The sequence below is a fragment of the Meleagris gallopavo genome, chromosome 10 (assembly GCF_905368555.1).
Source record: "Meleagris gallopavo chromosome 10, MGAL_WU_HG_1.1, whole genome shotgun sequence".
In the NCBI taxonomy this organism is placed as follows: domain Eukaryota; kingdom Metazoa; phylum Chordata; class Aves; order Galliformes; family Phasianidae; genus Meleagris; species Meleagris gallopavo.
This window is the reverse complement of record NC_139413.1, coordinates 5,357,807-5,499,403: the sequence shown is the minus strand read 5'-3', so window position 1 is coordinate 5,499,403 and position 141,597 is coordinate 5,357,807. Positions and strand designations below refer to the sequence as shown.

General features: G+C 41.5%; 6 protein-coding genes and 1 long non-coding RNA gene across 11 annotated transcripts in view; 3 read left to right on the top strand and 4 right to left on the bottom strand.

Annotated features, from left to right (window-relative positions):
* NTMT2 (N-terminal Xaa-Pro-Lys N-methyltransferase 2) overlaps positions 1-16,891 on the bottom strand; it is an 18,255-nt gene extending 1,364 nt beyond the window's left edge. Inside the window, exons 1-4 of the mRNA XM_085231757.1 lie at positions 16,633-16,891; positions 9,858-10,033; positions 3,774-4,023; positions 1-415 (exon numbers count right to left, since the gene is read on the bottom strand). The exon at positions 1-415 is cut by the window's left edge and continues 1,364 nt beyond it. Of these exons, the coding sequence (XP_085087883.1) occupies positions 141-415; positions 3,774-4,023; positions 9,858-10,033; positions 16,633-16,873 (942 nt within the window). The 5' untranslated portion in view covers positions 16,874-16,891 and the 3' untranslated portion in view covers positions 1-140. The remainder of the gene's footprint in view (positions 416-3,773; positions 4,024-9,857; positions 10,034-16,632) is intronic.
* Positions 16,892-30,931: 14,040 nt separating this feature from the next.
* On the top strand, positions 30,932-95,144 carry KIFAP3 (kinesin associated protein 3). 2 transcript variants are annotated; one of them, XM_085231953.1, is made up of 20 exons: positions 30,932-31,083; positions 34,812-34,943; positions 35,369-35,523; positions 36,141-36,196; positions 36,727-36,868; positions 38,369-38,468; positions 39,383-39,507; positions 39,906-40,004; positions 40,690-40,868; positions 43,019-43,181; positions 55,799-55,899; positions 60,273-60,381; positions 61,598-61,710; positions 62,537-62,702; positions 62,911-63,036; positions 63,422-63,520; positions 64,748-64,833; positions 73,607-73,796; positions 77,972-78,071; positions 94,710-95,144. In XM_085231953.1, exons 1-20 carry the CDS (start codon positions 31,052-31,054, stop codon positions 94,816-94,818), a joined length of 2,382 nt encoding a protein of 793 aa, XP_085088079.1. In that variant the 5' UTR covers positions 30,932-31,051; the 3' UTR covers positions 94,819-95,144. The 2 variants fall into 2 exon arrangements, with proteins under 2 accessions (XP_085088079.1, XP_085088080.1); XM_085231954.1 differs by lacking the exon at positions 30,932-31,083 and having other exon boundaries at positions 34,826-34,962.
* LOC116216976 (uncharacterized) lies at positions 62,537-98,727 on the bottom strand. 2 transcript variants are annotated; one of them, XR_004160768.2, is made up of 5 exons: positions 97,902-98,727; positions 97,232-97,379; positions 80,838-80,968; positions 79,028-79,086; positions 62,537-78,322 (listed from the first exon to the last, which is right to left on the bottom strand). It is a non-coding gene; the product is annotated as an uncharacterized LOC116216976 (long non-coding RNA). The 2 variants fall into 2 exon arrangements; XR_014885309.1 differs by lacking the exon at positions 80,838-80,968 and having other exon boundaries at positions 97,902-98,726.
* Positions 98,721-112,226, top strand: SCYL3 (SCY1 like pseudokinase 3). Of its 2 annotated transcripts, XM_085231955.1 has the most exons (14): positions 98,721-98,876; positions 99,807-100,097; positions 100,572-100,757; positions 101,714-101,827; positions 102,712-102,768; positions 103,190-103,292; positions 103,836-103,947; positions 104,197-104,274; positions 105,239-105,378; positions 106,031-106,218; positions 106,743-106,914; positions 108,641-108,784; positions 109,416-110,149; positions 111,520-112,226. In XM_085231955.1, exons 2-14 carry the CDS (start codon positions 99,933-99,935, stop codon positions 111,580-111,582), a joined length of 2,256 nt encoding a protein of 751 aa, XP_085088081.1. In that variant the 5' UTR covers positions 98,721-98,876; positions 99,807-99,932; the 3' UTR covers positions 111,583-112,226. The 2 variants fall into 2 exon arrangements, with proteins under 2 accessions (XP_085088081.1, XP_085088082.1); XM_085231956.1 differs by lacking the exon at positions 102,712-102,768.
* On the bottom strand, positions 105,236-129,037 carry FIRRM (FIGNL1 interacting regulator of recombination and mitosis). Its single transcript, XM_085231952.1, has 24 exons — positions 128,842-129,037; positions 128,352-128,392; positions 127,525-127,613; positions 126,495-126,599; positions 125,833-125,973; positions 124,753-124,915; positions 124,315-124,399; positions 123,686-123,824; positions 123,175-123,255; positions 122,484-122,548; positions 121,879-122,027; positions 120,905-121,013; positions 120,156-120,342; positions 119,401-119,483; positions 119,007-119,058; positions 118,579-118,668; positions 117,111-117,296; positions 116,329-116,451; positions 115,098-115,193; positions 114,744-114,857; positions 114,250-114,354; positions 113,834-113,914; positions 113,192-113,305; positions 105,236-112,893 (listed from the first exon to the last, which is right to left on the bottom strand). The coding sequence occupies exons 1-24, from the start codon at positions 129,027-129,029 to the stop codon at positions 112,708-112,710; spliced, it is 2,772 nt and encodes a 923-aa protein (XP_085088078.1). The 5' UTR covers positions 129,030-129,037; the 3' UTR covers positions 105,236-112,707.
* Positions 129,038-129,059: 22 nt separating this feature from the next.
* METTL18 (methyltransferase 18, RPL3 N3(tau)-histidine) lies at positions 129,060-130,685 on the top strand. Of its 2 annotated transcripts, none has more exons than XM_010715737.4 (2): positions 129,060-129,135; positions 129,508-130,685. In XM_010715737.4, the coding sequence occupies exons 1-2, from the start codon at positions 129,075-129,077 to the stop codon at positions 130,443-130,445; spliced, it is 999 nt and encodes a 332-aa protein (XP_010714039.2). In that variant the 5' UTR covers positions 129,060-129,074; the 3' UTR covers positions 130,446-130,685. The 2 variants fall into 2 exon arrangements, with proteins under 2 accessions (XP_010714039.2, XP_010714040.2); XM_010715738.4 differs by having other exon boundaries at positions 129,298-130,685.
* Positions 130,686-133,291: 2,606 nt separating this feature from the next.
* On the bottom strand, positions 133,292-136,746 carry LOC100548654 (14 kDa phosphohistidine phosphatase-like). The gene is made up of 3 exons (XM_003208573.4): positions 136,555-136,746; positions 136,188-136,312; positions 133,292-133,478 (listed from the first exon to the last, which is right to left on the bottom strand). Exons 1-3 carry the CDS (start codon positions 136,682-136,684, stop codon positions 133,386-133,388), a joined length of 348 nt encoding a protein of 115 aa, XP_003208621.1. The 5' UTR covers positions 136,685-136,746; the 3' UTR covers positions 133,292-133,385.
* Between the last annotated feature and the right edge of the window lie 4,851 nt (positions 136,747-141,597).

Sequence of the window (141,597 nt, the reverse complement as noted above, 5' to 3'; positions counted from 1 at the left end):
TCCTTCAGAAGTTGCTGCCTTAGAATTACAGTGGTAGCAGGACGTAGCCAGTAGTATTCTAGCAGGTGTTTTTCTTCCCCTTTGTCCTCCCCAGCCCTGTCATTCATCCGTAGTCCAGTCTTTGCTGCCACATTATGCAATCAGGAATGGGCAGAGCGTTTCTGCATGGCCAACATCCAGACAGGGACGCACTGCTCAGGGAATCCCTCCTGCCTCTCCTCTTGCAGGATGATGAGCCCACTCATTTCAATGAGGCTGCGGAGGATGTTCAGGTCTCGGATCACACTGCTGTCCAGACAATCCAGGATACAGCCCTCCCTGGCTACATTGTCCTTGAGAATGATAACACCATTATCCTTCAAGCCTTTCTGGCACCGGATGAGAAACTTCAGGAGATCTTTATCTGTCAGATATCCTACAGGTGAAAAGATGGAAAACAGACCACTATTAACCATTCATACAGCCTCCCTCTGAACATATCGTAACAGTGGCTTGATTTGATTCTCCATATCCCTTTTATTGCTGGAATAGTTCTAGATCTGCCAGATTTCAGAATGAAAACCTGGGCAAATCAATAAGACCATCAGTTACAAACTCAAATCGATATTTATGATCCATATTCACAGCAGCAACAGATGTGGACAGAAGTCAATGGGAATAGTGGAGAAAATAGTGGGTGCCGAAGGGTTCTTTAATCTGGTGGTCAAAGTCATGATAGGAATCACTGTCAGGAAGCTGGAACCAAACAAATTCAAACTGGAAATAAGAGACAAATATTTCAACAGTGCAAGTAACTACCAATTGGAAGCAACCAACAGAAGCGGTGGATTTACCACCTCTTCAAGTCCTCAAATCTAGTGCGACTGACTTTCTCAAGATAATGTTTTAAGTGAACACAAACCATTCAATACAAGAGTAAAACAATGGAATGTAACAGCAAGTGATACAGAATAGGTCAAATTAGATAATCTAACAGTCACTTCTGGCTTTTTATGCTACAAATTTCTATATGCATCCATCAAAGCAGCTGTAAATTACAACCAAATTACCAAATAAACTCTATATTACTCCATACTGTTCTGATTTCTGCATAGACCATATTAAAAGTTAGTGTATTTAAATACATATGTTCTTGAGATTGTGTTTTCTATTCTTCTTCTCAAAGATCAATAATTCTGTTAACATCAGGAGAGTGGAGCTCAGAGAAGAGCAAAATGAGAACCCACATATGAAACCTATTTAAAATGAATTAACAAGGGCAGGTGGTCAAGAACTGAATGAAAAACTCAAAAAAAAGTTGCTTTTAATTTTTAGTCAAAATATTTAGTTTTCTTCGTGGTAGATCTAAACTTTTATAAATGCGGGCTGTCATTTCAAAACCACATTTTGATATAGCTTGTCAGTTTGTTTTTTTTTTTTTAACTACTTCCCTCTCACTAAAAAAAAAAGACTCAGAACAAAAACTGAATACCTTCCAAACTGTAGGAAAATTGCAATTTCAGTTTGAAATTTAAACTTTCATTTTTATTTCTTCAAAAAGAAAGAACCTGAGCTGATTTAATTATGTATATGCAAGACAAATCAAGATTGCATGGGCTAGAGTCTTTGAATCATTTGGCTGCTCTTAACCTAGTTCTTAGCCCAATTTCCCCATCCAAAAATACACTATCTTCCTTGCATTGCTAACTGCCAGTTAGTCCTGCTCCATTCCATCCAGAAGCGTTGAGCTTGCTGGCATTTTTCATCCAAAGTCAAGGTAGTGGTAGAAGCTTCATCAGTACTTCAAGTCACTATTTAGGTCATAGCAATTGATGGCTGAAAGGTGGAAGGAGATTCAGCTCTGCTAGACAAAAGGCATATGCTGCTTTTGCCATTGATAACACAAAAGTAATAAGCACAGCTCCAGATAAATCTTCATTCATTCTGTCTCACGTTGCCATGGGTTTGTTCATGAGATAAGAGCAATGATTGACTACTCAAAAAGAACAAAAGTAGAAAGGAAAATGATACTCTTCTGAAGCAACTTGCTTATATAGCTATAAAGGAACAACCTATTCTAAGACCAATCTCATTACTTTTTAAGACTATGTATAAAGGACAAGTTGCTACTCTTAAGGTCTCCTATACGAATTTTTCTGCCTTTGCCCAAAAAAGGCACTTCCAGGGTTTTGACATGGAGTTATTCAGGCCTCCTCTTGTGCTTCAGAATAATGAGTCCTGCCCACTGAAACTGCACAAGGGACACTCTACAGCAGTAAAGATTTTAAACAGCATGGAAAATATCTACTACAAATGGTATTTCTGACTGATTGATTCAGGAGAATGAGAAGTTGACTTTTCAGGTCACCTTCAATTCACTTCTCCTGTAGCTGTATGAATATTCTGTTCTCTTACAGCCTTACAATACTTTTCATGCAAGGATCACTGCACACTTTACAAAAGTAATTAATTCTCATACTATTGCTTTAAGTAGGAGGGAAAAAAATTGGAACAAGGAACAGAGCCCACATTGTCTAATTGTCTGTCTGCTGCTCTTACTGCTGCAATGCATTCACTGAGTGACTGCAGGAAAGGACACATTTGTTATTTGGGGAGCAGTTGCCTTGGGACATAGCTAAGTGAACCTCTTTGATGAGCATTAGTGCATGCAACAGACAGTCATCTGCTGATAGGTTTTGGTGATTTCACCATGCTTTTTCACAGCTTATTTCCTGAAATATTCCCAGGTCTCAAACAATCCACAAGTTGTGAATCAGGGTTGGAAAGTGACTACTGGCAAAGAACCAAGGGAAACTATCCTTAAATGCAGAAACAGTTTATCTTGTAAGCAAAAAAAAAAAACAACAAAAAAACAAAAACCAAGAACCCTACCACTCGTTCTGCATCCAAATGCTGGGGCTGCCCTATCTGCAAGGGGCAAAGATGTCTCAAAATGGCTCTTCTTCCTTGTGAGACTGCTTGGCTGTCTGGAGTACCTGATGACTCATGAAAAATATGGGCAAAGGTGTGTCCAAAATTGGCTAATATTCAATAGGCCAAGAATGAGGGTCATACAATTCTCACACATTTTTTTCTGGTAGGCAAGCTTGATCCTCACATATCAGTACTGTCACAGTGTTACAGCCTTTCTCCCATCACATGCCAGATGCAGAGGTGTTGATAGACCATTGCACACAAATGAGGCCAACCTATCTGTCTGCAATATTGGTAGCTATGAGGGAGGGAGGATTCCTGCTCAGTATAGAAGGGGTGTGTGTGTGTGTGTGTGTGTGTGTGTGTGTGTGTGTGTGGTGTGTGTGATTATGACCTACTCCCCCATTGCACTATAGTATGCAAGCTGCTCCTGCTACATGTACCTTCCTCCAGCACATGGCCTGAAAAAAAAAAAAAGCATCTTGATCTGTATCCACTGTGCACATGGCTGGGGAGAACTCTCAGAAGTCCACTGCAAGATTATTTTTTTCCCTGGGCTGACAGGGAAACATGACAAGTTTAAGAAGATATGGACTGTGGGGACTGCCTGACTCCACAGAAAAGCTTTAGTACTGCAGGAGTTTCTTTTTTGTTTTCTACTTGCTTGTCCTGGCTGCTATGGGACCAGGCACTGGGAGTGAATGAAGGCAGCACCTTGTGCTTCCAGCACTTATCAGTTTTGGCCTGGCACCAAAGATTTGAGAATCTCTTTTTACAGCTGCACCATTCTTTTAACAGTAATTTCAGCACAGGCTGTGTAGTTGTGAGATGCTGGGCTGGACGAATCGTGCTGAACTAACCTGAAACCCACTGAATCCAGATGACATCATATCTTTGTGGGGCTGGAGTGAATTCCTGGAGACTTTTGCAATAATACATTTCTACTCTGTCCTCCTCGCCCTGCAGGTAGTTCGGGACCTCAGCCAGGAAATTTTCCATCATATCCACCAGTTCCACACTCTTGAAAATTGGTAACAGGACATGCTTGCTGATCCGACCTATCCCAGAGCCACAGTCCAGGGCGCGGTTGGTGCCAGCTTTCCCCACCCCCTGTGAAACACAAGAAAATCATTTGAAATCTGAAAAAAATACTACCTGAAAGATCACAGCAACTGTGTTACCAGCTATGGCCTTTTGTCCACCAAGCCTAGTATCTTGTCTCTGTACTTGTTCAGGGCAGTTGCAAGATTGGTGAGAACTCTGAACGCTATCAGTACACCTTAGGATAGCTATTAAGCTGCTAGGCTGCATTCCCAGATAATGTCTGGATGCATTTTTCCTCCATAATTACTTTCCACAGCTTGGAGCAGAACGCAGTGACCTGCAGAACCTCACACTGAGTGTCCAAGCCAGTAAGCAAGAGGAGTGAAGACAAACCTCCCCTTGTGCTCCAGCTGGCACACACTATTCCGCCCCTGAGCTGACATTGCACGAAGTTCTCCTCCTCAACAGCCAGCATCCCAGATCTCCAGCAGCCCCCACTCACTTGGAGCTGCAAAACAAAAGCTGCAGTTGAGATTTCTTCATTGTAGCCCTGCTACAATGCTGTTTTTGCTTGATACAAGAGAATATTTCACAAATTCTTAGCTCTCTCAGAAGAACCACTGGTCTTCGCAAAGTCCTTCCAGCTCCATCATGTATTTATATCTTACAGTCAACAGCATGACTAGGTCAGTCTTATTAAATTCTGAACACAGTAAAGACTCAACAAAAGAATAAGCATATACCAAACACTGCACACAAGAAATAGATATTCTGTGCTCCACAAGTTACAAGGTGTCCATGGACATCTCTGCAGAGACAGAGCATCCTTGTGATGAGCGCAACTTTCAAAACAAGCTGTGTTTGAACAAAGATCTTGGAGACTTAGCTAACTTACAACAACACAAAAGTTTGGACTGGAACATATTCAGAATTTCTTCTTTAAACATAGAGACAAGCAAGATGACTGAGTAGATCTTGCTTAAGTGCTATTTTTTTATTCCTAAATATCATCTCTGGATAGAGATCAGAGAAGAAAAAATTGTGGCACGAAGGATACATCTGTGAGAAAATAATGAGTTACTGTAAAAGGATCTTCATAATGAAAGCTGTATTTCACTCCTAAAGCTTCCATTCTAGCAATAAAAAGGCTCTTAAGAGCGTGCTGCTGTTGTGTAAAACAGAAATTTTAAGTCTGTACAGGCACTGGCCATGGAATTGGAGCTCCCCTGGCCAAAGTTATCTGTTAAACAAATATATTAAAAGCAAATGTAAACAGCTTTTCCCTGTCCCTGGAAGTGAGAGCTGAAGCAAAACCTATGGGCCAAAGTCCCTGCAACAACTTCACAGCTCTTAAGTGAAATAAGTCCTGGAAGAGTCTAGCTCTTTCTGCTTACTGGGAGACCCCCCTACCCCTCCCCCCCCCCCCCCACCATGTAATGACTAAGTATAAATCATGTAACTCACTGCTTTTTTGGCCTTGCTTCAGTGGGTAATTCAGTAGATTATTAAGGTCAAAGGACAGTACTGTCAGTGACACGACTATGAATAGCTCAGCTGAACATCTACAGTTACATGGAGTAACTGTAGAAAGAGCACAAGGACCTGAAAGGCTCTCACCAGCCTCTGGAGCTGCTGGTCCCAATTTGTATACCTAAGAAGATTAATCTCCTGATGTGTGCAAGAGTCCACAAGCCTTCAACCCTATTGGACTCTGGAGACGACCTGTTTGTAGTTAGCCAGAAAATGTGAGCTATTCTTCATTCACAGGCTGCACTTAGGAGCATGTGGCTTTTACTGAGGACCAGACTAAGCTGTAGCAGAAAGTTCACGAGAAGAGAAGGAACTGTGTCTTTACAAGGTGTGTTTCCATACTGTTTGATGGCAGATACATATAGACCTAATAAGTTGATGCAATTAAGTACAACGCTTCAAGAATGCTGGTGAGAAAGCAGGAATTGTTTACTAAAAAAGCTAGAAAAATTAGCCTAAAATTAGCCATACAACTTTGACTTTGATACCTGTGTTTCAGAGACCCTGTAATCACAGTACCTTACCAAAAATTGGGAATTCATCTCCTATGAGATGCGTCACAGCAAGGACCCGTGATGACACATCTCCATTTACCATCAAGAAGGAAAGGAAACAACCATGAGAGCTGAGGCTCAATCCCACACTTCACTGACAGGGAGCAAGAGTACCAGGCAGTCAGACGAGAAGCCCTGCAAAGCACCACAGCACTGTTTGCAATGAAAATGTTGACATAATTCCATGTTCAGCTAATATATTTTCAGTTTGGGAGTGCTCAGAGCTTTGACAGGGTATTAACATTTTCCTTGGAAGGCAATCATTTTCCCAAAAGCCTAATTGAGTTGAAAACTGGACTTCTTATTTAAAGAAATAGCATAAGTGAAAATTTTAAGCCAGGGCAGGCTTCAAAATTTAAGATTGACTGCTTCTCTGCTTACATGCTTCCTGTTACTCTGAATCACTGTCATTGAGGACATGTACACACCCAAACGTTCTGCTGTAGAACTGAATAGGGCACTCACAAAAGTTCATTAGGTATAAAAGATCTGTGGCATATGTTTTTGATGGTGCTACTGCAGGTCTTGGAAGGGCAGGAAGGCAGCATAGATATGAAAGGAAAATAAAGAAACCACAGTTCAATAAATAGTTAAAAAACAGTTTTCTTCCTCATTTATATAAATATCAGGCTTTGAACAAAATCTTTTCCATCTCCCTGATCAAACAGCAGTCACTTTCCAGAAGCTTTTCATTCAGCAGGTCCCCAATTAGACAGCTGAACCAAGGGCAAGACAGGGCAGAAAGGAAGACAGTTTTTTGGGGGGAGCTATAAGGACAATAAAATCCCCAGCTGTACTATTTCACACACCTGTAGATCATGAATGTTCCCGAATTAATGGTTCTTTGTTTGTTTGTTTTTTTAAAGATTATCTCTGGATTAGGCACTTGAAAACACGGAGTCTGTACGGACATCAAAGCTTGAATTGGCATGAATACATTGCCATAAATATACAATGGTATGGCTCTGCTGATAACCCTTCAGGTATGACGGCACCAAAGACAACCTATAGCTTGTCTATATAGCGCTGTTGGCTCCCGTTCTAACTCAAATGTTGCTCTTGGTTTGAGTTCTGCCCACACACACATAAAACCTCTTAACTTGAGCACAGTGGCACTTTTAACTCAGTTTGACTCGCCTGGGCAGGAGACAGGCTAAAATATAAGTGAAGTCCTTGGTTTTCTACTGCCTTTTTGTAATTCCTTCCATGCACCCAGGCAAGATAAATTCTACCATGGTAAGGAAATCTGTAGCTCAGTTTACAGTGGTGCTAAAAAACATGTAAAGAAATGCCATACACGAAGGTATGCAACATCAGTCATGGAAGGGAAATGTCACTGTGTGGCATTTCCACACCAGCCAAACTAACTGAAGGGTAATTTGAGTGGAACTGGGCAACTGTTTTTTAAGGAGCACTAGTTCTGCCAGAAAAAAAAGTTTTGGAAGAAAACTGTGATATCGATACCTCAAATCTAGAGAGCAGTTTTAGCCAAGAAACATGGGAAAGAATGTTGAAAATGTTAAGATATTTCTTTTTGACTGCATTCAAGGAAAAAAAAAAAAAACAACTGTCAGGTTTTCATTTTCTAAACAGCATTTTTCATTTTGGAATTGACATATCTTAAGAACAACAGGAAAAAAAAAATCAGAGGGCAAAACAATCAAAAACCTAACTTAAATATGTACAGTTGATCTGAGACTAATTTCCTTTTCTGATTTTGTTAAACTTTTTTTTAAGAAAGCATAGCTTATGTTTGGGTCAACAAATTGTTTTCTACTTTGATTGCCGTATTGGTAAAAAAATATTCAGAGACAAACTTGGGAAGACATGGCTCTGATGAGCTGTACAATAAAGTCACTACTACAGACAGCCTGTAAATATCTTTATCTGATCAGGTAGGATTCAAGTTGCAGTAGTAAGGAAGGAAAATAAATCTTAAGTAAAACAACTAATTGACTGTATCTTGAGAGAGGACAGGCTGTAATAAACTAAATCAATTAACAAAACATGCAGATTCCTTTCTCTTTTTTTTTTTTTTTCCTTGTTTGATCTTGGCCATTCAGAATATCCTTTCTATCCCTGGCTAATAATAGGAGTAGAAGCTCTGCTTTGGAGTATTTTGTATCTGTCATCACACCTGATGCATTGGGTATGATGTCTCTTTGGCACATGAAACTCTGCTACAGACTGTACTTCTTTCCTTTTCAGGTCTTGGAGATGAGAAAGCTTAACAGTGTGATATAAACTTGCTGTTCAGGAAACTGAATCTGTATGATGACTAGGAAGCATGAAATCTTTCCCTGAAGACAGGCTTGTCCGCCATGTGAATTCCAAATATCCTTAAAAAAAAAAAAGACACTTAAAATTTAAGGGATGTACCTGGAGCTGGCTCTACGTTTACAAGTTATGCTTCATTTTTACTGAAAGCACTACTTTACTATTGCTCATCTTCTGAACTTCCTTTGTTTTCTTATTTTGTAAGAAAATGAATACAGTGAGGCCTTGAGATGTTGTGAAGCTGCTTTACAAAAATCTTAGACACATCGAGGCCTTAAAATGCTGTGAAGTCATCAATACAAAAGACTGAATAGAAACAAAGCAGCTGTTCACTTAGGTAACTGTGTTTTGTTGGCATACTGTCCCAAGAGTCTATCATACACAGTGAACTTTGCCATCAGTTGCTCTTCACTGCTAGACAGGATTTCCATCTGTTGTTAAACCACACTTATTTTTCATCCAAATCCATTTTAACTGTGCCCTTTTTTTTTTATACACAAGATCCCATTCACTTATTGAGCTTTTTTCCACAATAGGTCATTAAGGCTAAAAAAAGTCATCTAGTTAAGCAAAATTTGTACATTTTGAGTAGAAAATGAAAGCTTTATGGTAGCATCATGTAGAACTTGTAATTTTGTGAGTAGGAAAATTTATGAAATTCAGTTCCCTGTAACTTTGTGGGTTCTTTAGCATCTAATATAGTTGTTGAGCTAATTCAGCAGGCTTCTTATCCCCAGGAAGGGAAAGAGGCAGTTGGAAAACCTTTGGGCCAAACTTAAAAAAAAAAAAAAAAAAAAAAGATCCCTAACAACACACTTAGGCATCAATGAGTTTTCCAGAAACCCAAATGCCAAAGAAAAACTGCTATTTTAATTGCTGCTAAAATCCCACTTTGCATCTCAAGTCAAAGCAAACCTTCAAAGATTCTTAAAGACCTTTAAAGATCTGCCTTCAAAAATCAACAATAATACTGCAGAAATCAGGAAATCATTTTTACTAACAGGTAGCTTATTCTACATACTGCTAACATAGAGGGGAAGGGGGACTGTATTTTCTTGCAGCATTCTCAGAAAAAAAAGATATCTATAAATAGGCAAAACAAAACCTTGGCATCTTGCCTCAGTCACTTTCCCAGATTGAATGCAGGAATTTGCACAGAAATATCTCCCATTGAAGCTAGCAAGGATTTTATAATGAAAAGTCTCAGCACTACACTGAGAATTAATCTCCCACCCAAGCAAAGTTTGTGCTATCCTTGCACAATCCTCTTTGCAGCTTCAGAGCGTAAGAAAAGGATGCAAAACAGGTAAACAACAACATACAGCCAAGCAAAATGTGAGTTCACGATGACGCATGACCTGGCAGAATGCATGTAAATAGTATGTTCCTGGGCCCCATCACAGTCAATTACAACATGAGCTTCATGCATATGAAATATGACATACGGTGCCATTTAAAATAAATGTGACTGGGCAGGCTGCATGTCATTTATGACACATCGCTACTGTCTCTTGCAGAAGATGGGATTAAATGACTCACCCCAACAAACTTCCTGAGAAACTCCCTGGAGGATTCAATGTCTATATTGGAGAGCTCAATGTAGTCTCCCATCATGCCCTCTTCTGTGGCTGGTACCTCCTGGTAGAAGTGTTTGGCCCTGGCGTAGAACTGCATCTCCCCATTGATAACTTGGCTTGTTAAAGCGTAAAGTTTCACTGCAAGCAGATAAATCATTATTTTATTGTTAATGACACATTTCTGGGTTAGTTAATTGTTCTGGAGGCATGGTGACGAAAATCTATGAATCTAAACTGAGCCTCCAAATGAACAAACCTCTGTTTCCAAAGCTGAGGTGGAAGGAAAGGTGTTGGATTTAATCCTGCAAGGCTCTGAAGGGACACAGCACCTCTCGAGTATATTCTGCGCCTGCCACACTCAGAACTCATTTGTCATTACGCAGTATGCCTTCACATCAGTGAAAAATCACTCCGGGTTTGAAGATGAACATTAATACCAAAGAGAGCAGTGGGATTAGTTTACCCCCAGAAAAGCTGTGGGCAGTGTTTATTGCTGTTTGCAGTCACCACTTCCGCTGTCACAAACCTAACAGCTCCTTACAGCCTGCAGATTGCCGTATATACTTTCTAGCCATCAACAGCTGCACAGAGAGCGCACCAAGAGGAGTCTGAATGAACGAGGCACTTGCTTTGGTTTATTTTTAGTGACACTGTAAAGTCTGGGGCACTGTAAGCCGAACCAAGGAGCAGATGGCAATCTCAGGCCTAAAAGAACATACAGCAGGGAGACCATTTAGAAACAGTCCTAAATTTTCTTCTGTCGCAGGTCAAGATAATCATTGGGTGTTTCATTGGAAAGCTCCTGTGTGCCAGGGGGTTGGGTCTTTCCTTTCATTGCTCTGCTATTTTGCTGGCAATACATAGCAATCGTAAGTCTGAGGCCATTCATTTCAAACAGAACCTGTTTTGCATCGTTTCAGATAATTTTTCCCCATTCTTAGAAGAACTGAGATCCGTGCTCTGCAGCTAAGTTTTTCCATACTTGAAACACGTTGGCATATCAAAAGTACTTATGTGTTATATCTCAAAAGTTCAAATAAGGGCAGACTAGAAACTGTTTGTTTGGAAACAAGCTATCCTGCTGTCACACGCACATACAAGCATACAAGGTGCATCCCCACATGTACAGTTATTCCCAGCCAGGCCTTCCAACAAAAACACAACTACAAGCCTGCGTGTGAAAGCTAAGCAGGAAGGAGGGATGGAGTCACACTGGGAATGAGTCTGCAAGCACCACTTTGCATTGTGAGACCATCTCTACTGCAGATGTGCAGCATGGCTCAAGGAACTGGAAATGAGCAAGCAGCAAATGGCTTTCTGGTGGTTAGAGGAAAGGGAGATGTTGTCCCTGCAGGCTGTGCAGACAGGCAGCAGCACCCAGTTGCTGTTCAGTATCTACCTTACGTGGGCTGCATCTTTCAGCTTCCAAACTTCCTCAGGAGCACTGCTGGCAAGGATCTAACAGTGCCATGCCTTGCTCACACTGCCTGCAGAAAAGGAATTATACCTCCATGCGCAGGATGAAAGTTAGGCCAGAGACCTGAACATAAGCCTGGAATGTATTTATGGAAGGCAAGCAAGCTCAGCAGGGAATGATAAGTGTATGCCTGCCCATCCCCAGCAGGAGAATGACATTTTGGCGGCAAATGAGGGGGGACAAAGGAAGTAGGATGGGGAATAATTACCACCAAGGACCACTCGGAACAGAATAGTGCTATTGGGTTACACATCAGCAGCATGCCCGGCATATCCTTCATCCAACAAAAGCAGCATTACCAGCCCCTCTTGTCATCACCTGCTTAAGTCAACTGCTGAACGGATACTATTAAAGCTTTAATCCATTACACATTTATGTTATGCCTGAGAAATTTATACCACAAGAAGCACTGAGCCCAGCAAGGGTCAAAACCTGGGAGTTTTACACACTCCACTGATTATATTCACATACTCAGAAGAAACCATTTAGTTGAAGAAATTAATACGAAGGAGGCAGCAGCCAATCCACTGTGCAACTTGGCCAGGGAGGCTTCCAGAGCCTGGGAAATAAAGACTCCATTAGCAGTGGAGATTCTTCCAGTAAATGATCTCCATCCTCCCCTGGAGTGGCACTAGCTTATTTTCTCCTGGTCTCTTTTCTCCATTTCAGATGCCAGTCTGGTGAACAGAACTGAACCTCTGGATGCTTGCTTTACAAGCTCGTCTTTATGAAAGCTCAGCAATCATTTCTAGGGTTTGTTTAATGGAACTACCAGGAGACAGAGATTTATCCCGTTCCACCAGATTGAAAAGAAAGGCACTTACAGGATGTCTACACACTAGGACAGGGTGTTGCAGGCAGCTGACAGCACAAACAACAAACATTCAGGGTCCATTACTCAGTGCATGAGCTGAACCCAAGGCAACACATGGAGACGATATGCTGCTGTTCAGGGTATCAGATCTGTGGCATGCGCTCTCAGATTTCTCATTCAGAACCTGGATCAGACTCACAGGATGCCTGCAGGGATTTGCATGCACACACCAGCTGACTTCAGCTCCTCCCTGGCCAGCTGGGGCCCCACAGCCCTGCCTAACATGCTGGCATTTGAAACCAGCTCTACTCTGAACACTTCAGCATTTTCTGTACCCCAAACCATGCAAAGATCTTTTTGTGCAAGTGCCTCACCTGAGGGCATGCAAGGACACAGGTCCTGTACCCAAAGCCCGTCAGTGACAGTCTCAGGCACACAGTACGTGATCTACAGATTTCCACCTCTTGCTTCCTCAAGTATTTCTCCTCCCTCTCCTGAATTTGCAACACTGCCAACTCTCCCAACCCACAACCCAATTTTCCAGACACAACCAATCAAGCTCACCTCTGATCTGCCTCGCAGCTGTGCCTGGCATGCAGGCTCCAGCAGCAGAACCAGAGGGAGCAGGAGGTTTGCCAGCTTGCAGGAATCTGCCACAAAAGAGAAGTGTGAGGAATCACATGTCCTTGGTGGCAGTTAGGGTTGCAGCTCTGCTCTAGTACGCCTGCCCCTCATCACAAGACCTGTCTAGCCAGAGGCATCTTCCCAGTCCACGATCCATGTGGGACTATCTCCTGCATCAGGAAATTAAATACTTGTGAGGTCTGTTACTGATACACAGCCTGATTTCAATGTACTTTGCAAAGTAGGGCACAGACAGGATAACAGAGCTGTAAGTCTCACAGAGACTGGGGGGCAGCTTTCACAGACAAGATTTTCAGTGTTAAATTAGGTGACCTTTAATATTTCAGGTTAGAAATGTGTTTCAAGCAAAGCAAGCAGAAGCCTTCTATCATGGTGAGCCTGCTGGCAAGACCCCCAAGTAGCAAAGGCTAAAGTGAGCCCACTGGCAAAGCAGGCTGAGCAGACACTGCCTCCCTAAAGGTCACCTCCAGTCAGGAGGTGTTAGCAATATTCAGTCACAGCAAACAGTCTGAATGCCAAAAAAGAGCTGAATGCCATCCCCTAAAGTAGACACAGCACATCCGCCTAGGCCCTTCTTCCCCCCCAGAGTCCAAGTTTTTTTTTTTTATTAAACGATCAGCTCAAAATTTTGTTTTGCTGCATCTGATCTAAATCTCTAGGGCAATGGGATCCCTTAATACATTGGATCAGTCACAGCCCCAACCTGCAGCAGACTATTTTACGGTTCTTGGTTGCACAGCTTGCTCAGCTAAATCTCCCTGGCAGAAATAAATGTTGCAAATAATTTTTTTTTGAAGTTTTTATTTGTGAACATTGTTTTGTGGCTCCAACTGCTTTCTGCGAGATATTGAACTAATTCCATTTTGGCTAAGCATCCCTTTTAAATGCAACATCTGCTTTGCGCATCAGTTGAAAAATGGTTATCTGGGTGCAGAGCAAGATTCACCTCTCTGCTGTAGTCTGAGAACTGCTTTATAGAGGCTGAACATTAGCACACCCCCAAAAGCAGGCTTCACTTACAGACATGTGCCTCACGCATTGAAATATCTGGCTCTTTGGACTAATGATCTGAGTCTTCCACTGCAGATCTCACCCTCCTGGCACCAAGTCCCTCAGCCCCTGGAACCACATGCATAATTTGCAGTATCTGAGTAGCTCTGTTAAAGTCCACTGGGCTTAGAGGCATTCATACACTGTTGAATCTGGGCCTAAATAAAATGCCTTTTATTTATAAATGTCAACCCAGCCTGTAAAAATTACATGATTCTCTTAGGCCATGATACCAAATATGCTCAGCTCATAGGTAAACTTGCCTAAGTGCTCCCACCGCTGAACCCAGGAAAGAGGGTGAGGGGATTGTGGAGTTAACATAGCTTGAAGAAAACTCTGTACTTTGCTGATCCTGGACTGCAGCAAGAGTTTCAATGTGAGGCCCAATTTCTGTGTTAATCACACTTAGGGTTAAGCATCCTGTAAAGTACCATGCTAGGTCACAGCCTTAGTGTTGTTTTAGTGGTTTAACACTTAATTCTGTGTAAGAGGTCTCTTGATCTCATCTTGAAATACAGTTAATTTCTGCTCCACTCTGAACTGAACTTGAAAATGCCATTCTGCAGATACATTTGGACTCGCTACATTTGCTCAGCTCCACATCACAGAGTGCAGGAATGCAGGGTAGTCCAGATTGGAAGGCACCTAAGGAGGTTGCTGGTTCAAACTGCTCACAGCAGGGACAGAAATGAGGTTCCTCTGGACTTTATTCACGTGAGTTCTGAAAGCCTGCAGCAATGCAGAACAGCCTCCCCGGGCAACTTTTTCCAATGCCCCGACAACCCACAAAGAAAGTTTCTCCTTACAGTCACTCTGAACATCTCCAGTTTGAATTTGTATCCACTGTCTCTTGTCATCTGACCATAGTGAAGAGCTTGGCTCTTCAGATCACCGATAAAGATGTTAAACGGGACAGCTGCCTGTGAACACCACTGATCAAGACCAAGTAGGACACATTAACCCTGACTTTTTAAGCCAAGTGACCCAACTGTTGTTATCCATCTGGTTGTCCACCCATCCACACCACGACATACACGCTGAGAGGATTCTCAGATGTGTCTCCACAGCACATTAGCTGCCTCTCAGTGCCCGTCCTTATGCACCCTTTTACTCCATGGCATAATGGATAAACTGCATGCTCACACGTAGGCCGGACTCACGGTACCATTTCCTTGGGGTCTAACTGATTTGGATACACTGGCAACAAAATGGAAAACTTAAGAGTTGTAATAATGACTCAGAGCATTAAAAATTTGGCAGAGGGACACTTCAGTCTGACAGGTAAACATTTTAGAGAGCTTGTTGGCTGAAAATGGAAATTCAAATAAAATTCAGACGAGAAATAAAATACGGTTTTAAGAGAGTGAAGCAATTAGACCTGGAAACAGCTTAATTACGTACTGATGAGTTCTCAGTCATTTGCAGCCTTTAAGCCAAGTTATTTTTGTCTTCATAAATATATACTGTGACTCAATCATAAATTACAGGCACGATCTAGAAACTTTTATGTGAAATTTTAAGCTAGATATTCATAACAGTACCTTCTAGCCACCAGTACTTACACTAACATTCACATTGTAGGAAATCCTGCTCAGTTTCTAATATGCTGTGTTTATTTTCAAAATAAATGAAAGAATAACATTGTCATCTACTTCTTGAGATTACATTGACCTATAATTAACTTCCCTTCCTTTCCATTTTTCCTTTCTTTCCACCATTCCTAGCTACCTACCACTAGGGACAGGAGTATTTACCTTGCATGTTTCATTTTAGATAGCTGCAGATATCACCGTATGTGAAAAGCCACATCAAAACACTAAGAAAACATGGAAATACTTTCTCTCCCTACAGACTCACGAATTCTAGCATCCTGAGCAGGGTACTCACTGGTGTCTGTACAATCTCATAGAATCAGGTAAGATAACCCACCTACCCATGTGGATTTTTCAGTCAGGAAGGAGCCCTCAAGAAGCACAGTTTAGCAGGTCAGACAGACACAGCCTTCTTAAATTCCTACAGTTCTAACACTGAGTAGAGGCTGAATACTTCTGCTTAAAAAGTAACAGAGATCCAAGTAAAATGTACTTTCCAGGTATCCTGTCCTGGGAAAAAAAACAACCTGGTTCTTAGGGTGAAATTCTCAAGAGAAAGTAACATTCCTTTTCTGCACATAATATAGTTTGGCATCCTGTATCTTTCACACATATTTGGCTATAGAGGAATATTTTGGAAGCACTTTCCTCCCAGATAACAAACACTGGTTTGGACAGCCTGCTGCACAGATCTGGATTACAGGGACTTTTGGAAAAAAATAAAAATTACTTTTCAAGCATTCGTCCACAGCAGTGCATAATACAAAGCTGAGGACGAGTATCAGACAAAGTAAGGCCTGACAGCTCTGCAACTTTTCAATTTGTCCTTCCAAGTTCTGAGTAGGTCAATTCATGTTTTATTTAAAGGTGAAAGTATCATCACCTCAAAATCAAACTTCTTTAAGCTCCTGAGGTCTTTCCCATGCTCTTCATTCCCCCACCAATCTATGGAGTATTTAGGTAGAAAAATAAAACAGGATACTGAATTAGAGGGAGCTGAGAGAGTAACGAATGGTTTAGCTAGACTGTAATCTCTCAAGCAGGGCTTCTCAAAGCCACTATTTATTGTCATCAGTGCTGCACCCAGCTATCTAACATAACATGCCCCTCCAGAGCATGGTAACGCACACTCAAACGCTCCTGCCCACCAGTTACTCACCCAGGGGAAGAGTTTCCAGCAGATAAAGGTAACACTGGAAGAAGTCATTCTGGATTGCCTTATGTAAGTCAAATGACATGCTGTGGCGACAGAGTTCTTCGTCTGTCTTGTGCCAGCGCGACTTAAAAGCCAGATGTGCAGCTTTATATGCCATGATGATGTTTTTTGCAAGGGTAGGCAGCTGTTGTGGCTGGTGCTCTCTGAAGGACCCGTCCTTCTGAAGAGGCAGAGGCAGTGTCATTTAAACTGTGGCAGTGTGCTGTCATTCTATATTGGGGTGTGTGTGTATGTGTGTGTATGTGCAGCAGTGCAGGGGGCGGAGGCAGGTGAGAGGGGAGTGAGAAATGCTGGCTCTTGGCACTTCCTCAGTGTAATCCCTGAAGTGTCGCCCTCTGAAGCAAGCAGGTGCTGGAAAGTGATAAAAACCTCAGCCAGGAAATTGCTTAGCCAGGGTTAAAGTATATCTACTTCAAAAAAAAAGAGTGCCTTTAGTTCAATTAGACTTTTCCTAATCTATGCAGCCTTCACTTCAAAGAAACTCAGATATTATCCAGGGTCTCCCATCTCTCTCTTTAATCTCACAAGAGAATTTTGTTTCTGTCTCTCTCTCAGTATTCTTTGATCTAGAGGAAACCAAGAGGAAGGCCAGAAGATCAGAATGGGGATATTTCTATTTGGCACCCTAATAAGCACCAATAACGGTTATATATACTAACCAAGAAAATAGTAGGCTTGTAACAATCAGATCAATGCAATGATCTGTTTATAGTGATAGGAATAGTGGTACAGGAGGTGTGATAACAAAGGCACTGGTGCAAATGGAAAGACATTTCAAAGGAAAAGTGCTCACCCATCTCTGAAGATCTACACTCACAGGGAAAACCCCACAACGGTTTGATGTTGAACAAAAGGTTCAATATCATACTTTGCCACTGTATACAGCAGGGCAAACCACTCTCTAGGACTACAGGCTGCTCAAGTTCATGTAATCTGATTAAATGGTACCAAGCATCTCATCCACAGAGGCTAGCTGCAAGAAACTGCTGTCTGGGAGCCAGCAGGTACAGCCAGGAAAGGGTAAGAGTTTTTTGTTTTAGCTATCAAAATACGCGGAAGAGCAAAAGGAGATCAACTGCCCATTAGTAAACTTAAACAAATGCATTAGCTGGAAAAGAGAAGGAAGTTGAGGCTTATACAACAGCAAAATTGTAAGAAGAAAGGGAGTAGGGTCAAGAGCTGAAATGCTGTTAGGACAGAGAACAGTACATTGCAGAAGGGAGCTGTGTGCATTACATCTCAGAGGAGGATCAGCCCCTCAGTAAGGACAGATGCACTGCTTCTACAGTTGTTTGCCACTCAGTAGTTCAGGCACTTGGTGTGGTGCAGCTTCAAGCATCCAGAGCTGCAAAGGTACCTGTCAAGGGGATGGGGATTTTGTGCTGATGGCACTGACCTCCATGCATTGTGCTTGAGAAGGTTTCCTCTTTCAAGCCTTTTCTTCCAGTTGCTTGCAGCATAAGCACACTACAGCACAGCAATGCATGGTGAGAAAGTTGGATGTTTTCAACACAAAAAGCTTCCTACTGTACCATCCTGAGCAGTACTGCAATTACCAACAAATGTCTGATCAAGCTTCTGAGCAAGGAGCTTCTGCCAAGAAAAATCTCTAGTATTTGGCTGCACCACTGTATTTTTTAAAGGGACACTTCCTTTATGAGATGATGCTAAACAGCATTTAGCAAAGCATCAATTACTCGCTGGGTATTACTGCCTGTTTTGTTTCTTCAGTGAACATCCCCTAATACCCATTCTCACCTAAATGCATTGGCACACTGCTCTGCCAGTTGATCCAGTCTAATTGATCATGAAAACACGTTAGTGAACAGATCAGTGAATAGATATAACGAAAACTAATTCAAAAAAATGTACTTTTCTTTGAAGTGGCATCAGTTTCTCATTCCAGTCTTCAACTGACACAAGGGAATTTGTCATATGCTACAACATGAAGCTGAAACAATTACCTGTGATGGCAGTGGCAAGAGTCACAATACATAGCATCCTTCACAATAATGCAGATCTCTCATCATATCTTATCAGATGAGTGCTGGATCTGGTTCTCTGAAAGCCAAATGTAATCAAAGTACTGGAAGATGCATTTCTATGGTCTGATTCCTCCCTGCTCTTGTATTCACAGAATGGCCCGGGTTGGAAGGGACTAAGGATCATGAATCTCCAACCCCCTGCCACATGCAGGGCCACCAACCTCCCCGTTTAATACCAGCCCAGGCTGCCCAGGGCCCCATCCAACCTGGCCTTGAACACCTCCAGGGATGGACGGGGCATCCACAGCCTCTCTGGGCAGCTGTTCCAGCACCTCACCACTCTCTCCGTAAAGAACTTCCCCCTGACATCCAACCTCAATCTTCCCTCCTTCAACTTAAAACCATTTTCCCTTGCCCTGCTGTTACCTACCATTTCAAAGAGTTGACTCCTCTCCTGTTTATAGGCTCCCTTTAGGTATTCCCTCTGTTGGGGTCTCTGCTGTGCCTTCCAGCTTACTACATAAGCTCACATTTTCTGTCTGGTCAGCACTGTGAACAAGCTCAGTGTAGAGCTTATAGTTGCCAGAAAAATGCAAAAAGAGACAAATGTGCAGCTGAGCACGGAGTAGGGAGAGTGGGATCATGGCAGAGATTAGATCCACTCTGGTGCCACTAGTGCACCAGAGCCCAGACCTCCCTTGAGCTATGTTCTATATCCATCCTTAGAAACTCTTTTTCCTTCCTGAACTCTATCAGTGAAGCATAAGGTCCTCTCCAACAAATTTTGAAATGTGGCTCCTGACAAAATCCTGGTGTATCTCTTGGTTCTCTCACAAATCTGGCCCTTTCTTCGAGCTTGTCTATTTTCAGCCACACTCAGTTAATGCACCAGTAATGGATGTGTCAAGACAACACGTGAACGCTTTGGAAAGAGCTCACACATTGTCACTGATGAAAGACAGCCCTATGAACTCCCAGCCCACCTGCTCCACATTTGACATCATGCTCCACATTTGGCATGGCTGTGATTTTGGCAATACCCATTGTGTAGCAAAGTGACCTCTCTGCTTAGTGACTGCAGAGACTCCAAGCGTGAAACCTAAGCCCTGGTGTGTCCTAAGGGAGCCAGGTGCTAGGACAGCACACTTGAGCACACTGAGATGGCAGGCTCAGGGCTCCCCATAGCTTTTACACTCACAAGGTCCACTTACATCTGCTAAGAGGAGGTGAGGTACAAAAGCAGAAAAGGGCTTTGCTTCTCCTGCCTTCTGTGCACAGATGGGGTTTAACACTCCCTTTGGGCCCACACATTTGAATTCCTCAGTGTCTCTAAAGCGAGCTCCAGCAACTGTTTCCACTGAAGATATCTGGATTTACACCCTCCAAGAACCTTGCCAATACACGGACAAGGGAAACTGGGCATATTTCAGGACAACTCCCTTTTTAACATAGTGCCACAGATCTTCTTGTAACATACCCTTAGTCTCATTTCCTTAGGAAAAAAAGATACATTCTCTTTGCTTATGTATATACCTTTGAGTTTCCCGTCACTCCACATCCAAACAACATTTAAACCAGCTCAACTATTTCAAATAAATTCCACAGATATTTCAAAGTTCACAACAAAACAGTAGGAGCAGTAGACAAAGGTTTCATTCAAAAATGTCACCCAGGGACAGCACAAAATTTGTAAGAGGGGAGGGCATGGGCACAACTGCACCTCTTTCCAAGGTAGCATTCTCAATCATCCAACACAAATCTGTCAGAAACAGTTTTTTTTAGACTGAATGTTGGTTATAACTGTATTTGTCCCACTCAAAAAGAGTGAATAACCATGGAAGGCTGTATAAAAACTCATTATATTCATTCTACTTGCATGTAAACAAGACTAAATTCCTGTTCTAAACAGCTCTGAAAATTAAGAGAGGCACACTGCGCCTTCAGTTACTGATGAAGGTGAGTCACAGCAGCATGAAACCTTTTAAATCATTTTCAAAGCATTTCCTTCTGCTGTCAAAGGTTAGACAGAAGCAGATTTATGTCCAGAAGTGCCTGAAGAAAGCCACATAAATTGCACCTTTTTTTTTTCCAGAAAGTGGATGCTATATTTTCTGTGTATTTGCAAACAGCAGCATTTCAGTATCACCTGCTAAGAACCACTCACAATTCTGATTGCTTTACACTGCCTCCTAACTCCTTGCTTTGAGAAGAAGCAATACTGATCTACCTAGGAGCTGCAAACATGTAATGCATTATTATATAGCCTACATCTCCACTAACAAGAAGAGTGGAGGTTTTAATATAGGCACAGTGGCACCCACACTGCTTCTAGTGTCACTGCAATATGAGACAGTCCTTTCCATTTTAGTTTCCTTTACTGGATAGCCATTTGACTCTTTCTGAAGTTTTCTGAGGCAGAAAGTCTACTTTCTCTTGGTAGCAGAGAAAACTAAGGGTCCAAAGCTTTGAGTAAACTGAAGCCCTACACTAAAATAACAGTAGAGACAGCCATAATGCACAACAGTCATTGTTTTGAACAGCTTCTGGTCTAAAATAAGAATGTGCTGGTATTTAAGTGAGTAAACAAATAGTTCTCCACCTGTCATCTTCCTCCTCCCTGTAGGATCAAGCAGTCCAAGGACATCAAGTTCTTCATAGATGAAAATGAAGAATCAGAGTTACAGTACCTGCAAATGGCCTCTGCCTGAGGTCAGTAGGTTTAAAGCAAATTATCAGATGCTTTATGATTCAAAGCAGATCTGTTTGGAGCATCAGGGAGAAGCTGGACTTCTATATTAGTAGGTCAGATCTGCAGATCTGAACTGTGCTTCTTCTGAAACACATCAGCTGCACAGAAGAACACGTGCACCAGCACTACATATCACACAGGTCACAAAGGGTCAGTTTGGCCTTTAAATTACCGTGTTCTGCTTAGAGAACACCTGGTATGCAATGTGATTTCCACACAGACCAGCCATCAGGATTGTTGTAGGATGTCTCTTTATCTTAAAAAAGCCTTTATATTAATTCTTCTCCCTCATGCTCACAGCTGGCATATGATGTCAGGAATAAATGTGGTTAAAGCAAGTAATTTTTGTTTTATCTCTGACAACAAGTTTTTAAAAGTTCCTGAAAAACCACAGGATCACATTGACAGAGGAGGCACAGGCAGAGAGCAGACATGCAGTTATGACAGCAGTGAAGAACAGCTGCAGGTTGGACTGCAGGTGGTAACCTTTACAAATGGCTTTGCTGCAGCCAGAAAAGCTGTTTAGACTGCAGCTCCAGTGGCTGATTCAGAGCAACACTGTATGTCAGCAGGGGGGTACAGAGCTGGGAAACAGTAATCCAACAAGGAATGAGCCAACTGCCTGACCCTGCTGAAGTCTGCAGTCACCTGTAGGCTGGTCAGTCTCAGAAAAATTACTCTATGGCGAAAGGATCCAAGGAAATGAAGAGCAAAACAGGTCCTTGGGCAAAGACACAGTTTCTAGGGTAGAACTTGTGATCACTCAAGAAAAATCCTCTCTTTGAATACATTTCCAAAGCAGAGTTCACTGACTGTAGGTCAGGGTGACTCATGCCCTTCAGGGCATATCCTGCACAATTCCTGTGCCCTTTCATGGGTACAGTGACAGCAGCAATCTGTTATCATTTATACAATTGGAATTTAGCAATCTGGACTTCCATCTAAAGCAACAAAACACAGCATGCGAGCCCTATGGGTAAATACATGTAAATAATATATGTATATAATACATGTAAATGAAATTGGCCAAGAGATTTATTCCTATGGAGGGAATACAGTTCTTTCCTTCAAATCCTTCTAGCTCTGGGGCCAACACTAAATTATGTTTTTAAAGGAGTGGGAGAAGTTGCTGTTAGGTGGTCATGAAGCCTGCCTCATCCTGTCTCAAGCATGAGAACAGCCACAGTGGGGCCCTGATCTGGAAATCCATAAACAGTATGCTAACGTAAATAGTAATATTTGGGGGGGGACTTCTGCATGCTTTGGTTGTGAGGATTTTATTTGGTTCTGATTAGGGACTCTCAGTAATGCTGGGGCTAGAGGGAGAGAAGGGGAGAGTTCCTGATGAAACTTCAGCAGGGGCTGCTCTGTTGTTCTGTTGTTCTTGATAAGCATGACAGCTGTGCCCACAACATCTGGTTTTCATTGAATCCTAGTGAGAGTCCCTTGCTGAGTCTCTTCCACCCCATATGTGGTGGTTTAATTGATGGAGCCTGAGAAGGTTTTAGGTCCAGCATGGAATGCTGCCTTTCACTGTGATATGTGATTCCAGATACAGTAAGGGCTGGGCTGCTTACAGTCATCTCATAAAAGCATTTCTTGATACTGTATTTTGTGTACATTGCCCTCTGTTGGCTCAAGTGCAAGATAAAGATCTTTCCCTAGGTAAAAGCTAACAAAAACCTCCTTCTGGCTGAGTGGCACAGCTTGTGGGTTTTGGAGAATGCAGGATCAAGATAGCTGCAGCCTTGCATGTGCATGCATAGCTCACTTCCCCCACAGGTCTGCCTTTAAGAATGCAGGCACAACTCTTTAAGCAGGGAGGAAGGAGGTCTGGAGACTGGCTGGCCCTGCCACTGTGGATTGCACATAAGGAGAGAGTTTTAAGGAGCAACCAGAGGGCATAGTGGTTTGGTGAGCTGGGATAAAGAGGATGTTGCACACTCAAGAAACAGTATGAAAAATAATACAGAAAACCTGTGGGAGAATCGGGAAAGTGGGAGATAAACTACACAGTCTTTTGCAGCTCTGGCATGTAACTGCCAGAAACACTTAGCTAAAAAGTCTCTCAAAGAGGCTTTATTTTAAGTTCCAAAGCAAAAGAGAGATAGTAAACCACACCAAAGCTCCTTCTGCACAGCGTTGCCAGAAAAAAAAAAAAGCCTCTCCCACTTCCTCTCAGTTGGATCCTTCCTACCTAAGGCATAAGACTGACCCATCTGCTCAGACCAAAAAGCATCCTGCCTGGTTATCTCATCTCTAACAACAAATGGCAGCAATGCCTAGCAAAAGCAGCCTAAACCCATTAGCTAAGAAATATGCTTTGTCCGACCCTTAGCATCTACATGCTGCTTCCTCACAGCCAGACCAAGCACCTCCCTGAACTCTTAAAAGCCCAGGCACAAAGGCTCCTATTCTGGGAATACCAGAGCACACAGCACATCACAGTGATGTGATGGGACAAAAAAGGTTGATGCCACAGGGAGACACAGCCCTTCTCTGCAGCATGAAAATATAGGAACTCCAATCTGAAGAAGTAAAGGGTACAATGGATGACAACAGACCTGCAAAAATAAGCGATATGGCCAGGCTGTGCTTCAGAGAGGTCATTTAATTTTCTGCTATTTGCTAGGGATGGACATGGCTTATTAAAAAGGCATAAAGATGCAGGCTTCCAGATCCGGAGCTTTGTGGATCCCACTCTGCTGTTGGCTAGGACTGTAAACATTAGATTGGCATTTCCCTAATCTGGTAGAGCAGCATGTTTCACTGCGGTGGTGGTGGTGAACATCATTTTTGTTAAAGCACTGGAAAATGCATTTTCCTGCAAGCTGTAGAGCCACGTGACATCTGTGTCATATTGCTTCTACTAGAAGTAACCCCTATACCTTCTCCCACTGGCCATCCACTGTGAAAGATACATCCTGGACATGAAACTGCCTGTGCTGCAGCCATCCTGGAGCTGCTCTGGGACAGCTTGGTCAGTCCATTCATTTGTGCTGTCTAGTTATTACGCAAAGAGTGACTGACCTCTTACTGCTGCCAAACAGCTGAACTCTGTTTCACTCTCCCTCAGTGAAGTCCCTATCAAGGGTCTCTCATCTACCTGGCAGCCAGACTGCACAAACCTCAAGAAACTCAATTAACCTTTAGCCTCTATACACATCTTTCAATGGTGACTGCACTTGGCCAGTACATCAAGAAGTTACTAGCAGGAGAAAGAAGAGACCTGATGAATGCAGGGATAGGAAAGACAGAATAAAATTCATTTCTTGAGAAAGCCAAAGGAAAACAAGCTGAAAGGGACAAGTTGACTGCAGGGAACAAATCTGACCATCTTTTACACCTTTAGGCCCTCAGGTATGTCTGGCCGAAGCCAGGGAGCACAGACCCAGAGAACTAGAGATTAGAGAACAGCAGCAGTTGTAAGCAGCATTTTTACTACATCAGCAGAAGTATCACGAATATACTAATCCCAGCATTTCAGTGTATCTGTGACACTGCTGGCTTGAATGGTCTTCATCTTTAAACTATCTCTGAGTTCAGTGTAATTTTACAATATCAGGAACTACACAGTTAAATCTTGTGCACACCTTGGAACGTTAAACTCACTTTCTGGATGACTAAGTGATACATATGGAGGGGTAAAAAAAACCTAGATTGAGCCCTACTCCTCAACAGTATAAATACAGACATGAGCTGCAGGGACTATAAACACACATCTTGTGAAACACAGCTTCTACACACAGTAGTGGCTCAAAAATTTGCAAATAACATCTTTGTTCAGCATTGAAAATAGAAACAAAAAAGATGAGGGCTTGAAATTCCCTCCTTTGCACAAATACTTTCTATCTGAGCTGGCAGACTAAGACTGTTAAAAAAAACAAATAAGTGCATGTTGCTCTTTGGAACTGAAAAACAATCACAACATGAAAAGCTTGAGATGGTTAATGTTTCCTCCAGAGGCTGGGGATTAGAAGTCTGGGCAAGTAGCAGAGGAGAAAAAACAAAAAGAGTAAAATAAAGAAGAAACTCTTAAGTGATCTGACAAGGGAAACTTAAATCTTATTTTTAAAGGGTTAGGTTGTACTAAAGCTTGAAAAATTAAATCCACAGCTGTCTCCAGAGTACTATATCTCACCAAGAAAGCTTCAAGTAAGTTTATCATGTATCCAACACCTAGACATTGGTCCTCAGGGACCACTAGGATAATATTTCCTCTGGATTAGCAAGAAGGCTAGCAAGTGACATCTGTACAAGACTAACTTTAAGTGTAAGGGGTTTTCTTATTATAAAATGATAAATGAAGAATGAGCTTACTGGGAAGGAAAGCTCTTACAGTTTGTAAATCTAACACATCCCTACTTTTGCTTTAAAAATTCACTGTTATCTCCTAAATTAGTTTTATTTTGTGACATCAGTAATGTGATGTTTAAGTCTATCCTCCTCTCGGTGAGGATCAACATGTTCTTTATGAGTAATATTTTTAATCCTGTAATCCCCTTTATGGGAATGCTTTTATTTAAGAGACTATGAGCACTGGCATAGAGACAATATTATATGTACGAAACAAATTCAAGAATGAAACTATAGGAAATGCAGGATGGATCTGGCAAAATTACAGTGCTTTCCTTCTTCTGGGATTCTTCAGTATTAGCCAATAAAGCCCAGGACATGTTGGAATGCTATTAATTAATTCAACTTGCAGTGCCTTGCCATGACAACTGATACACCCTTGGGTTCCAGGGAAGTCTTACAAACCATATGAGGTGGAATACCTAGCCTGAGCTAGGTGATCTAAGGACAACTTAATGCATTAACTTAAAAATCTGAAGAGCAACAGCAAACTGAGTTTGGTACGTAAAGCACAAAATGAAACCCCTGGCAGCTATACAAATACCAAAATTAGTATTTCATTGGACAAAGCTCTGTTTATTTATGCATTTTCACTTTGTGTTTGTCTAAAATCCTTTGCTGGAAAGAACAGACCACACGTCACTGAAGCAAAATGAGTGCACGCATAGGCTACAGTAACCTAGCATTATCCCTTCCTGCCCTCAAAGCACATTGGTGACAATTGTGTTTTCTATGCATTGGAAAAAATCTTCTTACACACCATGTACTACTCTTTGCACATGTAGGAGGTGTAATAAAGAAAAGGCACATACAGCAAAAATCAATGGTGAAAGCTAAACAAGCAAATTGCCTGAACAGCTCACAGATGGTAAGTAAATTACTTGAAAGCTAAAGGATTGTTTTTTCAACACACAGCTCAACAGCACTGTAAAACTCCCATTATTATAACCCAGAAGCTCAAGAGAAATAGTCATTACCAGAGCTTAACTCCTTGGCTCTTGTATTTTCTTAACCATGGCTGTCTGGACCAGGACCTGATCCTCTCTTCCTCTAGTGCTTTCAAGACTCCTGAAAACTACAGGTGTGATGATAAAGAAATATTCCCTCATGTTCCCTTCTTCCTCTCCTGCCTTTTGCTGCCCCCAGTACAACTTGTTTGAAACTTAATCACCCCCCTTCCCTGGTGCAAACTCTCTTACAGGCTCCCCATACACTCTCCCAGCCAGCAATCTCTTTACCTGCTTCTATACTGAACTGGCAAGGACAGCACCAGGACACACAACACTCCGTGGCTCAGGCTACCAGCAAGCCATGACTACTCTAGCCAGAGACACCCTGGGAAGTTCTTGGGAAAAAAACACCTTGAGTCACTGTCTGCTAACATCGCACCCAGAGCTGATTACTTCATCCCCATAAAAGCATGAAGTCATCCTCCTTACCCACCTAATACAGTAACACAATAGAAAGCACAGCAATAACAGCAGAACAGTAAAACCCAAGGCTGAAGCAAAAAAGAACAAGCCCCAGAACAGCAGCTACAGATGCAAAAACAAAAAAATCTACTTACCTTCAGAAAGCCCCAGACATACAGGAATCTCCAGCCAAAAGCTCCCAGCTCCACTGCCAACCCTTAAATGAGGAAGGGGTGGATCCTGGCTCCATCCCTTCTGGTCTCAGGTTTATTGCATACACCTGAGCTCCCCTGGGTTGGCCCTGCCTTCCCATCAGGTGTTCAATCACTACTTCAAGTTGTGTCTCAGCATTTCTGCTACACCTGTTATTACTTCTAGCTGAAACGTGGGAAAGGCTTCAGCTGAACTACTGTACCCAGGTTTGGATATGGCCAAATACGGTCCAAGTAGCTTTGATAAAAAGAAGAGGGAGAAAAAGGTTTTATTGCAATAATGGCAATTTAGCCATGTAACAGATTCCCCAGGAAGACTAAAATGTCCATTATGAAAGGTGATATTAATGATAAAAAAGAACATGGGTGCTACAGCAGAAATGCTAAGTGAAAGCCTGAAGCAGTGATTGAACACCTGGTGGGAAGGCAGGGCTGACCCAGGGGAGCTCAGGTGTGTGCAGTGAACCTGAGTAATGGAAGGGCTGGAGCCAGGATCCACCCCTCCCCAGACCTCATTTAAGGGTTGGCAGTGGTGGCAAGGGCCCCTCTTGCTGGGGCTCTCTACATATCTGAGGTTTTCTTTAGGTAAGCAGCTCTTTTATTTCTGTGTTTGTGGCTGCTGTATTTGAGCATGTTCTGATTTGATGTATCTAGAGAACTTTGCTACCTATTATAGCGTTTCAGATGGGAAGTACTTGGTCTGGGGAAGATTATAGACTGATTGAGGCTGCTTCAAGCACTACTTGCTATGAAGCTATGAATGACTTAGGCTGGAGCCTTGCTATCTTCTTCTGACATAAAGGTTGATGATAATGGGGAAGTTTCTGATTGTGAACCCTATGGAAGGTTATTCTATTGGTTAGGTGCTATCCTCTTAAAATTTTATACTTGCTTTTAGGTCTGAATTACACTGGTGTGTGTTTGTTGCTGCTGTTTCTCATGTGCTTTAGTTAAAATTAAGTGGAATTTAATAATGTGATTTTCCTTACCTGTGATAGGAGCAGACTTGCCTTGATTAAAAAGACTTTGCATATGAAACATTCTGTGAAGTCTTCACTTTATTTTAAAGACAAAAGTCACTGTCTGAAATTCATAGTAAATATTAGAAACTGAAATTGCCCTTTTGAAAGTATTAGAATGAGTAACTTGTTCGAAGTCAATTGACACCTGACAATATTTCTGCTAAGGTACCCATTCCTTACCCTTCCTTTGCCTTCTCCCATGTCTTTTTGACAAAACCTGAAAATGATGGCATTTTAGGGAGCAAAGAATTTGATGATCATACTTAAAATTCATTTCCTCGTGGAGGGGGGTGATGAGGAAGGGGGGCATTCCTGATTTATGTTCAAATGTAGGCTTGTTCAAGTGCAAAGGAGACTCCTTGCAAACACTTAAGCTGGCACTTAACTTTATTACTGTGGCGAAACTAAACATGTGCTTGAGTGGTTGCAGAGTCCAAACCATAAAATGCCATGGCCTTTATAGCCATGAGTCTGCTTTCTGCCTGCTGCATTTAATAAATATTGAGAGGTACAATTCTGTCCCATTTGGGGTCAATGATAAAATTCTCATTGGTGTTAAAGGAAGCAGATTTTAAGTAAGAAATCTGCAACACTGTCACAGTGGCCCATTGGACAATATAAAAAGAAAAACAATCTGTCCGCTATTGTATACTGTTGTATACTTAAGCTTTTTTCTTTAGTGCAATTAAAATGACAAAAAAAAAAAAGAAAGCACATAATTGGTTCTTGGGTCAAGATGACGTTTCAGGTTGTGCATCAGAAAATAAGCAGAAATCAACTATGCAAGTTCTAGTATACAATATAGAGAACATACTGACAACATACAATCTGTTGTTCAGCTGTGTGTGCCTCACAGCAAAATTCCCTCTTAAAGTGTTGACCTTTTAGGGGGAAAAAAGAAGGTAACTAGCACCACTGTGGTAAATCTTATAAATTCCAACACATTTTGATCAGCCTTGGGATATGAGTTAAGTGGTATGTTTTTAGAAGTAGCAACCTTAAGATCTCATATCAGGCAATGAGAGTCTGATTGCTTTCCACATCACCAACTCTGGCTGAACACGGGGACTGTATTCCTGCTTTGCAGGCTTGTGCAGGGGTGCAACCACATCTGCTGCTGAGGAGCACTGGGGCACAAGGTGGTAGAAGTCACTTTACCATCAACTCAATGCAATTACTCAGCCCAGTGAGCAAGAGTACAAGGCCATCAAATGAAGCTGCTTTCATGGGATTGAGCAATCTGAATAAGCCAAGAAAGAACTTTGCTCAGTAGTGCCTAATTACTGCTTCTTTTCATGTGTTTAAGCATTTCTTTAATGTCCCAAACCTAAAGCTAATTCTCCCCACTGATTTAAATGAGCTGCAAATTGATGCATCCACTGAAGTCAGCACTGATATTAGATAATGTAAAAAGTAATTCAAGCTCTCTGCAGAGACTCTTGTTTTCATTTCTGTCGAGTTTCTCTTTCAAGGATAGGAAGGGTACTCAGTATTTCACGTGTTTTATTGGCAATGTCCTTTGCTTGTGTAGACGGCCTTGTCATTGCTGACCACAGAGGCATTTTGGAATCATCTTGACCTGTGTCTCAAAATTCATTTCATTGAGAAGAGCTGCACCAGATATTCCCACTGCATTGCAGATTTTACTTTTCCTCATCCCACTTCCAGTGTAAACTTAGGGCCTGATGTTTATTACCTCCATGCCTCAACCACTTCCTATGGGGCAGCACATCAGACCAACATCATCTCTGTCCCCCCTGGGTGGCGCAGCATAATCGCCTAAAATATTTACTCTGAGATGCATCCTTTCAGATTTCTATAACTATTTCAGCTAATAAAGGACATCGTGGAGTTTTACACATAGTTCATTTTTAGGGGGTGTAAGATGTTTCCAAATTCACAATTTTTCCCTTGAAATCTACATGTTCTTCTATTTAAGAGGCAGATGCAATCGTTCAAGGAGAGACTACAAACTCTAATGGGTGGGTTTCTTAATTTCTGAAGGGAAAAACTAACCGCTTTCCTGTAGAAAGTTTATTAGAATCAATGTTGTTACTTTAGTTACTTTTTTCTTTTTTCATGATGATGCTGGGATTCAATGAAATTTTCAAGCAACCCCAAGGCATTTACATCTGTTATATACCAAAGGCCACACGGGGCTCATCACAGACCATGGAAACAGCTTCAGAATTAGGCTGAGTGTCAACCTGGATTACTATTGTGATCACTTGTCTTAAACTGAGAGAACGAAAAGGAAGAAATAAAGTTACTGTGGAACACGGTTGGTGTTGCTCCCGTGTGAAGAGTGGCTGGCACTGGTTAAAGGCACCTAGCCACGTTTTGAGGGGAAAAAACAATCTTTTTTTGCATAAAGGCGAGTGTTCTCAGCGACGCAAGGACGCATTCCTACTTTTAAAAAGCAAATAAGGTTGGAACACACGGCCTCACGCCTCGGGGGCTGCCCAGCCACACGCAGCCGGGCTACAGCACCGCGCATGCGTGCTCACCCGCCCTCCGCGGGCAGTGGCGGCGCCTGCGCACTGAGGGGCCGGGGGGCGGGGCTCGCGTTCACCCTGGTAACAGCACCGCTGCGGGGCCGCGCCCTGCCCGAGCCGTCCCCGCCGCCATGCAGGGCGAGGACGCCCGATACCTCAAGAGGTAAGCGGGAGAAGCGGCCGGAGCGCTCGGGGAGCGGGTGGGGGTGGCGATCTGCTGTGGGGGCGGCAGGCTGTGGTGGTGGGGGGGGAAGGGATGAGGCTGTGGTGGAAGTGGCGGTGCTGCTGAAGCACTGCGGGGTGCCGGGTTTTGCTGGGGAATGAATGAGGTGGGTGGCATGCTGGTGGTAATTGGTGGCAGGCAGGTTTTGGAGGGGTGCCCCGGTTTGGGGTGACCGGCGGCATTTGTGGGTGTCTGGGGTGCTGAGCTAGAGGCTGATGAGGGGTGAAGGGGAGCTGGGTGTGGATAGAATGGCTGAAAAAGGTAGCAGGTGGATAAGTGATCCTAAGGGATTAATGGCTCTTTTATCTCGTGTGGCAGTGAGGCCAGTCAGACTGCAACATAGGGTCTGGTTAGGGAACTATAGGATCTGTGCTCTCGTCGAGCAGAAGCACTGGCTGGCAATCCCACAGATGTCACAATTCCAAGGCCTCCTTTAGGCTTGGTTTGTGAACAGTGTTGCTTTCTCCCACTGTGTGAGTGATGTTACCCATCTCATCTTGAATTTGATGGAATTCCTTGTCCTTTTTTTCCTTTATTTTCTGTGGTGTTCAGCAGCATTTGCAGATCTTGCTGTTAGGCTGTCTGGGTTTTGCTTTTTTCCCTGATATGTCACATATTAAGACTCTTAATTGGAAATAGTGGGGAAAAAAACGTCCCAGTAATCTTTGATACTCATTAACGCTGTCATGTAAATGTGAAAACAGGTACAAATCAAAGGGCTGCCTGTAAGGAAACAGCTGTGATTTCATAGCAGTGCCCATTTCTAGCTTTGCATGCTCTGTTTCTGCCACCTTACTTGACCTTGCAGGAATCTTCTTTTGTAGTTATCACTGTAATAAGCATCGTTTTATTGTTTTAGGGAATACAAACCAAAAAAACAGCTGCTGTGCTGTTTACTGTGACAAGGCTTGTGTGCAAGTCCAGTGTTTCTCTGATCTCTGTTTCCCTTTGTCATCCTCCTTGTGTAGTCCCCCTCCCACTGAGTCAGACATGCAAGGATCTGTTACTGGATTTTCAGCTTTATCCACTTGTGTGTGGTTTGTGCCACTTTTAATTAGGATAGTTTGATTTTTGCTTTTTCCCCCTGAAGGAATCATTCCATAAAGGGCATTCACGCACCAGCTTTGGTTATGTGAGCTCAGCTGGCACTGCCTTTGTAGAAAAGGCCTTCCTCCTTGGAAAACTTGGATAGGGTAGGATTCTGGTTGAGAAAGCAGGCAATGAAGGGGAGGACAGACTGATGTGTGCAGACACTCCCCCGTGCATTGCTGCTTCTAGCAGAACATCTGTATGCTCGGTTGGTTTATGAAGTTATTAGGTGCTTGCAAAACTCAAGATGGATAGAAAAATCAATAAAGCAGATGTTTGTTCGTTAGGAGTGGAAGAGGGGGTCTTTAAATAAATATACTTTTTGTGGTGCTGGCATTCTGAATACAGTGGTCTCCCAACAGTATGCAGTTTTAGTGTCTGTGTGATGCATTTCAGTGTGGGTTTTTAAGCATTTCAGAGGAAGAGATTGAATGTGAATTGATTTGTGAATCATACAGCCAGGAAGTAGCTCACTGAGGGTGGTTATCAGGATGAGAGGACAAAATCTCTGCAGCTGTATGTTCTTTAGCTTACCCATCTGTCCCTGTTAAGGAAGGGGGAAAAAAAAACCAAAACAACAGGAAATGTTAAAGCTAAGCAGTCTTAGCCTGAGATTCTGCTGGTAACTAAGCTCATCAGTGGCTTACTGCTGCCAAAAGAAGATCTCCTGCCTTCATTTTTATCCCTGCTCGTAGCTAGAAATTGTTATTCGCTTTTCACATAGCACTTTAATCGAGTAACACGTGGAAAATCTCCTGCTGCCCAGAACATTACAAGTTCTCTGTTAACTTGCTGGAAGAGGCTGTGAAGGGGTTTGCTTGTGTTGCACTAAAGTGACTGCTGGGAGCAGGGAAACCATGGGAAGATCGAATTCTTTTTGCAGTGATAAGTTGCTAATTCAGATTAGTTCTTATATACACTGCTCCTTCAGGCCTGCTTGTTTACCATGCAGCCTTTTCTGTCTGTAAATGACCTAGCAATCACTTAATAGGGGTTTGTCTGTCAGGAGGAGCATTTGTGGTTAGGATCTTCTGGTATGTGTAAATATGGGGGAAATACATCTAGGAGTAAAAAGAGGGTGTTGATTTCTCTTGAAATAGATTCCCACAATCTTTTTGCTTCAGAAGACTGAACCTCATGAGACTTCCATATGAGAACAGCCTGACATGGAGCATCTGCTCCAAAATACCGTTAAATGAAAACACAAATCTCTTCCAAAGCGTTAAGTGATAAACGGAGTTTTTCTCCAATCTCCTCAAGGAGGCTGTTGTTTTTCAGCAGTGAGCTGTATTTGTTTGCCCTGCAGTTTTATGTCTTTGTAAAGCTTGTGGTTGAACTGTGCTTTCCTTCCCACAGCGTACTTTGCGGGGTTATTTGGGTGGCTGTGAATATCTCAAGAAGCAGGTGCTTTTTGCAGTTGCATCTCTGCAGAAGGAAAAGCAGACACCGTAACTGCTGAATGAAAGAAGGCATGCCTTCCAAACTTTTTCTGTTGAGTGGTTACACTGAAGGCTACATCCAGGTTTACTAACATTTTTAGCTCTCTGAGGCATAACAAATCTTCCTTGATCTAATTGACCCTGTGCCACCACTAGCTGCCACCTGACTTACAGTGCTTGTGAAGTCACCTGTAGATCTCATAAGGCAGAAGCTGTATTAAAAACATAACAGCAAAAACCAAAAACACCACAACCAATCAAAACCAAAAACCGACCCACATTACAAGTGTTTTTTTCACCTGCAGTGTTTTAGCAGCTTGGTTAATGACACTGCTGTACATGGTCTGTTGGCAGTACTAAGGAAGAAAAGATAAGTGTCAGCTTTACCACTAAAGACAGATGTGTAAATGTATTCTGTGGAAGTGGTTTTGTTGTCACTTAAGAGCATGGCCTTCATAGTTCAGTATGACTGTGGTGTTACTGGCATAATGAAGTAAGCAAGTCAGACACTTCTGTCAATGACAAACCCAAATGTCTTGGAGAATATTTTTCCCAAATACCTGTAGCTGTAATAAGGCAGATAGACATGCCTGACTTACACCTGTGGATGGCAGCTGTTGGTCTGGTATTCCCCTAGGCCTGGCAACAAACACCGTGAGGTGAGGAACAGTAGTAAATGGGTTTATGTTTCAGGAGAGAATAGTGAATTTGAGACTAAAAGTTTACCCAGAGTGAATTACAAATAATTTGAACTGTCAAGGTTTAGATAAGCCTACTAAGCTTGTAAGTGGCAGTACTTGTGCCACTAGATCAATTAGCAGAAGATTCTGCAGAACAGATTAAGGGATCTGGGAAATTCACCTTTATGAAATGCATCTTTGTTGTTGTTAATCTTTGTAAAGATTAATCCTCTTTCAACCAAGAATGGCCGATGACTTGGGTGTTTCTGTACATACTAAAGGCAGTACTTAAGAATAAGTGTTGGTACAGCTGTCTAAAAGGAAGAAATGTGGTGTGGAAAAGGAGGACAATGCTTGGGGTGAGGATATAGAACTGGAGACAGGTTGTTGGTTAATGATCTATGTTCTGGCGTGATTTTTGAGCCTTTCAATTAATCAGTAATTTGTTTTTTCTCTTCAGGAAGGTAAAAGGAGGCAACATAGATGTGCATCCATCAGAGAAAGCCCTCATTGTTCACTATGAAGTGGAAGCAACAATTCTGGGGGAGACAGGAGACCCTATGCTGGGGGAGCGTAAAGAGTGTCAGAAAATGTAAGGTCATAAGTTCTAGGTTTGTTTTATCTCTGTCACGAATTATTTTTGAAAATGTGAGCTGAAGTGACTGCCTGTGTGAGTGCGTGTAAGAAAAGTAATAGAGGAAAAGAATCCTGAAACTGTTTTTGAGGGTACCTGACATTTTCATCTGTTTCAGATGAATCAGCATAACTCACATTTGCAATATGCTGGAATTCATTTTTACTGCATTCTTTTGTTAATACCCACAGAGATTTCTTACTGATCGTTGCTTGTGGGAGTTCTACTGTAGGTCTGTCAGAACTGTGAGATACTCCTGACACTGCATTTGTAGGCGCTGTGAAAGTAACTTCCTTGTGTAGCTCTTAGATGTGTGTAAAGTCAAAGGATTCAAGATAGAAGGATCTAAAATATGAGAAGAGACCTTTCTAACTCTTTTGCAGCATTCGGCTAAAGAGTCTCAATGCGAATACAGACATCGCTTCCCTGGCTCGAAAGGTGGTTGAAGAATGCAAGCTCATTCATCCCTCCAAACTTGCAGAAGTAGAACAGCTGTTGTACTATCTACAGAATCGCAGAGATGCGTCAGCAGGAAAAGGTAAATAGTACAAGAACAAGGTAGCTTGAGGCTGAGGTCCTTCAGTGTTAGAAAAACTGCTGTGCAAGGTTTTATTTCGCTGAGGTCCTAACTTGCTTGGTGTACAAGCTCCCAAGTTGAAAATGGGGAAGATGTGTAGTTAAACCACACTTGGAGGAAGAAGGAAAAAAAAAAAAGAGGCAATCATGGAGTGATGTCTGGAGGGGGGTGGGGCAGATGGAAGCTAGAATTGTCATTTTAACTATCAAAATATGTGTCTTGGCCTGCCGCAGGGCAGCTTTGCTACTTTGTGCAAGCAGATTCAAAGCTATTAAGGAGGAAGTGAGTTTTTTTTTTTTTGCTTTAGACTTGCACTAAAGCTTATAAATTGTTTTCTTCCCCTGGGCTGTAACTAGTTATTTAGATTGAGGAGTCAGAGGCATCTGAGGGTTCTTTTTGCTGCCTCTGGTCTGGTTAGCTTCAGAAACGTGACACACAGTAGCTGTGTTAGTCTAACAGGTCAGCTGGACGCAAAAGGACTTTGAGTTTCATTGTACCAGAATGTATACTCTTGGAATAAGTGTGGTTTTGTCTATGAACATGTGTAAGTTAACTGCAATTATGTCTTTTCATTATAGAAAAGAAGGAGAAATCCAGTAAGCCAAAAGATCCGCCACCATTTGAAGGCATGGAGGTAAATATTGGTGTTAGATTAGCAAGGCAAAAAAAAAAAAAATTACTACTAAAAAGTGGTTATATAAATGGGGAGGGGAAGAGCTTAATTCTGTGTGGTGGTGAGTTGTTTTTTCCTTTTGTGTGTGTGTGTGTTTCTTTTTAAACAAAGAACTTGGTTTAGATATATTGCACAATGGGAAAAAAAAATCATCTCCATAAAGGGTAAAATATGTGACTTTCATACTTTCTCCTCATCCATAGCACACAGCAGGACAGCAAGAGAGGTCTGGAACATAGGACAGGATGCAGGGAGTCATGTCTGAGCATCCTTTTGTTTTTTGTAATTAAATCTTCTCAGATTCCCTGGTGATTGTTGGCTGTGATTCTGTGTTGATTTTTTTTAATTTTTTTTTTGAGTGTTTTATCCTTTCCAAATATCTTAACTCAAGGCTCTGCTTTCTTTCATCTTGTGATTAAGAAACATTGTGATCAGTCGTGTTAAACTAACATCTCTTTATCTGTAAAACTGTTGATTCTGACTGCTTTCAGATTGATGAAGTTGCCAATATCAATGACATGGATGAGTACATTGAATTACTGTATGAGGACATTCCTGACAAGGTGCGTGGCTCTGCCCTCATCTTGCAGCTGGCTCGGAATCCTGATAACCTGGAAGAACTGCTTATTAATGGTAACAAGGGTTTGAAACTTCTCTTAATGTTATGTTGCTTTTGTGGTGCATTCTTGGTGAAAAAGCAATTTGTCTTTGAGATTTTCTGTAGCATTATGCTATAGCTAAATGCTATGCTTGCTCTCAATAATATGCTAGGCTGTACTTCTCTGTTCATAATAAACTGGCTGTCAAACTCCAGTTAGATCTCACCACAAATGGACACAACTTAGGCTGTCTGTAGGTGGACCAGAAATCATCCAGGTTCAACTTCAGCTGTTTTTTTCTCATCTTATTAACTTGGCATTGGTACTGGAGACAAAAAAAAAAGAGTTGCATTCTGAAGATCAAGACCCTAGTTGGTTTGAAAACAGCATTTGCAGTCTCACATAATTATAGCTGTCAGGTTTCCAAGAGAATAAATTGACTGTGGATACGTCATCCAACTATTTCACTAGTGTAGCATGCTTCTTTTGTGTTAAAAAAATTTTTAAAACCAGAATTCTCTTGTGACATCCATATTGTTGTAATTGTCTGTGTATGTATGTGTGCTGCCCTGCATGATGTAAAGGTGAGTCTGACAAGCAGAAGATGCACTCAGTCCAAACCAGACTTTGAAACAAATGATAGGCTCATGTCTTGTTAATTTAGTTCTCTCCTTCCTTGTCTCCCATGTGTATTTTATTGTTTCTTCTTCCTCACATTCATTGAGTGATTGTAGTGGAAATGCTAAGTCATGGCTTGAAGCAGTGATTGAGCACCTGGTAGGAAGGCAGGGCCAACCCAGGGGAGCTCAGGTGCATACAGTGTACCTGAGTGATGGAAGGGATAGAGCCAGGATCCACCCCTTCCCAGACCTCATTTAAGGGTTGGCAGTGGAGGTGAGGGCATCTTGCTGCCTGCCTGAGGCCTTCCAAAGTAAGCAGCTTTTCTTCCTTTGTTTCTATGTCCACAGCTGCTGTATTTGGGCTTGTTCTCATTTGCTGCAGCCTAGGATTGTGCCACCCCGTTGCTATTGCTGTACTTTCCATCATGTTATAGTATTACAGCAATGAATGTGCTGTGTCCATCCTACAACGTCCATAAGCAAGATTATTGCAAGAATTGGGATGGGTGTAAAGAAATAGAAAGTAGTGAATGGAAAATGCGACAGTTGTTAAGGCACAACTGAAATAGAATTTGAAAGTGAATGTGTTGATTTTGTCACCAGGAGCCAAAGTGTAGTATGGAATGCACAGGTGATAGAGGTCACAACGTTTCAAAGTCAGTAGTAGGTTTAAGCTTGTGCTAATGTTTGGTTTCACTGTCCTTTCTTATCGCCTCTTCTTGATGCTTGGGGATGGCCAGTCTGGGTGCTCTATGTACGATCTGCAAGCAGAACTTTTTGAGCAGAAGTGAAAAGCTTCTCTTTAAACAATCAAACAACAAGACGTGCAGGATAAAGTGCATTCAGACTTTGTCTTTCAGTGAAGAAGAGGGATGTGAGATGCTGGTGCTCATCTAACTCTTGTTTTGCTTTAGAAACTGCCCTGGGTGCATTGGCTAGAGTTCTGCGAGAAGACTGGAAACAAAGTGTGGAACTTGCTACCAATATAATATATATTTTCTTCTGCTTTTCAAGGTAAGTTCAGAATCTCTGTGTATAGGAAAATAAGGAACATTTTTTTTTCTCTGTTTAGTTACTTTTCATTTCTTTGCACTGTGCTACAAAACCTTACTGAAACAGGGGCAAAATATTGCTGATTTAATAACACCTGTTAAATGGCAAAATTGAGGCACAGAAAGATTCCCCTTAGTGAGGTGCTTTGTAGTTGAGCTGGGAAGAAGCTAATAAGGCTTGTGACCTGTAGGTAAGATGCAGTGCTACTATCTTCTATTTCCTTCAGCATGTCTCACAGGGAAAAGATGGTATTCAAAACTGAGGTGAGTGCTTATTCTTATTGGATTGCCAGCATTCCAGCTCACCCTGTGTATGATTTGCATTGCAACTTGATTTTAGGTCTCTGTTAGTTCTTGTGAATAGAAGTTTCTCTTGTAGCTCTTATAGCATGAGAAGTGGAGTTAATTGGAAAACATTTTCCTGTATGCATGAAAATTAGAATGCGTTGTTATTCTGACTTGGAACAACACATGGAGATATCTGCGTTTCATCCTGTATGAAGAAAGGATTTCTCTTCAGGACCGTGCTGTCAGATCAAAAATACAAGACGTATATTTCTATTCTATATATTAAGTTCATGCCTTGAAGTACTTACTTATTACTGTAGTAATTTTTTCCTCTTAACTGTTTTGCTGTGTCATCTTGACTGTGCAAGATGTTTTCTTGTGCTTTTGAAAACTTGAAAAGAATACTCATGTTTTGGATCATTGTTTTGAAGTAATTTTCCAGAAAGAAACACTCTGTAATATTGCAGAAAGTAAGTAGCTACTTTTTTTTAATGATAATCAGGTGGTATAGCATTGGAACTTTGCTGTCCTAGATGTGAGAACAGTTCTAAGGTTGTTTGCATTTACTTCTTTCCTTCTTCAATGCAGCTTTTCTCAATTTCATGGCATAATCACGCACTACAAAATTGGAGCTCTGTGTATGAACATCATAGACCATGAGCTGAAGAGACATGAGCTTTGGCAGGAAGAACTTGCTAAAAAGAAGAAAGCTGATATCCTTTTGATGGGCTGGGGCAGCTTGATGGTTCTTGCCTTGTATTGGTAACTGTTGTTGAGTTACACGTGATTAGCATACAGCAATTACTGTAAAAGCAGTAAAAAAAAATAGAATTGCAAAATATAATTGTAGAAATGAGAAGGACTGTGGGAAGTTTGGGCTATTGAAGAGATCATTCTGAAGTTATTAAACAACACAAGTGCGTTATTGAATGAGCAGTTTGTCCTGGAAGCATTTTTGCTGAGTACTGAGTATAGAATATATCCAGGAATAGGGGGGAAAAAGTACTGCAGATGACAGTGAGTTGTTGGGGAGATAATGTCTTTCCACTGAGGACTGCAGTCATCCAGACTGTTTAACTTCTGTCAGAACTCCTTAACTTCTGCAATGTACTTGATGAAGATCCTGAAAATCAAACCTTGAAGAAGGATTATGAGAAAACCTACAAGAAATATCAAGGGCTGGTTGTCAAGCAGGAGCAGCTACTCAGAGGTATAGAAATCAAATTATTGCTTAATGTGGGTAGAGAGTTGTCTTGAACAGTTGTTATAAGCATGACAGCTTAAACATACTGAATGTGTGGATGAATGTGGAAGAGCTTGACAAAAGAACAGTGAGAAGACAAATACTTAATCAGAATGTGTGACAGCATGTTAACAGTTTCTTAAAGTAATCTGTCAGTCTTGAAGAAAACAAAGAGTTCAACTTTCTTGTTTCTTTTAATGGTGGTGATTTCTTTTTTCCATTTTAATAGATTTATTTGTCTGTTTATTTCTAAGTTGGCCTCTGTCAGAATAATGTTGAATAACTCTCACCCTGTCTCGGTTTCTGTATTCAAATATACTTTAATGTCAGACTGAGATGGTCTTGAGTAGCAAGGCTATCATGGAAAGGCTTTTTAGTGACTTCCATTGTAATTAAAAGGAAAAAAAAAATTAAAATGCTTCTAGTGATCATAAATCTTATGATTTTAATTTTTATAGAATTACTGTTAAAATCATAATTTTGTTTTCTAAATAGGATTAAAAAGCATTTATGGTCAGTTTTGTTGAAAATGCATTAGAAAGGGAGTGGAATGCTTCTGAAAGTCTTGTCTTAAGTACTTAATGTGTATGTAGAGCCTCAGGTAATTCCACTGTCTTTGACCTGTTGGTATGATTTGTATTGAATTTATTAGTTGCGCTTTACCTGCTCCTGAATCTTGCTGAGGATACTCGCACTGAGCTGAAGATGAGAAACAAGAACATTGTCCATATGTTAGTGAAAGCCCTGGACCGTGATAATTTTGAGCTGCTTATCCTGGTTGTATCTTTCTTGAAGAAACTCAGCATTTTCATGGAGAACAAAAATGATATGGTAAGGCCCACAGCACTCCGCTGCAACGTCAGGAAAATTATGCAGTGTCTGAAAACTTTGTATGGCTGAAAGGAAGGGATATCTCTGTCGTCACCCTGACTGGCCCTGATTATCCTGTTTCATTATGAGTAAAAGGAAGGAAATAAAACATTAAGCTGCAACGTGCTACAAAAAAATCCTGATGCACTTTCATTCCAAACAGTAAAACTAAATACATGGAATTCCAAATTTAAGTTATCGTTCCAGAGTTTGTCATACCTGTGCTTCTGGAGATGTCCATGATCCTTCCCCTGAATTAGACCTGTATGATCAGATATTGACTATCCCAAGGATTGTCTTGGGAAATTATCTTTTTACAGTCTACTAGACTACTTTGGCCTTCAAGGGCACCTCAGAACTGTTCCTTTATGCTGCCAATACCTCAAAAGAATTTGAAGCAGTGATGTTTTTCTTAAACTTTTGAAATCTGAAACTTCTGAAATTGTAGGATTTTTTTCTTCCTGAAGAAAGCTTCCTTATGCTCTAGGCAAGTATCTGATTTACTGAATTCCCAGTGGATTTTAGTAGATGCCCGCCTTTGTTTCTGTGCTTTTATACAGTTGTTGAAATAAAAATGATAAATTTTCCTTATCCAAGAGGTAATCTGAGATTAATGTCAGACATGAGAGATGAAAAGATCTGTGTAATAGAAAATTAATTGCATCTTTGTTGCTGGAACTCTATTTTACTCTTGCCTAAGCACTAAATGCTGTCGACAGCGTGCATCTCCTATATTAATATACAACTATCCTATTTCTTAATGAATATTAAGATAATGTAGACTATCTATTAGGTGATCAGTCTTTTATTTTATAGCTGTCTGGTGCCCTGAGGGATTTTGGTAGGAAAATAAGGATTACACACCTGCTTATTGCTGGTGTGTTTTGAACATTCTGTTTCATTCAGCAGAAAGACAAATGGACCAAAATTGTTGGGTTTATTTTATTGTAGAGCGTTTGAAATGTAGCATACAAATCTTTTAAAAAAGCTTTTTCAAAACAAGTCATCTGTATGAGTATCTTTCTGATAAAAGATGTGCTTTTTTTTTTTCCCCTGGGTATTATTAAGGAAGGAGATGTTCTCATATTTTTACGAGGCTGTAATACACAACTATTGAAGGTGAAATCAGCTAAGGCAATTGTGCAATGTCTGATTCTAAGTAAAGCTAAATAATCCACTTATTAATAGCACATTCTTTCAGTTGGTATTCAAATGCAGTATTAAATTCACAGCAGCAAAGTAGGAGTTCTTGGTATCTGATGGTTTCTGATCAAAAGGATCCAGTTGTTTGGTTATTGCACAATGCCATGTGAGAAGAGCTGTAGTTTCTTTTCTTAGAACTAATCCTCTGTGTATTTATAACTGGAGTGCTAATTACGTCCCTGCAAAAGCTTATTTTTATGTTCTTCCTTCTGGCCATGGAAGATTCCAGGAGAGAATGAATGCTATCAAAAGATTATGTCAAATAAAAGCAGATAAATGATGTTTAAAAACAATAAAAACTTTCTGAAGTCTTGCCATTCAGTGCTCAGATGTCTTTTCTGACTGGTGTAGTGGACAGGATCTCAGGAACAGATAGCACTTCTCAGTTCCTGGATTCCACTTCTTAGTTTGAAAGTGTTACATGTGAGAGAATGTGAAAGTTCTGTCTGGAGGTTCATGTTCAATTCATAATTAATCAGATTCTTTTTGGATGCAGATTCTGTCTGTATTGGTTGGGCATCTCCCTTACTTCAATATCAGTTGCTGAAGGATTGTTCCCATTTAAATGGCTAAACATCCCCCTTTCCCAATTTCACCTTGCAAGTGATGCCTCTAGATTATATTCTTACAGTATTCCATTTGTGAGGTGTATTTCTAAGATGTCTGAACTGGTTCAATTTTTTTAAAATCAACTTGATGAAATAAACCAATCCAGAAGGCTTTAACTATGAAGACATAAGAGAACCTGCTTCAGGTGAAAATGCATTGACAGTTACTGTTGAGTGTAGAAATCTCACTGCGTGTGTGCATGGCTGCATGTGAATATATAGCACATTCAGAGGGCTTTTACATTGAAGATAAAGTTGTGTTAGGATGCGTTATGGATTTTTCTTTTTTTTTATATACAGGTAGAAATGGATATTGTTGAAAAGCTTGTGAAAATGGTACCTTGTGAGCATGAAGACCTACTGAACATCACCCTCCGACTCTTACTGAATCTCTCCTTTGACACAAGCCTGAGAAATAAAATGGTGCAAGTTGGTCTGCTTCCCAAACTCACTGCACTCCTAGGTATGTTTTGTTCCAAGGTGGACATTAATTCAACAGGTGGCAGCAATGCTGTCTTACATCGTGATATATCATGGCAAGAAGTTGCTGGATTCATTTTCTCTTTGCCAAGGAACTTCTTCACCACTCCCAACCTCTATCATTTAGATAATCTTTTGAGATGATTTAAGTGAAAGTCTAAAATAATGCAGTTCCTAGTAGTTTTATTGCTAGGTTCTCTTACATTGTTGAATGAGTCTTTAAAAATAACTTTGCTATCTAAGTGAAAATCATTTGTGCTGACTTGTGGGCAATGCTTGTAATCTTAGGGGGAGGAAAAATAGGAATATAGTAGGAAAAACAGTCTGCAATTTCGGGGAGCTTACTTGCTGAAGATACCAGTTATCTTTATTATGAAGCTAGCTGTATGTGCTGCTTCATGTTACCGTAGTGGTCTGTGTAGAGATCAAAAAATTCACAGCTTTCTCAGCCTCAGCTGTGGACAGCAGTGACTTTTTATTCTTAGATTTTGCACTCGACAGTTTGTAACGTGTTAAGATTTTGTGAGAACTTGACAACAAATAAGTTTTCCTACTTTCACTGTAGAGAAAAGCTACGGAGACTATGAGGAGTCTGGGAAAAGCAGGGATTGTCTAACTTGATTCTTATTTTACAGTGGAGTTCTCGAGAAGGTGGTTTCATTACTTCTTGTGTGTTCATTTGGCTGATGCTATCTAGAAACCGCTCTAGTAGGTATACAGAATGTTTGGCTGTAAGGATTGCTGAGTGTTCATTTCTAAGTTGGAGGTGAGGATCTTGTTGCGAAGCCTTACGTACATAAAACGCTGACTCAAGGCGTCGAGTTTTCTGTGATTTGTTGGGTTTGGGATATCCTCAACCCAGTATCCAGATGTGACAGATGGTGTGAAATGCAATAGTGAGCTTTTTCCTCTACCTTTGTATAGTTGTTTAGCATTATTTGCTTTCTCAGTTCTACAGTAAATCTCAGCATGGCCTTATTCTTTTTAGTATTTATCATGAAAACTTAGAGAATTAATGCTTTGAGACCAGCGTTAGTGATTACTACAGTGGCTATCTGACATATCCTGAAGTTCCTCAGTTTTTTTAATGCTTTCCGTCCCACAGCCGTGGGGACACTTAATGTCCTTCTCTAGCCTGAGTTAGGAGAAATAAGAAAAATAGAATTTGGAATCCATCTTTTTGCATTTTTTTTTTCCATTGTTCTCCTTGAGATCGTGCTTTTTGTCAGTAAAGGAGGCCAAGAAGTGGAAACTGGTCAGGAAGTGTATTTTCTTTTGTTTGAGATAAGGTCTTGCTAGATAGTCAGATGCAGCTTGGACTATGGCTTCTCTATACAAGTCACCCTAAGCAGTGGCACAACACAAACCAATGAAATCCCTTCTATCAGAAATTCCCTGTTTAATACAGGAGTCAGACTAAACTCATCAGTTAGATATCTGCTTTCTAAGTCACTAATTCTAATGCGGAGAAGAGAATCTCTCTTCAAATGCCATTCCCTTGGGCTTGAATGTAGACTTGTAAGAAAGGCTGATTATCTCAGAAGAACTGGTTGCTGACATCACAGTCAGATCCTGAAGTGCCTGCTAAGGCAATTTATGGCAAGTTCTGCTCGTGCTTCCAGTAGCTGCACTGTCTGCACTTGGCTCCTTGAACAGTTCTTCCCTTGTGCAGGAAGCTTGTCGCCCTTTTTTTGTGCTTGGAAGCATGTACTGTTTAAGCTGGCTCTCTCCTGTAGAGTTGTTTGATGCTTATTTTGTGTTGTGCTGATTAGAAAAGAAAATAGTGGATAATTTTTCTGCTTAAATTTTCTAAGTCAGCTATGTGATTCATAAGACTTTTCTTGATAAAGTGATTCGCGTCATTCTCCATGACGTTGCTTTGTGTATTCTAGCTCAAGAAAGCCTGCAACTTTAATAATATAATAATTATGGGCTGGAATACCCTTTTTATACAGATTACTTGGGCATTAAACACATTATTCAAGTCAGTACCCCTCAGCTTATATTTGCAGGTCACCTTAAAGTGCTGACAAATCTCAGCAGCTGTTGACAAGTCACCATACAGCTCCTAATGCCAAGAGGTCAGGTTTGTTGACTCAGCCTACTGAAACTTAACATTTGTGCATGCTGTGCCTTTCAGTCTTTTGCGCTGTGTTTGAGATGAGTATAAATTAAGTGCAGTAGGTGCTTAAGGAGGGAGTTGAGATTGCAAGGAAGGGAAGAATGGGATTTGTCAGGCAGCAGTTTGAGCACTGAGATGGCTTTCTTTGACAACGTTGAGTCCTGGATGACGTGCAGGTTCCCCAAGGGACACTGGATGGCTTGGGAGCAGGAGTGCTCTTAATGTAGCTTGAAGTTAGAAGCAGAGGAAACAGAATGACTTCAACCAAACTAGCAAAGGAATGGACTAAGTATGACGTGCATACATTGGAGAAAGGCCATCTTGTCTCTTGCTCTAGCGTGTTGAGGCTGCTGTTGAAAGAAAGGACATGAGAAATTCTGCTTAGTCTTGGTTTCCATTTTAATTAGCCTTTTCTTTTTAATAGTGCCAATGCTTGCTTCCCCATGTAGCCTTGCCAGTCAACACCACTTGCTAGTTTTTGTGGCTTCTCTTCACAAGTCTCCAGTATTGTATGTGACAAGACTCCTCTTGTTCCCTCCAGGAGCCCAAGTTAATCAACTACAGCTGATCTTTGTTATACCGTGACTCCCAAAGAGCTGGGTACAGTTGAGGGAAACTTGGCTTCAGACTTACCAATCAGGAGCTGGAGCAGAGCTGTGGAGGCCTTATAGTCTGGTGTGTTCGAGTTTTTTCCATGCACAAGCTATTTGAAGTATGGGAAGAGATTTTGTTGTCTTCAGTTCTTGAATAAAACCTTGTAATTGCTAGTCACCAGTGCCCTGCTGAGAACTGTTTTGTACTGATGGCCTTGCTTAAATACCAAGAAATTATACTTACTGAGTGATCTTATTTTTATGCATTCTCCATGTGTACACTTTATGTGCCAAAAATATAGTTTCAGTGGATTTAAGTGAGAATCTGTGAATCCACTGAATGCTTTAAACTATTTGCTTGCCAGAGATGTGAAAAACCCAGATTCAGTGCCTCTAATCATCACCTTGGAAAGAGAGGCCAAAGTTGTACATCATAGGATATTGTGTGGAAGTTTGCTTTGCTCACATTTTGCTCTGTGACATAATTCAAAGGGAGTATAACAATGACTTGCTCCAAATACAGTAGAGTTTGATGGTTAGTGAATTTGCTTGTGGAAGTTATTCTCATTGAAAGGGTAAAACATAGAGCTAAACTTTAAAGGAAGGAGGTGAATTTGTTTTCTTAATCCCTGTGAGCATCCTACTGTTGGACAAAAGGGAAATGCTACCCTTCTTTTTTCATAATCCTTGTGTGTGTGATTGGTGTCTGAAGTAAACGCTTTGGCAGCAGACAGCAAAAAATAAAACACTGCCTACAAGGAAGAGTGAAATAACTATTTGTTTGGACCAAATCCACTTTTTCAGTTAACTGGCCAAACCGACTGCAAAATTTGGTATAGCTCTTAAATACATGCACAGCTTGTGATTTACATTATTCTAATAAGGGTGCTCTTTTGTGCTGCGTCTGAGCGGTTTCTTGGTCTTTGTGAAGTGAGACAAATAGTTCTTCATTCTCTCTGAGACCAGCAGGCAGCTTGCTCAGCAGAACCAGCTGAGTGCTGCTGTGCGTGTGATGGCAGGCTGCATATTCTTGGTGGGCTCCTGTTCAGAAAAAGCTCCTGGCAGTAGAGGATGTGGCAAGCAGTGCTGGGGTTCGTGTCCTCCCGTGAGTTAGTAATTTCTCTCAAAATGACAGAAATGCTAGGGAATGGTGTGGGAGCTCTTGCAGTGGGAAATATATTGCTATGCAAAGGTAAATGGGTGGGGAAGATCTGTTCCTTGAAAGAGTAGCTCTGGTTGCATGCAGGGAGTGAATGGTTTGTGATTTGTGCATTCGTCCTCTTGAGCTGCTGGACAGTTCTTAGGGGTACTGAATGTGTATTGTCTTGAAATTTGTTTTTTTATTCACTTCCCAGTGCAAGCCATGTTTAAAGAACTCAATATGTTTGGAAGCCAAGCTAAAGTATCTCATCATTGTTGCTCAGAATTATGAGCTGTTTTTTAAAATGAAGCTCTCATTGAACACAGAGATTTGTGAGCTGAAAAGCAGAGTTGCGGAATACTGCCAGTTAAAATTTCAGCCCAAATGGGACGTGGAGTGCAGAGGGGTTATGGATGTGTCTGTGGAAGTGTTAGGCAGTGCCAGGGTGTTCCACCTCAAAAATGATGAACATCACAGGTTATTATTTTTTTTTCAGTCCCGATTACTGTGACTGAAAGAATTGTTTTTATGGGTTTCAATTTCCATTTAGCCAAGTCGTGCTTGTTATACATCGCAGCGAAGTGCCACGTGATCAGTCCCCAGCAGCAAGTAGTAAAGTTTGCCTGGGCACTGAGTATGTACTGAGCTTATGTACTTCATTAATGTGAGCATCCTGGTCTATGTTCTTAATGTCTTCGTGTTCCAAGACTTACTGTCAGCATACTGAGAGGTGACAGCCACCTGATTTGTGGCTGGGAAGTTGTGCAGTAGCTTACAGACTCCAAAGTAGGTCAAACTTTTCCTGTATTCAAGCTCTTTATTTAAGCTGGAGATAGGGATGGTGAGCTACTTTGTCAGTCTGTGGCTTCTTCACTGAAGAGTCTGCCTTCACTGGATCCACCAACAGAATCTTTGAGTTTTATGTTATAATGCCTGTCTTTTTTTACTTGCTGGAAACTACTGAAATTTGTTTGATATTTTTCCACTCCATACAAATGAGGTTTAATGAGCAATCACAGAATTGCCAAACAGTTGTATTTTCGATGTCTTAACAACCAGGTCTTGATAATGGTATGCAGCCAAGGTGTGTTGTATGTTGACTGCTGTTTAAAAACCCAAGAAGTAGTTTGCTCTCTAATTAATGGAGTGCTGTGGTTTTTTTTTTAATGTTCTGTTCCTTTTATGAAAGTTTCTTTTAAGAAGGCTTAAAGTAGATGTGTTCTCTTTATGAGTTTGCTTGGCCTTTTTGTAATGAACTTATTATGGAGCTTCACACATCTGTTGGAAAACGGAGCTTCTTATAGGCTACTGCAGTGTTTTTTCTGATTTTAATAGGCCTCGTTTATCCTATAAAGAAACATACTTTTTTTACCTGATCAAGTGAGCAAACAATAGGGGTCAGATGTGGCAAAGACCCTAACAGAAAGCACATGTCCAACCATCAGGGTGAGGTAAAGTCATATCGGGATTGCTTGAAGTTATTAATGGCAGTAAAATTTATGCTTCCTCCTGTTTTCCCAATTAAATTGAGAAATCTTTTTTTCCTAAGGTGGCTCTGCAGCAGCTGGTTCCAATACTTGTTGTGTGAATATTGCCTGGGGTGTCTCCATTCCTTTATAGTAGAGGCTGGCTGTAGCACATTAAGTAACAGTTCAACTACGGGGACTGGTCTGTTGGAAAGCAGTAATTATTAAGGGATTTCTTTTAATGGTAGCTTTTTTTTTAATCTTTTATGGTGAATATGGCCAAAAGTTTAAAATAAATAAAAATCCAACCCTCTTTAGCATACAAATTTTAAATTCATATTGGATACTCAAATAAAACTAGCATGTCTGACTTTAGGAGTGTGTTGGGTACACGATGTGCCTGGGAACTCAGCACTTACTTATATGCTTTACTATGGATTCTGCTGGATGACTTCAGTCTCACTACAGAACAACTGGCTTCTCGTGCTGAGGAATATAAAACTGAAAATAGAGAGGCTTCAGTATCATTAATATTTTGTTTGCAGAAGAAATACAATCTTAAGTAATTCTTTTTATTTCTTTTTAACATAAAACTTTCTTATATCTCTGCCTCACAGTACTGGAAAATTGTTGTAAGTTATCAGTAGGGCTGACTGAAATTCATAAAATTGTATTTGCTTGCAAGCTTTTAAGCACGGCTGTCTAAGACTTTTGCATCCTCTAATTTAGTGCTATTGACTGAAAAACAAAGTATATTTTCATTTTGTAGCCATTACAGGTGGAACATTGCTAATCTGCATACTGCTAAGACTGACTTAGATGAGTGAAAGCTCTTTACAACACTATGTTGCTCACATATAGCTATGTTACTAGATTTTTGTTTCTTTGAACTGGAGCAGATATCTTTGGGCATCACATAGGAGAAACCAACTTCATGGATGTTGACTGAAAAAGGAAATGCTTGTGGGTGGCAGCAGTGACAGGTGCTCAGTGGAGAGGTGGGAACATGTGGCTCAACTGAGGTTTTTTTTTTTGTTTGTTTGTTTTGGAAATCCACAAATATAAGGAATTGCAGGATCCCCTGAGTCTGTATTTCTGCTGTGGAGCTTACAATTCATGACTAAGTGAATTCTTTCAATTGCTTTTTTGCATATTGCAAGAGCAATTTAATTCTTAGTCTTTTACACAAGCTGCTTATATCTGAAAGCTTTACAGATTGTCTTAAAAAATCTCCATAAGGTAAGGCAGTCTTACTCTTTGAATCATAATATCATTTAGATTGGAAAGACCTTAAGATCATCAAGCCTTAACCATCTGACTTGCACCATCAAGCCCAGCCACCACTTGACCATATCTCTAAGTGCCACTGGCACACACTGCTTAAATACCTCCAGGGATTGGGGTATCCACTTCCCTGGACAGCACATTCCAATGCTTAAGCAACCCTTTCACAAAAAAGTTCTTCCTGATTTTCAGCCTAAGCCTCCCTGGCACAACTTGTGGCCCTTGCCCTGTGTCCCATCACTTGTCACCTGAGAAAAGAGGCTGACATCCTCCTTGCTGCAATCTCCTTGCAGGCAGTTGTAGAGAGTTATGTGGTCTCCCCTCAGCCTCCTTTTCTCCAAACTAAACAACCCCAGTTTCCTCAGCTGCTCTTCATAAGTTTTGCTTTCTGGTCCTTCCACCAGCTTTGTTGCTCTTCTCTGAAGGTGTTCCAGCACCTCGATGTGCTGCTTGTAGTGAGGGCCAAAAACTGAACCCAGTACTTGCAGTGCAGTCTCACCAGTGTTACGTACAAGAGGACAATCACTTCCTTGCCCTATTGGTCGTGCTATTTCTGATACAAGCCAGGATGATGTTGGCCTTCTTGGGCAGACTGGTGGCTCATATTTTAGAAAAGGATCTCAGTCCTTTTCTAATGTGCAGCTTTCCAGCCGCTGCTGCTGAAGTCTGTACTGCTGTGATTGATTGGAGGACATCCTAAGTAACAAAAAAAGCGTTTCTTTTTTTCCTGTAGAAAGAGCAAGCCTCAGAAAAGGATGTAATATCTAAATTCAGCAGTATTTTGCTTACTCAGTGGCTACACTTCGTCTTCTTTTGTAAGCAGCAGTACTGCAGTGAAGAGTTTACTGTATATATTTCAATCTGACTGTCTTGTGTAGTGTTCCAGACAAAGAAATTGAGTTTGGTGCTCCAGATGTGCAGCTTTGTTTTTGTCTATAGCTATAACATTAAGTAACTCTACCTAAATTAGTCATTTACGACTCCTTTGGCTTAGAAATTACTGTTATATTTCTGTTTTTGTTTCTTAGGGAAAAATGAGTATATCCATATTTCAGATGTGTGCGTATGCTTGCTTCTTTGAGGAAGGAAAACAGAGAAAAATGTATATTTTAAGTTAGGCTTGTGGTAGGAAGCCAATTTCAAACATGATAGAGGTGATACAAGAAGGGTTATTAGTAGGTAATTAATAACATTATTTACATAGCCTAGTCTTTCTGAGTATGAGCAGATTTGCAAAGTCTTTAAGGTTCTCTTGATAAAATAAACTGATATATTCAATATGATTTATATTTACATATGTAAATCAAACCAATATGTGTCTAAACCACACGTGGAGTGACTTATTCCAACTGTTTCAGTGCTGCTTGCAAGGAATAATACTAGACAGAGGAAAGTTGTGATACTTTTCTATTATGAAGACACAATTCCCTCCTTGATAATTTTAATGCACATGAATCTGCTCCTCTTAAATGTAAATGTAGTTTTCTGAGAGCAGTGAGAGATGGTATATAGGTACTGTGTTCAGTTTGCTACGTTTCTATCTGCTTATCTCTTATTTGTGTAATATTGCGACAGATTTGACTTAAGAGTATCAGAGTTTGAGATTGAAATGAAGATTCACTCTGCGATTTTAATAGATACCTGCCTTCTTTTGAGTGTTCTGGTTTTGATTCAGTGTATTTAATGTTTTGCATGTGAGTTGAATAGGGCATACGTCACATCTGATGTTGGTGCATTGATGAGTCCATTAGAAATGATGGCTACTTGAATTACTAATACTCCCACATTTGAATAATTTAGCCCATAATTTATATTCCCATTGTTACATTAGCATTTGAAAGTTGAATGCTGCTGCTGAAACTCAAATTGTCGTTTCAGTTTTACAGCTTCAGGGTTTCTCTTCTGTTATTGTGGAGCTAATGGGGGATCTTTTATTTTAAGCTCACTATAGCATAGGACCAAATCTTGTTATCAAGAAATCACTTCTTCAGCTTCAGCTACTGGTTCCATTCGATCTTTAACCCTAGTAAGAGCTCAGCACAGAATTCAGGCACTGGTCTGTGGATCTGGCACATGGCTTCTTATTAATGTTCAAAGGCTAAAAATCTGAAGCCATTTTGAAGTCAGAACCCATCGTGTATTTATTTCCCTCTCTAATTTGCAGAAAACTAGTTGTGAAAACAGCCCGAGGGACCTGAGATTTTTCCATCCCAGCTGTTCCAGCTGAACTACAGCTGCAAAAAAAAAAATCTAAGTATTGTTTCTATAAACTGTTGAGTGTATTTTATAACACAATAATTCCCACAAAATCAGTAACTGCAGTTAATGGCCGGTTTGTTAAGGCATTAACTGCACTCAGCTGGGAATGACCAATTTCTCTGGAATGGCTGTGTAAGAACTAAGGATAATTCAGTAACACTTTCAAATAATTATTTGCTTAATTAATGGTAAATTCTTTTGGAAATCCTATCAAAGTACTTGTGAGCCTTACGTTTAATATCCAATGAGTTCATTATGATTCATGTTTTATTGCCATACATACCAGAAGAATCCATAATGACCAGACCATTATTTTCCAGGGCTGCCCTTGCTGCTCTAGGCCATTTGGCTATTCCACCTTCAGTGCTAAAATGCTTGATGCTCAAAACTGCTTGCATTTCTAGGCCACAACTTTCTGGCACCCCACCAAAACTTTGGTGATTTTTATGAAAGAGTTTGGCAGAGCCTTTTTTTCCTTCTTGCTTTTTCTGATGAGAATAATTGGTGCCTACTGTAGCAAGTCATAGGGAATTCTCTCTTACAATGTCTGCTTTTTCATGTGTGGCCTTTCATAGCAGTCACAAATAGCAGAAAAGGAACTGCTCCCATGTTTTGGAAGGCTGTTCTTTGGGCAGGTTTTTAAAGTCTCTAAGCAGTAACTGACTTAAAGCTTTATTTATTTATCGTTGTTTAGGTGAATATGAAAACAAAACGGGAAACAAAGTGATTTTTGGTACTGGCATATTCAAATAATAATCAGTGTTTGCAAGTTCATGTTTCTGAGAATGAGGGCGCACTGGTGGATTTGTTTCAGACCGTTACTTCTTAAGGTGATTCTTAGTGTTCATAGCACTGGAGCTGTTGAATGCCTTCTCCACTGAAGTATAGACATAGTAATTAAGCACAGTTTCCAATCAACTTTCCAGTAGGCTGTTTGCTTTCTGGCTGAGCATGGGATTAACGGTTGCATTAAATCACAGTGGCTGTGCTAAAGAACATCCACGTCCTCTTGATTTTCCTGAAGCATTTGATTGTTTGGACCAGGAGTTGCCACTGTTTTGCAAGAGGACTGATGAAAGCGAGAAGATTCTGCTGCTTCTCCACCAAAGTTCTTTCATAAGTGGGACAGAAGCTTCTTGAAATTGGTCTGAAATTGTGTTCTGAGAGATTAAAAGGGAAATGAAAGGTAAAGAAAATGCATGTACCATTGAATCCTTAAAACCTGGTTCAGTTGCACCCTGTTTTCTTTTGACTTCACATCTGAGGTTTGTTCTCATCCTTAAGTTAGGAGAATCCAGGCTTTTTTCCTGCATATTCACAACTGAAAAGTACTTCCTTACTGTGCCTGTGAGTGCCCCAAAACCCTTTCCATTCCATTGGCTGCCTGTAGGACAAGGGCATTCAGGGATGATGGCACTGTGGAACAAGAAACAGTTTAAATTCAACTCTTCTTTTTAAAATTATGACTGTCTTTTCCTTTTGTGTGTCATGAAATCTGTCATATGGAACACACTTTGGGAGAATGATTTAAGTGCTGGTGAGTGAGTTCGGATAAAATGATTCAAGTTTTAGGTGTTTTTCACACTTCAGGTGAATGTGTAGGTCTTTTTTTCATTATTTTTGGAAGTCTAGAAATAGAGGCAGTGGTGTCATTGATACCAAAGATGTTCTATGGGCATCAGAAACGACGGTACAACATGCTGGATTTCTGAAACAAGGAGGGAGAAGTATGTGAAGAGTGTCTTCCCCCCAAAATGGAAGGCTTTGGCTGTTACAGTAGCTGTTTTATTTGAAAGCAAGCTACCAGTGTTACCAAATTAAACTATGGATGCTACCGTATGTAAGGCTTTCTCTTAGCACAAATGCAATTTGCAAAAATAAGGTGGGGGAAAAATACCCATCAAATAGAGAGGTTCAGCCTTTGTTGACTGCCTTGCCAGTTCATACCTGCTGCAAGTCTGTCTCAATGTCCCTCTGTTTTCCAAGTTACTGTTCTGGGTAGCCAATTTTCTGACATTTTTACTAGTTTGCCTTTTACTTCACATAGTGTTTCCTGCATTACCCAGCAAAGTGTAATTGTAATCTGAGTCTTAAACTTGCAACTTGATGTTTGAGTTTTAAATGGAGGTATGGAAAGAAGTGTTAAGAGCAGTGTAAACAGCTATTTTTCCCTATGAAAACATCTTTTTCCTACAAAATTTGTGGGCATAGTTTACTCTTTACATTTCTATATTTGCTGATGAGAAGACTTCAGCTGTATGTGTAGTGTGGGGTTTCTTTTTCCATGCAATTGTTGGGTTTATAATGTCACTACAAATGAACAGGTAGGCAAGATGACCAGGGAAGTACAAGTGAGTAAACACTTTGTTCTGTTTGCTTCAAGCAGTTTATTTGTATGCTTTAATATCATCTGCACTTTTCATTTAATAATAGCCTCAACATCTTTCAAAGTTGGTCATAATGTCTTCTTTAGCTGTGAAGTGCATAGAAGGCTGAAATGCAAGTCAGTATTGGTGGTTTTTGTTTTTCAAAGCAGGTAATATGCCAGGAGGGGCTGAAAGGTCAGCTGTGTTTTCAGATTTGGTACGGGAAAGAACACTTCACTGTAGTATAACTACTACCAGAAGGGTTTTGTGGTGTTTTTTTTCTTGCTAATTCAATTTAATAAGAAGTCACAAATGTGCATTCTCAGGATAAAGTCGTCATGTCCTTGCTGCTTAAAGGAAATTGCAGTTTCCAATGATGTATGGGGAAGAAAAACGATTAACTGGGTTGGTTGCTGTTTGAGACCTTGATGCTTTGCCAAAGCATTCGGGAGATATTCTAACTTAGCTTAAGCTAAAGTGGGAGGTAAGGTATTTCTGATCAGCTGCATCAGAACTCTGACATAATTCTGAGTTGAAGACTTGATTGCAGACTGGCCTAAACTTTCAGTTGTGTGTGTTATCCCATAGATAGCCAGTGTCCTGCTAAAGTGGGGCTAGAGGAGAGCTCAAGAGAGGGCTCAGTCCAACTTTCAGCAGTCAGGATCAAACACATCAGCCTTGTTCTTACCAAGCATTCTTAGGTTTGTCTAAGCTGTTTTGACAATCTTTCTGTTAAATAGTTCACAACCTACTTGTGTTAGTTGCTACGGATTTTCTTCTTGTTTGGGAAGTACTAATGTGCAAATCTGCTGTTTTCTCTCAAATGTATGGAACACAAAACATACCCACAGCTTAAGATGGTAAGACAGTCAGTGTGTGATTTGCCTGAAAGGCACTGGAGTCCTTCTACAATGCTTTTTAGAGGAGTAGTTCTTGTTTCTCTGACGTTGCATTCCTTGGTATTTTGCTTTGAAACAAACTTGTTGTTTCGACAGGAATATCCACAGCTAAATCAGTGTTATACTTGGTATTTAATTTCCTGTCTGGAATCTGATGAAGGCTTTCTCTGGATGACCCATCGTTATCAAGTGTTCCTTTCAGAAAATCTGTGCCTTAAAAAGTGGAACTGAGGAAATGCTTTGAGGTGCTGGGGAGAGGGGTAGTAGTTGGCATTGCCTTAATTCCCCCTTCACACAAATACATTGTTCATTCTGACTCTTCAGTTAGGACTCTTTCAGTAATGTTGCATTCCTATTTTAAATGTTCCTTAACTGGGATCATTGTGCTTTTCATTTTTTTTTCCTCTTTTAAATGTTAGCGATACCTAAAACACAAACCTTATCCATTTGGATTTTTTTTTTCCTTTTAGCAAATGAAAACTACAAGCAAGTAGCTATGTGCATTCTATATCACATAAGCATGGATGATCGTTTCAAGTCGATGTTTGCATATACGGACTGTATCCCACAGGTATGTACATCCATATGTGATGTGGTGGCAAGATGCATCTGTCCACGGGTGTATCTTTTCCTCACTGATAGCAGAGCTCACACTGACACCCACAGGTGAGAATGGGAACAGGCAGAATGCTGCTGAGTCAGTAGTGAGCATCCTACTCGTTGGGCAGTCTGATTGTTCATGCTGTGTCTTGATGGTCCTCAGAGAAAGGATGGGTGACGCGTTATTTGACAGTACTGCTGACCACAGAGCTGCACTGATTAATTAGTAAACAATACATATGACCTGATGAATTTCTAGGAAAGATTGGAGACGCTTGAAAGAAATGAGAAGTTGTACACAGTAAATCCATAGGGAACCTCGTGGAAAATATTTCCTTTACTTTTTTAGGAGGCATTCTTTTCTGATCCCATTGGGTATCAAAATTTCAGTGTCTTCAGTGTTACAGGATATGAACTGGAAAGCTGCCAAGCAATGTTAGGTTGCCACATGACAATTCTTTTCCAAGTGCAAACATGTACAACAAGCTATAGAGGGCTCTTCACTTATCTGTCAGATTAGAGTTTTTCCTGTAACTTTTTCTCTTCAACCATATTCCCTCACCCATGCACAGGCATAATTTCATGGAGATTTTTTTTTTGTGTGTGTTTCTTTTGGTCTTGGGTTGTGGTGTGTTGTTTTGCTGGTTGTTTTTAAACACTGAATCCTCTCTTACCAGTCTTTTCCCAGTCCTGGTGAGGCTTGGAGCTGAGAAAGCTTGTGTGTGTTACATAAATGTAGAAAGCTCTCTGGTAGCCTTTGCAGAATTGCACCACGGTATCTTTTTTCCTGTCAAACTTGTTTTTAACATCAAGTGCATCTAGAATAGGAATTTGCCATGGCAAATTTTCAGGATGTTTCTGGTCATCATTTCATGACAAGAATTGTGGTATTTTTCCAAATAGAGGAGGATTTTGGAGAAAAGGGATAAGTGGTGGGAATAGCTAGTGTATGTTGCCAAATCCTCTTGCGAACATCATCTTGATTTCTTTTTCTGCCCCAGAAGTAACTTTGCTATGACATCTGCATGATGCAAAGGGACCTGTTTTTATTTATTTCTGAATGATCACCTGCCAAATGAATTCACATGGTGTGTTTCAATGTTTGCTTATTTCATGCTTGCAGGAAATCCTTGGCTTGCATCTTAGATCCCCAGTTTCGAACGTAACGAGCTGTGGAAACTTCAGTGATATCATATGCTGAGCTTTAGTGAACTTCATTGTCCTGACTGGCAGTGGCTGCTCAAAGTAGTGCTTGCAGGGCCTTACTCACAGCCTAGTGGAACAGGGAACAAGCTCACAGACTTGATTAGACTTTGGATAGAGCTACAAAACTTGAAAGATTTCTGTCGCTATTGATTCTTTAGCGCTTGATGTAATTACGCACAGATCACATCTGCAGACTGTTCAGAAAGGACCAGCTGGACACTTTTTTTTTTTACTGGTGAAAGTTGAAAATTAGGACAAATATTAACAAAAACAAGCAGTAGAAACAAGGGGAAATCAGTGTGGCATCAAGAGAAGAAAACAGTCTTTTCAAAAGCTTTCCATCATCTGATTCTATGCTGGAAAACTGAATTCTCTTTTCAGTAACAATATATGCCCTTCTGAGGGTTTTTTTCCTTTTGAGGCAAGGTGTACGTCCAGACTGACAAATACTCAATACCAAATGTTTAGCTGCTGTGGAAGGCAATTGGGAAATCCATCCCTTGTTGTCATTCTGTACGTGTGAGGTGCCTGACAGGCTGTCCCAGGTAAACATCCATGCGGATTGTAGGAGTTAGTGGGTGCTATTCTAGTAACAGTTAAAAGCAAGTATTAACAGTTCATTCTTGTTTAGACCTCAGCAATGCGTGTTTTGTTTAAATAGGTGCAAATGCCATCCAGATGCTTATAAAAGCATTTATTGGTAATAACCTGGCCAATCAAAGGGCATGGTTAGGCAGTGATGTCATGGTGATATTTAATATTGTACCGCAGAGCGGTGCACGAGGTTCTCTGCAGCAACCCACATGTTTTCCACCACGGTTGTCCTGTTTGGCCCCTCTTTGATCTATAAGCTTCTTTTCAGCTTAATGCTGGTAAACGTCCTCTCTTGACAGCACCCTTTGCTCCTGTCCGCCATTATCTGCTGAAGTTCAGAAACCAGAGCATCACTTCAAACAGCAGAGTTAGGGAGTAGCCGGTCAGAAAAGATTCCTGAGGCATGCAGTTCTGGCATAATCATTCAAAGATGTTTGAGCTGGGCTCGGGGAGGGGGTTGGACAGAGGTGTATGTGAGCAGAGAGCTGTGGGGGTTGGCCTCTGGTCACTGGTAAATAAGTGAAGGCAGGTGCCAGAGAGTCTAGACACAGTGATTTCAGTCCTGGTCTGTGGTATCTGATACTCAATATGGGACTTGTCTGATTGAACACTACTGCCTCTTCATTGCACATGCTGCAGTCTTTTTACTGCCTTCCTGTTAAATCAGTAAAAGATGACAATGGACATAGTAAAAGCAGAACAAATTTAATTTTAATATTTCCTATTTGGCAGCAATTATTCTTCCTTTTGAAGTGGCACAAGAAGCAATCAAATTAAATGAAGACATAATGGGAAACATGGAGCTCGTACTAAACTATTATTTTAAAATTTGAACGACTTTAATTGAAACTGGATATATTTTTCCTTTTTATGGAGAAGTAGCTCAGTAATTAACAGTATAATTCCTTCTTGTTAAACATCTGATTTCCACAGATTTTGCATTGTGTACGTAATGAGAATGTTTCCCTTCAAATTACTTGAAGGGTTTTAAAAAATCTCTTTTTAAAGGTTTTGTAACAGAATAGTCGCAGGGGGTGATTTTGGAATACTCGTGTTCCACTTGTTAAGTGGCAACTTTCTTCTCCGGTTAATTCACTCTTGTGTGACTGTCAGGCTTACAAATTTAATAAAGTAGAGGCTTTATAAGTTCTTAAAAGAACCTGGGGAAATCTGAGTCAACTGCTTTTAAGAGACGGGGGAAAAAATCAGTGATGGCTTTTAAATCAGTACATGGAAGTCCCAGGAAAAAGAGATCAGGAACTGTTGAAACGTAAATATGTATGGCTTTATTTGGGGTCTGTTTGGGATGACAGCATGCTACCTGGTAAGAGAGAAACCTGTGATATGCTGCATGAAAGTATTTCGAAGTAAAATTCCTGCAGTCCTACTGTTCCCAATTTTATATTTTTCCCCTCTCTATGAGTTGTTTACTCGCTGTTTTTCGTGTTTAATGTATCACAAACTGTCTTACCACCAGGGGGCAAGTGCACAAATCTGTAACGTTTACTTGCAGCTTTTTCCTTCCCGTGCCTATTGGAGATAAGTTGAGCTCAGTATATTGTATTTTGTCCCCACTTATCTTTAGGTTCAGTTGTTTCTACTTGCAGTAATCTCAGCGTTGTCATCACGCTGCTGTGCATTGTGAACTTGCCCTGTCTTATAACAGAGCAGGCTTTAGTAGCAAGTAGGGTGATGTCCTGCAGCCCCGTGGTGGGGAAGCAGTGCAACTTGTCTGCTGCGACTGGAAACAAAGAAGTGAAACAGATGTATTTGAATCATGCTCATGTATTCAGTGTGCCATTTCAAAGAAAACATTCCTATGGAACAAAATGAGACGAGATAGCTTGAGATGTAATGGACTATACAGGCACCAGATGGGTGTGTAACAACAATGCAAAGGTTATGTGCCTGAGGAATCTGGGAATTTCAGTCTGAACAGGGTTATAGTTGATCATCTATTTATATCAATTCAGGTTGTTGCCTCCTATTACCAAAAAAACCCATGATTGCTAACGAGAAGTTTTGGGTATACAGCAGTGTTCTGCTATAGCAGTGAAGGCTGCAGAGGTGAAGTGCGTTGCTGCAGACATACACAGCTAATTTGCCTACAGGCAGAGTTATCTGAAAGCAAAACAGCAGTAGATTATTCTGCAATTAATTGATCTGTTTACGGAATCATGATTTTATTAAACATCCAGGTGGTATTTTCTAGGGAATTAACTTGTATTTTGTATTATATCTACCTGAATCTTAAAATAAATAAAAATTATTCACTCGCAAGTTTAAATATCAGAAAGCCAAAGAATTCGGTGGTAGCAATAAAATGACTTGAATTGGCTACAGGGTGATGAGTGACTGCCATCTCTGGCACTCTGTAAGAACTGTTATCCCCAGGTCACAGAAGCAGACATCTCATGCCTTTGGCTTCTGTAAATTTATTGTGCCTATGGAAATGCTGAGTTCTTAAAAATATGACAGTTGACGTAACAGTGATCCTTGCTTTGGAAAAATTAATGACTTAAATGTGTTTGTGTTTCTTGGCAGCTGATGAAAATGCTCTTTGAGTGTCCTGATGAGAGAGTTGACCTGGAGCTTATTTCTTTCTGTATTAACCTTGCTGCTAACAAAAGAAATGTGCAACTTATCTGTGAAGGTGAACATACTGAGATTTTACTGTTTGGGGGGGGGGGGGGAATAAAAGATTCTGATAATATAAACAACTCAAATACTTATTTCTGTATGTATGTTTATATGTGTGTGTATTTAAAATAAATATATGCACCTGCTGAGGGTGAGATTGCAAAAATATCACTATATTCTCCTCAGTGTTGGTCTCGATGGCACTGAGTAGCCTCTTGTGCAGTTCTATAAAATACACAGATGACATTACTTTAGGAAACCATGGTTGTGTGAAAACATCAAGGTTTTGTTCAGCCTGATACCTAAAATCCACCTTCAGCTAACTGGGGATTCACCTACGAGTACAGAATTAATAGCACAATGATGTATAATTGCATCTTCCTGTTCTTTTTTTTTCTAGTTGTGTATCTCTGGCATTCTAGTGTATTCTTCAGTGGTATGGATGTCTGCATTTTGTGTAGTGGCTCTCTAAATTGCTCTTTAAGTTCCATTATTTGCATTCTAGCAGCTTAGAGTGGCACGCTACTATTTAGTAGCTCTAATTTCTCATTTGTGCTGAGAATTTTCACTATGGACTACTGTAATATGCTTTTAGACTAGGGAAAAATGCAATCCATTAATTTTATGGACAGCACTTTAAAGTTCTCTGTGTAGCTCTGTAAAAGAAGGATAAGGGAGATCCAATTTTATATTAAAGATGTAAAAACAGAATTGAAGCCAATAACAGTTAAAGACAAGGTGATCTTTTTGGAAATGTAATTGTGACAGTGCAGCTTGCCCTGTGCTATCAGATCTGTGTGTCTGTATGTATATTCCCATATTACATATCTGGTAGATAGTCTTGTAAAACAGTAATGACGTATTTTAGGTTGGAGAGAATGATTCCTGAGCTGGTACCAACAGCTGTGCTGCATCTCCACTCATAATAGGATAATTATTTGGATCTAGAACCTCTCTTGATCTGAACAAGTGACTGAGCACACCTGAAGCACTTATTTTTCTGACAAAAAGTCAGATGTCTCACCAGTACGTACTGTTTGTTGTTTTAGAGAAGCTCTGGAACTTGTGCAGAGCAGTTCTATCTTTTCAGCTTGGGAGAAGAAATAGTTCCTGTCCAGATCCTTCACTTTTTCCTTTTGAATTTTAAAGCTTTTTTGCTCTTCTTTTCCTTTTGGCCAGTATATTTCTCACTTGAATTTGAAGGGCTTCACAAGTGGTTTTCTTTTCAGGAAATGGTTTGAAAATGCTCATGAAGAGAGCGTTGAAATTTAAGGACCCATTGTTAATGAAGATGATCAGGAATATTTCACAGCATGATGGGCCTACTAAAAACCTGTTTATTGTAAGTACTGTCTGTTGCCTAATGTGATCTCTGATTCTTCCTGCTGGAAAAGCCTGGCTGCTGTAGTTTTCCTTTACAGGTGTCATGGGTTGGTGAGTATTTATATTTAATTTTAGGAGGATCCCTCACTATAGAGAAAACAAACAGATCTTAAGCTCTATCCAATAAAACCCTGTTCTAAAATGAAAGAGCAGAACAAAACCAATTGCTATGTGCATAACAATTAAGTTATCCTGTATCTCTGCTTTTATAGCTAGTGGGCAAAATAGAAGCTGCTTTTTCTTCACTTGGTTAATTGGTTTGTGTTGATAATCTAGATGCTAAAAAAAAAAGGGGGGGGAGAACAACATAACATCCTAAGTGTGTAAATTAAATGTACAATTAAAGTAAGAATTGAATATCAAATTGTCTGAAAACAGTATGGAATTAGTAAGTAAAATTCTTGACTCTCCTGTATTTGAAAACCTTGTAGCCTTTTTTTCAAAATCTTTAGGGAAGGTGCCATCACTGCTGTCACTAACAAAGCATGGTATTCACTTCATTCTCTTAAATCTTTCTGAAACTTTCAGTGTATACAGTAGTAGCTTCTTCTAGAACACCTGAATCAATTATTCATACCACTTAAAAGTGAAGGACTGAGGAAGAATACTGAAATGCTTGAATCATTTTTGAACTGCAAGTGAAACTGCCATATTAACCTTAGTTTCAGGGGAAGAGGCTCTTCAGCACTTGAGAACTAGTTTTGATTTGACCGAGTTGTGAATCCTTCAGAACCCCAGATTGTTTGCCTTTAATGCTTGTTATCCTTCTGATGTGTTTTCATCAGGATTACGTTGGTGATTTGGCAGCTCAGATATCAAATGATGAAGAGGAAGAATTTGTGATTGAATGCTTGGGAACACTTGCAAACTTGACCCTACCAGATCTGGACTGGGAGCTTGTGCTGAAAGAGTACAAACTTGTTCCATACCTCAAGGATAAACTGAAACCAGGTCTGTATAAAGGTTGATTAGTCTTTCAAAGTGGTGTCTCTGAGAGTGTTTACATATTGTTCTTTCAGAGTAGAGTCTGTCTACCTCTAACTTGGAGGTTTGGGGAAACGTAACTCTGAAAAGCAGAATTGTATCCACAAATAAAAATCCAACTGACAGAAGATGAAGAATTTCTAAGAGGCAATGCTTTGTGTCTTTTGTCTTCCAGGTTCTGCAGAAGATGACCTTGTTTTAGAAGTGGTGATAATGATTGGAACTGTTTCTATGGACGACTCTTGCGCTGCTCTGCTGGCCAAATCTGGAATCATTCCTGCCCTCATTGAGCTTTTAAATGGTATTTTGCCTTGTCTTTCATAGACATTTAGCTGCTATAGCTGTGTTGTAACCAAATGCTCTGTTCCTGTTCTCTTGTGAGATAAGGCTATGGTTTTTGTATATGAAAGGAGGAGCGATTACTCTAATACTGATAAGGAAATACTGAACTAGTGGTTTAATAGATTTGAGGGTTTTTTATACCTTCACAGTTGGTGCTGCAATCTGATTTTTCTACTTGACTGCAACAGGGAAGGAAACACTCTTCTGTTCTATTGTCAGGAGTTGGATTTTCATGCATACGGCTGAACTGTCTAGCTGATAGTGTAAGAACTGGGCTTTCTCTAAGCATCGAGAGCATCTAAATGTGAGATCTTAAATTATATATATTCTTTTCTCCCTCGCAGCTCAGCAGGAAGATGATGAGTTTGTCTGCCAGATCATTTATGTTTTTTATCAGATGGTCTTCCACCAAGCCACCAGAGATGTCATTATCAAGGAAACTCGTATCTTTTTAATGATCAAACGTACAGAATTACTGTTGTTAATTTGCTGTTGCTGTTATTTGGCCCATAAATTTCTTGGTTTCAGAGGTCTTTGTAAATGGTTTATTTCAGCTGAAGGAAAAATGTCGAGTGGAGTGCAAGATGAATGGTACAGATTCAGATTTGGTTTGCTTTGAAATGGGAGGGAGTGGATGACATTGGGCTAGATGAGCCTTTGTTTCCTGTCCAATCTGAATTATTCTATGACTTGTTAATGATAGTCTGTGGAATAACTTAATTAAATGTAGTGCAGCCCAAGAAGTTTGTCTATTATGTTTATATGCTGCATAGTCTGAAGTGAACCGAATTACCTTAATAGTGTGTTTTCTTACATCAAACTAGATACCATAAATAATGCCTGCTTTGCATGTTTCGTCCACTTTCTTGATTAAAATGTTATGTTAGAAGTTCTGTATCAAAAGTTGATATGCCAAACTCCTCTTCACTCATTTCTTAATTTTTCAATCACTTCTGATGTTGATGTTGAGCTTATTCAGGTGATCCAAAAGCTGTGGAAAGAGGCTATGTCTGTGGGCATTAGATGGATGTGAAGTTGGGCTGAAACAGACTAGGTTGAATGGGACCCTTGTAAAGGTTAATGATTACTTTGCTAACAACATGAGGGCTACCTCTTAATGTCCTTACTTCTGTTGAGCCCTGAGGAATATCTGAAAAGCTATTTGGGATGTTCTCTTGTTTTGTCTCCTGAGAGTCTAGATTTTAAAGAATATTATATTTACATTCATATCTGTTATGCTATAGCGCTAAGATTCAAGTAATGTTTCTCATTCAAATTGAACTAATAATAATACTCTCATTTGCACTATAGATCTCTCTTTGGTATCTTACACTGGAAACTTTAGACAATAGAACTCCAGGAAGATTACAAAAGTAATGTTCTTGAAATATTAAAGCATTCTATGGAGATGAACTAACATGTTAGACTAAAAGGCATACAGATTTCCTTGCAGCAGGTTTTTTGTAAGAGTATTTAATTCTTCTTCATAAATTTTGAAGATTATTGGCATATCTTAAAAGGTGATGTAAAATAAATAAATAAATAAAGGTGGTAAGGGAGAAGGCTGCTGAAATTCACATGTGATAGAAAATTCCCCACCGTGGTTCTTAAAGAAATTGTGTAACTGTGCAAAGAAACCCCAGCTTTTATCCTTAACAGGTTCTTTCCAGAGGCTCCAGCATATCTTATAGACCTGATGCATGATAAAAATGCTGAGATACGCAAGGTTTGTGACAACACTCTGGACATTATAGCGGTAGGTCTGATTTTTCTCATCTGTCTTTCAAGAGCATCTCTACGTGACGTAACTTTCAAGTAATAACTGGATAGCAACATGTTCATACTTAACACATTCAGTTTGTTTCCATGTGCAATCACATAAGTAAAAGCTGAATTTACACAATTATTATTGTGTAAACTTCCAGAAAGCACATATATACTTAGGAAATTCGTAACAGTTAACTATACACTGTGAACACTTTCAAGAAATGCTTTTTAACCTAAATAAAAATAAAATTAATCACAGTGTATAAGCATGTCAAGCTTTCAGAAGTCATAGTTCTCCAAACAAATGGCTCCTGTTACCCAGCAGCTTTTATTACGCTTTTTCTACAGTGCCTGATGCCAGTTTTTTTGTTGTGTTTTTTTTTTTTTTCCCCAAAAAGAAAACATGGGAGACAGTTCTAAAGCTGGCTGTTTTCTGCTGGGGTATCAGGCAGTGTAATAGTGAACTTTTTAGTATTGTCTCAACTCTACAGTAGGTTTCATTTAAGCTTCATGACTTAGTTTGTCTAATTATCCATTGATCAGAAGAAACCTTTGGGACAGCTGTTTTATTTTAAACTGTTAATTTGAGAGGAAAACGAAGAATATTGAACTTAGAATTAAAGCACTATTGCTTTATTATAAGAAACAATATGTAATAAATATAATCCACTTCTGAGCATCTCTGTCTCTAGAAGCTCACACGCATCTCACGGCATTCTTCCCAATGCTTTTACCCTAGTGATGTAGATTTTATGTAAAAGTTGCATTTCATTGTTAAAAGTCCTGGCCTGTTTAATCCAATTGAGTTCTATTGACAAGAAGAAATTCTGGCATTTAATAGTCTTTTAGAATTATGTAAATATACACCTTTTATATGTAGAGCAGCTGCTGTGAAATTAAATCTTACAAAGAGAACTTGACTGTGAGTCAAGAGTAATATCAAAATATTGGACTACGTTAATGCTTTTGCTGTAAGCTACTTAGTTTCTTCCTCTGTGGAGTTATGCATATTGCAGCTTGTTCTCTGTAAGGTTTAATGATCTTCTGAAGTAAGAAGTAAAATGACATAACGCTCTCTGTATTGGAATTCTTTTTGTCTCTCTGCTTTACTTCACAGAGATATAGGATGACAATTGTGCCTCACTAATCAGTGGCAGTTAATGTTCATTAAAAGCAAGATTTCAACTAAGATGCATTAGTACTTATTTCTGAGGGGTATTACCAGGATCAGTCACTTCCAGAGACCTCTCCAAGGGAAATGGTAGAAAGAGTTTATCCACTGGATGAAGCTGGACATCTATCAATGTTTCCAACACCTTTTTTTTTTTTTTCTTTCCCCTTCTTAGGGCCAGTGCAGTTTCCAGGTGTCTTAGGGGCTTTTATGTTTGTTAAGGAAAGCTTTGCAATGTGGGACTAATTTTTCAGTAAGTAGATACTACTGTGTTAGTAGTATTATTCAGCAAGCTTTATTTTATGGAATCCAGAAGAATAAGTGCTTTAAGACACAGCTTCACGTTCAACATGAACTTCAGAGTAAATCTACTCGGCTGTTTTTTCCTTTCTTCCTGGGAAGAGGTGATCTTCATGCTGCTGAGGAGCACTATGGTAATAAATGGGAAGAGCCTCTCTGAACTCGTGAGAAGCAGGCTTCTCACAGGCCTTGAGGAAGAATAAAAAGAGAAAACGATCTGGCTCTACTGATTTTGGGAATGGGGGAGAAGATAACCAGTACTGACTGTTTGGTATGATGGTAGATTACTTTGTAGCAGGGTTCATTGGTGTGTATTAGGAGAACTACCTCTCCGTGGAGGTCTTTTCAGCTTTAGCATTTAGCTTACGCAATTTATAATACAACAACTATAGCTAACTCTGTGCCTCTGTGGGGCACAGTAAGCACAACAGCACCCTGTTTTCTGGAAGACTGAGTACCACTGCTTGACTGCTTCCTTGGCTATGTTACGGGCTGGTAGCACTCCATTTTCCATTAGCAAACAAATCACAGGCTATAAAGGCAACTCATCCTAGATGGCAAATAGAGAATATGTGAATCAGTAAGTTCTCAAAACCCTCAGGTCTTGAAAGACATTCTGCAGTGTAGCTTCTATTATATGATAAAGTAGCCTATGTACGCTGAGATGTTTAGCTGCGTGCTGTTCTTACACTGCCAGTGCCTTCTGAAGTGTCTGAACAGACGTAGTCTCGAGGATTGTTGAAATTTCTTATCAGTGGTAAATCCACAACAAGAGAATCTTAAGTTTGCAGTCTTGTTCCATACATGCTGACAGGGTTAGTTCTTCTGATAATGGAATTCAGAAAGTAAATGGTGGAGAAAAGATTTGATAGTAATTTCTTCTCAAGGAGACAAATGCTTCTTTCACTCATCAGTGAGCTCTATGTAGTGTGATTGAAATAACACTGTAGAAAATCAGATGCCTTATATGCCTTAGGGGAGATGTGCTTACTATAGTAAAGTAATTGTCACAGAAATTATGGAAATGTTACACTAGTGATGATTTGTTTAATACAGTTTGGCTGGACTCTGCCATTGATGAAGCGAAACAGATGTGTTGCTTTAGCATAGTATGTTCTGGGAAGTCTTGGCTTTTTGCTGGTAGAAGCAAGATACTGCTTTTGTCAAAAAAAAAAAAAGTCTGTGTTGATAATTTAGAAAAGCTTTGGTTTTGTGTCATGTGCTGACTCTTAACACCAAGCAGTTAGCTGAGTGTAGCTGTGCACCTAAGGCTGGACAGGTTGTATGGCTCAACTGAAAGCCCGGAGTCGACAGTGTGGGATTCCCAAGCAAATGAAGTTTGCCTTTCCTCTGGTCCTGGACATCTGTTCTTGATGCTTGTGAAATAAATGTCAGTTTACTCAAGAAGGTTTTACTCTGTTCACTTCAGACAGTATTATCAAGAGCTGATGAAATTATTAATGGCTCAGTTTTCTTTTCTTCTGTTCTTTGCTTTCCCTTACTGCCATTAAATGATTTTTTAGCTTATTCAAAGGATATTTAACCATAATCAGATCTTTAGGCTTTGGTCTAATGAGCTTTCCCACTCCCCAGTTTTCAGACAGATTTCCTGTTCAGTATTTTTTTGTTTTGTTTTACAGCTTTGAATCCAGGCCACTGTACCATCTTATTTCCCTTATGATGTAGAGTGAATTATTGTCCTTTGTGCAGAAGTAAAAAACAAAGATAGAGCTTCAGCACTGTGATCTAGGGGCCATATGCTTAAGGTATTTTTAAGGTGTGGTGTTTTGGTTGTGTTTTTTTTTCCAGCTCTCATCGTTTTTCCCCAAATACTTGTAATGAAGGTCAAGCAGTGTTTCTCGGATGGAAAGTTGTGTTAATGAATAGCTTGCATCTTTGTCTATTAGTCAAATGTTGTGACCCAAGTTCTCCATGCTGCGAATGCTAGAAGTTCACATAAGAAGCAGGAATGTGTTATGAATCCTCAGGGATTTGGGGCCAGCTGTTCAAGATGTTGACCAGCTCTCTGAAAATCGAGGAAGAGCAGACCACAGGGATTTAGCATGGGCTTTATTTGAATAGGCACCGTATTCTGAAAACAGATAACCTTTGACTCCAGCCTGGTGTCCGCCTTTCGTGAGTGCTGTGCTGCAGGAAAAGAGTTTCCACCTTGTTTGTCAAGGCTCCCTATTTCCATGCTGTTGCGTACTTCTGTTATCTTCTAATGATCCTGAATGCAGAGAGAGGGGCAGTAGAGCAACTATGGACTGCTGGCCATACTGTTGACTAGTATTTGCAACTTCTGCATTATGAAATTTGAAATCAGTCTACTTTGGTGCTGGTAGCTTTTTGTGGCAAAGAGCACACAGCAGAAAGACTCCGCGTGGATGAGACAAATAACCACACTACAGGGAGTGTTGGGGCATGTGGGTTCTGATTCTTTCGTCTTTACATAAACTTAGCCGTATAGATTTGATTCTAGCATTGGTGCTTACTCTTTGGGATCGAAAAACTAGGAAGATGAGCCAAACCAGTTGTCTCTGTTACTTCTGTTAACAGTTGGCCAATGAGATACCTCTGATTTCTTCAAGGAAAAAAGAGTTGAACTCTTCAGTTATTGACAGTATAGGAATCCTGTGGAAAGTGTTTTTTAATGTAGATACCTAAGTTTAGGAGACATGAATGTTTCTTCTTTTTGCTACTTTGCCTTTAATTCCATTTTGTAGGTTTTTACTGGTCTATCAGCAGATATTTAGTGATGAGCCCACTTGCAGAGAGGTAACCATGAGTTGTGCCAGAAGAAGTTAGAGGTTTTTTTGACCTGTCACTGAATTGCCCTCTGGTACTACTTAGCCTAAGGTAGGTGTCACAGACACCCACAGAAGGTGATCCATACCATCTGTTTCTCTCCTTGCTTTATAGAGGTGCGTAGTTTAAATTAAGTGCCTAAATTTTGGTTAGCTAGACAAGATAAATCTTTCCTTAACTAAAAAAAAAAAGGTTACTTTAACCTTCCTTGTAAACTCTATGTTTTAGGAATGTTTAAATAATGAAGAATGTAACATATCACTTTACTAGGCTATGCCTCAAACATAACGAACGTTCAACTTACTGTATAGCAGTTTTAGTTTAGTATGAGGAATCGCATCAAATGAACCCTATTACAGACCCAATTAAAGGGCAACCACATTAAAGTGAAAAGGAAAATCTGTTTTTCATCAGCTGTGAGAGAACACAAAGCAGATCTGTGTAGCTCTATGTTATCCTATAGTGTGTTAATCAGATACAAGGTGTGACGGAAGCCAGTGACAAAAGGGACCCCTGATAGGGAACAGACACGCTCTGATAATAGGCCAGTTAACGCTTCATAATATTTCAATGGTTCAGTAGTAAACAAAGTTGGAAGCAGAACTTCAAAAAGGATGGCACATTCCTTGCAGAGTCAAACCATACATCTTCCGTGTCACTTCTGGATTTATGGAAACCGAATGTTAAAAACGGTGATGTCAGGGAGCTCCAAAGAGAATAAAATCAACCTTCAGGATTCCTCCTTTTATGTTACTGCCCGTGCTGTATTTGGGGTGAGGGGTGGAGAATAGGCACATTCCATCCGCTGCTTTTCTGGTGGACTGGTGTTCAAAAGCACTGGAGGGGACAAAGCTGTGTTTGTCTCCATAATGTTTAGTTTTCTGGTTTAATTTCTGCAGGCATTCCTTAGTTTCAAGAAGGCCTGCTTCATTTTTTTTATTTTTTTTTCAAAAAAATCTTTTAATAGCTGAAAAAATAATTACTGGAAGCCTTACTGTGTTTTAGCGAATTGTTTTGCCCTAAAATTCTTTAATTTGGTTTCTTTGTGCCTTTTGGCTGTAGTCCTGCATTTACAGCTTTTCTTCCATTCTGATGTTATTCCATTAATCATTTACCCAGTGGTGTTTCTGCACGTCTGTGGAAAATTTACAGACATATCCTTGATCATGCAGTACTTAAATGAACTTTTTTGTGTTGAGGTTATGTAAATCATTCGAGATTGCTGCAAATCATCCTTTTCTAGGATTGCTGCCAGAATGAAACCCTTGATACAGCTCATCATTGATCCTATTCTGGCATGGCCATCTCTTTGTTCTTGCTGGTCATTCACAGTGAAGTGCAGGTTACGGACCCAAAAACTAGACTATCTGTTTGCACTGGTAGCTTGGGATTTGTAAGTCATGTGAGACTGTGTTCAGCCTCATAACCAGTAATTTGCCAGTCAGTTGCTCGTCCTGTTTTCCAAAAGTTTATGGATGATTGAGGGGAAATACCTGCAGGTTTGAAACCTCCTAATGTAAGAAGAGAAATGTAGAATGCGTAGGGGTATTCTATCTTGTTGCTGTCGAAATAAAAATAATTAAAAAAAAAACAACAATCTGAGTGATGTTAACTGATTTTTTTTTCAGGAGTATATTAAGTTAATGCCTATTTGTAAGAAAAGTCCAGCCAGTTAGGACTGTGGAATGGGACAGTGGTGTTGGCCACATGGGATTCCTTTGTTTTTTTAATTTCTGGGAGGTAGACCCGTTTTCAAAGTGCACTGCTGGTAAATGTGAAATAGAATTTTAGCTACTGGCCTTTTCTGCTTTTGGGAACTTTTAGAAGTAAACAAGGTAATGTGAAAGGAATTCAGCTTTCCCGTGGATTAATCTAATTTGCTGTTTGTTAAATTTGTTTCTTTCTTCCACCTCTTTGCAATCGTGATTTCTGGGAATAGTTTTGCTAAGACTACAGTGTGATCTTTGGCAGTTACAAGGTGTTTCTCTAAAGCTTGTAAGTAATTCACAACTGTTGAGGGCTGATATAATAGTCTACATTTTAGCTCTGGCAGATGCAGCAAAGTAGATGTTTCCAAGATGCTTGTCGGGTGGCACTGAAACTCTTGCTTTCATTTTCTTTTTTCTGGGTCATTTTATAGATTCTGATGCCGAGCCTTCCTTTCCCAGAGAACACTCTAGGATTTCCGTTTAATTGAGAGCTGAAGTGTGTGTGGGGGAAATATCAAGAAGCAGAAACAGCATGAGGTGTTCTTTTTCCTAATGGTGTGAGGTGTGAGGTTGGCTGATTTGTTTTCCTCCCTAAGGATACTGCATTACTGTACGGTTGACAGGAACTTGGAATTTTGCTTGAGGCTAGCAGGGACTGGGAACCTCTACGGATCCCACAGGTGATGCTTGTTCTGTGCATGGATGCTGTGCATGAGAGCAGGTGTTGAACAGAACTGCTTGAGTGCCAGGGTGGTGCAGAGAGGAGTTAAAAAGATCACATAACTGCTGCTGCTGATCAGAGGTGGATTCTGAGAAATAGAGACTGATACCACGGGCTGATCAGGGCCCCACATTTGCAGCACGTGGATGTCTCATCAAAAAGGAGTTCACCTCCTGCTGTAAGCCAGGTGAAACAAACTTGTTGTTCTTCCAAGTAAAACGGTCTTAAAACCCACTGCCATAACATAATGGCTTGTGGTTGTACAATGCAACGTGATTCCCCGTGGGATCTTGGAGCCTTGGGTTAGCAGTGTTGGAGAATCTTCTGTTAGAAGGACTGAACCAGCTGGTTTTTGTGTTACCAGCAGTCAGAAGGGTGGAAAAGGCAAAGGCTGGATAGACAGTGTGGTACCCACCTCAGGTTAACAGCAGTGAAGACTAGGTATCCTGACTGTAAAGTAAGTTCAAAAGCTCAAATTCAGTCCATAGGGGTTTTAGAAGTTTAATCTGAGCTATTATGCCAACTTACTGTCTTTGCTGCTATTTTTTTTTTTATCTCAGGTTGTAGACAGATCTGCTTTTGCATGTCTAGCTGGAGCAGTTTAAGAAATTACCACTTCTCCAGCCAAGATGTTGTTAATTGTGTGAACAATCTTCCTTCCCTTCTGGGCTAAGTAAAATGGATTTAAAAAACCTAAAAGTGCTCCAGCTAGATCTCAGAAGGAAGTCTGTCTAGAGCATATGTTAACTACCTTGAGGTAAGAAATGATTTTCAGTTTTTGTCTCTTTTGGAGTTAAGTTAGGAGGCAGTGAGGTGCATGTGCTGGGACCTGCCTCACGAGGGTGTTGCTTCTCACAAACAGAAACACTTGATTGGTTATGAATGTTGTTCTCGGTCACAATTCTTTGATTAAAAAAGGTAATAGCCACTGTGCATTATTTGTGGATCTTCCTAAATTGATAACACCTGTAGCTTTAACATATTCACAAGTGCCTGTAGTTAGTTGTGTCCTATTTTTCCAGCAATATTGAAAACCTGAGCACTACAAGGTCTGTGATTGCTCAGTGGTAATCAACAGCCCAGACAGTCTGGTCTGCTTAGAGGAACCTTCTAACAGCTAACTGCACTGACTGCTATGTCTTTTCCTTCTGATACTCCTCTATATTGAATATCACATCATCAGAGAATGCAGTTAGGCTGTATTCCAGCCTGAAATTTCATGACTACCTTTTGTTTCTATAGTAGCCTATAGCTATTATCCTGTTTCCCTCAGCGTTCTGGCTTTAGTTTTGTCTTTGCTTCCCATAACCTATTCAAGAATGTTGTGTGTGCCAGTTTGGTGGGTGTAAAATATTAAAAAGTAGCAATCTATTTTGAAGTTTGACAGGAAGCTGAGAATTAAATCCTGTTTTTTCTGGTGCTCGTGAAACAAAGACTTTTAATTGGTTTTATCACAGCCTTTTTTTATTCTTCTTGAGTAATTGGAACAGGTTGCTCAGAGAGGTTGTGGATGCCCCCTCCCCGGCAGCATTCAAGGCCAGGCTGGATGGGGCTGTGAGCAACCTGGTCTAAAGAGAGGTGTCCCTGCCTACAGCAGGGAGTTGGAACTACGTGATCTTAAAGTCCCTTTAAACCCAAACCATTCTGTGATTCTAATGAGATCAAACAGTATTTGGCCAGTGTTAGTGTTTAATTCCTGCATTCCCTCTGAAAATCGGCAGTAATAGGCTCTTCTTGACACTCCTAGTGAGGAGACCATGATTGTGGGACTGCCTTGCTCAAAGCAAGAGAATTTTTTGGACAGTACAGAGTTACAAACTGCTGCTGCACGTACAAAACCAAAATGAGGCCTAGTGTTTGGAAAATCATTGCCTTTTTAGCTCAAAGTATTCTACACACTTAAAAGATTTAATGCACTGAGTGCTGAAACTTGAATCTTTTGCTGATGTTAAATTCCTCTGCTATTTCCTGTTAAACCAAATAGGTCTTTGTCTATTCTTCATCACAACCTCTTGTGTGGTCATTTTAGTTTTTTTTTTTTTTAAACTAACAGGAATACGATGAGGAATGGGCGAAAAAAATCCAGAGTGAGAAATTTCGATGGCACAACTCTCAGTGGCTGGAGATGGTGGAGAGTCGGCAGATGGATGACAGTGAGCAGTATCTGTATGGGGATGATCCTATCGAGCCCTACATCCACGAAGGAGATATTCTGGAAAGACCTGATCTCTACTACAACGCAGGTAAGCAGCATGTATTAATATTCAGTGTTGGGATAGCTACCTCTGTACTGGAAACAGGTCTGGCCTGTTGCTGTAGGAAGAATGCTCAAACAAACAGCTGCCTCTGTGTGTCAGTGGGAGCAGTGATGATGCGTGTTTGCTGGGGGTTTGTTTGTCCTTGCTAAAGTGTTAATGAAGAATTGAGTGCTGTTTTTCCACGTAGTTGGAGTACAAAGTGTGGCAGGTCCTTAGAGATGTGAACAGGTTTACCTCAGCTAGCAGAGCGTGATTACTGATCTAAAGGATGGTGGCCCAGCTGTGTTCCCTCACAGCTCTTTCTTACATTCTTAGCTTGTTTGGTTAACCAAACGCAACCCTTTTCTCGTCGCTGTTAAATTCACAGAGCAGTACAGCTATGGGATTTGATGCTGCATTTTGTTCTGCCTTGTTTTAGTCCTGTAATGGAACTTTCTTGCAGAACTTAATGCAAGATTTCAGTTAAGCCACGTCAAATATGTATGTTTCTGAGCAGAAGCAATCGTTCTGTGAACCATTGTCTAATTGTGCAGTCATATCTCTAAAGAGGCATGCGAATTTGTAGTGGAAATTGTATTTTTTTGAGATAGTTGTATGAAAAATTTTATTACTCGATAATTAAAATTGAGAAGAGTCATTTTCATATTGAAGATTACTCCTTTTATCTTCTAAAGGAGGAATAGTAGCTTACTCCCACTAATGGTGCATCTTGGCATAGCTCTGGGGGATCTCATGTAGAATTTGCCCTTCCTCTCTGTAAAGATTTTGTAGTAAGAAAATAGAAGTGGGCATACTGGATTGAGCCACTGATATCTCTAGTCCAGTATTCTCTCTCCAGGGGTTGCTCTTGCCAAACCTTCCAGGTACAGTATCACCCTGCAGGGAGATCTCATGAAATAACCTGCCCACTGGATTAATGTCTTCGTAACCTTTAACAACTAGGAGTTGGCTTATGCTCTCAAGCTTGTGGTTTTATTTCCTTTTCAAACTCCTGCATAGCTGCATATGTGCGTGTGGCTTCAGAATTTTCCATACGAGTGTCCAGTCCTTTGCTATGAAGCATGAGTCACAAAACTCTGACTCTGGATGAATTTGCAGGAATATTAATAAAAAAAAAACCACTGAAATCTGTAAGTTTTACTTGCAGTTACTGTGAGAAAATAAATATGCAATATCTCAGTGGCATTTCAAAAATTATTCTTAAAATATATCAGACCTTAAGAATTCTTATTCATCTGTGTGGTTACGTACATCAGATGTAGCAATGTGCCTCTGTAGTGGTAAGTTTCTTTTCCTTTTTGAATCCTGCAGCTTTATTTCACTGTACTGGACCTTCAAGATGAGCAGTGTAAGCCATGTGTAGTGTGCTACCAGGTTCTCTAATTACATCAAGCCTATTTCAGGCTCCCTGAGTTAGAGATGCGACAGTGTGCCTGTTGTGGTATCTGCTTTACAGGCAGCAAACCTTTGCTCATTTCACAGGGCCACTTATTTTCCAAACCATAGGAGCTAGCAATGGAGTGTCACTGTTAGCAGTGAGTTTCCTGGTTTTTAACCGTTTATGTCACATGCTTAATGTTACCTGAACAAAGATTTTTGTGTTGGAACTGCTACTTGACCAGTATGAAGGGGCGGATTTCCAGTGATACGTTCTGCAGATGTTTGAAAAATGCTTTTGTTTTAGAAAGTATTAACTAAGGGAATGTATTCAAAATGCAGATTCTCTTCTCAGGTTTCTTCCAGCAAGTGCCAGTAATGGTGTGCTTCTAAACTCTGCCAGATTCATACTTCTGAGATGTGGCCACAAGGGGTGTAACTTCTCTCTAAAAAGGCTACGGATTGTTGTACCAGTTGGAGTAGGCATTTGGGTTTCTGAAGTACAGAGTTGGTCAGAAATGAGAAAAAATCATAGCTTTTGTGCAGTCAGAAGTGACACGTTTGTATTTTGGTGACCTGTGCTGGCAGCTCACACACAGTACATATCTGTCCTCAGCCCTAGCAGTATTAGTTTGCTGTTGACAAGGTGAGTTCCTATTGGAATGACACGTCAAACATCTCTTGAAAAGCGATCTAACTCTACCTCAAAAACTTGGTAGAATCTCTGGAGTTACCTTTGAGTTCGGTGTCTCCTTTGCTTTGAAGGTACTTAACCCTAATTTGTGTTGAAATGTAGGTAACAACAGAGGGTCCCTTAACTGTAATCGCGTTATTTCCTGCTGATGGTATCCGTGTGCTTCCATTTTCATTTAAATTCATGGGAGCCAGAACTCTGAGTGCTATGGCTTGAATCTTAGTGCTTTTGAATGAAGACGTTTTTAAGCAGTGGTAACTCTGGTCTCAGAGTGAAAATATAACGCATGTTTTATTAATAGAAAGGAAGTGAGATATTTGAAAGCAGATAAACTTATTAAGCTTTAAGCTCAGCTCTTTAAAACACAGTCACTTGTTTGCTTGTTTTTCCTGTGGAATGCTCCACGTGCAAAAATGCTGATATGAAAAACACACAGATAGGAAACCTTGGCATGTGTTAATAACAGCCATTTCAGCTTTCCTCCCTTTCCTTTGGTCCTTTTAATTCTTATGCTATCACAGAGCATTCGTGTCTATCTGAGCATGCTGAAAGGCAGTAATGCAGCTCTGTGCCAATACATTTGCTTGTCAAGTAATACCCTTTCACATACTGTATGCACATGTATACAATTAGAATATAGCCATTTACAGCTATCTTGTGCAGCTAAAATGTAGTCTGATCATGGCTAGCATTCTTCATTTACAATCTGTTGCACTGTATTTGGTCACTTTCCCATGAGGTATTATCTTCTAAATGAATCTCCGTAGCACCTCATCAAACGTCTGCTGGAAATCTAGATGTGCCAATTCTATTCCTTTTATCATTTGTCACTATATTATCTTCAAAAAACATCAGGTGAATTCATAAAGCACAGGGAGATTTGTTTGAATGCCTGAGTTGTCATCTTTAAGCCCGTGTGTCTGTAAGTAACTTTCCACTGCTTCCTGCACAGGCAGTTTTAGTAGATTTGAAACCACAGAGGTTAAGCTAAGTGGCCTGTGATTCCCTGGGTCTTATCTCTCTTTCTTTAAAGTGGAATGGCATTTGTAACTTCCTAGTCATTAGGAATCTCTCTCCTCTGGTAAACTATTAAATTGTCCATCAGAATGTACCTGTTTCTGCCTGCTTCTTCCTGGGCTGCTTTCTGCTCTATAAAGCTCGGATCGTTTTCATACAATAATGGAAACAAACCAAGATAGGCTCTGTTTTAATGAAATTGTTTTACCTAGTGAGAGCCCAATATTACCAGGTAATAACTGTGCCCTTAGTATTAACAAGGAGTGAGTCTGGGGGATGGGAACAGGAAAGAGTTAAGCTGGGGTCAGTTCACTGACTTCACTTCAAAGACGCTCTGGATTTACGCTGATGTAACGGAGGGAAGATGTCAGCCCCTGATTTCCTTCTTTATAAAGCGAGGAGAGACTGTAAAGCCTCTAAGGAATACTACTGGCCTCACAGATGTTTACATCTTGGTATGCTGATGCTTTTAATATACAAGAAGCAAAAGAAAACAGTAGTATGTGTTCTTGTGAGTGCATCATGTAAAAAGACTGCTCTTTTAGGAAATAAATAGCAGGAGGACATGGAAATAGTGGATGTGGGGACAAAATTGATTTTGAAGCTGCTTTCCTGTTGTTGATTGTTTGCTTTCTTCAACCAATTTTAAAAGATACTGTGGTGAGAGGCAGAGTCTTGATGAATTAAAACCTTTGTTGCTCTTCTGCTTTGATGCTGTTACTGTAGATCTGTATTTGACCCTTCTCATTACTTTTTCCTCTGTGCTCACTTTCATTGATGGGGCAGACAGTATGGTTCTTGATATAGTCTCTCCAGATCATAAGACGAAGAGGTAAGAGAATTTTCCTTGGGTACAGCTGTTTTTTAGGGCAGTAGGCTAGTTGTGGAGTCCTGGTGAATTTTCTGTTGTAGCTGAAGTTGCTCTTTTTCAGTATTACTGTAGCTTGACATTCCTCCCAGAAACATTCCATGTTGCTAACAAATTTCTGACACAAACCAGCACAGAGTATTGCCCACTTGCCTTGAAATTGTGCTCCTTCTTACAACCTCTGTATCTTCCTTGTTGTTATAGATGGCCTCATAGCACCCGATGGAGCAGTGAGTCCAGACTTCTTCAGTGACTATCATCTTCAAAATGGAGACCTCGTTGGGCAGCATCCCTTCTCTAGCAGGTAAGTTGTTGTTTGTAAAGAATGTGTATAATCATAGAATATCCTGAGCTGGAAGGGGGAGCCCTGACGGTCATAAAGCTCACATCAGAAAATGGCTGATCAGGTTTCTTTATAGAGCTTTGTGTTGTTCGGTTCTTGCTCTCATAATGAAAATGATTGATGCTGAAAATGCAGTTTTGGTCTGCCTTCTTGAACTGCATGTTTTTTTAATACGTTAACGTACATGTTGTAATCCATAAGTGTTCTAAAAGCTACAGAAAAGTAAAGCTATAATACCTGGTCATAACTAGATTATGACAATTACTGTAACATTCAGACATTGTTATTTAGACCTACTTAAAGAGATGTGTCAGGTGTTGATTACCTAGAAGAATACTTTCTCCTGTAGTCTTAAAATGTTGAAAATAAATTTCTCAGTTACCAAAACTGCTTCTGCACTTTTTTCCCTTTACCTTAAGTCTTCCCAAAGTATTCTCTGTTCTATTATTCATGGTGTTTATTTTTGGTGCTTGGGTAAATGAGCTAAAGATACCTGTTTAGCCTTGATTTCTGGGAGGTGTTTTTGTTTTTGAGTTATCCCACTGGTTAATGACCTCTCTCTGCCTGCATTGAGCAAGCTATTGCTGTTTGCATTTCTGACTAGACTTCGCCCACAGGTTCAAAAAGACCTCTTTCAAGGAAGAGGGTCCTTTTTCTTTGTAGTTCATGAAAGACTTAGGAAACTCTTTTTATAGAGCATCACTGACCTCTACTCTCTAGTAGAAAATACTTCAAGCACAGGATTCAATTTAACATGATGCTGTTTGGACATGCCTATGGTTCATGACAGAACCATGGTTGAAGTTGCTGCCTTCCAAAGTGTTAACACTGTTTTCAATGCTTACAACTCAAGTCACCATTTGTAAAATATGAGCAATTTACTTTATGCATAGGTAAGCAAAAGCTTTTTGTCTTACCTTGGCTTCTTGGAGCTTTCAAGGGGCAGCGGAAGGTTACACTCATTTCTTCGTTTTACCTGTAATGCACCAGAAAGCTGAATGTTAAGTGGGGTTGCAGTGATGGCAGTGTTTCTAGGAACAAATTAAAATAACTGAAATCCTAAATTAGGAGGGGAAAAAAAAGTAAAAAGACGGGTTACCTTGAGGGGGGAAAATAATGTTTATAGTCAGAAAGGATCAAGTTCAGATCAGCGTGCAACCCTTTGTGTGCAGCTTATGTTTGAGAAGGAGATACTGGCACAAAATCCAGGAAGAGTTCCTTGCCAAGTAATTTTGTTGCTAAACCTCCAGTAAGAGTGATACTGTTATCATATTTATGAAACATGATTAATGCTTTAATGAAAGGGTCAGTGATAGGTTAGTATACACCGTGTTATCTGATTGTTTCCAAATGGGCAGTCTTCATCTCAGGGCATGCTGGTGATTGAGAAAGCGACGAGAGTGTGAGCTTTATGGAGTCTTATTATGTGGCTTGTAGTTCTCAGCTTTAGCATAGACACATTGCCTGGGAGACAACAGGTTTCTGTATTAACTACAGCACTGTATGCCTACGTATTCTTGATAGTCTTTGTGCCTTCTGGGAAGGATCTTCAGTGTCTGTGGGTAAGAGTTGAAGTAGATCACTCAGCCTCAAATCTCAAGCCCTTTTCAGGGAGTTGCATTAGTAAAATGCGTTTTCATCTGATTGTCTTCCAACTAAAATGAGTAGCAAAGCATACCTTGTATATCCTTAATTAAAATAAACATTTGTACAACTTCTTTGTAATGTCCCCAGGGGTTTTGGAGGCCTGTCTCAAAAACAGGGGACAGAGAAACTAGTTTGACTAACTACAAACTTAGTAATTGCCTGCTGTTGATAGCCCCTGTAAATATTCCTATTTCTCATTACAATTCTGTTTTCTAGGAAAGCTTTTTTTTTTTTTGTATGATTGCTCCGTGGGTTTATCTGCAGTCCAGACACAGTCTAATTGGAAACAGTGTGTACTGCTGCAAACGTTCTGTCCCATTTGCAACAGAGCAGGACTGAATTGTTTGATAGAATAGATACTGGCAGTGGGACGGCGAATCCCAGCTTTCAGATGTGTGTCATTATCGTTTTGAACTTCTTGGCGCCAGAAGCCAGGATTTCCTGATGCTTAGAGCTAATGTAAAATGCATTATTGCTCTGAGGCATGAGCCGTGGAATTGCCAGTCCCATGAGCTTGAAGAGTCAGACCCTCCCTTTTCCCAAATTTGAATTGGTGTTGGAAGGTAAAACCATACGTGCTAGAGACCCTAATTAAAAATAATAGCAGCAAGTCAAGGCTCTTTTTATGTGTTATATAGTGTACATTTCATCCATACCAAAACATAATTCTAGGGTATTTTTATGCTTACAGTTTAAAGCTAACAAGAACCTTATGTCAGGGATTTGTTTTCAACCAGTTCCAGCTTTTAATAAATCTAGATTTTTGTTATAAAAATGGTTCGTGTTTCTATTATTAATATTTGGGTATGTTTTCAGAAGTTTTTTTTTTTAAAGAAAGCTGAGTTACAACTGTCAATTAATGGTAACATTTTTTGTGAATTTGAAGGGGGATGGCTTTATAATGAGTAAATGCATGTTTTTCAGTCTTCTCATTTGTTATACTTTATTATGCGTTTAGTCGTTGTGTTTCTGTCTTCTGGTCTTGATTTTTATTTTATATATATATATGTGTGTGTGTGTGTGTGTGTGTGTTGTATATTAGGCTTTATTATTTTCTAGTAGAAAGAGCTGTTTACTAACCAGGGGGGAGAGCTGGTAAGGAGTCTTCTCCATTGTGTAAGCGTGGCCTGAGAAATTTGAGGTAGGTAACGACCATGAGGAGACTTTTCTACTCAACTTTGAGTCATTTTTTTCTTTTTTTTCCCGCAGTCCTGTGAGGAAGAGTTAGAATACATCAGCACTTTAATTTCTCTGATGGTATTTCTTAGCTCGAGTCATGGATTAGGGCTTCTCCTTGTCCTCAGGAGAGCCTGCATAAATGTACTTACAAGTCAGTCATAAAACCTGACCTTTCTAGTGCCTGCATATCACTGAGAAACTGCTGGTATTGAACTAGTGTTGGTGCCCCAGTACATTTATAAGGGAGGCATTATTGGGACTGAAGCCCATCTGATCATCAACCTAATTTTTTTGGAGCCAAGGAAAGGGATCTGTAAGGAAAGTTTTCAAGGACCACAGCCAAACTCAAGTTGCCTAAAAGATTTTCACCGTAAGCAGTATTCAGTAATACCTGTACAAGGAAAGTCAGCCCACACCAGCTGCCGTGTATCAGATTGTTTTACCAGTTATGCTGCGTGGAGCAGATGGTGAAAACCATGTGCTTCTTTGGTTGTAGAACCTCTAGCAGAGGTCCAGGGACTGCCTTTGAAGTTCCATCAAGTTGTATTCAAGAAAATTCAGGGGAATTGGAGCAGCAGATGTATACAGATGTGTAATCAATTAAATTACTGACTTCTGTGTAACCCAGCGTGGACATCACTGCAGTATTCTGTGGAGTCCCTGCCCTAAGAGAGACAGTACCTCCATACCCAGAAGTGCTGCACAGTCTTATGTAGGTAGGTATGAATAAAGCAGGAGATTTAAAAAGTTGTTTATATGCACCTGGGCTAGCACAGGGTTTTTTTTCCCCATTATTTTTTAACAAGGAAGCATGAAGTAATAGTATTAGCAGTAAGAACATCTACAGATTTGTTGAACCAGGTGGAATATCCCAAGGGTTGAATTTTTCAAAGACATTACTTTCCCTTTATAGGGTTGCTTGAACTTCCCTTTGAAAACTAGCCTGCTGACTACTGTCAGAGTTGAGAATGCTGCCTTGGACGATGAGTTCCTGCAGTACAGAGCAACTTTGAAAAGAACTGTAGGAGTATCTCACTCTGAATTTGTTTTGTAAATTTGCATGCTATTCTGACCACATCATAAAGCAGGTGAGAGTAACTGTTTCTGGTGTTTGTCAGCAGAAAGGAGAAGTTGCACATAAGCATAGACCTGGAATCAGACACACCTCGTTTTAGGGATCCAAGATGCTATTAGAAGTGTATTACCAGCAACATTTCTATCTTGTGAGTTTCACAGCTTTGATTAAAGCTTTTCTTTCTGAACTGCGCTCTGAAAAGAGTAGTACTGCTATGTAAGATATCTATAAATAGAATTATTTTAGAATACAACGTACTCAGGAGTGATAAAATACACAAACAGCATCTCCTGTATTCCTCCACGCTTTGGAGCAGAGTGCAAACATGATCAGGTATGTTTTCATTCAGCAGAATGTATGTGGCTGAGGAGGCTGCTTTGACAGCTTGTACCCAGGTTTTTCCATTGGCTGGGAAAAAGACTTCTGTGATTACATTATCAGCTTCGGATTGTCATACTGTCTTTCAGAAGCAAATGTTTATTAGGTATAGGTTTGAAATTTTCATCTGTACTAAAATCTGTATTCAGGGCTTCTGGTACTGATAACTCTTAATATAGAGTGAAAGCTTTATGATAGTAGCAAACAAAAAATCCTTCACCTTTGGCTGAAGCGATGACAGCTTGGTGTCTGAACTGCAAGGGAGAAAAGCCAGTTGAAAGAGAGCTTCAGGAATCTCTGGTCATTTGTCAAGTTTTAATTACTTTCTAGAAATGATTTCTTAAAACACAGGCATAATAGCAGTGGCCGAGCATCTTCTAATGAGGATTTCCACAGTATTTTTCTTTCCCACTGGGGAAAAAAAACTTTTTAACCTTTCTCAGCTGTAACTGGATAATAACACAGACTTTAAGTGCGAAAGCCAATTTGTTGTAAAATCTTAATCAGAGTTCCCAAGTTCTCTCTTTCTGTAGCTTTGGGAAGATTAACAGTTGGAATGCTGGAGCTAGCCAAAACTCTTTTTTCCTTCCAGAGGAAGTTTTCTCCTTTAACCCCATTACAAAGCATGGCAGAGCTGCCATTGCACTTATTTCTCACTGAGATGAGGCATTTCTGTGTGTGTGCACATCCTGGTGTGGGAACTCATCTCAGCAGAGCACAATCGAAACATCTTCCCAGGAAGCAGTGAGGTTTGGCATGTCAAACAGACTCTGTTTTTACGGGATGGCTCTGTTTCTGTCCTTGATGGGGCATCTTTGTTCTTGCCTGGATTCACAACGCAAATCTGTAGCTGTTTCTCCATGGTAGGTCATTGTGATATGTTGTGTTAATTGCATGGAGCCAGGACCTTACAGACTGCTCTGCGTTCAGTTAAGCTGTGTCTGTTGTTGGGAAGTACAGGCATACATAACTTAGTTTATGTGTCTTGGGTTGGTGGAAACTGGTGGTGTGGGCTTTACTGGCTCAGTACATGGCCATGGGTGTTGGTGGCAGCCCAGGGGACATTGTCACTGTGGCTTCAGTTCTCTCCAGCTAAGCTACCCCTTTGTAATGTCTGCATGTACTAACAGCCCTATGAGTGGCAAGAATGGTCATATCCATAGGCTTTTTTGCTTGCGTATCCTGATAAATATCAGATGTGAATATTCTTAGGGGGTGGGGCTGTACCCCAACATTGCTGTCAGCTTCTGCAATGCTCTGCAACCTCAGTCACGGCACAGCTGAATAGCTCACATTCCAGTCGGATGCAGCAGCTGCATCATATCGTGGCAAATAGGCACATGATAAATGGTTATCAATTTTTAAATTGTTGTACGTGTAACTTGTCTCCTCTGTCAGCATTTATACCTGTCTTCAATATAGATCATCTTTAATTAGATTTGCAGAAAGCAATTCCATGTTGTTGTTCTCAAGGATTTCATCTCTTGCTTCATTTCTAAGCCCTACAAGATACCTTTCTGATAGAAAGAACCTTCTTAAAGGAATGACTGGAGTTGGGAACTGTGCTATTGAGCATTTCTCATCTATTGTATGCCTCCTTTTCAGCATCAGGTGGTTTGTTTAGAAGTCTGAGCTCTCCCTTCCCAGCCTTTCAGCAGCGCAGTGCTGCCTTGGGAAAACTGATGTGTGAGTAGATAGTAAAAAGTGGCTTTGTTGGTTTTTGGTTGTCTTTTAAAAAAAAAAAAAAAAAAAAAAGCCAGAAATGACCATATCTGCATCTTCCTTTCTTTGTTATTTGAATGCTTTTCTGCCTTAGAGGTGGGACTCAGAGATGACTGTACAGAAGGATAAAACCTTTCAATTAATGGAACTAGAAGCCAGTAGAGAGTAAATCGTTATTACAGTATGATTCTGCTTTCAGATGTTTACTGTACTGATGTTATTTAGTTGTGTTACTTTTTGTTTTCCACACTCAAGCTCTATCTAAAAACCAAAACAATAACAAAAGCCCCATGTTTTCTTTGCAGTGCAGAGAAAATGTTGTACGCGGCTTCTACCATTTGGATGCTATTTAATTTGCATTTCCCAAGAGAATTGAATTAGTTTTTACTAGTAAATTGGGCCTATAACCTTGTAGGCAAGTTTTATTAGTTTATCACACATCGGTATTAGCAAATTGTAAATCCCACTGAAATGAAATTGAAAAGTCCTTAAAGAGAGGCCCAGAACCAATGAAGTTTCTTGAGATAAGTAAGGATTTCTGGTTGTTTTTTTTTTTTAACCCACGAAAATGTTGTTAGTTTGTAGCTGTTGTATTTCTTTTACTGTATTCTGTTGTCCTAACTGTCTGGATGTTAAGTTTTTTAAGAAGAAAAACTGGATGTGATCAGGAAGTTTTCACTAAATTTCAGATGCAGCTCTGTATGGCTTGACACGAGGATGCATGCAGAGTTGGTTGGTGCAGCCTTTATGATCTGCTCGTGTGCAAGAGGCAGGTCAGCTCAGTTTCTTTGTATTCATCAAAACAGCATCTGCTCAGGAGTTATAAACGCATGGGGTGAAGATCTTGCATCTAAAAGATAGTGGTAAGGAAGCAGGATCTGCTGCCCTGTAGGGGTTTTGATTACTGTAGCACAAAAGAATGGCTCCAGCACCACCTTGATTTGGGAATAGCCAAAGGAAGGACAACGTTCTTCTTAAACATTTGTTATACAGCATTTTCTTGATGTGCTCGGTTGCTTTTTTATTATCCCCGTGTTGTCAGGCTGTACCAGGAGAAAATTCCCAGCACTCCGCCCTGGCCACAAAGAGCCCAAGGTGTGCAGGGGCCCAAAGGCAAGGAGAGGTGGCTCATCCAAAGTCAGGTGCCGGAGCCTCCAGCAGAGCAGAGCTCCCCTCGCTGCTCTGTGACCAGACCACACCACTGCTCCGAGGTGTGTGGTCCATAATCATGAAGGATCGTGTTGCGCTCATTTAATTTACTGTAAGGGCTATTTAATTGCTCTGAACAATCGCCCTAGTATGCTAATAGGTGAAATAGCTTGCTTAGGAATATTTTAAAGGTGTGACTTTTTTTTTTTTCCATTCAGCACGGTGCAGATGTCGTTTGGGAAGAGTTAGCATTGAGGTTTTAATGCACTCCAGCTCCTTTGGAATATCAGATGCTGGGGCCTCTTTCACTCGCAGTCGTCCTTTACATTTTTTTTTTTCAGTTGCTTTGTATTTTATTATATTCCACCTGCAGTTAGCCTCATCTAACCGACGTGGTTTAGGTTATTAGGAATGTTAAAAGAATGCCAAAATGCAGCAGCAGTTAGCTCAACTCCTTTGGAATGTCTTACCAAAAAATCCCCCCAAACCTGAGTCTGTCTCTTCAGAAATGTAACATTAATTAATTCCCACGTTCTGTCTGCCACTCTAGTCCCTCCAGATGTGCTGCTAGGAATAGACTGGCTCCCTGCTTACAAGCCATCTGGGCTCTGTAAACTGATTTGCACTTATATTAAACAATAAGTGAACAGAATGCGGAAGAGTTATTAAAGCAAATGTACATTGCTTATAAATCTCAAAGTAAAATATTAAAACGTAGTAAATGGGAATGGAATGTGCAAATGAAGACCTGCCTGTTTTTAATGAGTTTAGCTGTGACCTTCTCGATTTCAACCAAAAGAGAAGAATTTATTTTTCTCTTTAAAATAAAAAAAAAAAAAGAAAGAAAAGAAAAGAAAAAGAAACTATAAAACTGCTTACAGAAGTATCTGAGACAAAAACAAGGAAATATAATGTTCTAAACTTGACTGGTCCAAACCACTCAAGCTGCTGTGACAGCTCATAAAACTGAGAGTAGTTTTTAACTGGACTCTGTTTTACATTGCCAGAGTGAATTTTCCTTGCAGGAAGTAGCCAGAAGGTTTATTTAGTTTCCAGACTGCTGCTTTGATCTTTCCATTCTGTCACTTCTCAGGTTACATAGCCCTTTTTCACTGCAGTAAATCTGCAACAGTTAATGAGAATAAAATTTCCTCCTTCTCACTGATCGCATGCTGTTAAATGCCAAACCACAGCCAGCAGCATATTTGCAGAATTCAGCTGCACTGTACAAAAACAGCACAATCAGTTTAATCTTGTTGTTTTTGTAATTCGTTTTATTGAGCTTTCCTTTTTCAAGTGACCTATTTTATCAAGACAAGCGCTTGCGAGGCCAGACCTGGAAGAAAGATTTAAAACTGTAATAAAGTGAAGGGTGTTTTGTGCGCTGTGCATAAGCGTGCTCACAGGATTCAAAATGAAACCTGCAATGAGTCGGTTTTACGTCCCATATATCAGTGGGATATTTCTAAGGGTTGTTGTCTGAACCAAACATGTGCTGCAAACAAGTCCCTGGGATACAAATTAATGGAACGTATCCATTTCTTTTGCCAAACTGCTGGAATTCTGTTGATTGTAAATCTCTGTATCGGTCTCAGCCCTGCGTGTATGGTGACAGAGCCGTCCTTCCCCTCTCTTTCCTCCAGAGAACTGGAAGACTTCTTTAAACTCTAAGGCTAAAACAAATTTTGAAGCCTTTATTTGCCTTCTGGCTTTTAAGTCCTTTAAGCTTCGTCCCTGTTTTTTCCAAGGCACCTTACCCAGCTTGTAGTCTGGATAAGTTTCGTTTTCATTCCGCTCAAAGTTGAAAATTTTTGCATAATAATGCTACTCCAAGATAGAGATCTCTAAGAAAATATGCAACATCTGTGTCTATCTGGCTCATTCCCTCACAGCCAATGCTAGAGGGAGAAAAAAGTGCTAAGAGACATTGAGATCGACTTCCTTTTTGATTTACACTGAAATGATGGCTGACTGGGGATGAATTTTGACAAGGCTTCAGTGGAGTTCTGTGCTGATGAACAGAACTGGTTCAAATCTGCATAACCATCTATGGTGGCAAAAACATTTCATGTTTGTTTATTGGTAATAACGCTCCCCTTGCGTTGTTTGCTGTTGTGAACACTGCAAATCCCAACTTGCAGAAGAGACTTTGAAAGACTTTATTGGCCGCAGCTGTAAATCAAAGCAGAGCAGATTTTTTTGCCTCTCTCTCCTTCCCTCCAGCATCTGGATCATCCTCCCTGCTGAGCTGCCCGGCTCTTGGTGCTGAGCCCTGCAGGCAGCACGCCTATCAGCCAGCAACCTGTTGTCGTGGCTCGGGGTGTTTGTGCACAAGGGGGGAATGCTTTTTCCCACTTGTGAAGAGCAGAGCTAAGCGGCAGTGCTTGGGCTTGAGGAGTTGTGTAGATAATTTAAGGAGTAACTGTTTGGCTAGGAATGCTTCAGTTCAGGGCACCAAGAACTTGTATTTCCACTGCAGCTGTTTATCTGGGAGTGCATTTGCACAGTGATCTTGCTCTGTTACACAGCACAGGAAGCAGAAACACCTCTCATCTGGAAAGTGGAAGGCTGCTCAGAAGCATGTGGAAGATGTGGACCAATCCTGAGATGATGTGGTCAGTGAGAAGTCACCTTTGCGAAGCTGCCACTTCAGGATCTCATTCTGGTCAAGCTGTTGGCTGAAAGTTCTGTACCCAACTGACATCACTGGAGCTCAGTAAAAGAGGCCCAAAAGCCAGCTGTATTACTAGGTTAAGGTTAAGGCAATGTAATCTTCAGTTTATGGAGCTGACACGCATACTTTGGCCTGCCCCAGGAGAGCGGGGGAGGAAAAGAAGAAAAGACATCTTCCTTGACTTTTATTGCCTACTTCTCAGGGCTTTTTTATTTGTTTTAGTTTTTAATTAATTTTTTTAGAAATGGCTATATCTAATCAGTGGGTTTGGCCAGATGTTGAGCCAGCAGCACAGGAGATGTTTCGGTCATGCTTACAATGGAAAGACAGAGCTCCTGTTTTCTGTTCCAGCTCTGAGTGCACACTTGAAAGCTGAGAAACTCCCTGCCATGTGGCGGAGCTGTGAGGCTGGGTGAGGGAACGTTAGCAGAGTTACTCTGATGCCTTGCACAGAAACAGGATGGCTGTGTGAAACAGCTGAGTGGGCTGTAATCTGGATTGGTTGCTTTTCTACCATTTCTTGCCATTCGGTTGGGAATTTATTCATTAATCTAGCTTTTAAACGCTGCCTTCCCACCTGTGAATTTTGGCATGCTTGTTGCTTGATGCATAGCTGGAGCCTGACACAGAAGACAAAGACACAGTGCTCACTTATCCACAATTGTCAGGTTTGCAGTTGTTTTCAATTACATGGAAGAAGCAGTGGCATTGTGCTGAGATACAACTGGGCACCAAGTCCAGAAACAACTGGAAACTTAGTCATCAACTGCAGTGAAGAAAACTGGATCCCAGGGAAGGGGAGCCGTGATCACATCCGTAAAAGCTGTATCATCGTGCACAAGGGAGCTAAATTAGCACTATGCATGTTCATTTTTGACATTTCTTATCTTTTGAGCGGATGCAGTTTTATTATTATTAAATGAAGATTAGTATTAAAATGCTAATGTGGAGGCAGATCTAGCGTGCATAGGCAGAGTCTCTGCCACAGAGCTCTCCCACTTGAGCTGGAGGGATCGAAAGTATGGAAAAAAAGCTTCGCAGATAGGGGAGAAAGTGGGACCATGAGAGACAGGATTTAAGAGACTTGTGGTTTATAGTTTAACGTCATTACCAGTAGTGGGAGAATCTACAGTTACAGAACATTGGGTTTTTCTGTGTGTTTTTAAGGCTTTTCGGTTGTATGCTGTTTCTCTATAACTGATGGTTTATGTTCTTATTCTGAAGGACAGAAAATTTATGGCCAGTGAAGCAAAACCAAAGTAGTAGTTGGCACAGAGAAGTAAATCATCTTCTCAGAGAATCATCATCTTCTTCTCAATCACTGCACTCTGAGCAGAGGGAACCTCTACTATTTCATGATGTGCTTTTTTTTTTTTTTTTATTTTGTTGGTAGCAAATATCAACAGAAAGAGAGGAAAATCCACAGACTTTGGAGTTCTTGTTGGTGAGCAGACTTTGGAGACTGTTGGTTACAGTCTCTAAGCAGCATCTCAGTTGGGCAGGTTATAATGCTGTGCTTGTCTTAAGTCTGGACTGGTGCTCCGTTTTCCATGGCTTTGGTACCTCCCGAGGGGAAAAATACGGCCTTCAGTGTTGGTTTGAATGTAGCTTACTCTGTTATACACAGGAACTTGATACGGCATTAGAGATGATGGGTTTATGGCATGAAAGTTTATATGGAAATGTAGGATGGTAACTGTACCATATGTTATCAACAGCGCTGTCAAACACTGGTAGGCTCACAAAAATGAGACGTTAGGAGTCTGGGGATGCTCTGCACCAAACTGAATGCCTGTCTGGGGGGCACATAGGGGGCTGTTTTACAGTTACAACTGGTTTTTAGAGACAGTAAGGTATGGGTGTCCAACCTTCTGCCTTGTCTGGCTCATGCTGAGCGAAGAGCGCTTGTTTTGGGCAGCATATATGTAGGTCACTCCAAAAGTAACGCCTCCTACTTACTTTCGTGGAAACAACAATAGATACAAGGAGCACAATAACACTGAGCAAATTCTCAGCTACAAAACAGTTTTTTGCACATAGCCACCACCACTAGCTCTGCTTTTTTGCCAGTGATGAGCAAGAGCCTGCATGCTGTTTTATGGGAGCTGTTAGGTCATGGCCTGAATCAGCGATGGAGCACCTAATGAAGGGGCATAGCCAGCCCTGAGAGCACAGGTGGAAGCAATTCACCTGTGCAACCAGAAGGTGGACCCTGGGTTCACTCCAAAACTTGTATCCCTGTTGAGCAGCTGAGAGTCTCTTGGGCACGAGGCTGGTGTAAGCCTTGTTGATGCGGAATCAGGAGAGGGTAGACAGGGCTTTTGAACAGGGTTAGAGTGAAAAGAGAAACAGCTGAAATTGTGGAAGTGCTTTATGTGCTCCAAGTAACATTTATGTCTGATTTCATCTTCAGTGGTCACTGATTTCAGGGTGTTTTAACAATAGGCTTCCAACCATGAAACTGAAAGAAACTTAGGCTCTAAAATGCAAGCTCCTGAAGTGATAACTGACCCTCAAAGGTCAAGGCCGTCTTCCTGGGCCACGCTCACCTGCTCAGGCAGCCACCTCCTTTCTTTTGGGCACAATCCTTGCTGTACTGCTCTATGCCTCTTTCCCAAGCAGCGCTTCTTGCTGGGTTTGCTCCAAGATATATGCATTCCAAGTGTGGGTTTCAGTTGGACGTCAAGGTGCTGCTTTTTACTCGGGACTTGCCTTTCTGAGGCCCTGCTTATGCTGGAGGAATTAGTACCCATTTTAGAGCAGCTTGTCAACACCAGCACCGTTAACAGTGTGAACGCTAGTGCAGACAGGCTCAGGTGTCTCTTGCATCAGGAAAACTTCCAGAAAGCAGCTCTGCTCTGTGGGCAGTTGCACCCAGGTGCTGCTGATCACAGTGCCAAGCTCAAGAGCCTCCCTGCCTGCACCAGGCCCATGTGAGTTGCAGATTGCTGTGGGAATGTCCACGGAGGGCTGCTGGCACAGTGTGCTTTGCCTGAGGCTCCCAGACACACCACAGATCTTGTCACATCTTGGCAGCTCTGGGGATGGGGAGAGGGGTTGGGAAGAGAAGGGAGGATTTGGGGGTATGCTGGCTGGTGTTTCCTGCCCTAGGTTGGTCTCTTTTAAATGACGTCAGGGCACCCAGGATACAAGGTGGGTGGGTTAATTTGGATGTTAGGAATCAGAGGTGAGTATCAATAAGCAGAGCCATTAAGAAATCTCTCCTCACTCGTGCGCATCAGGAACATTTTCCTCTTCGGCATGTGTTCTTCAGTTCCCCAGCAGTACAAGCAAATTGGAAAGTTCAGCTGTCATTTGGGGAAGGTCATAGATCACACTAGCAGCCTGAGTAATCCAAGAGGTTTTAAGTATCATAGCATTTAGTTTAAAGTGAAATTTGCTCTGACAGGGGCTGGCAGACCAATAGGAAAAAGAAATATTTGTGCTTGGAGAAGTGCATGTGTAGAGACCGCGAGTATAACTGATGGCTGGAAGTGATTTCAGTCTAAAAAAAACAAATCATTAAGAGAGTGCATAGGGGTAAAATACACAGTTCATATTTTAAAGGGTCTCAAAATGAACCAGCAACTGAGGTTAGCAGTACATAGTAATTAGCTGTGCTGTTCACTGTTTAACTCCGTCAGCTCCAGGCGTGGTGGTAAACTTTGCACAAGCAGACAGTTATGCTGGGTTAGCGAGTGCGGATCCCTCTGCATGCACACGTGTGATGCTGTGAGAAAAAGCTCCTGGAAATAACTTGCAGATTAATGCAGCAGCGTAATTAATTTATCTGAGAAGTCTGTGATGCTGTGTGATGCACGTCCATTGTATACAAGTGCAGGGATTGCACACGCTGCTGTTGGACACCCAGCTGAACCACGCGCCGAGCACAGTTTCCATGTAGATGCTGTATAAATAATGCCAACACCACATTTTTTTGCCTAGGAGCAAGTCTGGAAGTTGATTGCTGGTATAAATCTGCGAGCACATGGCACAAATCACCATCTCAGGCCAACCATTAGCCAACAAGCGTTTATAGCTGAAAGCTACCATCTTTCCTGGCTGTGCCCTTCTGCTGTTCTTGGCAGGAGTGGCAAGCATTCAGCAGGACTTGGTTTTCCAACCCTGTGTCCAGCTCCGTGGGTTGTGCTCACAGAGGCACTGCTCTCGGCCTGCCAGCCTCGTGCCAAAGCCAGGCTTCAGTCCAGAGCCACGCGTTTGCAGTTTTGTTGCCCGGGCTCGATAGCCTTTCCTTCATCAGTGAGGACAAGTTTTTGGCTATGTTTGTCAGCCCAAACAATCAAATAGGTGAAGCTGGTATGTTTCAAGAGCACTAAGATGTAAAAACGAAGCCAACTTTTTTTTGAAGCACAGACAAGCATTCATTTACTGATGAGAAATATTTAGAGAGAGTAGTGATTTGATCAAGGTGTCTTAATGTGATTTTCTATTCTTTCTTTTTTAATTTTTTTTAACTGTCCAAAGCAGTTATCAGCTGATCCATCTCTTCCAGTTTTCTTCAGGACACCAACATATGTCTAAACCATTTGGAAATAACTGATACTTAAAGTTTAAACTCTGGGGATCTTTACCTAATTACTTACACGTTTATAAAGGAAAAAAAATATATATATAAAACAATGATTTGCTGAGAATGTAATTGAAACCATATTTTCCTTGCTCTCTTTATCAATGTAAGTATATTTAAAAGTTTTTTGAGGATGGCTGAGCTGGAAAAATAGTTGGGATAGCTCTGGCTGCAGGGGTAGAGACCCACTGCCACCCCGTGGCTCGGCGATGTTCCTGCATCGCACCCGTATTTGTAGCAAATAATGGAGTAACAGAGGAGCATCCGTGCTCTGACCGAGGGTCTGTGATTGCAGATGTTGGAGCGCAGTGTTTGGTGTGCCTGGAGACAAGAGTTGGATACCAAGAAAGTAATGAGGTTTCTTGTAATCCCTTCTTCCAGGAGTCTTCTACGGCTTCGGGTTTGCTAAGGAGGAAGCGGTTGTGTGCCCGGTACAAAGAGGGAGCTGGAGAAGGCATCCCAGATGTTAGCAGCTTGTTTCAGAATGGGCTGAAAGAAGAGTAATTGGTCTTTGTAGGAAGGAATGGGAGGACAGAGGAGGGTGCAGAACCACAGCCATGAATGCACACTGCTTTGTGCTGCCAGCACTGCTGCTCTGCTTCCCTTTGCTCTGCAGAAGGGACCGCTCAGATGTGGGGTCAGACCGATGGCTCCATGTACAAGTTCTGAGACAGAGGCTCTGCCAATTCAAATACAGACAGGCAGGCGTGGAAATAGCAATGTGCTTTCAGGGCACTGTGTTCCTCCAGAAACATTTAGGTGAAACAAAACGGTTTTCTCTGCATTTGGCTTCTTGGTTGTTTCCTCCCTCTCAGAGGACAAGTCTCAGCCTCAGGCCTTCCACCCTCACATGATGATCAGAGTGTCCCATATGGGAATGGGTTTCCTGAGAAACCAGGCACGTGGGATCCTTTCCTAGGCCCTCCCAGAGGCACCGTGAGGAAAATAACACTGGCAAGGACAAAGTGCTTGGACAGGATCCCCCAGCGCTACAGCTGAGCCCTTTCAGCCCAACCAGTTGGGCAGTGCCAGCTTTTTGGTGAGTCAGGGCTTGGGGCCCACCCATTGTACATCTTCTGGATGGGTCATTCTTTCCCAGGCCTTGGCTGTTGCATAACCCATGTTCCATATGTATAATTGGCAGTAATGAGGTTCAGCTTTTCCCCACTCCAAAAGCACTTTGGTTCTTTGTGTTTTGACAGTCTTCTGAAGGGAAGTTCAACTTCTTTTAATGCATCTTTAGTCAGACAATAAATTAGAGTCCTTTTCCATTTGTCCTGCTGAAGTGGAAGTTTAAAAGTGACACAGCTAAGAATAGGCATTAATCCAGTGTCTTAAGCAATGTTCATTTTCTCTCTACCTCCTGCATGAGAGTTATTGTTGAGCCTGAAATATGTGCCACTTTTCCCTACACAGTTCTCGTGCTGTGGGATTTCTAGGTGTAAAAGATGCTCTTCTGTTCATGACAAATGGCTCATTGTGTCTCATTAGAATACAGCCACTCAAGTATTTGATGAATTCTTTCTGCCATTTGGCTGTCGGTCTCATAACCCACCAGAAACATTGTCCTTTGCTGAACTGTGTTGCTATGCCATATATTGTCACTTTCTCATTTCTGACTGGTCTGTGCCCTAGGGCTTCAGAAATGCACTGTTTCTGGAAGAAAATTGGATTATTCAGATCTGCTGTGTAGGGACAGGGCTACCAGTGGGCTTTGCAAGATGTGTACTTCAAGTGTCCCCAGAAATAACACATCAACTTCAGCGTACAGGTGGAGAAACCAAGTCACGGAAGCAAAGCTTTACTGGTAAATCCATAAAAGAAGAGTTCTGTTTCTTTAGGGGCTTTCTTCTGAGCTGAAAGTCAAAAGCGGCTCACGAGAAGCTGTTTAATTCCACAATGCACATTTGCCGTTGCCTCGCTTTCAGAAAACAAGAAGGAATTCATGCAGGGTTTTATTATTATTATTATTTTTTTCCTAGGCCTCCTTTTCCGGGAAAAGAGTTGTTGATTTCTCTGCAGCTTTTCTGTTTTACCAGCAGTGAGGATGGAGCAGTGCTGGCTAGGATGAGGAAGACGCTAAGCTGCCTCTAAGTTGGGAGAGTTGGAGCACCCAGCAGCAGTGCACCTTCCCCCTCACACAACAAGGCTGAAGTTTCTTATAGTTTCTCTCCCTTCTTTTTACAGCGTCGGTGTTGATGGCTTTGGTCAGTCCCCAGGAGTTCCCGGCCGCCCAGCGACTGCGTATGGTTACCGCCCTGACGAGCCTTACTACTACGGCTATGGAGCACGATAAAGCACCGGGCTGCTGCTCCCTGCCCGAGGGACCAGCGAGTGCATGGCAGGTGGTAGATCTGTCCCTTGGTAGTGCATGGTTGTACCACAACGGGTCCGTCGTTATGTATCCTTTGGCGTGTGTAGCTCCAGATAAACCCAGCCTTTCTGGGTCTGCTGTCATAGTGACTGTGTTACTCTTCAGTTGCTCTTTAATACTGTTTTTGTACAAGATTTGCTCTGTGACTTGAAAGCAAGTATTGAAAAGCTGCTGGACTGGAAAGCGTCACGTTATGTATATTAAGCTACTAATTTAATTTCTATTAAATACAAAAACCTGTGTGGTCAGTGTCGGATGTGGTGAATGCGTTTCTAACCCACGTTTTGTTTGTTTTCCAAAGTGTTTAAGAGGAATGCTTCATGTGAAGTATTTAACGTGGACTGTTTCCCTCTAATGCTTGAGCAACACGAACACTCTTCAGCCCCAGCATCTCCTGGCACTGCCTTGACACATAGTTACTGCAGTCTGGTCTTTGGCCTGATGACTTTAATAATGGAAAGATGGCACAGATTCACTCCCTTTGGGTTTCAGGCATTTACAGTTTAGTTGAAAACTTAACATTAGAAACCACAGCACACAAAAAAATACCTTTACTGTGAGTGTTGAAACACTCCTGTAGGTTGAGAGAAAACAACCCTAACATCCTGAGGTCTAGCAAGGCAAAAAAGCACTGTAGCTCAGTTCAGAATGCAGGTGCAGTCTTTCCCAGCTTCTCTATCCTTAAGTACGATTATATCCCGGCCTCCTTGTTCACATGCATTTAAGCCAGATCTAAGCACAGAGCATGGACTGAGCAGCAGACAATCCAAGACAAGTTAGACATACACAAGCAATGCTGTGATGAAACTGAGCCATGTTTGGAACACGCTGTGTGAAAGCAGAATTTAGGCTAAAATCTTGTACCCTCACCCGTAACAGTTAGATGAAAGCATACAGACAATGCTCTCTGCACGCCACTATCTTGAAAGCAGTTCAGATCCCTTTTAAAGCTCATCAGTTTTAAATGGCTGTGAGTTACAGAATTGTGCCCATCTTCTTTTCCACACACCCGGCTCAAACAGCAAACACTACCTCACTGGCACTACCAGAACAGAAGCCAGTAATCCCTTACGAGTGGTGTATATGCTAGGAAGGTGGTTGTTCATTAAGTTTGTGTTTACTTTATATCTTTAATATGTTTGAAATCAGGATTGTTCTTAAGCCTTGCTTTTGACAGATGTGCGGGTACCTTCATATGCACTGCTGCTCACCAGGTTTCATTCTGTGTGACTGGAAATTATTCTAAAATTAGCCCTGGTGTTTCTTACAAGTTTTCAGCCTCCACCCTGCGCTGGCTCCACTTACTGGAGGTAAGTGGAAGAGCAGCCTTGCCAAGATTAACTACTATTTTTAAAATCATTTTCTACACAATTGTTAACTAATTCACGTGCAATTTCTTAGAAGAATTAAGTTCTTTCTAGAAACACTGCAGAAAATGTGAATTAAACTGATGCGTGATACTTTTCATTGGCCTGAACCTACGCTCCATCTGCCTGGCAGTTGTGCCATGTTTAGTGGGACCCTTTCAGGTATTTTATAGCTAGAGCTGTGAGAGGAATCACCCAAACTGCAGTCAGACACAAGGTTTCTTTTTTAGGGACTGGTACCCACACATCAGGATTTTCCAGGAAATCAGCATTAAGTTACTTAAAGCAGTTGCCCTCCTCACAGAATGTGCTTTGAGTGGAGGGGGAGGAAAAAAGCGAGTCCTTAGAGCATATTCAAACTATCAATGAAACTGAAGGAGCCTTTAATTGGAAGCTTCAAGGTTAACGAGGAACTGCAGTTGAGCCTCAACAAATGGGTGGGTGTCTGTAATTGTAATACAGCTGTGACCACGCTGAGAATAAACGGCAGTGGAAAAATCTCTGGCTGCATTTTTAGTATTCAATGTTAGGAGTTTATGAGAAAAGAATAAAAGATCAAGTACTTGTAGCTTTGCCTGGCAGCAGCTAAGAGAAGAACATTATTTATCTGCAAGCAAAGCTTGGTAAAAATTACTCAGCACTTGGTAGCCTGAGGACAGAGCCTGCTAGCCAAGATGAAAACCAGCTGTGCCACTATATTCTCTATGGCGGGAGAGAGCCTCATTTTCTCTTTAATTACAGTTCCTGAGCCAGAAAGGGGAACAAAGATATGAGCACATACATTTTTCAATCCACATCACATTTCCTGTGGGTGTCAGAGGGAGACCCTACGCTCGTCTGACCTGTAGGGTAACTTTTTAATTATCTGCATTTAGGGATTCAGTCCCTGAGTAGCGTATCCTGCATAAAATGGGGCAAGGAGGGATGTGTTTTCTTCCAGCAACTTCTACTACTTCTGCACTGCTTACCTTTTCCTCATTTCTCTTCCTGACTTTGATTTGCTCCCCTTTGCTTCCCTCTACAGCAGGGATCTCTGTCACTGGGATATCCTCCTTCACTCTCTGCTGCGAATTAATTGATGAGCTTGGCTGTGCAGGTGTTTTAGATGTAACCAGGCTGTAAAGTTAACAACACAGTGAAATAAGCATAGGCCGAGAAGTTTGTATGTCTGGTAGCTGTTACTTAGGCTTTCTACAGTTGTACAATGTACTTTCAGAGATATTTTACTTAATGCAGCACCATAAGATCTGTATTAAACTAAGGAGGTTACCGGGCAACACGGGGTGGAGAAAGGCAGAAGCAAACAGATATCCTCAGCCCAAAGGGAAGAACCTGATTCAGAGTCTTTTAAAGTGGTGCGTACATACAGTGCTGTCTGCCTACAGTTCAACGTGTATTTCATTCTGAAATGAGACTGCCGTGATTCTGCTGAATTTAAACTACCTTGGATTAAATTAGAGAGGAACGAGATGTATCTTCTCCTGGAACAAGCAAGACAAGCTCATTTTAGATATGACAGATTTCAAGGCCCTCTGGCAGGTTTCTTAATGGAATTCCTGTAAATTGGTAAATTAAACCCTGCTCTGAACATAGCTCCAACTTTGTTAGGACAAATAAAAGGTAATGAAGCTGACTTACTCCAGTGCGACAGCCCTTGGAGCTGCTGGAGGTGGCTCCTTTCTTCTGAATGAGAGTCAGGAGAGCACCAGCCTAGTTCTGTCTGCTTTCTGTCTCTGCCTGCAGTCGTTTGGGTCTCACAGCGTCTCAGACACACGTGCAGAGGGGACAGCTAAATCCTTGCTTTGGTTCTTGAATAACTCTGCCCCCCCTGCGCTCGGTGAGGCTATCGGCCATCGCACCGTGCTTCTGGGTGTGCCTGCGGGCAGTGACTGGAACGGGTGGGAGCGTGTATCGCTAATTGGTGGAGCCCAGTTACAGAGCGAGCCGAGGCTCAGCGCGGCTCGGACCACCTTCGAGCACGGTGCCGCTGCTCTAATCCCCGTCTAGACGGGCTGTGGGTGCGGGCCGTGCTGCCGGCCCTCCTCGCTCTGAACGCTCCCTTCAGAGCGGCGGCGCAAACCGCATCCTAACGCCTCGGAGCTGCAGTAACACCGCCGATACGAGAGCAGCGTGTGAAAAAGCCCGGACCTCCCGCCGCGCTGTGCTCGCTGCTTCGCCGCTCCTCCTGCCGCCCGGAGCCCCTTTACTCCGCGCCGACGGCAGCAATTAGTTTTAATGGCGTTCCTTGTGTCCCGTGGCGGTGCCGGCACAGCGCCTGCGGGCGGAGCTGCCGTTCGGCCCCAACGGGGGTGCGCTGCCGACCCCCCTGTCCCCAGGGTCGCGGCTCCGAGGAAGGCGTCCTTCTGGCAAAGCGGAGGAGGAGCCTGCTCGCCCACAACCCAAATGGCCGCCCTGCCCTCGCTCAAGATGGCGGCCGCCCACTCATTGGGTCCTCTGAGCCGGCAGGGGGCGCGCGCGGCGCGCGGCGGCGCTCTTCCCGCCCTCCTCGCCTCGCGCCGCTGCCGGAAGCGGAGTCGACGGCCGCGCCGTGCGGGAGGGAGCGAGCGGCCGGCGGGGCAGGGGAGGCGGCTCCCTCGGGCCGGCCGGGAGCAGGTGCGGCGGGGCCGGGCTGCGGGACAGGGTCGGCACCTCGCGGCGGGCCCGGAGCCGCCGCCGCCTTGGGTGCAGGGGGTGCGGGCCCGGCGCTGCTGCCCGCGCGCGGTCGCGTCCGGACTGCGGGGCGTTCGCGTTCCGGGTGCCGCCGCCCCGCGCTGGGCTGAGCGGCAGCCCGGTCGTGCGCACCGTACTGCCCGTGTTCGCGGGGCTGTCTTTGCGCGGTGCGGTTGTGTGGCTGGGAGCTCGTGTCAGCCTCAGAAGCGCTCCCCGTCGGTGTCAGGAGCACCAGCTTCGTGCTGCCGCAGCTCCGGCCGCCGCCGTGGATAAACAAACGGCCGCAGCTGTGCCGGGAGGAGCGGGGTTACGGGCTGAGCGAACAACCCCGCAGCCGGGCGCTGTTCCGTGCTCTCGGCGCTGTGTGAGCCCTGCCTGGGCCGGGCAGGTCACACGGAAGGCCTTCCCGCACGTCCAGACTGTGCTCTTTCCAACCTCTGTGATTCTGTGGCCATGCACTCGCTTGGTGCCGTGCTGCACGTTGAGCCCTGTTACATCAGTTAGAAGCTGAATTCCGTTCAGGTTCCCATAGCAAATGTGTCCCTGCGGTTCCTTCCTCCCAGCACGGAGCCCGGTGGGAGCTGTGCCGGCTGCAGAGCTGTGGCTGGCAGGTGAGATGGGGAGGTGAGACGTGAGCAGGCTGGCAGGTGAGACGTGGAGGTGCAGTCTCCTCCATAGAGAGCACTCTTGAAAGAGTCCCATTTTGCTTCTTGCTAGTGCTCCTACTGCCTAGCGGGCTGTGCAGTTGGGATAGTTTATATTTAATACAGATATTAGATCGTAACGCATTGAGTCTAGGACGCTCTTTTTGTTGGTGGTGTAGATAACCAACTGATAGGATGAGGTTCTTCATGGCTGTCTCGTGCTTTGCAGAAAATGCTCTGAAATTGAACAGGATAGTGCCTGCCTCAACTCAATCTGCCTGAAAAACTCTTCCTCCGCCCAAAGGCCCGTTTGTCACCAAGAGGGAACCTCGCCAGCAGCCCAACTCGGCGAGTGATGGGCTCGGAGAACAGTGCTTTAAAGAGCTACACGCTGGAGGAGCCGCCGTTCGTGCTGCCAACTGGACACACCATTTATCCAGCTGTGCTGCAAGATGGCAGACTTGCTTCTGTCTTTGTGTACAAGCAGGAGAACGAGGACATGGTTAATAAAGCTGCTAAGGTACTGTAGTGGGCGTGCTGGGAAAGACTTGTCAGAGCTGTGCCTCCTTCTTCTTGGAGAGGTGGGAAGTGGTTAATGAGGGCCAAAGCCTTGGGGGTGAGGGAAGGAATTATCAGGGTTATCCCTGGCCATGTGGTAGGGAAGAAGGGGGTCAGCAGCCGCAAAGCTCTTTCTGCACTGCGCGGTGCTGACGAGCGGTGTTCAGATAACAACACCTGCAGGCATTCTCAGAGTGCTGATCGCTTCCTGCAAATCCAAAAATCAGAGAGTCTTTCTTAGTCAGACTCCAAGTATTGTATTTATTCTTCTGTGTAAGGGTCCAGGTGTGCTATCAAGCACTTTGCAATGAGCCAGTGTGCTGAGTGCTCGGTGAGCAGTAGGGTTGGCTGTCTAGATTCACGTAGGAAATGTGGCTAAGCTCTGCAGCCAACAGATGACTGGATGAGATGTAATAGATGTTTTTGTTTCTGGAAGCACCTGAAAACCTTGCGCCATCCATGCCTTCTGCGCTTCCTCTCTTGCACTGTGGAAGCTAATGGGATCCATCTGGTTACTGAACGTGTGAAGCCTTTGGAGACGGTCCTGGAGACACTTTCTTCTGCAGAGATCTGCGCAGGGATCTACGACGTGCTGCTGGCACTCACTTTCCTCCATGACAGGGTAGGTACCAGCAGCACCAGGCTTTGGTGGGAGCGAGGAGAAGTGTGGCAGGGGAGTGCTGTAGCTGGGCTTGCCAGGACGACTCTCATTCCTAACTCCTTGCAAACACACTCACCCGCTGTAGTAGAAATGTTAAGTCACAGCCTGAAGCAGTGATTGAGCACCTGGTAGGAAGGCAGGGCCAACCCAGGGGAGCTCAGGTGTGTGCAATGAACCTGAGTGACCAGAAGATCTGGAGCCAGGATCCACCCCTTCCCAGATCTCATTTAAGGGTTGGTGGGGGGCAGGGGTATCTCACTGGAGATCCTTGCCTAACTGAGGCCTTCCAAAGGTAAGCAGATTCTTTTCTTTGTTTCTGCATCCATGGCTGCTGCACTTGAGCTCTTCCTCACTTGCTGTAGCCTGGGACACTGTTACCCTGCTGTCACTGTTGTGTTTTCCCTCACATTATAGCATTACACCTGAATTTCACAGTTCTTTTAGGCTGCTAAAATTGTTGACTGCTTTTTAGAAGAAAGGGTAATTGAAAATAAGATGGCTTTAGGAAGTAAGGTTTGTAAATGGCGAGCTGCTTGCAGTGCTTCACACGTATGGAGGGGGATTGCTCAGCCGTTGTATTTATTTACAGCTGTTGTCACGTGTCAGAGGTTGGTGTCACTGCTCCCTGATCTGGTACGGTGTGTGTCCAGGACTGAATGTAAATTCCAGCTCAGACTGGAGCTTTTGAGCTTCTTCATAGCTGGAGGTTTTCTTTGGATTTACAGTTGCACTGTAGGGCTGTCACAGTTGGAGCTTTGTGTGCTCTAAAAACCCAGCACTTCAGTGTGATATTTGCTGGTCACCTACGAAATCCCAAAGTGCATGTAGAATTGTGTGCTTTTTGGTAGCTTTTCTTTGGTTCCTCATTAACTCTGATTAAGATTTTGCATCTTTTGTCATTCTTCGTTATGTTTTAGGGAAACCTCACTCATAACAATGTCTGTTTATCGTCTGTGTTTGTAAGCGAGGACGGGCACTGGAAACTGGGAGGAATGGAAACAGTCTGTAACTTTAATGAAGCCACCCCAGAGGTAAGAGTCGAGCAGAGCACACCTCTCCAGTGCCTGAGAGGGGTCTTCTGGCCTGCCAGCACTGGGAAGGCTCACATCCAGCTCCCAGCTGAATTGTTGCTCTAGGAGCACTACAGCTATTTGTGTCATCTAGATAAACTGAGACTAATTCCCACTAGCCCAAAATCAGCTACTTTTCTAAGGGAGACAGCTGGCTGGAGAGTAGGTGAGGACTGGAGAGAGGGAGAACTCTTGTTCCTTTGGGCTGACAAAAAAAAAAAAAAAAGCATGGAGCAGGAAGATCCAAGCTGAAATAAATCAATAAGAAGAATAATTGAAATGACTTCAGCTTTTGCTGTTGGCATCTTTATTGCTTTTACTGGTCTTGGCAGAAAGATTCTTGGTTTGACTTCTGCTGCATGCTGCGCAGTCATTGCTGCAGCCTGGCGCTGTGCAGTTGTGCATGTTGCCTTTTCTCCCAGAGTGTCCATGAATCCTTCACAAACTGTGCAATGTCCCTCATGTATCACCTTTCAGAAGGGATCAGACAGACAGCCGGTGTGTGTGGTGGTGCACAGCAATGCAAAGAGCCCAGCAGTGAAATCTGACTGGTAAAGGTCATGAAATCCAACCCCTGCCCAGATGGATCGTGGATGATGGTATCTAAGACATAAAGGGATCAGTTGGCTGTGGTGCCTTGAAGTTGCTTTCTGTCAGCTTGGTGCTTCACACCTGGTGCATTTTTAGCATTTCCTGTCTGTGCAGAGCACAGCACAGCCTGCCCTGGCTGCCAGCTGAAGGAGCAAGGGCACACGTTAGTCCTAGCCTGTGGGGAGAGCTCACTCCTGCTGCTTGGCCCAGATGGGTCCTGGAGGCAGCTCACGTCTCCCCTCTTCCCTTTCCAGTTCCTCTGTCATGTCAAATCAGTGCGAGACCAGTCGTGCATCCCATGTGAGGAGATGGTGAGTGGCCTGCCTTCATGGAGGAACTTGTTGCTGAGGCAAATGACAGTACCGTATTCAGAAAACATAGCTTTCATTCAGACACTTTGTTTCCTTATGCCTGAATGGGAGGAGGTGGCTGCTGGATAATATCTGAGGTTTATTTTCCTATCCCTGCTTATGCTGAAAGTTGTTGACTTATAATTGCAGCATGCATTCAGGGGGGAATTGTTACACCGTGATGCCATTCCTCCTTTGAGTTTTAAATTCCTTGGTGGAGGTTTTTTTTGCAAAATGCTCTGCTTATTGGGTACCTGGTGGAGCTTTGGAGCTATAAAAAGAATTGGAGAGCTTTTGTTGGGGGGAACGGAGGTTTCTGGTGAGTGTTTTGTGAACTCCTGCTTTGCTGATCTTGGTTTTTGGTTTTGTCTTTTGTTTTCAGTCTGTAGATTTCAAAATTCTGCCCAGCAGCTGTGGGCATGCAAGGGATGCCTACGCCTTTGGAGCCATGGTTGAAAATCTCCTGACAGCCCTAAATGATCAGGGTGAGCAATGACGTGTTTATTTGCAACATATGGACCTGTACAGTTTATCCCTTGTGTGTGTATCGACTGATGCAACTCGTGCTGCAGGTTTAGTGGCCGTCACTGATCTTGGTGTTTGCTAGGTTAAAATCCAAACCTCAGCATCTCCTTTATTCCCATTTTCCCTTGTTTGAATGTGGTCAGACAACATAAGTGCTTCCAAATCTGTTCTATAGCAGTCAGAGATTTGCACAGCTCTGCTCCCACCAGAAACTTCACTGAGTGTTTAGGAACATGAATACATGGCACATGGGTGCTGTGTTCCTCAGCTGAGCAGGGGCAGGAAGCTTCTCGGAGGACAGTAACACTCCTTGGTGCCCTGATAGACCAGCAGCATAGGGAGAAAGATGGAGATGCTATTCTCTCTTCCTTTGGGAGCAAATATGAGTCATTTTGCTATCAAACAGATTCTAAAAGTAAGTTTTCAGGAGAGGTGGAAGAGTCCTGAGCATAGCTTATCGTGTGGTGAGAGAGAAATCTAATTGTAGGTGCTCTGGCTTTCAGTTTCAGCAGATATTCTCTCCAGCTTTCAGCAAACCCTGCACTGTACGCTGCTGAATCCAGATCCAAAGTGTCGTCCTCCACTGTCCAGCTTACTGTCTCATGAATTCTTCAGGTAAGGAAAGAAAAATCTTGCCTCTTGGTACTGCTTGTTCCTATGTTCCAAGTTGCAAGTTCAGTTAGTGAAGGCGTGTTACTTAGCTGATGGGACTTGATCCCTACCTCTTACAGGGCTCTTTGTTGAAGAGTGTTCTTAAATTAAGAAAGCATTATCACCTTCCAGCTGAGGTGCTGAGTTAGCACTGGTGACAGTAGTGACAATCTACTTTTTTGTTGTTGTTGTTTGTTTGTTTTTTTTGCTTAGGAATGATTTTCTGGAAGTTGTGAACTTTCTGAAGACCTTAACACTAAAATCTGAGGAGGAGAAAACTGAATTTTTCAAGTAGGTGAAGGAACTGCAATCTGGAAGCTTATTTCAGAAATGCTTCTGTCATACGGGCATCAGGCAGAGCTGGGAAGACTAGTTGCCAGGGAAGTGGTTCCTCGGGTGTCAGACTTTGATTGCTTTGGCAGAATATTGTTTGCTCTGTAATGTTGTTTGAATTTCCTTCACTCCCTTTAGCAGCACTACCCCATCTCCCACTGCGCAGTGGCAATCATTTGGAAATGCATTCATCTGCTGTAGTGCCATTAGGGGAGGGAGCGTGGTGTAATGATCTTGTCTGCTCAAGGTGGTGATCAGCCTGTCCTCTGGCTCCTTGCTGAGCTGCTCCAGGGTCCTGCTGCTTTACACAAAGGCTATCTGCCCAGTTTTACAGTCTAACATCTCAGAAAACTTGTTTCAATGTAGTGGAAGAAAAGAATTTTTCTCTCAACTAATTATTAGAAGTAGCTTTAGTTTGAGTGTGACTTTGTTTAAAAAGTGAAATGTAGCACCGGACACGTTGAAGGCTGAAGCTTTCTTTCATTTAGGCAGATCTTGGTAAAATGATAATGAGAATTTTGGATAAGACTTATTGAGTGAATTAATTTTATGGTCCCAGCCTTGTGTGGGCAAAGCTGTTGTCTGTAATGGAGGTCCAGGCTGCTGAAATGCAGTGTCTGCAGGAAATCCTATTGTCATATTCTCCAGATTTCTTTTCTCTAAGAGAAGCTTCCACTTAGTCATGGCATTACCTGGCCTGAGAAGGGGAGAAGCTGAATTTTTCTTTCATGCTCTGCTGGCTGCCTCTAAAATGCATTAGCTGGATGTGATTTCAATATGGGATTTCCTTTTTTACAAGGGAAACTTTCCTTATGTAGAAGCTAAGGCAGGCCCCAAAAAGAGGGGAAGGCAGTACAATGAGAAATGGTCGTAAATGCACGAGAGGCCACTTTGATACTAATTGCTCTCTCCTGGAACACAGGTTCCTGCTGGACAGAGTGGCTGGCTTGTCAGAGGAGCTGATAGCATCACGGCTGGTGCCTCTTTTACTCAATCAGCTTGTGTTTGCAGAACCTGTAGCTGTCAGGAGTTTTCTTCCTCATCTGCTGGGACCAAAGAAAGGTGACCTTTAAATACTTCCTTCAAAATTATTACTGACAGTTTTGGAATTAATTCAGTGGTCATTCCATTGAATCATGAAGTAGTGTTGTTTGTTTAACCAGAACAAATTCTCTAATGTACAGAACTGGAGAGGAGAGTAATGTGAGCTTCCCCATTTGAAGTGCTTTTCCATTGTTTTGCTGATGCTGGGTGAGAATTACAAATTGCCCAGCCTTTTTCCCGTGTTTAAGTGTCACCCCACCTGCCCAGTGAGCCATTGAGAGCCTGGGCTGTACACCCCTGCACTGATTCTCTTCTGTCATCTCTAAGGGGGATGTTCAGTGTGTCTTGCTGGATCTTCAGCAACCTCTGGCCATGCTGCTTGCTTCCCCTCTCTTAGTTTTACCTAAATAACTATTGGTATTTCAGGCAAGCAATACCTCTTATGACTGCTGCTAAGCTTTCAGAGCCATTGCTATCAGGCAAAAGATGCTAGCTGTCTCTCCTCCCTCCATTTTTGGTGTCCCAAGCCAGTTGTGTTGGCAGCTGACAAAGACTCAGACTTGGCATTGGGGTGATGCTGTAGATTTCAGCTGTAACAGTCTCTCACTGAATAGCTTTTGGAAGAGCTGCCTGTGGTTTTCAATGCAATCTTTTCCCATCTCTTCCCTAGAGCAAACTGGAGAAAGCCAGACCAGCTGCCTCCTGTCGCCAGCCTTGTTCCAGACTCACGTAATTCCTGTGCTGCTGAAGCTCTTTGAGGTTCATGAAGAGCACGTGCGGATGGTGTTGCTGTCTCACATTCATGCCTATGCAGAACTGTTCTCTCGGGAAGAGTTGAAAAACATCATATTGCCACAGGTTAAGGATGGGAAAGCAATACGTGGTGTATATCTGAGTATATGGGATTTCTGCTGCTGTATTGGTTCTTAGCTCAAAACTAAGTTCTTGCAGCACTGGCAGCAAACAGTTTCCAGCCTACTTTTACACAAGCCCTAGGTGTGACACCCCGCCATGATCTGGAGTGCTGTTTCTGTTAAACCTCATGCCTCTGACACATCCACTGCTTGTGCTGATTGGTACCTGTCAGCTTGGACTGCAGCCTCACAACAAGAGATGGCATTTCTGTTTCACAGAACACACTACAGCTGTCAGTAGGGAGTGATCAGTCTGAGCTCTCCAAATGCTATGACTGTGTACTCTTTAGCTTCCACACAAAGTGGAAGGCTGGTATTCGGCATAAAATAATGTCCAAAATCCACTAAGAGCTTCAGGAGATCTTAAAATTGAAAAGTGCTGCAAATTTAACATGTATAGAGGGGAGTAAAAAAAGTGGGAAAACAGGATTTTCTGTTCTTGATAATGTTGTCCCATTCTTGCTGTAGGTATTGCTGGGCCTTCGAGACACTAGTGACTCTATTGTGGCAATAACACTACACAGCTTAGCAGTTCTTGTCTCCCTGCTTGGACCTGAAGTGGTTGTAGGTGGTGAAAGAACAAAGATTTTCAAAAGCTCTGCACCAAGTTTCATGAAAACTGCTGATCTCTCCCCAGAAGGTGAGTGACTGATGTGATTTGAGTGCTGATCTCTCCCCAGAAAGTGAGTGACTGATGTGATTTGAGTGCTCTTGGGATTCATGTTGTATTGTCCCTGCAACATGGGTAGAATTTCTTGGTTGAATAATCTTTTTCTGTTAGGTTAATTAAAGGAAACCTAATTTGCCCCTAAACTGCAAGGAAAGATGTGCAAAGGAAATTATGTTAAAGTGCAGTTGTCTTTAGTGGAACAGCTGTAGTGTCCTCCTGTGAGATTTACATGCTTGCATCCAAGTAGTTGTTCAATATTTTCTCTCCTTCATGGTTTTTAAAAGTAGTATATTTCATCCTCTTCCCCCCAATTTCTGTTTGTAGATTGGAAAAGAAATACAAACTTCCCTATTTTCTCAGCTCTCTGGAGGCTTTTCACCTAATCTAAATGAAGAAAGTAGTCCCTGCACCTGCTAGATAACTTGGAACCAAGTGTACTAAGGGAAAACTTCTTCTGCATGTTGAAATAATACCTGTAGCTGGAGGGAAGAATCATTTGCTCTATTTTAGACATAAAGCATAGGTACCTATGTGAAATGCATGATAGAGATGAATTTTTTTTTTTTTCAGAGTAAATGTTCTTGTCCTGCTTGTGTGTACTGATAACTACCGCGCCTCATTAAAATCTGAGGATGATTCATTGCAGTGTTTCTTTATGTTATTGTAGTAGACTGTAGTAAATAAAAACCTTCATCTTGTATGCTAAGAAGAGATGTATTTTTCAGAATATATTTAAAATTGGACCTGATTTAACTGTTGATGGAGGGGATGGGGGGTGGGGGTATTGAAAATCAACCCGTCGTCCTCAACAGTGAATGACAATATACAAAAAGGAGTACTAAATGCTGAATAGATGACACTTAATGAATGTTTGTCTATGCTCCTGAAAGGATGTACCCTTTATGGAGGGCTCGTTTTGTGTATCAGTTGCAGTCCTTTCCAGTGCTGTGAGTTGGCTGGCATCACACAGCATCAGGTGGAGACAGCAGTGACCCAAGCCCTTCTATTCTATCTTTGAAGGGAAGGAGTAGGGACTTAAACAGCTGAAGCCAGTGTTAGTGCATCAGTGACAGTATGTTACAACTCTCCCAGTGATCTGGAACCAGATGCTTGCTATACTGTTCCCACTGGGCCAGGGAAACAAGCCTGCCTCGTGCAGCTTCAGGGTGCAGCCTTTAGCATTCCCTCCATCATACCTACCTTGGGTGCATCATACAAGTGAGGCTGTCAAACAGCCTTAGGGATAAAGCCTCTTGTTCCTGCTCTACTCGTGCCCAGGCATACAAGAGTTTGTGCAGTGGCATTATGCTTTGAATTGTGACTGTCACTGCTGTGCTTTTGTGTGAGGCAGAGCTGGAGAGTGGTGTTGCTATGCATCCAACTGGATCCAGCCATGTGGCAGACAGCATTTTCCGAGAGTCTAATTCAGATCATGTTGTTTGTTCACTGTGTGTATCTTGAAAGAACAGAGCAGCAAAAACTGACCCATTTACAGTTGCCTGAACTTTGTACTGGCAAGAGCTGCAGGAAGAGTAGTATTGTTATGTATAGATCAAGAGGTGCAGTTTTTGCATTGCAGTGCCAGTCATGGTATTGCTCATCTCTGTAGTAAATAAAACTCCAATGCTGTGGACAGTTTCAACTGAGATTGCCAACATGCCTCTTGGACTTAATGGCCTTTCTTCTATCCCTGCAGACTCACCAACTCATGCTGTAAGCAATCAGAGACACCAAACCTCTTGGCCTTTGAAGAACAATTCTAGCGTGCTCCCTATTTCTGGAAACACAGTTGTCAAAAAGCATTCTGTGCAACAAGACAATCCACTGGCTTTAAAGACAGGTACAACTTTGACCTATCTCTTCCTTTTTAGAAACCAAGTGTCCTACAAATGAGAAGTTGTTTGAGAAATGTAAATTTTGCCCATGTGTTGTCTGAAAAAGATTCAGAGATCTAAGGAAGGTAATAGTGAAGGAAAGAGTATGTGACCCTTGACTTTCTAGGGAATAGTTATTTGGGAATCTGATATTTAAATGCATTGATGCTTGGCCTGCTTTGGATTTCTGTGTTTCGTACCACAGGATCTCTGCTGGGCTTTTTCAGCTCTCCACAACGTGGCAGATACCCTCCTGTAGACTGTGGCCTCTGTGATTATTTGTAGGTCAGCTCATTCTCTGACCTCAGAAGCTGTCTCTGTTTGCTTTCATGGCTTTTTTTCAGTCCTTTAATGGCCTTTTCTCAATCACTTCATGATGTCTGCTAGCTGCCAGTTTTTAATGCCCCCCACTTTGCAAACAGGAAGATGGCTGTGCTTTCTAATTTGAGAAGAGCTCAGTACTGAAACATTGCCATTACTTTCTGAACTGGCAAATGCTTTATGTCCTAGCTAATGCTACTTGCCATCTGTTGATGTTAACTTGGTCACCACACTTGCCTTTCTGAAATGAATATGTAACACCTTTATCCTCCACAGGTGAGCAAACCACTCAGCTCCCCCTGAATGGAGTTCCTGGGAGCATTAATGTGCTTGGGAGCAGCAGGAGCTCTTTAACTACCTTCGAAAAACCAGTAGAGGAGTGGCCGGACTGGAGTGAGCCAGAAGAGACAGATACTGAGAAAACTGTGAACATCCAAATTCAGCCCCCAAACCCACAGGGCAGCACAGGACCTTATTTTGTTGAACGTGATGTAGATGAGAAGCCTTGGGATGACTTTGAGCCCAGCAGCCTTCATACGGACCTGACCTCAGGAAACTGCCTCACTGTGACACAAGCTGATGCAGCTGAAATGCAAAGGACTCTACCAGGTACCCATCAACAGAGCAAAGAGTTAGAAAGCCTCAAAGCGAGTCCCTCAACGAAGTCCTCCCCTGGGAACAGCTGGAACAGTGACAAATGGAACCATCAAGGACAACTAGGAAAAACTGTGCCGCCCAAACAGACCTTAGAGGAAAGATTGAAGTCTTCATTGGAGTCTGGCCTAGGAGAAGAATTCACCATCAAAGTGAAGAGGAAGCCAGTGCAAGACCCTGAGCTGGACTGGTTTGCTGACATGATACCAGACATTAAACCTTCTTCAGCAGTCTTGATTTTACCTGAAGCAAGGACAGAAGCAGTTCCCAGTCACCCTGGTGCAGAATCCAGCAGAGAAGGTGCCTCCCAGAATGCACTGTTTTCATCCAAATTTGCAGCAGTTGATGTTATTGAGGTAAGAATTCATAGACAGAGGGATTTAAACAAATGCACATTTGAGAGGATTCTAAAGCACATACATTGTATAAGATAGTGTTGTGGCAACAGCAGGCTCCATGTATCATATAGCTGATAGCCTGAGGAAGTATCAGCAACGCAGGCTGTACAGTTGTGAATACAAGATACTGAGTTCTGGAGGATGCCTCTTACCAGGCACTAGGTAATTCCGTGGGCTGCTACAGCAGCAAGGCAGCGATGTTAAGGAACAGCAAGGAAATAGAATTCCTTAATCAATGACTTTAGGAGTATACAACTCCTGATCTTAATTTGTGCTGCTGTATCCTGCATGCTAGGACCCTACATGGCTTTAGGGTGACTCTTTTGTCAGACAGGGGAAGTGAAATAAGGCTGCATACTGTCTGCACTGAGAGAAAGGGGCTTCTAAGCAGAGAGGATATTCAAGACTCTGTTGCTGGTGGCTATTTATAACGCTAGTAGGTTTTTCCTGAAGAAAGAGAAGAAATAATACCTGAAATAATACAGAGAAAAGCTTTTTGAAGCCTTGTTTTCAGGAAAGATTAGGTGAGGCATTTCTCCCATTCATCGACCCATGGGGCAGTTTTATAAGCTGCCTTTCAGGGTAAGCAGATAAATCCATCTTGTCCCAGCTCTAGGGCTCCACAGACTGTTTCTGTTCACTGGGGGGGAGGTAGCACTTCCACCTGAACACGTACCTCCATTAGGGAATAGATTTTTGACTTCAAGTTGTTTTGCTGATTTAGCCCCAGGAGAGTTAGCACAGTGGTAGCATGAGGAGAAGAGCTTTACGTCTAAACTGAGGTTGTTTACAACATTTGAAAATGAGAGACTTGATTTTTTTTTTTTAGATGCACTGTAATGATATCTACCTCATTTTATGGGATCCACTTATTGTAGTGCAGACAATACTCTTGGAGTAGCTGAGAGTGAGATCAAAGTCAGAGTGCTAAAATACAGCAGAACAACAGCTGTTTCCTAGGAGGAAGGGAAAGAATCTATTTTATAGCATTCTGTTCTTAACGAAAAGTGGTTTTGATAGAAACAAAGCTTGATTTAAATTTAGGAGGAAACCATAAGAAACTCCTTGTATTTAAAATGTTTCCTTTTACAGTTAGATGAAAAACTGTAAATTCCAGTGCTTTGTTTTTTGTTTTTATGAGGGCTTTCTGTATAAAGCCCAGGTGCTTGAAGGGGCAAGGAAGAGGGTGCCTTTCTCTTTAAGCACTGTGAAAAATGTCCTGCTCTGCCATCACAAGTTGGCCTGGTTACTGCCTGTCTCCTGTAGCTGCATTAAGAACAGAAGTGCAGTGTGTGTGCCTTAATGTTGATAATTTTACATGATTCTAGGCTGAAGCTGCAGGCTGGGGTGAAGAAGAAGAGTTGAACTGGGAAGATGATGCTAACTGGTAATGGGACTGAAAGAGACAAAGGCAATTTATGCTGTGTTGGAATCTGTAAGAGAAGTTGCTGCTTCTACAATATAATGGATAAGTACCTCAGCACTGCTTTTGTGAAAAGGCAGGCACTTGCTGCAGCAGCCAGCAAAATCCCACGGGGCCCAATCCCTTCTCATGGATGCTCCTTTCCAATCTGTGCCAAAAAATGCAGGGGGGTGAGGCCTGCACACGAGTAATAGGCCCAGCTGTGGTGTGTGCCACTGCTACTGGAGAGAGGAACAGCAGGATGGGTGCGTTGGTGCTGACGTGCTGATGGAGGCTGAGTGGTGGTGCAAGCAAAACTCATCTCTGCTCTGAAAAACTGATGACAATAAATGAAAATTACTCTGAGTTACCTGTTTATTGGGCTTGTTATTTTTGTTGCTTTTTTTTTCCTGGCAAGAAAGCCCTTAGAAATTGATCCTTGTAACATTTTAGCTGTAAGATGATTTTAAAATTAATCTGTACAATATATTTATTTCTGTTTATAAAACTCTTTCCATGAATTGCATAAAAGGTGCTAGGAAATGCACGGTGAAGGACTGTTCAACTCAAACCATTTAAGCGCCACATTCATTCTGCTCTTAACTGTGATGAATAAAGATTATTTTTAAAAGATGACCCTAGTCTGGAGTGGAACCAACAGTGTTCAGAGAACAGTGTAGAGCCTTAAGTTGTTATTTTTAAGTGTATTTTAAAATTAACACACAACACCTACTGCTCACCCCATGTGTGACAGGAACAACTGTAACTGTTACTTTCACAACAGATTCAAATGTAGCAATATTCAAAATAAAATTTCATGAAATGTTGATCATTACACCAAAGCTTAAGATGACTAACCTTACAGCAGCAGTGTACAAAAGGTCAGCTCAGACACACAGTAGCGTCCATTAAAACATACTGCTCATCCAGACAGTAAGTATGAAAGATGGGCCTCAGTTCATTGGGGGATATTAACCAAGACTTAGCAGTGCAGCAGAGCATCACCTCATGTCACAGTTTTTTCTTCTCCAGCAGCCATGGTACAAAGCAAGCATCATTTCAGCTCTCTGTTGTGAGGAAACTGTTTCAGCATCTCTCAAACCCCATTACCACCTTACCGTACGCTGTTTCTGAGGATGGCTATAGCTGTATGTAAAGCCTCCAGTTTCACTGCAACCCATGCAGGGGGTGACCCTTTCTGCAGCAGCAGCTTCACAGCCTCCACTGCCCCCTCCATTGTGCCTACTGCTGACTTGTACTGCTCCTCAGACGGGGGATGGCACGCTCGTTTTGCCAGAGGCTGCAAATTTAAGTAAGCATTAGACATTTCTAATCCTTTATAGAGGTGCTCAGAACCCACCCAAATGCAAGAAACCCTCAGAGTCGAAAGCTGCATGAGACTCCCTTGTCTCATGAGAGTTCTTTCTGGCTGACATGCAGAACAGAGCATGCAGCTGTCCAGGACTGCACACAGCCTTTTGTTCCTAGAACACAAAGGCAGCAAAGGCTGACTTGAACCCCTTCAGATACTTCCCCGTTTCCCCAAAAATTGCAGAAATCTACAATAGAGCCGAGGCAGTTAAAAGAAGTACACATACCTCTCCTGTTGACTCCAGTTCTCCAGCCATTTTCATAAAATGTGCACCACAGGTAATCCTTTCTTGTTTCAGGCGTTCTATACGTGCTTCTGTTGTCTCCTCGCCTTGCCTTACCTAGGGAGAAAGCCACAGGAGAGATAACAAACAAGAAGTCATTACCAGCCTTCAGCGGTTCTAGTAAGTACCAGAACAATCAGGGAAGTAATTTGAATGTGTGAGAGTTTATAGAAGCTGATCCAAGAAAAAAAGAAAGAAATAATGCAGTGTGATAAAACCACTGTCTTTTTTTCATAGACACCTTATCTGCCTACAACAAAAACTGCAACTTCGCCATTTATTCTTTTTTTATTGAGGGAAACACAAAGCATTTGAAATCAAAATTGAGAAGTACTGGAAGAACACCGTGCATAGAAATAGCAGTTGTTAATCCTAAGGATTTAAGCAAATAGAAAAGTTCAACCAGATCACAGTTTAACAGGACAATTTATTAATTTACACTTGGCTATTTAATCTGCCTGTAGATGATGGCACGGACACAGTCATAGCCAAAACCTACATGAGTGTGGCAGTGAAGCCAGGCTCATAAATCATGGATACGTGCAACATCAACTAAGAAAGCAGTAAACTGATTCAACAACATACCTTAGCCATAAAATTAATAACTTTATTCTTAATTTCTTCAGAATTAAGGCACTGAGGAACAACATCTTCATGGATTGTTTCCTGTCAGAAATGTTGGGTAATAGATCTTTAGTACATTTCATATTAATAAAGAAATATACAAAGAAAAACCTTTCTGTGACAATCTCAGAAGAATTCTCTGGTGACAAAGTACTTTAAACAACCTTCCTTGTTGAAATCAATCTAAGCAGCCAACATTTCATTTTCATTCACTTGTAGCACCTGAAATCACAGGTAACTGCATGAGGAGTTTGACCTATGTGCAATAGCATTTGTAACTAAGATCCAGCATTTTCAGTGAAGAGCAGCAAACGTTCAAGATGGAATAATCCCTGTATGACCGAAGCTATGTACATCCAGAGTTCTGCTGTGCTTACCTCTGCAAAGCGTCTGAATGCCTCCAGTGCACGCTGGTGAATCAACCAGGTTTGGTCAGCTAGCAGAGAAGCAAACAAACAGGACAGCTGGGGTACAACTTGCCTCTGGAAAAAGACCAAATAACTATCAATTACTAGGAGTTAATTGTATCTTACCAGTGTGATTTATGTATTAAAGGATTGGGTCTAAGCTCAAGGCACGGGTTCATGAGATGTGAGAGTGCTCCTGCTCTGTCTGGCAACACATTTCTGTAAGGGAGGTGAAATGCTTCCTTCTCAGGGGCTCAGACATCAGTCCTTTCTAACTGGTGAGAAGCAATGAGCAAATAAATAAACCAAGCATATTACATGCACTCGTGGTGCCAATGAAAAATGAATCTCCAAGATGACTAAGTCGTGGCACCCCTGTATTTAACTCAATCTTTTATGTTTAAATAGTTGAACATCTTTTTGCTGTACGTCTAAAGACTAAGTAAAACCACTGTTATTATTACCTGTACTTCTTGTGGGATAAACACCTTCCCCACAGAAGAGAGAAAATCCAGCATTGCTAGACGAATGTGATCGGGGGGATCCATCCGGAGAAGGGAAGACAGCAGGGAAAATACCTGCAGGAAACAAAGCCCAGCAAAGAGAATAACAGATGAATGCTGCTCTGTGTAATCCTTGAATCTGAAGATGTTGGTTTTATGAAGTGGGATTGAAAACAAAAGAAGGTGTGCTATTGTTTGAGGAAAACTAGCGAGGACAAAGACCAAGCCATGGGATAACTTTGGGACGTCATTAAATCACAAAGAACAAGCTTTCCCTGAAGCACATTGCTCATAATTTTTTGTTGTTTTCTTTACCTGGCTAATTAGTTGAGCATCTAATGCTTGGATGAAAAACTCCAGAAGCTGAAGTAATAAACACAGCGTTTGCTGGAGACGTGGTTCGTCTGAGACCTTCAACAAATCACAAGATGTTAGCAAATGCATTATCAGTATATTTTAGTTTATGGAATAACTACCTAAAGAATTTGCAGTAGCATCCTAAAATTCCTGGCCTAACTACACACTTAAAGCAACACATCATAAGCAGCAGCAGAGAAGATTAAAGTAGAAATACAAATGCATATTTCTAAGTAGTTGTATTTTTCAAGATCCTTTCCTCAGATTTTTATTAATGATCTTTCTTAAACCCCTTTTCCTTTCTCCACTCACCAAAAGAAGCAAAGTAAAGAGCGTGGCTCTTTGCACCCTCCCTTCCAATATTTGTGTACATTGATAAGATCTTCCCAAAACTTTTCATTTCTAATCTGAACAGTTCCAGCTCCCTAAGCCTCTCCTCACAGGAGACACACTCCAGTCCCTTGATCACCTCTGTGGCACTTCACTGGACCCTCTCCAGGAGATCCATCTCTCTCTTGGACTCAGGAGCGCAGCTTCAGGAGTGGCTTCACCAGTGCTGAGAGGACGGGAAGGATCACCTCCCTCAGCTTGCTAGCAACACTCCTCCCAAGAGGCAGTCCAGGCTATTATCAGCCTTCTTTTTCTCAAGGGCACATTGCTGACTCTTCCTTCAGTTCTTTTAATTTTAATGTTTTAAATCTGGAGAAGTAACTGTGACAATTTGTTTCTTTGTTTAACTCCAGCTGCAGACATGAATGGTTAGCTATGTAGTCACAAGGGGGAGATCACCTTACCCCCCTGTTCTCAAATACGAGAGGAAAGTTACTAGCTCTGTAGGCTTTCCTGTGCTAAGCAGTATCACCATGGGTTTTGCTCACTTTCTAATAGACATTTAACATAGGCCAAATATGTAATTGAGATGAATCAGAATGAGGTATTTCAGACTTCTTGTTAAGCGAGTCTGAAACAGAGTGACAGATGCAGCAGGGAGGAGACATGCATCTGGGGAGACTCAAACTCCATTTCCTACACCACAAGCCTGTCTATTAGACAAACAACCTGACGACAGAATTGTGCTTTACAGAAATGGTCCAACCCAAGTAAAACAACTTAGTAACAGACATGCTCTAACAGCAGCAGCCTCCCACAGACATCATGTTTTCACTGTCAGAACAGTAAATTCTCTCACCTGCTTAGCCTGAAGGAAAGTCCAGAACTGACCAAGCACTCCCAAAATAGATGTCTGAAGTTCTGCCTCCAAAGCATCACCAGAAAAATTGCAGGTAACCAGCAAGACAGAAAAGGCAACATTCTAGTAGGAAAAAATGTTTTATAAGTAAAACCAAAACCCAGATTCGCATTAAGTATCTAAAACGATACCAGATAGCAAGAAATCTAATGGGCTGTGCCACTGCTGTACAGCACAGCTAATCCACCAGCTCCATGGCCAATAAAGCCTCCAAACTGAGGAGAACCATCCCTAACTTCTGTGGGATCTCAGATGGTGCTATAGCTGTTAGCTGCACTGCCAGAAGGAAGCGGGCAGCCAGTACTTCACGTGGAAACTTCTGGGTTCTCCCACTCCCTGCTTTTGACAGGGAGACCAGTGAGCACCTTTCAGATTTGATTCCACACAAAACCATCCAAACTTTAGAAGTAGTTTTATAATATAATATAAACTGGAAATTGTAAAGAAAAGCACATCTGCTCACCCAGAGAGCAAAAAGCAATGAGAGTAACAAATAAACCACAAGATCTCTGCAATAATCCTCAGAGTAAAGGCCCCCAAGGCATTGCACACTGTAAGAAACATTAAAATTAGAGTTCTTGATTATGCATTTGCTGACTAGGTATAGAAAGAAAGCTGTGCAGCAGATAGAAGAATAAAACTGAGGCAACAGCCACAGCTTCCTCGTGGTCGGGTAACGCAGAGCTCACATCCTTTCACAAAGAGAACCAAATCTCCTTTACCACAGGTTGGAGCTCTCCCCAGGCACGCCTGCTGTTCAGCCACCGCCTGCACTGCGCCAGCGCTGCCATGCAGAGCTCCCGCACCACTCGCTTCCCAAGATCAGGGTTCAGGGCTCTGAGGGACACGTGCTGCCACACAGTCAAGTTTTCCGCTTCTTCCGGGAGAAATTTGTGAGCAAATTCCACCTGTAAATAAAAATATAAAATTTATTCGTTCATAAAATAATACGAACTAATGGGACCAGAAAAGAATTTAATAACTCAAAAAGCTGTGAATTCAACAAGGAAAACAAAAATCACAGAATCACAGAATGGAAGGGACCTCAGGGATCATGAATTTCCAACCCCCGTCACACGCAGGGCCACCAACCTCCATTTAATACTAGACCAAGCATAGGAAAACACTTCCTATTTGCTTTATAAATATTATATTAGAAAGTTTTACATGATATTGTTTTCAAGAAAATCCATTTATTCAATAAACAGAAAACAAACAAAAAACCCAACAACAAATTACAGAACTGCCACCTCCCTGTCAGAAATAGGACATCAGAACCATTGAGCTCTTTATGCTCTCAGCTACTTGAAGCAATGGCCCCAGATATTAGAAGAAAGAGATAAAGGATCATCAGTGGGCATCACCTTGCTAAATCAACCCCCAAATCATACCAACAGACTACATTAGAGAACTTGAGAAACTCTCATTCCTGAAGAGCAGTACGCCAATAGGTTTGCTTGCAGTAATCAGTCTTTTTATTAATAATGAATTAGTTCTGCTGACATCCATGTAGGCATTAGGAACAGTCTGAACATTTGCCATGATGAATCTTAAGAGTCTGCAGAAGCAGGCTGTTATTCTGCTTATTCTAAGACTACCTTGCAACAAAATTTGAGCCTACTTGTCTTTTCACAAGCAACACAGTGATTGAACAGATGATCAGCCACTACTGTCATCCCATGCAGCTGATGTAATCTGTCTACACAAGTATATATAAAGAAAAGCTAGACGTGTATTCCCAAGTACTGAAATTACTTTGATACTCTTTTTACTATGTTGATTTTCATGGTATTAGTTACATGTTGCAGCATGATTCTTCATCATAATCTCTATTAAATGAATACAGGTGATGACTACAAGTTAGATTTTATGTACCGTGTACAATTTCAGTGATAGAAATACAGTTTCAGTAAATCAGGGAGATGTGCTCTTTCCATACTTAGCCAAAAAAGGACTTCACTGACACACTACTGTATGTCACTATTAGAGAAGTGTACCACTATAAAGAAGTGTACATGCCTGCCTTGCTTTGGAGAGCGCATCTGCACAAATCAGGATCTAACACTAACAAATTTACACTAGTGAGCACTCAACATCCTGGCATTTCTGAAGGACAGGAGGAAGATACTCTGGACACAGGGCTCTGATTCAAAGCTGTTTATTAAAGGCACATGCTGGTGCTGTACTTGCCTGATGATCTGGAGCCATCAAGAATAGCATGCGCTTCAGCAGAACACCCAAGACTGAGACCTGATAACATTCATTGGGCCACGACTTTATCTGTATTAGGAAAATAGGAAATGAATCTAATTAAATTAAGAAAAAAATCACCACTCAGCAAATGAACTCTGTACTGAATGTTCCAAGAATTGCTACGAGAGATCACAAATAGTAACACTACATAAAACAATGCAGGACATGTCAGGAATACTAGCTAGATGACTTTGTATTTTCACAGTACTGCTTTTGCTAACTGTTAGCCCAATATGAGTAATTAAAGTCATCTCCATTCTGGATTTGGATAAGAACCATTAAACTCTCATCTTTGGTGATTTAGAAATTTGCAGTAGAACCAGGATTAGAACCGGGGCTGAATTCCAAACATCACTGATTCTTACCAAGTGAGCAATCACCGTACAATGGTGAGCACACAGTTCAGCTGTTCCATACCTGAAATATGAAAAAGAGAAAAGTTAGGGAGTCTGTACTTCCTACACTTGTACAGATTAAATATCATACATCTTGTCTCAGAGATGGCCATTTCCGCTAACATATTTAAGCACAGATAGACTTTACTTGAGAACTGCTCCAGAAAGCAATCAAATAACAGAAGTATGTTCTCCTTGAATGAATGTAAAAATTACTAAGCTATTTCTGTTCCTAACCATCAAATTAGTTCTATATTTGAAAATAATTCAATGCTGGGACAAGTTTGTCTTAAAATTCTCCCTCATGCAACAGAACTAACTGGATTTGTGGAGTCCTGCTTGATTTCTAATAAGAACCTCCTACCGAGCAAGGAAGCACCATGAGTCCATTGCTAGCAGGGATGTGATCATACTAGAACCCAGCACAGCATCCAGCAGAGCACGCTCCTGAGGAAAAAATACTCATCTAAATTCAAGCAGAAACAAATTGCAGGCCTACTACTACTATTAATTAGCACAGTAGGATTTTCAGCTCACCCAATCTGAAATGTTTTAACAGCTGATCGCCACGCTTTCCACTCAGCTTCAATATTAACCCAGCAGCTACACCTTTAGTTTTGCACACTTGGAACATGTGCATACATTCATTACAAAGAACTAAAGATGCCCCACTTCTCAAAATATTTCATGATGCACATCTCCTCTTTGCAAGGCAACTGCTATGTTGTATACACACACACACACACACACACACACTCACATTCACATTTAAACAACTATTTTTTGTCAATTTTATTGGCACTTTACTTAAATACAAATCAAACCTTTCCTCATAAATGAAAGCACTGAAGTTTTCTTAACAACTTGGTATCACTGTGGAAAGTGAACAAGAATTCCCAACACAATAAGGTTCCTCAAGAACTTGCACGCAGCTTGATTTTCCCTTTTCCTCACAGGTAACATTTTGTGTTTAACTGAACCCCTGCGTTTTGAAGAGTAAGTCAAAGCACTCAATACTCAATCATTTCTTCAGCTGCATCATCAGACATAACTCATTATTTTAAAAATATTATCTTTGCATCACAACAGCTGAAAGATGATAAGCAACATCTGTCTTACCAGATGAGGAAATTGTGATGGGAGTGTGGAAGCAATGAAGGAGCACAGATGGACACAGACATAGTGGTACAGGGTGATGGGGACTGTTGGCTGTCCTGTACTGATCACTTCTGGCAAACAAACAGGGAGAGAAAGCTCGGCAAAACATTGCTGGAAACTCTGGAAAAGAGCTGAGAGAAAAGACAGGCTGGGGGTGGGGGAGTGAGGAGGAAGAGGGGAAGGAAGAAAAATGATAACAGTTGTGTTACAGATAGGCAAGCCCCAAATCCTGCAAACACCATCTCTACGACAGAAGCTTTGTCTTCAATTAGAAACTATGGCAGTGACTTCAGCGCTTTATTTATATGCTAGATTTGTATTTCTGACTACCTTCCTCTTTCACAAACACTATTTACAAAGACTATCAGAGCATTCAGGCGTAAAAATGCAAGATTTTTACTTAGCAAAGTGTCAACATTATATACATATCTCTTTCTTTGCCCTGGACATAGTCTACGTATCATCCCTTCCTTGAAATAACAAAGATATTCACAGAACCACAGAATGGCCTGTGTTGAAAAGGATGACAGCGATCATCATATTTCTGATCTGTATCCTTCAGCCCTGAAGCAGAACACCAGGTTTTGTTTTGCCCAGCATAAGGATGTCAAACTTTACAAATCTGTGAGGGAAACCCTAACAAGTGAGCCCCATTGCCTGCACAGACTGATCCCTCTAGTGAAGAATTATAGTGAAAATATTTTTGGTACCGTTTTCCTGTGTTCCAGAGAGTTTGTACTTCTTCAGATTGAGAAGACAGCTTGTCCATGATGGTAATCAGAAGGAGACACTGGGGCAGCTGCTGCTCAGCAGGAAGACCTGGAGAATTGGTTTTGAAATGTGCTATTAGTCACCCTGGTAAATATATACGGTGCTCAAACTAGCATAAAAAGTTCTCAGTAAAACAATCCAAAGTCTCTTATAGACACACTCAGAATAAAAACAATGTTTAATTCTGTTTGAAGTGAAAATACATGCAATATCCTTTATCCATTAAAAGCTAAAATATTGTAGTACTGCTGCAAAGAGTTACAATCAATGTGCCTTGTGCTTCCTATCTCCTTGAAGGCATGGATAAGACACTGAGTGCCAAAGTTTTCTCCTGAGTGTGTCATGATAACCACAAGACCACAGCACGCACGTGGGAGAGAAGCCCAGCCTACACAGAGAGAAAGAGCAACTGATGCTCACATCATAATTCTCACAATGTTGCACAGCTATCCAGAATTATAACACACACATCAGTGCAGAAAGGTTAAAGGCAGTTATGACAGAAAGATAATTATCTTTCATTTTGAAGACATACTGTTTTTCACAGAAAAAAAAAAAATTAGGAAAAATGTCTGCCTCAATCAACACCACAGCATAAAATGGTTATTCTGCTTTAAAAGTTAGTGGCAAATATGGAATGAAATTGTGCAAAACAGCACAATTAATAGGATTTGTTAACCAAATTAATTGCAAAGTCATTGTGAGCGCTTTGGAAAACATGCATTCAACAGCAACATGAACTTCTATGCAATTCATCTGAATTAGCATTCAGCTGACTATAACATAGTAACAACAAAAGAAACAATGCAAGCAAGCAGTACAGAATGTGGTCCAGAATGTCACCATACAAATTCTGGCCCCTTACACGTGGTTGCATAGCACTGCACTGATGGTAACTGTGTTTTAAACACACCTGAAGCGTCCCTTAGCACTTGCTCCATAAAAGGGCTAAAGGGAAGAAGCTGATTGATGAGAGGATCTAGAGCCACAAGAAAAACCCGTGATATTTCATCTTGATGTACCTCTGAGATCACTGGAGCATAAAGACTGGGAGGAAATTTGCTGAGGAAAGAAGAAAACCAACATTCTCAGTGGCATTACTTTTCAAAACAACTAGGGAAAAGCCAACTCGTGCTCTCCCTTATACTGTTATATAAATGAGAGAAAAGACTCATCATTTTTTAATACCTATTATAGCTTTAGAGTTACAACTTTGTATTTATTCTTTCAGCTCAAAACTCAGCACTGTTCTAAACACTACAAAGAAAATTTTACATTCTGTGAGCTTTAAAATGTGTAACATATTAGAAATAGAGACAATGCAACAAACAGAACAAAACTTTTGAAAGAAAAACGATAAGCTGTTTGCAGATTAGGGAAGGAAGTACTTATAAGCATCACATTAATAAAAGCTTTTGCTTTAGGTAGAACTGGAGTCTCACTGGGAGATTTTAAGAGATTGAAAGCACAACAGTAAAGCTGGGAAAAAAAATCCTAAATGTTCTGAATTTCACTTACCTGTATATCTGAAGGAACAGTTGATGCAACTGTGAGCATAAATCAGACAGGAAAGGATGAAATTCCTGCAAAAGTCATTAATTTTGAAAGGTACTTGAATTATACAACACACAATTAAATGTTTTCTTTCTGTTCTGCTGTATTAGTGTGTGAAGTACAAAGCATGCAAAAACAGATCAAGTTCTAACAATCCACAGCACAAAACAAGTACAAGACCATCCCAGGAATGGCTTGTTGTTTAATTACCATGCATGTATATATAATTTACTGAAAATAATGACATTTCTAGACTTGTTTTTACAAAAATAGTAAGAACAGTTGTAACAGCTACGTGTTAAATGCTCTGACATACACTGTCAGGCTGTCTCATCCAGTCAGAATGCTAAAAATCAAATCCCTGCTTTTACCCCATGGGACAAAGTGGATGCAGAACACACGACCACTGCTTCTCCTAGAGAGCAAAATTATCTCACATACTTTCTAAAAATGGGTTGGTTTACAGTATCCTTTCTACTAATGAGGAAACTTAAACATAGCAACTAAGAGGGGAAGAAGTTAGTGTCAGAACTGGTATCAGTACAGTGGTATTTCTTACTATTAATACTGCATCCAGACCATTAAACTGTGCTGCGTGTTAAAGTATGCTGGCTTCAGTCTGACACCACCAGAGAATTCAAATAACAAAACCTACCTTGGTGTAGTATACCAGGGAATTGGCAAAGAATCTGCACAGTTTGACAGTCTTCTGGAATAGCCTGAGGTCAGTGCCATCCTGTCCAAAAGAGCAGGTCTGTATTTGAAGTTTTAGACTAACAGGATTCGGAGGAAATTTAAATTGCTAGCAGCACTCAAAACCATTTCACACTTGACTCTCTACAAACTCAGCAGCAGTATGAGACAAACTTTAGAAATCCTCAGCATTTTTATATCAATATTCAGAACTGAAATGCTATCTTTTTGTTGACCTTGGGATTTCATCAGTTTAGGAAATAAACAAAACTCCCATAGAAAAAGGTGGAAATTCATTTCCAGTGCCAATACAAATAAAGTCAAAGGGGCTGATTTTCACACAGTTTCAAAAGAACGAGGTATTCTGCCCACCACACATGAGCTAAAAAGAACATTTAAAAAAATAATACCCCAGGCACAATGAATTTATCTTTCAGAAGCTCAGTGGCAGTTTTGGAAGCTTTTTAATTCACCTGAGTGTCAGACATCTTCATTTCCTCAGCTAGTTGTAAACTGGAGTGAAAAGAAAGCAGAGTATCTTTGCACAGACCACTGAGGATGTCACTGTGTTTCAGATGGCACTGCAGCAGAGAATGGTGCTTCAGGCTTTGCCTAAAAGAGGAATATAATGTTTAATTGTCACGCACTAAAGTAGTACAAATCCAAACAACTAATTCTTCTATTTCAGCCAATTTATACCACATTGATTTGTGCAACATCCATGTACAAGGGAAACAGACTGAGAGAAAATTGCCCTCTTTATAACCATGATAGAAGCACAGAGGGCAGGTAGGGTGAAAGCACAAGATAGTACAGTTTAGGTTAGAAACATCTACAAAACTGCACGTCAGAACTCTTAAGACTACTTATTCGACAAAGCTTTTTCAGATGCTCAAGTCAAGCTTCTATCATTTCTTCATGGATGATTCCTGTTCTCATTGACCCTACATTTAATTCTTCTTACTAGCTAAATTTTCAAAGAAATTGAGTTCTCTAATTTTCATTTCATTCGAAACTCTGAACATAAAGCTAATGACACTCTGGTTACATAGAATTATGGCCCTCTCATATTGCAACAAAATTCAAGAGTTCACAGACATACTTGATTATGAACTTCCATGTATTGGCATGAAGAGCATGGTCCATATTGGAAATGACAGAGCAGATCTCCAGCACAGTGTGAATTACTACGAAGGAAATAAGAATAGCAACAACTGAGTTCAAGCAGAGTCATAATTTCACAGGCAGGCTTCTCTGCTAGAAAGACAAAAGCAATCACAAACACTAGAGAATAGCACCGTAATGACACTGAATCAGGAGAACGGCTCAGTTCTTAGGGATGCCCCTTTCAAGCAAACACATTCAACGTTCCCCATCTCACACACAGGATTTCAAGCAGCAAAAGGCTGCCTTCTGAAGGGCTGGTCAGGACTGCAGGAACTGAACTCAGAAGCACGCTTAAGATTCAAATATTCTTTCTATAGAGAAAAAAGAAAAAAAAAGACTGAGCAAAACTAACAACCTCTAGATCCACTTGTACCTGACACCATATCTGTGATGTCATCTTCAGTAGATGCAGACCCCACAGAAATCTGATCAAACAGTTCCATCAGCTGTTTCTGAAGAGAGTAAGTTTCCTTGAACATAGCTTGCAGGAGGTCAGAAATTAAGTGCAGATGCCCACAGTACACTGATTCGCTATCCTATAGGAAATGGGGAAGACGAGGTTAAAAAAAAGTTCAGGAATCACAGACTGACCTTTCAAAAAGAACAAAGCATAAATGTACATACTTTTACTCAATACTCAGCTAGATCTGTAGTTTCTGATACCAACACCTGCTTGCTAAATATGAAATACTATTCACCTGCACAGCCTAATCAACAGCTAGTTAAGTCTGTCTGGCTCTAGTGAGTTCAGTTGGCTTTGGATTAGCATTTGATTCATGAATCTAAGGTCATATTTCTGAACAAAACAGTATAGCTGTAGAACAAAGAAAGTAGCATTCCAAACATTCCACAAAACTTCAGAATTAAAATTGTTAAATAAAAGGCATGGCACCAGAGTTCTAATCTGGCTGTAAAGGCTCCAGTAAGAAACAAAAAGTGAACAGTAAAAGTGAAGGCTCGCCAAAAGCTGTTGTGTCCTTACAATAACCTTGTTTCATATTGACAGTTTAAGTGGGAATTACTGTTGCATCTAAAAGCTGATACATGTTACTCCTTGTAACTAATAAGAGGGTTTTCATTTCAACTTCCAATCCACTTTGGAACACGCATAGAAATAAGGCAAGCAGCATCATTTTCATCACCATTTGTAGCTCTGAAAACTCCTGTAGCTATCAGAAACACACAGATATCACAGCCTACATTCATAAGCAGAGCTTATGTTCAACTGTTCAACTGACACTGATGCAAAATTTGGAAATAGGAGGGTCTACGCCTGCCACCACCAGGTACAAATTGGTGGGCAAACATGAAAAATAACTTTTGTACTTGTACATGCTGTAAATGATTTAATAGCAATAGAAATAAATCCTACAGCAATATTATTTTGAAACAGGATCTTCTTATAAAGGAATTATCTCCCAATACAATTTTTCTCCTTCTAACACAGGCCTACCTTGCAGTGTGTAAATGTGTTCTTTATTACATAAAGAACAGAGGATGGAAGGGTGCGGATACTGTCCAAGGGCACACAGTCTTGCAGAGTACAGATGTACCGCACACAACTGGTCAGAGTTTCCAAGAGTTGCACTACAGTCTTAAATCAAGAAAAAACAACTATAATTAATGTTTTTCAACTCCTGTAAGAATATCAGAAGCATCTTTTCTTAGCAGAATTGCTCCTAGATTTTATGACATTCAAAGTTCATAAAGTGCTATTTGCATCAATAAATAGTTTATTAAAGACGAATAAAGGTCTATAAAATATTAACAAATTCAATGCTTTTTCTGATACCACTCCCTACTTCTTTTTGCTACCGTTCTCTATTTAGGAAATATCTTAATTCTTATATGGCTGTTATAATAATTGCCACATTTAGTCTTTAAATATGGAGAATCACACTCAATTTGCATTAGAAACTATGCAGAATTTGATATTTTCTTTATGTTTTGATTACCATCACAGGCTAAACATAATCAAATAATTCATAACATTTTAACTGAACTTCAATTGCAATGATGTTTGGATTATATTTTTGCCAGCTAGTTAGCAGATAGCATAAACACTCAAAAAAATCAGTTAATTTCTTAGGTAAAACCTAAGCATAAAGGACTTGCCTGTAAAAGATTCCTTACGGTACTGCGTAACTCTGTATTCTGGTCAGTTAATCCTTTGGCTTCACTGGAGAGTTCATACATCAACTTATCATATAACTGTAGAGTCTGTCAGGAAGAAAATTCACATAGCTTAAATATTTTATTTATAAACATGCACATAGTAAATAGTAACACCTTTCTATATCTGCATGCTTCCTTGGACTGGAGTCATAGGCTACCAAGATAACTCATGGGAGAAAATGATGCTTTCTAGAATTTAAATTGTAAACAAAATGATAAACCAAGATGTGAAAACCATCTATTCTTCCCAAATTATAGACAGTTGCCAGGTAAATGCAGGGTATGGCACGGTAATCCTTGTTCAGGAGATGCATGCTATGAGCCACTTTTCTTGTATCACTAAAATTTGCCACAGGACATTCAGGAAAGGAAATGGAAATCAACTGGGCATTTTTACAGGCTTGCTAAAATATACAAGATGAGGCCTGAAACTTAAGTTGGCATTTCAGCACCGCTTTAACACCTTTAAGATATACTCACTGAAGAATATAATACAACCACAGCACAAAATATCATTTAATCAAAAAAGAGAATATATGTTAGGTCAGGATTGCCTAAAGGTTTATTCAAAATATTACTCACAAATATGACAAAAAATATTTGTGATACGAGTGTTGGGCTCTTCAGCTTATTTATCATGAAAGCTGGCCTCAAGTGAAATTCCCCACCTTGGTTGTTTTATACAAAGCCCAACCTTCTCAAAAAGAGAAAAAAAAAAAAAAAAAAAAGCGATTCTATAATGGAGAAAATAAGACACTGTTCAATCCTCTCCCCACTGTAAAGAACGGTAAAAATCACAGAAGCAATCCAGCAACACTGTTAAACTTTTAACTGCCAAATATTTATTTCAAGCTTTGCATGTGAAGTAATGATTCTCTGGTGAGCCCTCAAAAGAAGAACCAATGCATTCTAAGCAGGTTTTCAGTACTGTACTGACAGAAAATGTCATGTTCAATTGAAGGTGGCATACCTTAGGTAATACTTTAGAGAAAAACATTTCTTCCAAATCTCCAAGACTGATATGAGGCAAAAACATTTCAGTCAGGATCCTTAAAACACCTGCAAAGCAAAACATTTCTAAAACATTATTGAAAACCATGTGATTATCAGAAGTACAAAGGTACTGAACAGAGAGAAAAAAGAACTGCATGGAACAGAAACAGATCAGACATCTGATTCTGAGAGAAGAAATTTAACATGTCACATATTACATAGCTGAAAAAAACAGTAGTAATAATAGCTCCAACATACACAAAACCATCAGTAACAGCATCACACTGGACTATACTTGGTTGAAGACTGAGTACAGTTATTTACCCATAGCCTGGCACCTAGATACAACTGGAAATTTCCATATACTTAATCTCAGACAGTTACAATCACAACAGTTTGATGTGCTGGCTAACACTGACACACAGCTGAGCAGTGAATGTCAGCAAGAGTCCTAAACAGCTGCATCTCAATATTTCTTGATCACTCTCAGGTATCATAGGAGTAGCTGATATGGTTTGGCCACCTGTGAGATAACAGCCAGCACCACAAAAAGCATCACCTCCCCCTTTCAAGAACCTAAAAATCACAAATAGAGGCCAGGAAAAAGCAGCCTTACATGCACAGGTTATGAGATTTTATGAAGCTGTGTGTGTGATTCCTGTAACGCACAAGCTGCAGGATTGCTCAGGACCATGATAGAAAAGTCACAGGTGAGAGCAGAACTCATTAACTCATGCAGAACTTATAACATACGTGCAACACAGTAAGCCTTCGCATAAAGACAATCAGCTGGCTGCTACTTACGGATGTGCTCAGTCCAGTCTTCAGACTCTTGATACATAGAGTAAAAGCATTAAGGAAACTCAGGTTCTGCAGTAAGACTGGATTAACGCATCAGCAGAAGCAGCTGTGGCTTCTGCCCTGCGCAGGTTGCACCACCCCACAAACTGAAGGGATGCTCCATAACCAGCACAGGTGCTCAGCTCACCCACAAATCAGAACAATTCTGTGTTCTGGGAGCGTGCTTTGTATGTCGTGATTATCTTTTTAATTTTCTGGGGAGTGGGAAGGAACAGAAGCAATTACTAAAAGCTCTCCAAGAGCCACACGCTATTTCTTGTCTTTTATCTTGGTGAAGCTCAGCACTCACTTCTAGCAAAACCCCGCACCCACCCCCAGGCTTACATGCTTCAACTGCGCGGGACATCCCCGCCATGTCGCGGTACCCCACATAGGTTCCCCCGGCTCCCCCTACCGCAGTCCCGCCCTCCTCCCACCTCTCAGGAAGGATATGAGGAGCCGGGGCAGGACGGCGGGCAGCTCCCTGCGGCACAGTTCCCAGTCCCAGCCGCCCAGCTCCCGCAGGAGCAGCTCGGGGTCGGTCTGGGACATGGCACGGGCTCCGCTCCCCTCAGCGGTGGCGGGAAAACTCAACTCGGCGCCGCGCTCCCAGCAGCCTCTGCGGCCGCGGGGCCGCTGCATACGTATTCTACGCCCCCTTTCTCTCCCAGCGGTGCGCATGCGCACATGGAAGCGGAAGCCCAACCACGTGTGCCAGGCAGAGGGGGACTGAGCGCCGCAGCCTGTGGTGGGTATAGGTAGCGGGCGCTGGGGGAAACGGGTGCTTAAAATGCGTTTAGAAGCTTTCCTCTCTTTTTTTAAAAGAGAAAATCAGGATGTCGCTATCAGTTTGCTAGCGTTAACGTTCTGGCAGTTTGATACTGTGTAAAGATGCTTGCTCTATTTGCAGGAATCATTCGCTTGATTCATTGGCAAAGCAGCGGCTCTGCTGCCCACCGGGCGCTCGTTCCCACAGCGCTAAGTGCCTGAGAACGTCCTCTAAAAGAGAAATAAAAGAGAAATACATCAGCGCTGCTTTTAGATGAGTGCTTCTCGCTGCGACTTCCCAGTCTGTTATTCCTGAGAATGGATTTTCGATTTAATTTTTTTCCTGATGAAGATGAAAGTAAGGAGCCCAGCGCTCACAGTGAGACAGAGCCGTGTTCTCCAACACACGAACACCCAGAGACGAGGCTGCCAGAGAAAAAAGTCTGCATCAAAGCTGCCAAGGAGCACTACATCCCCGCAGATGTCAGTAAGGTACTGGAAAATAAAATCCTGGAAACAGTATCAGGGCTGTACTATGTAAATATGTCTGTTGTGGAACTGACGTGCCAAGATGGCATCCACGAAGAAGATATTGTGTCAAAAAGTGTTTCTTCTCACTCTGATCTCATCCCAGGAGTCTATGAGGGAGGACTGAAAATCTGGGAGTGCACCTACGATCTGATGGATTTCCTTTCTGAAGCCAAAATCCAGTTTGCCAACAAGACAGTGCTGGATCTTGGCTGCGGGGCTGGACTGCTGGGAATAGTCGCCTTAAGGGGAAATGCTGAGAAAGTCCACTTTCAGGACTACAACAGCACGGTGATTGAGGAAATAACCATGCCTAACGTGGTGGCTAACTGTATAAACGATGGCAATAAGGCTGATGACAGAAAGAATATTAAGCCTCCTTCAAAGAAACGCAAGAAATCAGAGTGCCTGCCTGACAAGCTCACCAAGTGCAGGTTTTTCTCTGGAGGGTGGTCTGAAATCAGCCAGTTCCTGTTAAGCAGCAGCAAGCCCTGTTCAAAATACGATCTAATTCTCACGTCTGAGACCATCTATAACCCCGACTATTACGGTGCTTTGCATGATACACTGGCTCAGCTGTTGGCTAAAAATGGCCGTGTGTATTTGGCAAGCAAAGTGCATTATTTTGGGGTTGGTGGGGGTACCTACCTCTTTGAAAAATTCCTTGAGGAGAGGAAGGTGTTTAGGAGCAGCATAGTGAAAGAAGTTGAGCAAGGGCTAAAGCGCTTTATTTTGGAAATAGCCTTTAAAGATTCCACTTAACATGAATTCCAGCAGTGCTCCACAATTATTTTGATAAAGACGAAATATTTTTATCCTCATGTATTTTTTTTTAATTTTACTGGGTTATTCAAAATGGATGAGTTAATGTTGTTCTTTTCTAGCTACTGAACTGTTTGACAAATTCTGATTTTGGTAGAAAAGTATAGTTCTGCATAAAATATCATCTCTTCAGCCCATTTTGTTACTTGTATGTGTTTAAAAATAAAGCAAGTCACTGTTCCCAGTCTCCCTCTCACATTCCTTGGCAGTGCCAGCACAGCCCGAGGGCGATCATTTAGCTCCCTAATATAGTGCAAGTAGTTCTTAAGGGCCAGGCTCCCATCTCAGCTATGATTTAACTGCAGCAACAAATTTCAGAATCAGCTGCATACCTGTGTGCTCTGCTGCTTTGCCACCAGAGGGGGATGTGATTGTATTTATCGCTTGTATTCTAACCATCTGTACCACTTTCTTTTCTAAGACGTTCACGGATACTAACTGCACACATGCTATGGCCCATTTTCCAAGCTTGCCTTCTTCCATTACTGTAATTTCAGGTTGCTGGGGGCACTGCTGTATGCTATCATAACTTCAATCTTCTAAGCAGTTGGACAGGGCAGCAAACTTTCAGAAAAGTCTGCTTTCGAGTCACTCTTGTGTGTCCTAGGCTGAAGATGCTCACAGTGGGACAATACTATGTTGCTCAAGAAATTACTATAAGAAAAACTGCAAACAAAACTAGAGAACTACGAAATCCAGTCCCAACTGTTTGGAATCACCAACAATTCACAAAGAAAATAACACTGTATAATTATTTTGGACAGAAAGCTATTACATGACTGTACCAGGTACATCAATCTTACCTCCTGTCAGCACACGCTGCTTTACTGCAGCAATAATGCTTTGGGTCTCCTTGCAAAAATAAAAACTTAGAGATAGTCAACCATTAGAGTAAGCTGGGTATAGGGAGACTGTATAAACTCGAGGCAGAAAAGACAATCTGAGAAGATGGAAAAGGAATTAGCACAACAGTGATTTCAATCACATAGTATTATGTAAGTTCCTGTCATTTCTGCGTATGAAAGCCAACTGTGAGGTTCCTATTTTGACCATGTTGCTATTAAGATAGCCATAGAGGATTTCCCATACTTTATTGAAGAGTCTTAACTAGGATTGTTTATGGAACAAAAATAAGTAGACTACTTAAATGGATGCTTAGGACACTACTGAAGTGCTCTCTGATAGCAGAGAGGAAAAAAGCAGTCAGTTGATGCTAAGGCTGTAATTGCACTGCAACCTGCCAAAGACAGACATATGCTGATTGTGAACAGGGGAACAACAACAACAACAACAAAAAAGATTTAGCTCTGGCACAGGGCAGTGAAGTACTGTTAACAGTTCTTTGTCAAAAATGGGAAGTTGGAACACCACTACTACTTGCTATTTTATATATCTGAAGACAAATCATTGCTGGCACATGCTGAGTGGCCACCTGCTAGGTGCTATTTCAGAGAATGGTACCTGAAGCAACAAAAAAAAATCCTGACTTCCTATACCAATGAATATAGTTAAGAATCTCATGTATTTATGATGAATAAAGAAGGCACTTAGCAATTATAATGCTTACTCTTGAAAATATTCCTTGATCAAACTCACCCTGTCTCAGGTTTAATAACATTCCTTTGTTCAGCATCCTCATTTTATTTGTGGATTGCTCAAGCAGCTCAGTTTTCATGCAAATACAGAATCAAATCTTTTAGGACTTTCAAGTGAAGACTGCTAGAGCCACAATCACACAGTGATCGCACACCTACAAAAAAGGAAACCCAACACATTGTAATTAAGTTCCCATTTTAGAATGATAAGAGAATCAATATAGGATATTTTTCTCAGGTGAAATCAGCATTGAGACTTCCGTAAGTTCAGATGAGTTCTATTCTGCTTTTAGAAGTCAGCAGACACACCGAGAGGAAGCAGAATTCAACACTTAATTTTGTGAGTTCATTGTTCTGTTGCTGCTTCAGCATCAGTAAAAATGTTGCTCCTAGATCAGGAAAGCCAGTAAGACTTTTCTACTTGCTAAATCATCACCGCCCTTGTGACCAGTTTCCTGCTTCTTTTCATGATCTGGAATAAGAAAAAATCTTCCACTTACTTGTAAGACTTAAACACTTAATAGGTAGAGCAAACAGCATTTTTCCAAGTTAAATTACATTGGAAAATAATAGAATCTAGAGGACTCTCAAAGCCCTTTTATATGTAAACCATTGTATCACGCCCAACTTCTTTATTACGAAACAAAGAGGTCAACTGCCAACTCAATTTTCAGCTCAAGTCTCTCCTTTTCTCCCCCTGCCCCATCCCCATACTTTTTGAGAGTCACTGCAATAAGAAATCCGGTATAAATTATGTCTTTCTCGTAAGTAGTGTAGTGAGAAACATTAAAGTCTGTCATAGAGTGTTTCAGGAAATTAAATTGAAAAGCCTGTTTATTTTAACATGCGCTACCCTTAGCTGATGACTTCCTCCCGAAGACCATCTGATGGTTTTGGGAAAGGACAACGCCAAAAAAAAAAACAAACAGTTTTGTATACTGGCACCAACTAAATAGCATCCGTTACAGTTACTTCATGAGTGTTAGGGGAAAAAAGCCCAGAGGAAAATAGAAATGGGAAGTGCTCAAGCTGCAGATTAGTGACTTGCATGCTATTCTTGGTTACTAGGTACCAGGCATACAATCACTTTCTCAAGTCAAAATTTTGCACAAAGCAACGATCTGCAAATTAAGAGACACCTGGGGATTACTTAACTGTACTATAGATTAAAGGAGAGTCCAGAATGCCGGGTTCATGATAACATACATTCCATTCTATTTATTGAAGCACAACTCACAGAAAGTTTCCAGATTTGAACTGCTTGTCACATTCATAAGTAGCCAATTTATTTCTTGTCATCTGACCATGTAATTTCATAATCTGTGTACACTTTTTTCAGTATCTCTACAGTCACCGAATGATCTGCTTTTCCATAGCCCTGCAAGAAAGAGCAAGAGTTTATGAGACAAGTGCAGAAAGCAGCTCCACAGGACCATTCAATTGCTATCAACACAAGTTATTCAGTTACAGTTTGATACTGCAAGTAGCTCAAATAAAAATTAGAAATAAATGCACGTTCAAAAAAAAAAAAAAATTGTTCTTGCAGTATAGCACTTCATTTTTCTATTATTATCTCCAATTTCTCCCAACCCAATTTGCAGAAAATAAATGAGTCAATCTTCAGTAACAGGATGCATTTTATACACCACAATTTCTCTAACAAAAAGCTTACTTTAAAACACTCCCAACCCCTCAGCCACTCTATTTATTGAATGTTCTTTTTAAACTACAGACTGTATTGACCCACATCAACGTATGAGCATACAAGCATCTGCTGTAGCTCAGCTGAAGGAAAACAGAACAGGAAGCCATGTGTGAACATCTGAGTACTATTCTAGTCACCAAAGGGACCAAACTCTTTATTTGCTATCTCTCTGGCATAATTTCATACACAAATAACCTTCAGCACTATAACTCCAAACTAAAGCAACATCAGATGACTTATCTCATTTTTAACTCTCTTTAAATCATTGATCACAGTTTCAGTCTTTCACTGAGATTTAAGAGTTGTGATAGAAGATGCACTTCCATTGTTTTGATTGCCTGAAGTTACTAATCTTGATTTCTTATTTCAGAACTACAAGTAAGTTTGTCACCTGTCAAAGACTTCAGTCTACTGATAAAAACCTGTTATTTCCACCTTACTGCCTTTTTCCAGTAATATTCAGTGAAGCCCATTTAACTCAGGAGACTGAAAAAAACCTCATACAAAACACAATAATTCATCACTGGCTCTATCTCAGAAGGAATAGCTTAAGTAAACTAGCATTTAAGCTGCACAAATTGAATTGAAGCACTAGAAAATGTATCAAACTCTTCAAACTACCAGATAATGGAGCTATATAAAAAAAATACTGCTGGTTTATACTTTTCATTTTAAATCACAATTCTACAGATCTTTCTTGCTTTGGTAACTGCTTTGAAGACCCCCATTCAGCTTTGCAAATAACAGCACAGCATCTACTTCAAAAGAAATCTGTTTCTCTGGTCTTCATTTAAAAATAATAATAATGATAATAATAATAATCTTCTTTTAGAGTCTGACAGCAAATCTCCAAATGAAGAAAAGCATCAAAATGATTTATATACCAACTTCTGACCTACAGCTGAAGTCTTGTCTTTCAAATCTCCAGGTCTCTACTCAACAGATGCCCTCCTGGGAGTAAAACTCTGCTTTCGCCTTGTGCTCATCTATATGTTTCAAGGTACCAAAAGGAATTACAAAAAAAAAAAAAAGAAAAAAAAGAAAAAAAAAAAGGATTTTCCATAGGCAGTTTGTTTCAAGAGCTGACTGATGCTTCTAACACTAAATTGGCAACTAAATTAGTAATGCAGGTGTCAAACCTCATCTAATAATGCAATGATGATAGGCATTCACAATCAAGAGACTTGAGTAGAGCAAGTGTTATCCACCGTCTTCTCTCCTTAGCACAAATCCTAAAGTGGTGAATTGTTTCACATGATTCCAGGTGGCAAGAGTCAATTGAATCATAGAAACAGCAAGCAGCTGGGATGGAAGAGCCAGAGACACAGATAGCAGAATCAGAGAACCATGGAATGGCTTGTGTTGAAAGGGACAACAAAGCCCATCCAATTCCAATCCCTGCCACGGGCCAGTTACCCCCACAGATCAGGCTGGCCAGGGCTCCATTCAGCCAGGCCTTGGGCACTTCCAGGGATGGGGTACCCATAGCTTTTCTGGGCAGCATGTCCCAGCACCTCATCACCCTTTGCATGAAGAATTTTTTCCTAAAACCTAATCTGTATCTTCCTTCTTTTAAAACCATTCCTTCTTGTCCTCTTAAAACAAAAGCAACAATAACATTTAACAACAGTTAAGCAATAGGGACTAGGCCTCGAATGCGTTATCAGGTTAAGGTTAGCAGATTTGAAATAGTTCCATTAAATCAACTGAATTTTTTTTAATGTAAAGCGATGACTATTCTGTTCTCATCTACATTAAAAGCAAAGAACTTTTGCTCACAGCATTACTACAGAAGCAGCTATACTTCATCACAGAACAACACAAGAAACAGACTACAGTATGTTCCCTAAATTCAAGAAATTACCACTGAAGTTTCTTTATGACAAGACTCAGTAACTTGCACAGAACAGAAAGGCTCAGGTTTCCACATGCAGAGCCACTTCTATTCTCACAAAACAGATCTGTGCACAGCTGTATCTTCACCCACTGAACACCTACCCCACCTACACTGGGTGTGCCCTTCTGACACACACAGACTATTCACAACCCAGCTGGTCAAGTGCAAGCCAACGTTTCCACAGCCAAAGATTACACTCCAGCTGAATCGTGACCCCTTGGCTATAAGAGGCTTTTCCTGCTCTGTCACTAAGACTGTGAGCCAGGAAACGCTGATTTCCACTTTTAGCCTTGTTTGTAGTTATCATTCCGCATTATCTGCTCCTTTGGCTTTGGTCTCCTGCCCTTAAAGGAGTGTTTTCCCCACAAGGGAGCCAGGCAAGACTCCCAGGGAACGTTTATGCTCCGATTCGTTACCACACTTATTTATTATAAAACAAAACCCCCAGAGCAACGGAGATGGAAAGGAATACAAGAGACACTTACTGTAGACAGCCCAAACACCCTAATTTTTTTCTCTTTGCTATTATGATCGATTTTCCCTCCTCCAAGGCACTTGCACTCATATCCCAGCTTCTCCATCTCAGGATTTACTTTCTCAAAAATGTGATCTGCGCAAGGAGAACAGAGTCATCAGAACCCTATAACTAGAACTGTCAGCTATTTGCAACCCGTTTTCTCTCCGAGCCGAAAGGGGGTTTCTCTTGCGAGACGGGCACGAGCAGTAATTAAGGCTGTTTGGCGAGCGCAGTGGGCTAAACGCGGTTTGTGGCGCTTGGAAATGGCGGGTGAGAGAGGAGCCGGGACGCACGGCGCTCCCCGCCTCAGAGCCCCTCTCCCGCCCGGCACGCACTGTGGAACTCGGCCGCCTTGGTGCCGCGCACGATGTCGCGCTGCTCCCCGCCGCCAGGCCGCTGCAGCCGCACCAGGATGTACTTGAACGTGCCATCAGGATCGATCTCCACGTCCCGCACAGCCGCCATGGCACCCCCCGCAACCCGGGAATGAACGCAGGGTCCGGCGGGCGGGGCGGCCGCGCGTAGCACCGCCCAGCGGCTCGTCCTGAGCTAGCGCGTCATTATTAACGCGAGTTTCTGAAGCGTACCACAAACAAAACTATTAGCGAAGTAGAGGGAGTCATAGAACCGCAGAATGGTGGAGTTGGAAGGGACCTAAAAGATCAGGGCACCTCCAGGAATGGGGTACCCACAGCTCTGGGCAGCACTCCAGCCCCACTGAGTGAAGAATTCCCTCACTTCAATCTCCCCTCCTGTAGTTTAATGCCATTCCGCCTTCCGTCACAATCAGATTGTGAAGAAGAAAGAGAAATTTGTGAAGAACAGAGAAAGTTGCTCCCAGAAGAGTACCAGCTGAGCACAATATTGGAGATGCTTCACAAGACGAATGTGTTTTTTATATGAGAAGCTATCTTATGGTTTGTTTGGTTCTTAGGGAAAATTGTTAACTGAGTTACTTTCTGAAGTCTCAATGAAGATTTGTAATGTTTTGTTATTTTAGAAACAGCTTTTAGTTACCTTTTTGGGTACAGGCTAGCATAATTACTGTGAAGAAAGAAATAAATGACCAAAGTGCTGATAAACTAAGCCGAATTCCTGCTAATTAAACCTCTGAGAGTGAGAAGGTGAGGAAGGACTATAATTAGGAGCCCAAGCCTGCCATCTTTGCTGTCCTGCATGGACAAAGTGTGGCAGGCAATGTGACAAAATCTGTCTCGGTGAGGTGCATTACAGAATTTCAGATCATCTAGTCCAACTGTCAACCCAGTCACCACCATGTTCAATAACCATATTGACACGTGGACGTAAAGCAAAATTGCTTATGCAAACTATTGGTCTGACACCTGCAAGATTATAGGACTTATGCAGACACAATAGGAACCTTGTAGAAAGAACCAGGATGTAAACCAGTCAGCACCAGCACTGTGGTCTCGAAAACCACTGAGCAAGCCAAAGGTGAGAAGTACACCAGGAAGCCTTCATGAGGAAGATTTGGAGAAGACCCTGCCCAGGACGACCAGAGAGCAGCATGCATGTGCACAGAGGTGGGACACAGTATAATGATTTCCCTGAACTAATAGAAATATTATGACGAGTTATTGGGACCTTTAAGCAAGCTCAAGCCACCTTTTGTGTAATCCTATGCATATGTATGATTTTGTATATTAAATAGGTGACAAATTGGCGGTTTGGTGCGCAAGTTATGAGGAGCAGTTCCCCTCGCACCTGGTGCCATAATAAACACACCTGCTTTATAACCTTATGTGGGTTATAGAGTTTGATTCCACACGTCAATTTTGGCAAGCCAGGAAGGAGGCACTCTGTTCGACTGTGGGACCAGCTGGAGGGAGGGGACCCCATTGGCAGACCCCAAGATTTCTCAGAAGTACTCCCTCCTCTTACTTGAACACTGTAGGAACAGACAAGATCAGCGGACCAGGTAGGTTTAGATTGGAGGGGAACCTGTAAGTCATGAGGAGATGTCCTGCAGGAGGTGTAGAAGAGCAGGGAATATTGAGTAAGAAACCAGGAATATAAATGAAGTAATGGGACCAGTTATCATAATTGAGTATTCTAATTGTCAGACCAAGTGCTGGATGTTTGTAGAAATTGAAGAACTGTATTGCTTGACTTGTGGGTCTTGAAGGGAGTGGGACAAACTGTTTTAAAGGTATATGGAAGTGTAATTGAGGGTACGAGTAGTGGAATTGTGGAAAAAAAATGGCAAAAGACTTAAGGAAAAACAGTAAGTTTGAGATATTAGAGTTTGTGATCTGCACTGGCCAAGGCAGATAGGTGCCAGCATGAGAACACCCCCGTGGCAGAAGGCTCTTGCTGTAGACAGCGTGTTACTCACAAATGGGAAGGGGGTACAGATGAAACTGAAATATGTTAATAGTGTTTGTAAGTATGAAAGTTTGAAAAGTATGGGGGAAAGAAAAAAAGAAAGGAAAAAAAGATTTGGAAAAAGCACAGATTGAGGAAGACAAAGATGAGCAAGATGTAACAGCGATGTCAGGACCGAGAAGAAAGGTGAGGGATCTGAAAAAACTGATTGAGGAATAGAGATATTAATGAAAGAAAGAAACTGGAAAGAACAGTAGTAGCTGCTAGTGTTGCTGTGCTAACTCATGGCCCAAGGACCCAGAGATCTCCTCGGGGAAGAGGTACGGGGGGCCTGGAAGGACCCAGGGAGGGTTCTGCCTTCACTGGACTGAAAGCAGTGTGCAAATAACAAGGAAATGGGACATTGGTGGAGAAGCTGTCTCAAGCTGAGGGGAAGGGAACCGTCTCTGATCACAAAAGCTGAATAATGGAATGATGGAACTTGGTAAGTTTCCCAAACTGGGAAAAAAAACAATGTTGTACCTCCAGAAGTTACAGAAATCTTGAATCATTTATACCCAGGCATGTAGGCATTGGGGACGCCTGGCAGAACCAAAAATGCAGCCCCAATAGAAGTTAAGTTAAAAGCGGGAGCCAGCTCCGTCAGGGTAAAGCAGTGCCCCTTTGAGGATATAAGACTGTAGAAGAATAAAAGAAACAATAGAAAACTTTTTGGAGTTCGGATTATTAATTGAATGCAAATCCAAATATGACACCCTAGTCTTGCCAGTGAAAATAGGACAGTAAGAGCTATGATTTGGTACAAGATTTGAGGTCAATTAATAGAATTGTTGAAAGTATACATGTAGTGGTGGCAAATCCTTACACTTTATTAACCAAATTAAGGAATGACTAGTTGCAGTTTACTGTTCTGGATTTGAAGCATGCCTTGTTCTGACTGGTTTTGCCAAAGAAAGTCTGAAGCTATTTGCCTTTGAGTAGGAAAACCCCAATATGGAGAGAAAAGACTCAGTTAACATGGACAGTTTTACCCAGGGTTGTGAGAACAGCCCAGTGATTTTTGAGAACCAGACAGCTCATGAGCCTGAGACTGGATTCCTCTGCCCCAGTGTGGAACTTTGCTGCAGTATGTGGATGCCACAGTAACAAAAAGAGGACTCTGTTCAGTGGACTGTGAGTTTGCTGAATTTCTTGGTTTAAATGGTTATCAAGTTTCTCAACAGAAATCTAGAAGGAAGAAATCATTTTGCTGAGTGCCAAGGGCACCAATGTGGAGCTACCTCAGAACCAGGAGTGCATGGCTGCTTGGAGATTGTCTATGCCAGTCAGCCAGACCTATAGGAGGAATCATTGAATGATGCTGGCAATTTCTGGATTCATTGATGGTAGCAGTTTTGTGAGACAAGGACAAAACCATTACCTGTGGGGACTTCTGCTCCGAAGGCTGAAATAATTGCCTTGACAAGAGCCTTAAATATGTGGACAGATGCTAAATATGCATTTGGGGTGGTACACACTCATGGTACCATCTGGAAAGTGCAAGGATTGCTCACACACATGGAAAACAAATTCAGCATGATGTAAATCTACCAAAGAGTGTGGGCTATTATACACTGTAGAGGACATCAGAAAGGTAACACTACACAGGAAATTGGAAATAAGATGGTGGATCAGGTGGCAAAACAAGCAGCTGAAGGGAAAAATATTAGTGAACTGGCTTGTAAATTTTAAATCTTTTACCTGAGTCAGAACCTGTAAAGTATTCCAGACAGGATAGGAATCTAATTAATGATTTAGAAGGGAAGGGAGCAAGCTGACAGATGGCTGCATACCCAGATAGACATGTTGTTGTACCCTTTAGTGATTCTAAGGGAACATAATAAAACATACTGGGGAAACAGACTCTTATAAATATCTGAACAAAGTAACTGTATGATCCTTGTACCAGAAACAGGGTACAAGTGGGGCCTATTGGGAAAAGGAACCTTCCAGGGCAACAGTGGCAAATTGATTTTTGGAAATTCCAAGAAAAGGGGGGTTTCATTATATGCTAGTACTAACCAATACCTTTTCAGGGTGGCCAGAAGCATTCCTCAGGACCAAAAAAGCCAAAGAAATAACCAGGGTGTTGCTGCAGGAAGTAATTCCAAGGTTTGGGGTTCCTGCAACAATATTCTCTGGTCTGGGAAGTTTTTCAGTTCTCTTTGTGAAGAGGAAGATCCCAATTGCGTAGATGCCATAGCTTCACAGTCGGTGCAAATTGGGAGCAGGATACTGGTGGCTGTGTGGAAATGGTAGGGACAGAAAGTCTTTTCCTGATCTTTGGAAAGAACGTTGCATGGGAGGATATCTGGCTCCACAAGGTGGGATTTTTAAAGCGCCTTAGGGGTTGATAACCCTTTGGTAAGATATAATACTGGATATCATAGTTTTATAAAGGCTCTGTGGGTAGCCCAGCTAGAGAGAGCTATTGTAAATATTTCAGCAGAAATGGAAATAATAGCAAATGCAATGGCCGAAGCACTTGCGGGTTTAGGTAAATTCATTAAAGGAAGTAGTCTTCCAAAATAAGATGACATTAGATATATTAACCGCTTATATGGGGGGGGGAGGGAGTTGCACCCTAATCAATACCAGTTGTTGCACCTATATTGGTGAGCACAAGAAAGTGGAAACTAACATCAAAAGAATTTGGGATCTTGTGAAAACCCTACATTTGGTCACCCAAGATGACACATCCTGGGGTTCTCCAAGCTATGGGAGAAGCTAATTTCCTGGTTGTCAAACCTAGCCTGGATCAAACAGTTGTTTGTGATCCTCTTGGCTCTGATTTTTGTGGTTCTGATAGTCTGCCTCATGTTGAAATATCTTATGTGAGCATGTAGACAAACTGGAATAGCTATGAAGTATGGAAGAAGCATTGACTGCAGTGGAGAATGGAGGAAGGTAAATATTTTGCTAAGACCGTAGAACAGGAATGGAATTATAAAGCAAAAGAATTTGCTAGGGTAGGAAGAAAAGGGGAGGACTTG

Bases quoted from the DNA above. Each gene is read 5' to 3' on its own strand.
- METTL18 (XM_010715737.4), top strand. From the start codon at position 129,075: ATGGAAGCGGAAGCCCAACCACGTGTGCCAGGCAGAGGGGGACTGAGC. The intron at 129,136-129,507 runs GTGGGTATAGGT...TTCCTGATGAAG, and splicing joins ACTGAGCGCCGCAGCCTGTG to ATGAAAGTAAGGAGCCCAGC.
- FIRRM (XM_085231952.1), bottom strand. From the start codon at position 129,029: ATGCAGCGGCCCCGCGGCCGCAGAGGCTGCTGGGAGCGCGGCGCCGAG. The intron at 122,028-122,483 runs GTAAGTGAAATT...TTCTTTCCTCAG, and splicing joins CTGTTCCTTCAGATATACAG to CAAATTTCCTCCCAGTCTTT. The intron at 117,297-118,578 runs GCAAGTACAGCA...TTTTATTTACAG, and splicing joins TGATGGCTCCAGATCATCAG to GTGGAATTTGCTCACAAATT.
- SCYL3 (XM_085231955.1), top strand. From the start codon at position 99,933: ATGGGCTCGGAGAACAGTGCTTTAAAGAGCTACACGCTGGAGGAGCCG. The intron at 103,293-103,835 runs GTGAGCAATGAC...TCTGGCTTTCAG, and splicing joins GACAGCCCTAAATGATCAGG to TTTCAGCAGATATTCTCTCC. The intron at 103,948-104,196 runs GTAAGGAAAGAA...TTTTTTGCTTAG, and splicing joins CTGTCTCATGAATTCTTCAG to GAATGATTTTCTGGAAGTTG.
- KIFAP3 (XM_085231953.1), top strand. From the start codon at position 31,052: ATGCAGGGCGAGGACGCCCGATACCTCAAGAG. The intron at 43,182-55,798 runs GTATGTTTTGTT...TTTTCCTTTTAG, and splicing joins CAAACTCACTGCACTCCTAG to CAAATGAAAACTACAAGCAA. The intron at 73,797-77,971 runs GTAAGCAGCATG...TTGTTGTTATAG, and splicing joins TGATCTCTACTACAACGCAG to ATGGCCTCATAGCACCCGAT.
- LOC100548654 (XM_003208573.4), bottom strand. From the start codon at position 136,684: ATGGCGGCTGTGCGGGACGTGGAGATCGATCCTGATGGCACGTTCAAG. The intron at 136,313-136,554 runs GTGCGTGCCGGG...CTCCTTGCGCAG, and splicing joins CAAGGCGGCCGAGTTCCACA to ATCACATTTTTGAGAAAGTA. The intron at 133,479-136,187 runs GTAAGTGTCTCT...TCTTTCTTGCAG, and splicing joins GGGTGTTTGGGCTGTCTACA to GGCTATGGAAAAGCAGATCA.